This window comes from Triturus cristatus, chromosome 11 (genome assembly GCF_964204655.1).
Source record: "Triturus cristatus chromosome 11, aTriCri1.1, whole genome shotgun sequence".
NCBI classification, from domain to species: domain Eukaryota; kingdom Metazoa; phylum Chordata; class Amphibia; order Caudata; family Salamandridae; genus Triturus; species Triturus cristatus.
The window spans coordinates 699,532,961-699,677,139 of NC_140594.1; the positions used below are offsets into that span (position 1 = coordinate 699,532,961).

General features: G+C 47.1%; 1 protein-coding gene across 2 annotated transcripts; it reads right to left on the reverse strand.

Annotated features, from left to right (window-relative positions):
• Window positions 1–11,557: 11,557 nt before the first annotated feature.
• CLDN18 (claudin 18) lies at window positions 11,558–103,908 on the reverse strand. 2 transcript variants are annotated; one of them, XM_085634322.1, is made up of 5 exons: window positions 103,565–103,908; window positions 45,663–45,827; window positions 43,869–44,007; window positions 40,865–40,975; window positions 11,558–12,999 (listed from the first exon to the last, which is right to left on the reverse strand). In XM_085634322.1, exons 1-5 carry the CDS (start codon window positions 103,782–103,784, stop codon window positions 12,843–12,845), a joined length of 792 nt encoding a protein of 263 aa, XP_085490448.1. In that variant the 5' UTR covers window positions 103,785–103,908; the 3' UTR covers window positions 11,558–12,842. The 2 variants fall into 2 exon arrangements, with proteins under 2 accessions (XP_085490448.1, XP_085490447.1); XM_085634321.1 differs by lacking the exon at window positions 103,565–103,908 and adding an exon at window positions 74,770–75,096.
• Window positions 103,909–144,179: the final 40,271 nt, after the last annotated feature.

The following is a 144,179-nucleotide window of genomic DNA, read 5'->3' on the forward strand; positions in this document are numbered from 1 at the left end:
ATTATATTATATTTATATTAATGTGCAGTAGTGATTGTTCATGAAATTTTCTAATAACACAAATACATGAAGCCTACCAACGGGCTTTGCTAAAAAGCCCCACGTTGATTTGGAAGTGCAAAACATAGCCCGGTTGTGTGCATAAGGGGGCTTACAATGTGATCATATCGCCAGGAGTGTTTACTATATATATATTTTTGAGGGGTTATGCTTTTGGAATAATGAGTGCATTGGTTTTGTCTCCCTTTCTAAAACCTTATAGTGTGACTATAAGGGGTCTCTCCTGGCCCACTGCCATTTTGAGCTTTACTCAGGTGTAAACTCAGTGAGTATTGTACACCGAGGGGGCATTCTGAGCGAAGGGTAATGAACAAGTGTGATAAATATGATTGGAGTGCGAGTCTCCTAGGGGGAATAAACCTGATATTTCCGCAGAAAACGGGTATATGAATGTTTGGAGCCTAATAAAGGCACCTCTGGGCACGGTAAAAAGGTTAACTAGAGGCTCGGAGATCGGGACTAATATTCTGATACGGGTGTTGGAAAAAGCACCTGTATGAAACTATATTGCAAATAAACACAATATCTTGAGATTAATACCAGCCTAAACGTTGATACTACTTACCTTTTATCTCTTTTTTAATCTCTTTTTATTGTAGTATATCACTGGGAATCTCTTGTGGAAATTCCTCAGAGTAAAATATAGGATATAACTACCCACAACCTCGATTGGAGGAGTGGGTAACACTACAGGTACTGGGACCGGGAGTGTGCTGATGAAGGCTGCTGTGACCATATGATTGGGCACACTGTAAAGGCCGAAACATGTTGACCACCGGGCAGTAAGGAGGGGTGTAAGGGGCACATTACAGTTGTCTAACACCACCATCCTTTCACATTTTTTTAACCCTGACCGGGGGATCCAGGAATAAAATAGACTTAGGGATACCTCTGAGTTAGTTTGGATACACACCACTCTGCACCTTCACCTCCACAGTCCCAGTCACAATTTGGAGAAATTTATATTTTCTTTTCTTTATGTTGTGTTTGTCTTCCCCTACCCTATTGCTCCACCCTAGTTGTTTGTTGCGCCAGGGTTTTTTGTAAGAAGCCCTATGATGAAGCATGTCACACTTCAGTGTGAGTGAGGGCAGAATTAAAACACAGAGCATGTCTCTACACTGTATCACAAAGCCACGTGTATTAACTCTCTACTCCTCATAGTGCCCACTTGCCACCGGAGCGGACGGCTGTTCCACTTTTGTTATACCAAGATCCAACAGTGCATTGGCCCTTATCAAGGAGGCCTACGCAGCAGACCGACTGACGATCATTACTACACAGATGTCTTGACACATTTCACCCTGAAGAAGTTCATTTGTTTGAACGAAACGCGTTGGCTGAAAGTTTCTTTAAGCTGGATCTTCTTTAATAAAAGACTGTTTAAAAGTCTAACACGAACAAATTATGAGATTTATTGGAATCACATCCTTCCACACCTAACTGGTGGTGCACCTCTCCAATCTTTGGGCTCTGTATCTTCCTGCTTTGCAAATAGCACCAAACAGCGGCTGGTGCTGGAGTATTCTGTGCACACCTAAACGACTATACTAAGGGAACACTACAGGTTGAGTGCGGTCATTGTGTCCGCCGTTGTCCGCCTCTATAAGTTACTCCTCATAGTGTATATGAGTATTCGATAGGGGGTTTGGAGTAGGTGAGCACCGTACCCTCTCCCCTTCTTTTGCTATTCATGCTACCCATGCCTGACAGGCTAGTGGGCCACGAGAGTCTCAGGTCCTACTGTTGAGTCTCAGGTCGTACTGTTGATGACCAGCCCTGCAGCTTGTGAAGACCCAAATCTGGCAAGAGGGGATTTCAGGACCCTGTAACAGCAGGGGATGCCCGCTCAACAGATGCTCCATTGGACTGAGTGCTTGATGACCACCAGTGGTGTCACTGGGGTGAACCAGACTTCTCAGAGGGCTGGGGATCAGAACAGGAATCTGGCTGCTGCTCGTGCTGCTCGGTTGCACTCTGCAGGCAAGCGGGCGTCCCGGGCTTCATCGGCTTGAACACATTCTATACCTAGCCTCACTGGGGCTTATGGTTGCACAGGACCGCATTTGAGAAACCCGCCGGATCATGGGGGGACTGGACGCTGCTGGTCTCCTTCCTTCCTGTCACCCAACTGCATTCCTGAAGTGCGCAATGGGTATATTGAGATAGAGAAGGCTGGCCTTGACTGTGCCCGGCCAGCCAGGAATGGCAGAACCACAAATGCATGCCTCTGTGCCGAAGGACATTGCACAGATCCTGTAGGCGGTGAACTCCTCGCATACATCACTGGATGCAAAGATCTATGGGGTGGGAGTGGACATTGGTGTATTCCACGAAAACTAATGGAACCTGCAAGAGATAGTGACCCAGACAGAGGCAGCCATTGAACTACTACAGCCAAAAACTGAAGATTTGGAGCACCATGTGCTTGAGCTCATGCACTGTCACCCCGTCCTAGAGGACAGGGCTAAAGAGTCAGGCTGAAGGGTCAGAAGGCCGAACTCGCCTCAGCAACATCTGTGTGGTGGGCATCCAGAGGGGGCCGAATGACAGGTCATGGTTGCCTACCTGGAGCACTGGCTCCGGAGGGAGGCGGTCCTGCAGAGCCTCTCTACATTCTTCACCCTCTAGTGGGCTTATCGAGTACCCGCTAGAGCCACCAGGGGTTGCGCCGAGTCCAGTAGCGGCAAAACACTTACACTTCTGCATAGGAGATGTCATCGCTCGAGCAGCCAGACAGGCTGGCAATTTTGAGCTGGAGAACAGCAGAGTCTTCATCTTCCCGGATTTCAGTCTGACCATGCAAAGGCACATGGATTCCTACCTAGGGGTGAAGAGAAGATTGGCAACATGGGATGGAAATATGTCCTATTCTAGCCGGTTCACCTTCATATTACACATGTGGGAAAATCTCTATTTTTCACTGATCCAAAGGAGGCGTGGGACTGCACTGAGACACTAGCAGCACTTGTATGGCCAGGAGCGGTCACAAACGCTTCAGAGACTCACACAAATGGCGAAGGTGTCTGGTGGGCCACCCCGGCACAACCCCAGACAAGTCACATGTAGACAGTTACCAAGCTGTGTTTCTGAGGGCGACAGAGTTTCAGGGGGATCCTCCCTCTTTGCCTCTGAAGCCAGAACTGGCGGGGAGACAAGAGGTCTTCAGAACACTTTGGAGGATAAATTACAAAGGATCCCCAGGAGCACACAGCAGTCCATGGAGGAACTGATCTGACATTAATTTGCCACCCAAATAATGACAGCTGACCAGGGCTGGTGGCGCAGGAAATGCCATGGGGAAGCTGAGGCACCATTCAAGAGAAGAAAATACTCTTATTATGCCTTCTGCTCAGCACTGAGATGCTCTGAGATGCGTGGCACTGCTGCGGCCTGCCATCACAACTATTGATGCGAGGGGCTCCTCTGTGACCATGCCAATAGACTATGATCTTATTTTTGGGAATTCTTGTTTCTCTTCTCTCTACCTGTTCTCTACCTGCTCACTCAGCCAATGTGCTAATGGGCGCACCCTTTCCCCCCTTTTCCGTTCTCATTCTGTTCCCTCTCTCTCTCTTTCTCCAAGTCTGTTAGCCACGAAGAGGCTTTCCTCCTCTTTTTGTTGTTTTTCCTTTGCATATAAATGGGTGGGATATGGTTTCTAGCACAGACTGAGGAGGGGAGGTAAAGTTGAGTTTCTTTCTGTTCACTGATTCATGTAGTGTTTACGGAAGACAACCAGTCAACATATGCCTTGGTACTCTTTGAAGTGTCCTTGAAAAACTTGCAGTCACCAAATCGGCTAGAGACCTAGACCCTGGGAGGGCAGGAGGGGAGGATGTGTGATGGCAGAGGTGCACAGGCCACTCATACAGGGCAGAATGGCAGGTAGCACGGCACAACAATCCACGCTAACCTTCATCATGTGTAACATATATACATACACAACAAGTATGGGGTCCCAGCCAAGCGCCAAAGGGTGATCTCTTATCTAATGAGGTGAAAAGGACATATCACCCTATTGCAGGAGACCCATCTGACCGAGCAAGAGGGGAAATGGCTACGTGCCCGGTGGAGGGGTCAGATCTTTCATACCACATATTCTGAGGATGGGAGAGGAGTTCTAATATGGGTGGCACCTGGGGTGCCATTCCAGATAGAATGGCAGAGGGCCGACTCAGGGGGGCACTGTGAAGGAGTGGCCAGCGTGCTATTTCTAACTCAACGCAGGCTTGGCAACCTCACCACTGGTCGAGTGGGAAGCGTACAAGGTGTATATTTGGGGGGTTTACATAAAGACTTCTATCTCTCAATTGAGTTGAATGGAGAGTGACCTCCGAACGCTGGAGCTCCGTGCTATCATGGAGACTGTGTCTTTCCGGGAACAGGTGAAGCAAAGGAGGGAGCATAATGAGCTGGGGACCCGACAAGCCCTGCACGATTACAGGAAGAACCTGGCAAATGAACTCATGCAGAAGGGGACCACATGGGGAGTTCGCTCCAAAGGCCTTCTGTGTACAAAAATAGGCCATACTACAATCACTACTATACCACAGCCGCAGGCAGACATAGTAGAGGAGTTTTCCGACTATTACAAATTGCAATATGGACCAATGCCAGAAGTGAGCACTGGATAGCTGGTGTTCTTCCCGGCCACCACACTCATGGCCAAACTAACCCCGGAAGGGATGCTGCAGATGGAGGGCCCCATTACTGAAGGGGAGATAGTGCTGGTGATTAAACAGCTGGCGATGAGCAAGACACTCAGTAGCAACAAACATCCCCTTAGAAATTTACAAATGCTGCCATGCAGAACTTCTTCCACATCTGGCCACGATATACGAGGTGGTGCGTGCGGCAGGTCAATTGCCAGAGTCATAGTGAGACCCAAATAGTAATGCTCCCAAAGCAAATGGTGACAAGCACGACAGAAGTGTGTCCTGGTCTCTGTCCCTCATTAAACTCTATTGCAAGATCCTCAGTAAGGTTATTGTGAACCACATCCACCCCTGCTTATCATCTGTGGTCCATCCAGACCAGAGTGGCTTCATACCAGGGAGAAGTGCTACTCTGAACAAAAAGTACATGTTTCATATTATAGACTGCACCCCAGTGGAGCTAGCCCATTTAATGGCAGTCTCGGTAGATATGGAAAAGGAGTTGAACAGCATCTTGTGGGCCTACCTTTTCATGGTTCTTCACCACATAGGTTTCGAGGTCGGGGTACTGGACTGGATCAAAGTGCTATAAACAAAAACAAGGGCAAGAGTGTGGACAGGATGCAAATACGCGATCAATGGCAGAGACACAAAGGCACCCGTCAGGGCTGCTCTCTGTCACTGCTACTGTTTGCACTGGCAGTGGAACTGCTGGCATGCCAACTGCGAGCCATGGCTGGAGAGCACGGACTGGATGCGGGTGGAATGTCACACATCATTTCACGCTAAGTAAAAAACATCCTGATATACCTGCATTATGTCCTACTCTGCCTCTACTCAACTTGTTTGGCGAGCTGTCTGGGCTACGCATGAATGTGCAGAAGCCCTGCCTCTTCCAGCTCTCTGATCAGAGCATTTTGCTATTAGAAAGGTCTGACTCAAGACCCTATATTATCCCGATGGCTGCACACACCTTCTGGTACTTGTGGGTGCAAGTGTACCGGGATCCTAGGATGTCCGCTAGGGTAACGTGAGTAGGGTAGAGAGGTCGCCTCCCTCCGAGCGTAATCAACATTCTGGAAGTCACTACCAATGTCCCCTGTGGGATGCATAGCATTCGCAAAATAGTGGCCCTCCCACAGTTCCCATACGTATTCGCAAACATACCCTTTCTGCTGCCTTGCGGGCTGTTCAGGGACCTTGACAGTTGGCTCTCAGACTTAATCAGGTCACAGACAGGCATCCGGTCATCCTGGAGAAACTATGTAACCTGATGGAGGATTATAAACTGTATTACTTAGTGGGTCAGTTACAGTGGTTGATGTTGTGGATAGCACCGGAGGCATCACAGGGGGCAAGAACCCTATGGCCCAGACAGACATGGGAGGGCAAGTTGGATGAGGTGTTGCGGGCAGCCGCCGTGCAAAATGCACCCCACTATTGATAAGTATGGGCCATCATTGCTGGTCCTTCCACTGGCGATGCCGGCGCACGGGCGCAGACTACTAACCTGACTTGCCCTTGTGGTGTCTTTCAGCCTTTGCTAATGTCGGGGAGGGGGCAAACCAGTCACAGTGGCGGTGTGCATCTATAATGACAATGGGGCCTCTGGTTGAGAATGGGACAATGCTCTCATTCGCAGAACTGTGTGACACACACAACCTGAACATCAACTAAGAGAAAACTATAACTATGACAATCAACAAGAACTCCAAGAAAACATCCGTCTGGTTGTGGGGTCATATCCGCATACACTCAGCAACAGAATATAAATATTTAGGAGTGGTCATCGAGAAATGAGGGCATTCTACAGCCCAGTGGGACTCAATTAAGAGGAGGGGAATAGCCCTGGCAGTCTCGTTAAGAAACCTTAACTCCAAGCTGATCTGCCCTCACTTGCCCCAATAGTCGAAGTAATATGGGCAAAGCTCCTACCCACAATAGCTTATGAGAGTGAGGCACTGAGGGGCAGGGACCCCAAGCTCCCAGATGGCACGGTTCGAGAAGCGTACAGAATAATCTTTGGCTCACCAAAAAGAGAGTCTCCAGCACAGATTAGACTTGAGTTCAGTGTTCAGAAACAGACCCTTGCAAGACAAGGCGCGATAGCCATCTTTTGGGACAAAGTACGAAATCAAAACCAGGAACTCTCAATTTGTGCTTGTGGTCAGAACTACAATATAATACGTCATCGCCTGCTGCAAAATATCTACAAGCAAGTTTGACCACCCTTGGGCTCACCGAGCTCTGGGAAACACCTACCAGTCACTGTCTTTTACAAAAAATAACAAAGAAAATTGTAAAGCGCCTATCCTGGGTTGAGGACAAAGCAGCCTTATCCAAGAGGTCACATGGCTGGGTGACTTTGAGCACCAATACCACCCCTGCTACCCAAAAATAGTTAGCCCTAGGATTTGCCAGTTCTACTAAAATCCAGTTCCTAAAGTACCGACTTGGCCTGCTACCATGCACAAAGCACTTTCCGCACTGGCTGAAAAGCCAATTCGACTCCACCTGCCGCTTGTGCGGCACAGCGTAGGAAGACATGCTGCACCTTCTCTGCATCTGCAAAGAAATTACACAAGAACAAAAACAGCTTTTAAAACCACTTTTCAATTACAGAGGCATCTGCACACGGAGGCAAGCGGTGCTGGCGTGTTTTGCACCCGAGGACACGTAGCTGAACTGCCGCCTGGTAAAGTTTTTGAGGCAAGTGGAGAAGAAAATGCCACAACAGCTACAGGCACACCTCAGCAATAAAGCCGGACAAAGCAAATTTACTGCCTAATTGTAAAAAGGTTAAAAGCTGCTAAGTTAATGTATGAATCACTAAATCTTGCATTTGAACAGGACAGATTAACTGATTTAACTGATGTGAACTGATTTTTACTATATCTCTTTTTATCTTTCTCTTAAAATTGCAATTTACAATGAAAATTTTTACGACACATTTTTTAGCAATGGTTTTAAATAACTACGCTAATAAAATAAAACTTGAAACTTGAAACTGTGACACACACAATAAGCCCGGTAGGGCAATTCTTGACACATGAAGCACTCAAGAGAGACATAGGTAGACCCGAGTAAGAAACCAGACACAAGCCCTGCACTATACATACTGCTAACCTACAGCCCGAGACAACATAGGATCACCAACATATCTACAGCCCAAAAGACCACTGGAGCCAGGGCATACAGATCGAACTCACTGATGCTGACTAGAACAACATCCTAAATCACATTACACCGGTTTCTCTAAATATGCGGCTCAAGCTCTTGCAATTCAATTTTGTACACCGGACATATCTCACCCCCTAGTGCGTCCACAAGATATTCAGCACAGCATCGAACTTGTGTTCCCTGCTGTGACACAAACAATATTGACTTCTACAACATGAGGTGGCACTTCGCTGTGCTTCATCCATTCTGGACTGCATCACACATGTAACAGGCAAGCACCACATCAGTTCACCCAAGACATGTCTGCTAGGCTTGATGCCTCACTCTAGGCGGACAAAGTGGGCATCCAGCTCATGGATTTGGCATTGGCGTAGCAAAGCAATTGCAATGAACTGTGGTTGCGTGGCAGGCTGAGGATCGCCGTTGGGTGAACGCCGAGGATGACATGATTCAGCAGATCCACCAGCAAGCAGAGGTGGTCACCCAGATTACTGGTGGGCTGTCCTAATGCTGGCGCTGGAGACTGACCCAGACTGGTGACTGCCCTGAGCTGCCATTCACATGGAACAATACTGGGACTTGCGCAGGGAGGCTCATACAGAGGGCGCTAATCTATTTTGTGGTTGGCTGAAACATAACGGGGATGGACTTCTTGCCTTCTCTCTACCACACGTTCTGCTCTGGAAACACCAGAAAATGTGCAAGAGTCCCCCTGACCCACACCTCACCCTTTCATGAGGCTGTAGGAAAATGTCTCTTTTGGACATGGTAAGCCCCCACTTTTTGCCTAGAACATGATGTAATTTCGACTGGAGGTGCACAGGGTCCCTGTCAATCAGGTCCTCTGTCCCAGAAGCTCTTTCCCTAAACTGTACGTTTTGTTTCCCAATTGGCACAACTTCAATACCCCTTGTAAGTCCATAGTAAATGTTACCCCAGTCCCTAGGGCATTGGCACTAAAGAGGGACCCCAAGGGTAGCAGCACAAATTGTGCCACCCTAGAGTCCCCTCACTAAGGCAATGCATGCTGCTGTTGCGGACTGTGTGTCTTGGTGCAGAAAAATTGAAGAGTCAACATGGCACACATCCCTGTGTGCCATGCCCACAGACACTGCATGAGATATAGGTAAGCCACCCATCTAGCACTCCTTATAGTCCTAAAGTAGGGTGCACTATATCTCCTGTGAGGACATATCTGAATAGGCAGATATTCCCCTGCATTATCCATGTCAATTCTTGGATATTGTGTGTGAACAGGGAAGCCATGAGGAGTGCATGGACTGGACACATGTAATTATGAGTTCCCCAGCTCCATGATGGCTTCACTGTATTATAGGATATTTGATACTGAACATCTCGTCTTAATAAACCTGCACTGATTCCAGTGTCAGATTTATTAAGAATTGCACACAGAGGACCTTTTAGATGGGTCCCCTGAAAACCAAGCCAGTCTGTCACTATCAGACAGAGGTCTGACCTCATGGGGTGAGCGCCAGCATCCTCAGAGGTTGAGAACAAAGCCTGTCCTGGGCAGAGGTGATTCCACCTCCCCCTGGTCAGGGAGAGCCATCCGCGGCAAAAAGTTTCCAAGGCCTTGCCACCTTTTAAACGCAACCCCGGCCTCTCCTGGTAGAAGGCGTAGGACCACCCCCCTATTGTCCTCAACCCTTTTGGTGGGAAGACAGGCTGTAAAACCAAGTTATAGTAGTAGGTGTGCACCCCTCTGCCAACTCCACCCCTCAGGTGTTGGAGTTAAGGTGAAGCACATGTTTGAGTGCCTACCATCTTAAAGAATGGTGGGACTTCTCCAATCAGGGCTAGGGCTATGTCCCCTTCCCACAGGATGTGGGCATAATAAAGGCTGCAGACACCCCAGGTAAGGGTTTATTAGCCACTACATGTCACTCTCTTGTAAACACCCTAAATGTTGTATTTAGGTGGCATGCCCAGACCTTGAACTTAGATTCCATCGACACAAGAAGAAGACGACTGAAGAAACGCTTTTAGACTAAGAACTGCAGTCTTTGTGGTGGATTTTCGGCGCAAACTCCTTCCTGCCGCCATAGAACTGGACTATCGCCTTCTTCCAGCTCGCTTCATCGCTGTGTGGCCTCCACAAACCATGGAGGGCCATCACCAAAAATTACCAAAGAACTCCCTCAAGATGGAGGTACTATCTCCCCACAGCTGCAGACACCAAAAACAGCAAAGTCTGGTCCACCTCGTCCACCTCCCTAGCCCGACCGATGTCTCCGAGTGTCATCCGAAGGTACGCCCACTCTGGTGGGTTAGTTTGGCCTCTGCACCAAGTCTTGGGGTCCCTGTATCCACCGGAGCTGCAAGGCACCAATACCCGGGGTACCGGACACCCATTGCAAAAACCTAAAAAAACTAGTCCATGTGTAATCCAACTTTACAACGAGCCAGCAACCGATGAGGGACTTCAGGACTTCAAAGACCCACCTCAGCAGTGGCCCAACAGCTCCAGAATCGTTGCTCCAAGGTGCCAGCCCCTGACTGCGAGGTTCAACTTTACGCACCTTTGCCCAGCTGCCCATCTTCACTGCACCCAGCCTGCCCGGCCAGGGCATCTTCAAACCAGCTGTGCTCCCGAGGCACCCGAGCCCTTGTGTCCTCTGCTCTCCCTTGAGAGAACTCAGACTTGCCTGCAAGTCTACCTTTGCTTTGCTTTTACAGGTTCTCCCCTGGCTTAGTAGCGAGCCAGCTACAAAGCACCCTTTTTCCTTGTTTCCAAAAAAAGCCCCAGTGAACTTGGACTTGCCACTTTGGACCGTGGCCCTGCACCTTCCAATTTCCAAAAGGGTAACCACACAACAACTGTACTACATTCCTTTTTCTAATTGTATTTTTCTTTCCATAGGAAATGTATTCTGTGTAATTGCGTACAACTTTTTTATTGGATTTTACAGTGATTTATCGTATTGCGAAAAGTATTTACTTTGTACCCGAAGTTCTTAGTCTAAATATTTATATAAAAAGAGTAATATTTTTCTACTTTGGTCTCAACTTCATTTCTTGAGTAAGTGTATCATTTATTATCTCTGTGAGTACAAATAATTAGCACTACCCTTGGAAAAGCCTAACTGCATGCTCACACTACCACAAAATATAGCGTTAGTACTATCTGCTTTTGCCTCTGAAAACCAATAAGGGTCTCTTCAACCTCTCTGAATGCAAATGTGTTGCAATAGGCAAGTCTACGACCTGATCCTATGTCTTCCTTTACTTGTTAAAATCTCAAGAAATAAGAATTTTAAATGAATACCATTACACCATAAATACAGCCCCTCTCAAAAGACATCTGGTTGGACTGCAAAAAGGCTTCAGCTTGCAATTTGGAAGCCAAAGTAAAAAACAGGGAACGCGAAGATCATCATGTGGGGAGTGAATTTTGACTAGAGAGTACTTCAGAGCCTTCGATATCGTAGCTTAAGTTGGAGTGGTAAAGGTTATGGTTCTTCTCAGCTGGGAGGAAGATTTGGAGTGGCTATTTACCTGACCATGGTTGCAGAAGTATAACAAGAATTAATGCAAAATCTCTCTGTTAGGATATGCAGTCAAATTTGGGCCAGTTCCCCTAGCATTAAAATTCTAACATCCTTTGTTCTAAGAAAAACATAAAACAATGACCATAGATATAAACAATAAGGTATTTATTTACTCACAAATATTTTAGCCAGTTTAGCACAAGTTCAAAAGCAAAATACAAAAATCTTGTATCTAAATATTAAGGTTATTCAGTTTTTACTTTACACAAAGAAAACAAAAAAAAACCTATCAAAAAGTCAAATATAGTTTTGCGAAACATACAGTAAAAGAGGAGTAGAACTTGTACCATAGTATCTGTATTTTGCCAACTCTAGTCATTGGCAGAGTTTGCCCGGCTGAAGGGTATGGCATGTCGAAGCTTATTTGATTATTTTCTGTTACATTCTGGTAAAAGCTTTAAAGAAAATATATACAGAATGCTGGTCTGACTTGAAGTAAACATAGCCACCCTACAATCTCCAATTTTGCTATACACCAAATTGCTTAGGCTCTTTAAAGGTCTGTTGCAGAGTTTAAATAACACTGTATCCAGCACCACATGCTTGTCTATCACAATCCGGAACAAGCTGATGTTTTGACATTGATTTTTGCAATCCAATTCTAGATAATAAAGCCATTGGATCCTTACCAACATGGATGTAGCTAATGTGTCTTTCATGTAAAACATTTGGTGTTATCACAGTGAAGTCAGATGTAAAGGTGGCCACACAGCTAGGTGGTTTTATCAAAAACTTGGATCCACTTGGCCTGGTCCAAGTTTAGGGCCTTATTACTGTGTGCCAGATGGGATATTCTGACAGAAACGTGACAGATATCCCACCTGCCGTATCACAAGTGCCCTAGACTATAATGCTCTTGTAATGCAGCACACAGATGTCTGCTATGTTTGAAAGGGAGTATTAAATCTACCAAACCCTAAATAAGACCCTTCATTTTTTAAGTCAAGTTTCAATTACTTATCTTTAACCAGTCTTTATCTGACCAAATTCATGAAAGCTAATCATATGGTAATGTGGGACAGGTCAAAAGATGTATGCTTTACACCACCACAAAATATCCTGGTTCTGCATTTGTACTAGTTGTAGCCCATATGCAATATGAGGAGCATGGGCTGGGATGAATCTGCATGGAGCTTTGATCTCTAGCAACAGTAGAGAAATAAATTTGAATGAAGCAAAACTCTTCCCTTTCACTATACACCTTTTCTTTCCTAACTCACTCAAGCCAAAACTCACTAACCAGGAGAACTGGAACCTGGTACAAAATGAAAATCATGTATAAAATGCATTCTTAGTCCACTTGTCCAATGCTAAAAATACACCAAGGCCTCAGGAATATTTCCTTGCTTGGGTGTCCAGATTCCTGGATGCATGATTAGACATAATCATATTTGGAAGGGTAGCTCTTCCCATCATCGCTTCGTCTGGATTCATTGTAGATGGACTTTTTACTCTTGTCCTCTGTGGTGTAGGCCGCCGATGACTTGTATCCTGCAGTCTTGCCGGATGCGTGGTATGCTACAGATTTATAGCTGCAAGAATCAAGAAGAAATATATTCTGTTGAAGGACATCAAGAGGCATTATAATCAAATAATGTGTTTGATGAAGGAAACCTTTGCTGTTAATGCTTATACATAAACACACTCTTAATGACTAACATAAAAAATGTTAGGTCTGGTCTTTGAGACAGCTATAGCTGTTTCACCTCAATTTAAGTTTAAAAAAAAAAAAGAAAACTATTTAGAAAGGCTGTCTCACCTCAATTTAAGTTTAAAAAAAGAAAGAAAACTATTTAGAAAAAATTGTAGTCAATGTATAAACATATCGAGTGATTTGTCAATAGTCTTCGTCCATTGATTTGTCAAATTATAATTTTCTCTTTTTTTCTGTACACCAGGGCATACTGCATGGGGTAAGTGGATTGGTCCCTTCAGCCAAAGCTGCCCTTTTTTGAGGATGGCAGTATTTTGCTGGTGCATAATCAGCACATTTACCATAAGTATGGTCCCTGTCAGTACCAGGGCTGGTGGGATTACATGCTGCATTTTGAAAATAATCTTTTTTTTCCTTTTAAACATTTTCTTTTACTTTGAAAACGCTGGAAGCTCCCCAGATGCTTCTACCAAGTCCTTGCTAACACTAACAGTGCTCCACATACTGAGTGGGAACTGCTAGCAGTAGCCGTAGCCATCTTGGAATGAATGGCCTTCACATCCTTTGTTAAGCATAGAAACCACCATTCTAAGATGGCCATCATGGGTGCGCACATGTGTGTACATGTGCAGACGTACTGGTGGCCACCTTTAATTAGTTTTTGGTATACTTTGACATAAATCATGCCAAGATGGCTGTCATGTCTGCAGACTCAGGTTTTGTCATCTTTAACGGGCTTTGCATTACTTTGACAAGAACCTAACCAAAATGGCTATCCATGTGTGTGCATGTAAGGGTGGTTCTGTTGGAATGTTTTTTTATCAAAGTATATACCACAAATAGAATAGTGAGCATCAAATAATAATAGGCTTAGTGCTATTCTAGTTAGATGAAGGAGATCCATCTGTTAGGAGAATCAACCCTCACCCACAACTTGTGGCATTGTTCATCACTGCGCTTTCCCACACACAAGACACATTTTGTATTTGGGTGGGGGCTGACCTCAGGATGCTATAATTAGGAATCAGAATACTTCCAAAAAATTTACATTTAAAACTGCCGAGGGCATCAGCCCCACTGTCAGTTTATTCTGGGCTACCCTGACATGGTTGAAAGAAGAAGGGAACAGGTAGGATGGTAGTGGGTAATTAGAGCTCCATCATCCTTGATAATTGCTAAGTCAACATGTTTCAACTGGTCACTAGTGTCTAGCTGGATCAGCGGGCTTCATCAGTACTTAAAGATCCTCATAAAATTGTCATGTCCCTCTAGTAACTCAGTCATGTCTGTGGACAGCCATCAAAGCAAACACAAACAAACAAACAAAAACCCTTGATTAATTGTTTGCCACAATATTTATCTGTGGGCAAAACAATATTGAAAAACATTGGTTATCAACATAGACACGTAGTAGTTAGCATAAGGATCTCCAATCATGCATTATTGAGTGACGCACAGAATAGAGTAAGACTGCACAAAAAAAGTGACAAGATTGTGGAGGAAGAAACAAGTTTCTTCTTCCTGCTAGCTTACCCTGCACAATTAGGGTAGTTTCGTAATGCGGAGATTGAAGGGTGGTCATCTCCCTGTACGGGATAAAAGAACTAGCTACATCAGTAGAAGACCATTGGGGTTACAATTTACCTGTATATGTATATATGTATATGTTGTAGACTTGTAAAGCGCACAGCTGCCCCAGCAACGGGGCATCCCGGCGCTGTAGACCGCTGGGGAACCCGTCCTGGCTATCCCAGTGAGATGGTCCCTTTCTGGGTATCTCCAAGGTGAAACCAGGCATCCCCGGCGTCTGTGGGGGGCCGTTGTAGAGATGAGGCAAGCTTAATGCCCAGAGTTGCCGAGTGTGTTCCTGGTTAGAGTAGGTACCGAGGCGAGAATTATCAAGTCCGTTTTGACCCTGGTCCACGACCCTGCCACGTCGGGAATTGAACCCTGGTCCCTGGCCGATTCTCTGCTTACGGGTCTGCCGCCTCTAACTAGTGAGCCACACCTCTTCCTGTGAAACCTTCCTGAAAGATATGGCTGCACCTGGCCCCAAGACATGGTTTTTGTATGTATCCTTAGGACGGTATGGGAATGCTCAGTGTAAACCAATTGTTTTAGTAAAAGTAGTTGTATAGATAACTAGTCCCAGACAAAAGTAATTGTACATGTCATGAGAACGGGATGAAAATTGTCTATGTTTTTCTATTAATTCAAAGCAAACACAAGGAGATGATGGACGGAGTGCTGAAACATTTCAAACACTCACCCCCAGTCACAGATGTGGGTTGAATCCATCATCATTATTTAGCTCACTTTGCCACCCCAGGTCAGACACAGCTATATGCAAATCAGTCTTGATCATGTGCCTCATGGGAACAGTCCAGCTCGAACTGCCAAGCCATGTCTTCCCTGGACTGGAAACAAGCATCCTGGGACCGGTTTTGGGCTAACAGCCCTCATCAGCCAGGCTAGCTTGAATCCAGTGGCAAAGTGAGCAATACAGTAATGGTAGTAATCAAAATATCCATTTGCTGAAATCCAGTTGTTGACCATAGCCATGTCCACTGTTTTCTTTATTTGGTTGTGTAGCTTAGTAATTGTGTCTGTGGTCAGAACTTTGTAATTCCTAGTATTGCCAAGTAGGCATGAACATTCCTCTTAGCAGGTTTTCTTAGTTTGGAGAAGGAAGACTCCATCCTTATCTGTTGCTTTCGGTTGTATGATAGAGGCATGCATGGCTAAATCACGCGTGCCTCTACCACGCAACCCAAACCACCAATTTGTCTTAACCATGCATTCCTTTACCACGCATGCATTTTACCATGCAATTTTGTGGTAAAGGCATGAATGGTAAAGGGGTATGCATGGCCAAGGTCGCACTACTCCGTCCCTCCTCCCCCAACCCCAAGGCCTAAATGATAAACCTCTCACCAGCCCCTCCTAGCCTTGAGGCCCAAAAACTTCCCTGAAAACTACCCATTTCCCTCCCCCTGAGGCCTAAAACCCCAACCCCATAACATACACTGCCCCCACCCCACGCTGTTCCTAAAACTACCCCAACCCCTTCCACTGCCCTGAGGCCTAAAATCCTAACCCCTACTTTTAAAAACAACCCAGACCCCCAGCCCTAAAAATTACCTCGCCCTCCCCAAGCCCTAAAACGACCGACTACCCATTACCTCTCCCTGCCCTGAGGTCTAAAAACTTGCCCCTTAACATACACTACCCGACCCCCGCACCCTCCTCGCTATCCCTTAAACTACGCCATCCTTTTTCACTGCCCTGAGGTCTAAAACCCTATCACCTAATTTAAAACAAGCATTTGCAATGCAATCGGTCTCGCCTTTGGGACCTTACATGTATTTAGTTATGCAGCACATTAGCCTCGGTGCTGAAACATCTACTACTCTTTAACATGGAGGGAAAGTAAGCACCAAACTGTGTGACACGCCAGGTATGGGAACACGTGCAGATAAATATTGCCTTTCAGCGGGAAATGATATCGTCCAAAGCCCTGTTTTGAATATAAAATCAGGACCTTCAGTGGTCATATCACTGAAAATACAAGATTTGAAAAAAATATTATTGTCTACGGGTGCTCGTGGAAGACAATTTATATGGACTGGAATATAGAGAATTCTAAAGTGATTCTGGTATTTTACTGACCTCTGCTGGTCGTTTTCTATCAAGAAAGTTAAATAGAGGAAGTTGCCAGAAAAAAAAAAATCTAAGCAGAAAGCAATTCTGGTATATACAAGAGGTCTCAAAAGTTCGACCTAAAAATTACCCGACCCTTCGAGCCCTAAAAACTACCCTGCCCTCCCCTAAGCCCCTAAAACTATCCCGAACTTCCAGTACTAAAAACTACCCGACTCCTCAACCCTGAAAATCACCCCCCAACTCTGACAAGCTACTCTCAACCCTTAAAAACTACCCCCTAAATCCCAGTCCCAGCCCTAGCCCCACTTACCTCACTGCGTCCTTTCCTGAGCATTCCTGCTTCGGCACGGCAGCAGCTAGACCACGCATTGCCTTAACCACGCATATGCGTGGTTAAGGCAAGCATGGTAGTGATTGCGTTGTCGGCACATGCATGGCTCAGACCGCGTTGTTTCCCGCTGCTTTCAGTACTATAGTAGGACTGGACTTCATTTTGTCGAAAGCTGTTTTCTGTTCTCTGTTCAGATTATGAAAGAAAGATATATCAGATAAATCCAGTGATTCTATGTCATGTATTACTGCCTGTTCAAAGGCGAGCTCCTCCGTGGGCATGCTAGTGGCTGGATGGAGGGACAACGTTTTTTTCTGGTGTCCAGTACTCCCATTGTCATATGTATCTCTTTCAGAATCAGAAAAAAAATACCTTCATTCTCATGAATTTTTCTGCAAAACTCAGCCAGTTTGTAACTCAGTTGGAATTTGTCATCTGTGATGGCTGAAGAAAAACCCGAGACATTTGTTCAAGAAGTCCCGTTTGGTCAAGGTAGTATTTGAGAGATTAACCACTAGGTTGTTGATTTGCTATTCCCCTGTAGAGTCTCCTTCGGCATACCCCAGGTGATTCTCTGATTTCCGTCTTCCCATTGGACCCTTTGTTCTTTTTGCTTTCCTCTTCCCCATGTTTGTCCTAAAAAAAGGCCTCTAATTGTATTGAGAAGGTGAAATTCTGTGTGTGCCCAAACATATCAGGTCAGCAAAACATTGGGCTGAAATGGGTTTATGGAAAGAACAAAGGAGGGTTTGGCCCCTGGAAATTCCCTCTCCTCTTATAGCTTCTTCCTTCCAACTTATATTACCTCCTGAACTGGATGTCCAGCTACTTCCTGATAATTTAATCAGATTTGGAAATTCGGAATTGGTAAACCTTGGTGCAGGTTAATTGTAGTAATCATATGTGGTATATGGGTATCCTTTGAAGTCTCTCTGAAGTTTATTTCTTTTAGATTGAGTATAAAATTCCTGAAATTTCTTCATTAATTTCCTCCAATTTTGTTTCTGGAATCACTAATTTAAATTTGGGGTTTCAGCTTGTAAAAGTATAAAAATAAATATTCAAATATGTCCACCCATGTGGTGTATTGGCTGGCAGTCTTCTTGAAATGTTTTTGATTCTTTTCTCTTCCAACATCGTAGATACATTGCTTCTAAATGTGTCGGCCGCCTAGGAACGTTAAAGTATTGTAAAATATGCTAAAAACATTCCAAGATGGTCACACATGCATCTATGTACGTAGGGCGTTATCTTTGAATTGTTTTTTGCATACTTTAGCTTTGCTTTAATAAAGTGTGTCAAGTCAAACAACAAACGACAAAGTCAAATGCTCTGCAGTCCAATATAATATGCCAGACATATAAACTGTTCCAATGCTATTTTCACTTGTCACCACCATAGTGTCTATTCAAACCTGTGATAAGATCATCGCTTCATACTATATCGACTGTGAGAATGAAAATGAGCAGGGACGTGTTTAGTTCAAACAAAATTAAATGTTTTCTAGACAATTTTCATCCCGTTCTCATGACATGGACAATTACTTTTGATTGGGACTAGTTACCTATACAACTACTTTTACTAAAACAATCGGTTTGTACATCTAACATGCACTCATTTTAGACTTATAAAGTGTACTCCATGCAAACCATCAGCTAAGATACATCTTCACTGCCTTCAAAGTTGAGGGCTAGTCTACACATACTTGAACTATAATTTCTAATGTACACCCATATGAACCCCATAATCCCACCTCGCCTACATTTGCGTCAATATTCAGACCTAAACTACAATTATATTATACTTAAAGTCTGTTTTACATCTAATTGAATACAAGGTCTAGTTTCCACTTCCTTAAACTATAAGGCCCAACCTTAATTATTTTAACCTCAGAGTATAAATTACAATGATTTCACCAATCATATCTAATCTACACTTCTTCGTTCTTTGTTAGGGTCAAATTTCCAAGGAAGATATCCAGACTTCTAAGAGGTAGAGTTTCTAAGTTTTAGCGCTGTGTTTGCATCACAGAAGTGACACAAATTGACGCTAAATCTTTTTTTACAAATTTACCTTCCAGCGCTAAACTTGTTTAGCACTGGGAAATCACTAGAAAGTAGCGCAAAGCAGCACATAGCGCTGCTTTGTATTACTTAGCGCCACGGGGGTGTACTGCATGGGCGTTCCCATTCAACCGCGCAAGGTTTCTAATGCTAAGCCCTATTTACTTAAAAAAGTAGACAGGGTTTAGTGTCAGAAAAAAGCTCCCCTTCAACCAGGCACTGTTACGGAAAAATGCTTTAATTTCTCCTTTCTTTTCTGACTTTGCATGTGTGCTTCACTGTACTGCACACATGCAAGGTGGGGAAAGTTTTAAGGTTAGTCTAAGCATAGTATTTAGTACTGGAAGGCTATCCTTCCAGTACAATTCATAGGCTAGTCTCACACAGACACCCTTCCACTATGGTGCAAAGGCGTGTATGTGGCGCACGGCAGCACATTTCTGTGTTGGAGCTATGTAAAGAGGAGCAGAGTGCCATATTTCTGTAAATATGGCGCTCTCCTGCGCTCTCCTTCTAAGGCAGCGCGGCGCAGCCTTTGCGGCTGCTGCACTGCGCTGCATGATTATCTAGTAAATCTGGGCCTAAGTCTCTTAAGTCTGTCAAAGCTATTAACATACTCCTGTTTTTATTTTTTGCAGTTCACAAGGTGTCGGATTGTTGGAAATGTCTTGAATATAATCGTAAGGAAATGCATATCTTAAAAAGTTTGCTTGAATTACACAATTCTAAATTTACACAACACAATAAATTCATTAAGAAAAAAAACAGAACAAAGCAATAAAAATATGAATACGACACAAGGCACAAGAAATTTGTGGTCAGGGCCACCACCTGCGACCACCCTCAAGCCCAATAAACATGTTACATCAACTTTCCAAGAAGCACTGGTAATCAGGTCCAAAGATACATGTGCACCAACACTCACATTAGCAGTCATGCATTAACAATGGACATGCCAAAGAAACATAAAAAGGTATTCCATTCCAGGCTGCAAGCATGCATAGGTCACAACTTGAGTCATCTGACACTGGCATCAAAAACACCAGTGTTCATATCCTACTCATGCATAGGTAAAATACACCAGAGAGGGCAGGATAGACATTCGAAATATGTATATTCAATTCATGATTGTGTAATATAGACAGCAAACTTTTATTTAAAAGCTTGGCCAGGCAGAGATGAGCAATAGCAATGGGAGAGGTCTGTCAAGTTGAAGCTCTTCAAATCTGCAAACCTACTTTTCAGGAGAGCTTCTGGATGGGTTTACTGCTATGTGATGAGAGGGGAGAGATGGTGTTGTATGAATTCGGGGACAAACCACTAAGTTCTTAACTTTAACGTAATCCACAAACGATTTGGAACAAATATCTGGTCACTCTAGCAGTACTAAGTTAAAAGTGCACATTTCTGCAGTAAGTGTGGGTGCACATGTATGAAGGAGTTGCAACAAACCCCTTTTTTATAGGATAGGTGGAGAAGAGATGGTGTGTTTGGGAAAAATATTTTAAAGCGCGAGAAAAATGTTTACTTATGTTCATCCTTTACGGTTTTATGATTGTGATTTGTCCCCCTACCATATTTTAAACACTGAGCAATTTACACAACATTTCATCCAGTTGTCTTAAGCACCTGCTTTTAGGAATGCTCTATTACTTACCGACAATCTTCATTACTCCGGGTCCCGTTGTCCTCGTCCCATTCATTTACAAAGTGGAGATAATCATCTCCCGACAGAAAAAAGAAAAGAAGAATGCTGGGACCCTACCCCTAGCCCCTCCCAATGGGAGTACATAAGCAGTACTTACCCAGCATTCCGCCTGAACAATCAAGCCCCCACAGGAAGGCCGGACGTCCGAGAGGGAGGGCGGGGCATATGAATGGGACGAGGACAACGGGACCTGGAGTAATGAAGATTACCCGTAAGTAATAGAGCATTACCCTCAGGTCCCTTATGTCCTCGTCCCATTCATTATAAAGTGGGGAATACCAAAGCAGAACACCCGGGCTTCCAAACCCACAAGCACACCCAGGAAACCACACCAAACGCAGCAACCCAAGAGAAGCAAAAGGGAAAACCGTACCCACCAAAACAAACAGGAGACAACCAAGCTGAAGAAAAGGACAACCCACAGAGGGCAGTCAGCACAAACCAGGAGCACCCCCGTGAACTAGGAAGGGGGAGAACACACCAAACAAAAACCCCAACAGTGGCCGTCCAGAACAAAAGGACAGCGAGGAGGCCACAAAAAGAAGAATACCCCCAGCGACCCAATCGGCCAGCAAGCCAGAACAGGCCAGGAGGTAAACAACCAAGAACTGGAAACCAGAACCAAGGAAAACCGAAGGCGACAGCAAGGAGGTAACCAACCAGAGAAACAGGAAACAGAGGACCCAGGCCAACCAAAGGGAAACCCCAACCCGCTAAACAGAGGAGGGGGCACCAAAGAGGGTGACCAGGCCAAAAAGGAAGCCGAAAAGGAGGTACCCCAAAGAGACCCCAAAGGCAAAGCCCCAGAAGGGAAACGAACACCAAAGATACCAACACCCTGACCTACAGCGGACCAGAGCAGAAGAAGCCCCAACAGAACACGACCAAGGAGCGCATGGGACAAAAAGGCAGACAAGCCCAGCTCCACCAGGCAGGCACACAGGACCCTGTCGCAGCACAGACACAGATCTAGCCCCAACAAGAAAGATGGGAAGTCCTGACAGACAAAGGGACACATAATCAGTTAGGCCCCACAGCCTCCAATGCAACCAAGCATGAAGGGCGGAAAGGGGCCAGACCAAACCAAGAAGGAAGAAAGCACCGGCCAGGCACCAGACAACCCCCCAACCAGAACGACCAGTCCCTCGGAGAGCCCAGAGGACAAAGCCCCCAAAGCCCCAGAGAGGAGGACCAGGCCCCTGGAAAGAATGGCCATCAACAACTACCAGAGCAGCCAAACGACAACAACCAAGCACCCCGACTGCGAGAGCCCAGGAAGTGGCCAAGAGCCAGCAAAGGCCAAGGCACACACAATAAAGCCGGGGAAACAGGAACACAACCCCAGGAACACCACCCCACAAGGCCCACAGAGCCAGAAGGGAGCAGACCCAAGAACCCAACAGAACCTGCCTCCGAGAGAACTCCATGAGGACCAGACACCCAGACCCCAACCAAACCGAAAAGGACAGGAGAAGAGCCAGAGACCAGAACCTCGGAAGGCCCCAACCGAACTAGGGATCAACAGGAAATGCCAGAGCAGCAGGGGCAGGCAAGGCAAACTCCCAAGGCCACAAAGACCAGGGCAGAAGAATAAGCCAGCCAGAGATGCCCCCAAAGAGACCAGGCAGACAGCCGACCAAACAACAGACAGGCCAGTAAAGATCGGGGACCAACAACCTGGAGCCCGCACAGGCCCGGAAGGGGCGGGAGAGAGACATCGGCTTAAAACCCCCGACCCCTGAGGGGAGGTGTCGCGGTTACGCGAACACCGGCCAGGAACTACATTGCCCAGAACACCCTGGGGCTGGCGACCAGAAATCGCGTCAGCCAGGGTCGCATATCGCACAGCTATAAAAGACAGCTTCCCCCTAGAGGAGGCGCTTGACAATCTCGCCCCAGTTCCAGAATTGTTTCCGAGACCTTCGTACTACGAGCGCCGTGTGCGCGCTACACCTTGGACGTCACGGAGACCACGAACCCGGAGATACACCCCTCGCGCCAACATCAGCAGGAGCCGTGAGAGAGAACTGCGGCGTCCCGCTAGACTCCCCGGAACAACAGGAACCGGAGTAAGTATATACTAAGCCCCTCATTTCGGAGACAGCTCCCGCGGTGACGGAACCGCGGAGGAGCTATCCGACCTGGCAGAGCTCTATGGTTCCACGAGACCAGAGCACGACTGCCGTGTGAGCACAACCGCTAATAACAGCAAAGTGAGAAGGGAATTCTCTCATCAAAGACCCGAGTGCTCTGCTGTGACGCAACAGGAGTGAGCACACATTCTCCTCAAAGACCCGAGTGCTCTGCTGTGACGCAACAGGAGAGAGCACACATTCCTCAAAGACCCGAGTGCTCTGCTGTGACGCAACAGGAGAGAGCACACATTCCTCAAAGACCCGAGTGCTCTGCTGTGACGCAACAGGAGAGAGCACACATTCTTCTTGATTTACGCCAGGACGTTGGGAGGGAAGGTAGACAAGACGCAGGATTGTAGGGGGTCTGAGAGCCCTCCCTTGTCTCCCTTCAGACAGTCACTCCACATCCTCTCTTTTCATCGCGCAGAACACAGAGTCAACCAACCACCTAGCACTCCCAGAGGACGGTTACCGGATACCAGTGATAGACACCCCCTCCTTGAAAACTGTGAGTTCGAGATAGTGGGGCAGGGGGTGGGGATTCATGATAACGGTAGTGGCTTATGTGTCCTCTGTTCTCTTGTCCGTAGTCTCCGACGCAAGAACCCTCCTAGAACTTCTGCCTCACCCACCTACTGGACAGTAGGTTGCACGGCATTCCTCCGGTGGTCATCTTTGGTTCCCTCCCCCTTCTCCCAATCGATTTCTCTCCCTACTCTGGTGGTCTTTCTGAGGGGAGAGTTAGCGAAGGGGAGAAGAGGGGGGATTCTCATCGCAAGCATCGTTCCTGCTGGCTGGCTAAGGTTAGTGGGTAGGGTATCCTGCTGACACGCTGACGCTTCCGCGACAGATTGTCAAGCCCAAGATAGTACCCCAGCCCGGACGATGGACACCAATGTAGTACTAGCCACGCTTCTTGATAGTCTCAACGCGTTACAGGTAGAGGTGCAAGCCTCCCGCGCAGAAAACCGAGACCTGAAAAATGAAGTCGGCACCCTCCGAAGGGAAGTAGCGGGCTTATCTCGACAGGGCAAACCCGAATCCAGCAGAGCGGGGGGTTACATAAGAGACTGGACTCTCCCTCCTCCCAGTATGGCGCATCGACCGGACCCCCAAAAAGGGGTCTTTTCCGCCCCAGGCCCTACTCCGGGCACAGACTCTGTTCCTACAGTACATGTGTTGCAAAACACTGGGATACCATTGGCTCCCCCTGAGAGGTTCTATGGAGAGCCCAAAAAGTTTGAGACCTTCCTCAACCAATGCAGGTTGCATTTTCTATGTAAGCCATTGGTATTCCAAGACGAGGCTGCAAAAACCGCGTTCATGATGTCCTACATGGGAGGGAACGCGGCCAGTTGGACTATCCCCTTAATGGAAAGGGACGACCCTGTGGTACATAACTTCTCCAACTTCTGCGTTGAATTAAGGAAGTTGTTTGACAGAAAATCGCACATGCTTACCTTGGATAAAGAACTTATGACCCTTAAGCAAGGATCTCAGGATCTCCTTACATATATCACTTCCTTCAATCGATTGGTGGTGGAGACTGATTGGCCTCAAGAGAAGCGCACCTCCCTTTTTTACCAAGGGTTGAGAGGAGAGTTGAAGGACGTTCTTGCCCAAGTGGTACAACTCCCTCCCACTTGCGAAGAATTCATCACGCTCACAGTGCAGTTGGAGCCGAAATACCATGTAGTAGGGTGTACGCCCTCACAGAACCGGAAACAAAGTACCTACAAAAATACCTGGCGGACAACCTGGCCTCCGGATTCATCAGGCACTCATCTTCACCCGCTTCCTCCCCTCTTTTTTTTATACCTAAGAAGGATTGTGATGAGCTCCGGCCCTGCATAGACTTCCGTGCCATAAACCGAGTCACCATAAAAAACCGCTACCCCCTGCCCTTAATACCCGTGCTCTTGGACCAACTCAAGGGAGCAAGATGGTTCACAAAACTCGATTTAAGAGGAGCTTACCACCTGGTCCGTGTCAAACAGGGGGATGAGTGGAAAACCGCCTTCCGAACCAAGTTCGGTTTATATGAGTACATGGTGATGCCGTTTGGACTATGTAACGCCCCGGCAGCCTTCCAATATTTCATGGACGAAGTGCTTCGAGGGTTCCTGGAGACGTTTTGCGTGGTATATATCGATGATATCCTGGTATATTCCGCCACGCTAGAGGACCATGTGCAGCACGTGACAGCGGTATTGGACAGGTTGCAACAGCATTCCTTATATGCCAAATTGGAGAAGTGTGTGTTTCACGCAGAAGAGGTGGCTTTTCTGGGGTACATAATTAACTCTCGTGGGTTTCAGATGGAGCAGGGAAAGGTTCAAGCAATCACGGAATGGAAGGCACCCCACAACGTCAAGACAGTACAAAGATTCCTTGGATTCGCAAATTATTACCGTCGATTCATTAAGGACTTTTCCAGACTAATCACCCCTCTTTCCACCTTGCTAAGAAAGAACACACCGTTTCGATGGGGAACCGAAGCAGAACAAGCATTCCAGGCCCTAAAAGACAGGTTCACACAAGCTCCCATCTTACGGCACCCGGATACACAACTCCCGTTTATCGTTGAGACGGATGCCTCACAATATGCCGTTGGAGGGGTTCTCTCTCAACGCCATCCCGCCACAGGACAACTCCATCCAGTGGCGTATTATTCCAAAAAACTATCCCCCTGTGAGGTCAATTACTCCGTCACTGATAAGGAGTTGTTGGCGATAAAAAGGGCTTGTGAGGAATGGAGACATTACCTTTTGGGCGCCCGACACACTGTCGAAATCTTCACAGACCATCGCAATCTCCTCTTCCTGAAAACGGCGAAGGCTCTGACGCCCCGACAGTTGCGATGGACACTTTTTTTTGCTGAGTATGATTTCGTGATTAAGTACCGCCCTGGACCTCAGCATGGGAAGGCAGACGCGCTGTCTAGAGTGGGGGACACTGAGGAGAACGTGGAAGAGGAGGAGAAAGAACCTCCCTTGATCCTCCCAGATAAGAAGGATCCCAGCAAAAGCATAGCTCAAATAAGCTCGCAAGATTTCCTGGAGGACCTGAGAGTAGCGGTGGCAGATATCAATGCTCCGGAATGGATAGCTGAATGCCCAGAAAAAAGAACAGAGAAAGACAATCTCCTGTATCATGCCCAAGCATTATACATTCCAGATCCTCTATTGCGAAACCAAGTGCTTGCGTGGGCGCACGATACTCCTTTAGGGGGTCATTTGGGTATTTACAAAACCATCTCTTGTTTAGAGAGATCCTACTGGTGGGATACGCTGAGAAAAGACACTCACGAGTATGTGAGCACCTGTTCCGTGTGTGCACAAAGTAAGGCGAGTCACACAAGACCTACGGGGTTCCTACGACCTATTCCTATTCCCCCGCGACCTTGGCACACCATTTCAATGGATTTCATCGTTGAAATGCCTCCCTGCGAGGGATATACAGTAATACTAGTATTGGTGGATCATCTAACAAAGATGGGGCATTTCGTTCCCTTGAAAAAACTCCCCACTTCTGCGGAACTAGCTCTTGTTTTTCTACAGCACCTTGTCAGAGCACATGGAATTCCAAGCGTATTAATTACGGACAGAGGGTCCCAGTTCACATCCAAGTTCTGGAAAGCTCTCTGTACATCTCTCGCCATTGACGCACGAACATCTACGAGCTTCCATCCTCAAACCGATGGAAAAACAGAACGCTTAAACCAAACCCTTGAGCAATACTTGCGATGTTTTACCCTACAGAATCCCATCCACTGGTTTCCCTTATTATGGATGGCAGAATTCGCGTATAATAACGCGGAGCATTCCACGTTGGGCTGTTCCCCTTTCTTTTGCCTCTACGGACACCATCCCAACATGCTCCCTTTTGAATGGCCCGTACAATCCAAACTTCCCAGTATCCAAGAACACCATGCGCACCTCCGAGCAGTATTGCTCGAAGCGAAAAACAGTTTAACTTCCGCTCAAGCTGCGCACAAAAAATGGGCCGACAGGAGAAGGGAGGAGGAACCAAGGTACCAAGTGGGGGACAAGGTATGGCTCTCTACACGCAATCTCCAGTTAAAAGGGGTTGATAAACTGAAGCCCCGGTACATAGGACCTTACAGCATAGAGAGAGTGGTAAACCCTGTGGCCATGAGACTGTCCCTTCCCATCTCTTGGCATATACACCCCGTGTTCCATGTGTCACTATTAAGACCCTGCCCTATCAGTACGAGACTCCCAGAGAAACCTCCACCCATAGAGGTCGATGGCCAGGAAGAATATGAGGTACAGGAAATACTGGACTCTCGATTAGTAAGAGGAAGGGTCCAATATTTAGTGGATTGGAAAGGGTTTGGAGTGGAGGACAGGACCTGGGAACCAGCGCATAATCTCCATTGCCCCGACCTGGTGGACTCCTTCCATAGGTCACATCCGGGGAAGCCGGGGCGTCCGCCGGGACGGCGGTCCTTGAGAGGGGGTTCTGTCGCGGTTACGCGAACACCGGCCAGGAACTACATTGCCCAGAACACCCTGGGGCTGGCGACCAGAAATCGCGTCAGCCAGGGTCGCATATCGCACAGCTATAAAAGACAGCTTCCCCCTAGAGGAGGCGCTTGACAATCTCGCCCCAGTTCCAGAATTGTTTCCGAGACCTTCGTACTACGAGCGCCGTGTGCGCGCTACACCTTGGACGTCACGGAGACCACGAACCCGGAGATACACCCCTCGCGCCAACATCAGCAGGAGCCGTGAGAGAGAACTGCGGCGTCCCGCTAGACTCCCCGGAACAACAGGAACCGGAGTAAGTATATACTAAGCCCCTCATTTCGGAGACAGCTCCCGCGGTGACGGAACCGCGGAGGAGCTATCCGACCTGGCAGAGCTCTATGGTTCCACGAGACCAGAGCACGACTGCCGTGTGAGCACAACCGCTAATAACAGCAAAGTGAGAAGGGAATTCTCTCATCAAAGACCCGAGTGCTCTGCTGTGACGCAACAGGAGTGAGCACACATTCTCCTCAAAGACCCGAGTGCTCTGCTGTGACGCAACAGGAGAGAGCACACATTCCTCAAAGACCCGAGTGCTCTGCTGTGACGCAACAGGAGAGAGCACACATTCCTCAAAGACCCGAGTGCTCTGCTGTGACGCAACAGGAGAGAGCACACATTCTTCTTGATTTACGCCAGGACGTTGGGAGGGAAGGTAGACAAGACGCAGGATTGTAGGGGGTCTGAGAGCCCTCCCTTGTCTCCCTTCAGACAGTCACTCCACATCCTCTCTTTTCATCGCGCAGAACACAGAGTCAACCAACCACCTAGCACTCCCAGAGGACGGTTACCAGATACCAGTGATAGACACCCCCTCCTTGAAAACTGTGAGTTCGAGATAGTGGGGCAGGGGGTGGGGATTCATGATAACGGTAGTGGCTTATGTGTCCTCTGTTCTCTTGTCCGTAGTCTCCGACGCAAGAACCCTCCTAGAACTTCTGCCTCACCCACCTACTGGACAGTAGGTTGCACGGCATTCCTCCGGTGGTCATCTTTGGTTCCCTCCCCCTTCTCCCAATCGATTTCTCTCCCTACTCTGGTGGTCTTTCTGAGGGGAGAGTTAGCGAAGGGGAGAAGAGGGGGGATTCTCATCGCAAGCATCGTTCCTGCTGGCTGGCTAAGGTTAGTGGGTAGGGTATCCTGCTGACACGCTGACGCTTCCGCGACAGGAGGTAAACAAACCCTCAAAACCAGCCAAACCAGAGAGGCAACAGAAGCCAAGCAGACCGCCCAGGCCCACAAACACCACGGCCCAGCATCCACCAAGGGAGGGCAGGAGCAGGGGAAAACAAAACACCCAGGGCAGAGCGCTGACAACAGAGTGCCAAGCAGGCAGGAAGCCAGGGCCAAAGCCAAGCAACCCTCCCGACCAGAAGGACCCAGCGGCCCAACCCACAACCGGGGAAGGCCCCAAACAGGGAAGGCCCCAGCAGGGCACAGGCGAAAGCAAAGGCCAGGGAGGGCCAGAGGAGCCAGAGGCACAAAGCCCCCAACCACACCCCCAAACCGCAGCAACCAGCCCCGGGAAACCAGCAGCCAAGCGTACAGGCAACCCAAGAAGCAAGACAAACACCCAGTGACTGCCCCTCCTGAACAGAGGGAGGGGGGTACAGAGTGACAAACACGGAAAATGAGAGTGGGCCCCAGAAAAAGGGGGGGGGCACGCCAAGAAGACCGGAACAGCTGCCCAGGCAGAAGACTAGTGCAGCCGGAATGGAGAGTCCCAGGCCACAAGAGGCAAAACCAGCCCACCCCAGCAAGAGCCAGGAAACGGCTGTCAAGGCAACAGCCACCCACAGGCGGAGACCACACAACCAGAGACCACAGGACCGGGCCAAAAGCCCAAACCCAATAGAGCAGAGGAGAACAGCCAGCAGCAGGAGCTGAGAGCACCCGACCACCCAGGGCCGCACAAGCAGGCCACAAACCAGCCCTGACCCACCCCAAAAAAGGGCAGAGACCAGAACAGACCAGGGACCAGCAGGCAAAACCCCGCCGGAGGCAGGGAAGACCCGACTAAGAAAAAGGTCCCCAGATGCCCCCCCCCCCCCACAGGAGGAACAAACACCACGGCCCGTGCCAACCTCAGGCAGACATAACAAACAGCCAACAGCACCTGGTTGTCCCAGACAGTGGCCGTACCAGGCACTAAGCAGACTTCACACTGCTGTACTGCGGAGAGGAGACGAGACCAGGGCCGACAGGGAGGTACAGCCATCGGACGCAAAATAGGGAAGGACCAGACCCAAGCCAGCACCACACCCAGCAACCAGGCAAAACTGGGGGCGGACAAGGCAGCAAAGACGCAGCTCAAAACCAGACACAGAGGGGCTAGAGACCACAGCCCCCGCAAAACCAGGCAGGCACCCAGCCAGAGAACACTCAGAGTGCAGACACGACTCAAGAGGAAGACAGAAGCAAAGGAAGGGAGGGCCAAAGGACCACCCCAAGAGGAAATGCGGCACAGGAGCGGCAAGGACAACGACCAGGCGAGGAACCAGGACACCCAGGAGGACAAGCCAGGAACCCGTAGTGCCAACACCAAAGACAAGACAGAAGAGGTCAGATGCCACTGCATGCGGTCGACCCAGGAGGCCAAAACTGCCACACGGCTCACACCCGGAGGAGGCGGGCCCAGCAGACACAGAACATGGCCCCCCTCCCACGAAGAGATGAACCACGTAAGAGGGTAAGAAGAACAAGCCTAAAAACAGGAACCACAGAACGAAAGCAGGCAGCCAGCAACAGCACCCAGAGGAATCAGCCCCTGCCACGTGGAAACACCCTTGGGGGGGCAGAAACAGGAACAAGGTCCTACCCCCTCAGGCCGCCAGGGACCTGGACTGAGGAGCCAGAATGCCAGCTTGGCAAAGAAATATCGCAAAAGACTAGGACCAGAAGGAGAGACCGTGTGCAGCAGGCAGAAGCCACTGCAAGGAGTGACTCAGTCAGGGCCCTCCGGACCTCGAGCTGGGCCAAAGCACGGCATGAGTCAGGCCCTCCGGGACCCGTTGGTGACCATAGAGGGTAGCAGGGCAGTCAACCGCCCAGAACCCACAGCACTCAAACTTGCAACACACGTACTCACAGAGCCAAATGTGAGCCAGCGGCGTCCAGCGCACACCACCCAAGAAGCAACAGCGGCCAAAGCAGGAGCACCAGGGAAGAACACAGTCAATCACGGCAGGTACTGGAAGAGCAAGCAAGTTATGTTATGTTATGTTATGTTAGCCGGATTTATAAAGCGCAACAGCTGCCTCGGCTAAGAGGCGTCCCGGCGCTAAGCAACGGCAGAGCAAAACAAGGAAAAGAAATAAAGAGGCCTACAGGGAGGGGAACAAAAAGGTCTTAATAGCTTTCCTAAACTGGAGGAAATTGGTGAGCTCCCGAATGTGAACCGGCAGGCAGTTCCACAACAGGGCCGCTCTATGCCGGAAGGAGCGTCCACCGGCGCGAACTTTCCTGACCCGAGGAACCGTGACTAGACATTGTCCCATTGAGCGAAGAGGTCGCCTAGGGATATACGGTAAAAGAAGATCAGATAAAATGCAAGGGGAGGCCAGCTTCAGAATTTTAAAGGCAAAGCAAAGTGCCTTAAACTCAATACGCCTCGCCACCGGCAGCCAATGAAGCCGTCGAATGGCACTAGTCACTGAGCAGGGTCTGCGTAAGCCCAGGATAGATCTGACAGCCTCATTTTGGACTCTCTGAAGCCGCTGTATCTCAGACTTATTAACTCCTAAATACAGCGAGCAGGCGTAGTCAAGCCTCGACAAAATCAAGGCCTGGACGACGGTCTGCCTGGTAGAGGCATCAAAAAAGGCCAGGATGGGCTTCAGACCACGAAGAAGACCGAAACAAGTGCCAGCCACCTTCTTCGTCTGAACCACATAGTTGAGTGTGCTGTCCATCCAAACCCCCAAGTTCTTTACTACCGGCTTAGGGGTAGGTGCCACACCCAAACTAGCAGGCCACCACCGGTCGCTCCAGTACTCATGGTTCCCCCCCCACCAATAACACCTCCGATTTGTTAGAGTTTAGCTGTAAACAGTTGGCAGTCATCCACTCGGCAACGGCAGAGAGGTCGCCCTGAAATTTTCTGGCGTCCTCCTCGTGGTCGCTCGAGAGGGCCACCACCAACTGCGTGTCGTCGGCGTAGGAAACCATGGTCAGCCCCCTACTCCTTGCCACCTCCGCCAGAGGTTGAACATAAAGATTAAAGAGCAGAGGGCTCAGGGACGAGCCCTGTGGGACCCCCTGACCAATAGGGAAGATGCCAGAGGCAAAAGGGGGGGCGACTACCTGAAAGGTCCTGTCAGCCAAGAAGGAGGACAGCCAACCAAGAGCTGTCCCAGAGATCCCGGCCTCAGAGAGGCGCTTCAACAGGATTGCATGAGATACAGTATCGAACGCGGCACTGAGATCCAGCAAGATCAGTGCTGACATCTGCCCTGCATCCAAAGCTGCCCAGAGATGTTCAGTGACGGCCAGAAGAGCAGACTCCGTACTGTGGCCGGGTTGGAAGCCATTTTGGGACACATCAAACCTCTGATGAGCTGTAAAAAAAACTGTGAGGAGAGAGGTAATGTATGCCTCTGTGATTTTAGCAGCCATGGGAAGCAAAGAGATGGGGCGGAAGCCCCAGAAGGGAAACGGACACCAAAGATACCAACACCCTGACCTACAGCGGACCAGAGCAGAAGAAGCCCCAACAGAACACGACCAAGGAGCGCATGGGACAAAAAGGCAGACAAGCCCAGCTCCACCAGGCAGGCACACAGGACCCTGTCGCAGCACAGACACAGATCTAGCCCCAACAAGAAAGATGGGAAGTCCTGACAGACAAAGGGACACATAATCAGTTAGGCCCCACAGCCTCCAATGCAACCAAGCATGAAGGGCGGAAAGGGGCCAGACCAAACCAAGAAGGAAGAAAGCACCGGCCAGGCACCAGACAACCCCCCAACCAGAACGACCAGTCCCTCGGAGAGCCCAGAGGACAAAGCCCCCAAAGCCCCAGAGAGGAGGACCAGGCCCCTGGAAAGAATGGCCATCAACAACTACCAGAGCAGCCAAACGACAACAACCAAGCACCCCGACTGCGAGAGCCCAGGAAGTGGCCAAGAGCCAGCAAAGGCCAAGGCACACACAATAAAGCCGGGGAAACAGGAACACAACCCCAGGAACACCACCCCACAAGGCCCACAGAGCCAGAAGGGAGCAGACCCAAGAAACCCAACAGAACCTGCCTCCGAGAGAACTCCATGAGGACCAGACACCCAGACCCCAACCAAACCGAAAAGGACAGGAGAAGAGCCAGAGACCAGAACCTCGGAAGGCCCCAACCGAACTAGGGATCAACAGGAAATGCCAGAGCAGCAGGGGCAGGCAAGGCAAACTCCCAAGGCCACAAAGACCAGGGCAGAAGAATAAGCCAGCCAGAGATGCCCCCAAAGAGACCAGGCAGACAGCCGTCCAAACAACAGACAGGCCAGTAAAGATCGGGGACCAACAACCTGGAGCCCGCACAGGCCCGGAAGGGGCGGGAGAGAGACATCGGCTTAAAACCCCCGACCCCTGAGGGGAGGTAAACAAACCCTCAAAACCAGCCAAACCAGAGAGGCAACAGAAGCCAAGCAGACCGCCCAGGCCCACAAACACCACGGCCCAGCATCCACCAAGGGAGGGCAGGAGCAGGGGAAAACAAAACACCCAGGGCAGAGCGCTGACAACAGAGTGCCAAGCAGGCAGGAAGCCAGGGCCAAAGCCAAGCAACCCTCCCGACCAGAAGGACCCAGCGGCCCAACCCACAACCGGGGAAGGCCCCAAACAGGGAAGGCCCCAGCAGGGCACAGGCGAAAGCAAAGGCCAGGGAGTGCCAGAGGAGCCAGAGGCACAAAGCCCCCAACCACACCCCCAAACCGCAGCAACCAGCCCCGGGAAACCAGCAGCCAAGCATAAAGGCAACCCAAGAAGCAAGACAAACACCCAGCGACTGCCCCTCCTGAACAGAGGGAGGGGGGTACAGAGTGACAAACACGGCAAATGAGAGTGGGCCCCAGAAAAAGGGGGGGGGGCACGCCAAGAAGACCGGAACAGCTGCCCAGGCAGAAGACTAGTGCAGCCGGAATGGAGAGTCCCAGGCCACAAGAGGCAAAACCAGCCCACCCCAGCAAGAGCCAGGAAACGGCTGTCAAGGTAACAGCCACCCACAGGCGGAGACCACACAACCAGAGACCACAGGACCGGGCCAAAAGCCCAAACCCAATAGAGCAGAGGAGAACAGCCAGCAGCAGGAGCTGAGAGCACCCGACCACCCAGGGCCGCACAAGCAGGCCACAAACCAGCCCTGACCCACCCCAAAAAAGGGCAGAGACCAGAACAGACCAGGGACCAGCAGGCAAAACCCCGCCGGAGGCAGGGAAGACCCGACTAAGAAAAAGGTCCCCAGATGCCCCCCCCCCCCACAGGAGGAACAAACACCACGGCCCGTGCCAACCTCAGGCAGACATAACAAACAGCCAACAGCACCTGGTTGTCCCAGACAGTGGCCGTACCAGGCACTAAGCAGACTTCACACTGCTGTACTGCGGAGAGGAGACGAGACCAGGGCCGACAGGGAGGTACAGCCATCGGACGCAAAATAGGGAAGGACCAGACCCAAGCCAGCACCACACCCAGCAACCAGGCAAAACTGGGGGGCGGACAAGGCAGCAAAGACGCAGCTCAAAACCAGACACAGAGGGGCTAGAGACCACAGCCCCCGCAAAACCAGGCAGGCACCCAGCCAGAGAACACTCAGAGTGCAGACACGACTCAAGAGGAAGACAGAAGCAAAGGAAGGGAGGGCCAAAGGACCACCCCAAGAGGAAATGCGGCACAGGAGCGGCAAGGACAACGACCAGGCGAGGAACCAGGACACCCAGGAGGACAAGCCAGGAACCCGTAGTGCCAACACCAAAGACAAGACAGAAGAGGTCAGATGCCACTGCATGCGGTCGACCCAGGAGGCCAAAACTGCCACACGGCTCACACCCGGAGGAGGCGGGCCCAGCAGACACAGAACATGGCCCCCCTCCCACGAAGAGATGAACCACGTAAGAGGGTAAGAAGAACAAGCCTAAAAACAGGAACCACAGAACGAAAGCAGGCAGCCAGCAACAGCACCCAGAGGAATCAGCCCCTGCCACGTGGAAACACCCTTGGGGGGGCAGAAACAGGAACAAGGTCCTACCCCCTCAGGCCGCCAGGGACCTGGACTGAGGAGCCAGAATGCCAGCTTGGCAAAGAAATATCGCAAAAGACTAGGACCAGAAGGAGAGACCGTGTGCAGCAGGCAGAAGCCACTGCAAGGAGTGACTCAGTCAGGGCCCTCCGGAACTCGAGCTGGGCCAAAGCACGGCATGAGTCAGGCCCTCCGGGACCCGTTGGTGACCATAGAGGGTAGCAGGGCAGTCAACCGCCCAGAACCCACAGCACTCAAACTTGCAACACACGTACTCACAGAGCCAAATGTGAGCCAGCGGCGTCCAGCGCACACCACCCAAGAAGCAACAGCGGCCAAAGCAGGAGCACCAGGGAAGAACACAGTCAATCACGGCAGGTACTGGAAGAGCAAGCAAGTTATGTTATGTTATGTTATGTTAGCCGGATTTATAAAGCGCAACAGCTGCCTCGGCTAAGAGGCGTCCCGGCGCTAAGCAACGGCAGAGCAAAACAAGGAAAAGAAATAAAGAGGCCTACAGGGAGGGGAACAAAAAGGTCTTAATAGCTTTCCTAAACTGGAGGAAATTGGTGAGCTCCCGAATGTGAACCGGCAGGCAGTTCCACAACAGGGCCGCTCTATGCCGGAAGGAGCGTCCACCGGCGCGAACTTTCCTGACCCGAGGAACCGTGACTAGACATTGTCCCATTGAGCGAAGAGGTCGCCTAGGGATATACGGTAAAAGAAGATCAGATAAAATGCAAGGGGAGGCCAGCTTCAGAATTTTAAAGGCAAAGCAAAGTGCCTTAAACTCAATACGCCTCGCCACCGGCAGCCAATGAAGCCGTCGAATGGCACTAGTCACTGAGCAGGGTCTGCGTAAGCCCAGGATAGATCTGACAGCCTCATTTTGGACTCTCTGAAGCCGCTGTATCTCAGACTTATTAACTCCTAAATACAGCGAGCAGGCGTAGTCAAGCCTCGACAAAATCAAGGCCTGGACGACGGTCTGCCTGGTAGAGGCATCAAAAAAGGCCAGGATGGGCTTCAGACCACGAAGAAGACCGAAACAAGTGCCAGCCACCTTCTTCGTCTGAACCACATAGTTGAGTGTGCTGTCCATCCAAACCCCCAAGTTCTTTACTACCGGCTTAGGGGTAGGTGCCACACCCAAACTAGCAGGCCACCACCGGTCGCTCCAGTACTCATGGTTCCCCCCCCACCAATAACACCTCCGATTTGTTAGAGTTTAGCTGTAAACAGTTGGCAGTCATCCACTCGGCAACGGCAGAGAGGTCGCCCTGAAATTTTCTGGCGTCCTCCTCGTGGTCGCTCGTGAGGGCCACCACCAACTGCGTGTCGTCGGCGTAGGAAACCATGGTCAGCCCCCTACTCCTTGCCACCTCCGCCAGAGGTTGAACATAAAGATTAAAGAGCAGAGGGCTCAGGGACGAGCCCTGTGGGACCCCCTGACCAATAGGGAAGATGCCAGAGGCAAAAGGGGGGGCGACTACCTGAAAGGTCCTGTCAGCCAAGAAGGAGGACAGCCAACCAAGAGCTGTCCCAGAGATCCCGGCCTCAGAGAGGCGCTTCAACAGGATTGCATGAGATACAGTATCGAACGCGGCACTGAGATCCAGCAAGATCAGTGCTGACATCTGCCCTGCATCCAAAGCTGCCCAGAGATGTTCAGTGACGGCCAGAAGAGCAGACTCCGTACTGTGGCTGGGTTGGAAGCCATTTTGGGACACATCAAACCTCTGATGAGCTGTAAAAAAAACTGTGAGGAGAGAGGTAATGTATGCCTCTGTGATTTTAGCAGCCATGGGAAGCAAAGAGATGGGGCGGAAGCTGTCGAGCTTCCGAGGGTCTAAAGAGGGTTTTTTGAGTAAAGAGAGGACCTTGGCCTGTTTCCAGGCCATAGGCACAACTGCCTCACGCAAAGATCCATTGATTACTTCTTCTAGAAGATAAATGATAGAAGGAAGCATTCTTTTAAATTGATCAGGCTTCAAGGGATCAGCCGGAGATCCTGATTTGACCTTATCGCAGAGTGTCAGAAGCACTTCTTGGGTGATAGAAGGAAAAAATTCAAGAGACCCGTGATTGGAGTTGCTGAAGGGCTCAGGAAGGCCTAGAGGGACCGTAGCAAAGTTATGATAGATAGCCTTAACTTTCTCAATGAAAAAATTTGCCAAATCTTCACACTGTAAGTTGGAAGAGATCCCTGCGCCTACATCATTCTTCTGAGTCTTGAGCCCTGTCACTATTGAGAAAATGGTCTTAGCTGGATTAGGGCTGGCCAGCAAAGGGAGCCGATGCCAAAATCGAACCTGCAACCCCAGCACCGAAGCCGGCTAGCACACCACACCCCTCCCACAACAAGAAGCAACAGGCTGCCAGAAAGAAAGAGCCAATGCCTATTATGTGACCCCATAAACCACAGGAGCAACAGACCGCAACCGCAACCACCAGTCCACAGTCATCCCCCCAGAAGGCAGAGCAGCAGGCAGCCGGAGCAAGCCTGCAATATATTGAGGAAAAACAGCACCACGAGCCTCCAGGCATGGCAGCAGCAAGGACGCGTGGCAAGGACTCTCAATAGCAGAGCCAGGCCCATCGAGGACACGGGAGCTGCTCCCATACTAGCAAAGGAATAATAACCACTGACTCCACCCAGGGTATAGAAGTCACCTGCTGCGTGTACTGCCTACAGACCATGGGCAGACAGCCGGACTCCTCACAGCTTGACTTCAACTGTGGGCCCGAGGCAGCAAGTTCTGTGATCCAAGCCGCTGCATACTGCTTGAAACAACACAGGAAGCAGCTGTCTGCGACCTCTGCAAGCAGAAGGACAGAAACTGAAAAAAAAAGAAACCGCTAGGCGGAATTTACCCGGGGGGTGGCGGAGACAGGAACAAGGCCCCCCTCCCCCCACCAGCCCAAGGCGTCCAAACACACACCCGCCAGGGCAGGGGAAAACAGGAAGGCAGGGGAACCAGGCTCGTCTTCCACCCGGCCAGGCCCCAGCAAGACGAGCCCAGCAACCCAGAAGGACTCGGGAGGCCGGAGCACCAGCCGCAAAGGGCCAGCTGGCATGCAAGAGCCGGGCCGGGAAAACCAAGCCTCCCAGCAAGCCCGGCAGGCCAGGAGACAGAGCACCAGACACCCCGACCGCACAGCCAGGCAGCCGGATGGGGAATATCCAAGGAAGAAAGCCACTCAAGCCCAGCAGGAGCTGCACCAGCATCCACATCCCAATTCTGTCGACAGTGATAGAGCGTCATGTGATTCAGAAATTTGTAGGGGTGCATCATATTCACCATTAGTCACTACCCGCATAATAATCGATGTAGGCTAAAGTGCCATAGAAATGTATTGCTGTAATCGTTTAACATAGAGGTGATTAGAATTTTAATAATGCTTTTGTGAAGAGTAACGCTGCAAGTTATCGTGAATGTATTCAGTAAATGTATAATGATTAGTTTTCATGTAATGTAATATATTAGTTTAAAACATGTGTCATGTTAGAGTTACATGTGCAAGTTGCTTGCTCACGTATATGTGAATAATTAACTAATGCTTAGAGTGTGATTTAATAGCGTGTTAACAGTGTAAAGGCCTGATCGCATATACGTAAAAGAGAAAGGCCTGTTGATTTTCTTATGTTAGCAAACGTAGGCTGAAAATGATTTCCCTTGGTAAAGGCTTTGGGTTGCAGGGAGATGTGAAATGTTTTTCGTTCCCATGTTTCTGTTGCAGGTGCAAGGACCTTTAGCTCGTTAGTGAGACTAGGTCTTTGTTTTAGGAGTTAGGATGCTGCGGGAAGCCAACAGGGGAGTACATTGGAATGTGAGGATGATACTTTCAGCGGAGAAGGTGCCTGGGACCCAAGGTCAAGCTAACCATCGTTGGAAGCCAGCCAAATTTGTAGGAAAAATACTGGAAGAAGACCTTGCTGAAGAGGTGTGCTGAAGGGCGTGTTCTGTGATTTTGGGGTTTTGTATTAGGGACAGTGCCCCGTGGGTTGAGCAGTGGAGGTTTAGACGGGAAGCTAGAAAGAGCATCTTAGATCGAGCTCTGACTAAGTGAATGTACTTCTTAGGAAGTCTTCACTTCTGACACCTTTATTCTCCTTGGCTGGGAAGGGAAATGTTAAGTAGGGATGTCACCTTAGAGTTAGAGTAGGGATAGACTCACTGTTTTTTTCTTTTAGACTAATGATTCCTTATTTGGATATTGGCTTAACCATTGCTTTCTTGATGATCTTAGAATCAGTGATTCTTTTTGTTTTGAGTTGGATGAGGATCCTACGTAGGCTTGCATTTGTATTAGTGCCCATCTACCTTCTACACCTTGTACTAAGGTGTCTGTATGTTCAGTTATTTTTGGTTGTAATAAAATCTTACAAATTTTAGATTCAGAGTCAGTGGTCCTTTCCAAATGAAATCTAATTTTGGCTATTATGTGTTGCTCATTGTATTTCCTCCCCTCTACACTATTTAGCAGATAAAAAGATCCTGGCGACCTGAGAGGATTCTTGGAAATAATTAAGAATCCGGCTCCATCAACAGACAGAAAAAAGAACAGGCGGAATGCTGGTTAAGTACTGCTTATGTACTCCCAGTGGGAGGGGCAAGGGTTAGGGTCTCAGCATTCTTCTTTTCTTCTTTTTTCTGTCGGGAGATGATTAACTCCACTTTGTTAATGAATGGGACGTGGAAATAAGGGACCTGGGGGTAATAACCATATACCTAATTTCAGTCTTAAGGCATTCTAAAGTTATGCCTTATTGCCTTGCCTGGTTTCTTGTAATCAGGATGTGGCAAAATGTAAAAATGCACCTTAAAGCAATTCTCAGTTATCAAAAATGAACCCACTTTTGTAAATTAACTATTTATGTTTATGTCTGTTATTAAATCTTGTATTCAGCCACATAGTTCATAATATTCATCAGTTGATTTTGATGGTTACCAGTCATTCAAACTTGAAGTCCTGACTTCTTATTGGCGCTCAACTTGAAACATCACTTCCAAATAGTTGGTGACAAACCATCAAGTTATCTCATTTATTTTGTTTTTAATCCACCCAGTTTTCTAAGATTTACACGTAAAGCCTTTTTCATTCTCTCATATTTAATACCAAAGTCACCCTTCACTAGCTGTTCCTCTTTCTTCTAAATATAATAAAGATATGCTCAATTATTTAGTATAAAATCATTACCACAATCCCCTATGGGACCTAGGAGAATCATCATTAGCCATGCATTCATAACTGAAGCCAAAGTACCCTCATAGATTCCATCTTCAAGACATCCTTTACCACACTACACTGCTCTAAAGCCTTACCCTCTTGTACAAACCACACACAAAAATGAAGTACCCTTAACTATTTATAGTGAATGCTGCTAATTAACGTTTTACTAACCTCAGACTTCTCCCATATACTCTTCTCCAAGAGATAGATTTTCCGCCCCAACAGGAAACACGTTATAAATTAGAGTACGTTGGGGCATATTATCAAGGACGGCGTTAAAAATTATCTCTGGTTTAGCGACAGAAAACTGCAGCTAAAGCGGCGATAATGGGCTTGATAATATGCCCTAGAGAATTCCAATAAAAGTCAATGTTCTGGTGTGAACATGGGCCTTTAATTGGAATTCTCCAGGGCATATTACCAAGCCCATCATCGCCGCTTTAGCGGCAGTTTTCTGCCGCTAAACCGGCGATAATTTTTAACGCCGTCCTTGATAATATGCCCCATTATTTTCCATTGACAAATCTCTCAACTTGCAAAAATCAAATATTAGCTGATAACATTTAAATGTCAATTGTATCCAATCTGGAGGACCACTTCAGTTTGGTTTTTACATCTACAATTTCATTCCCTTACTTACTTTCGAGACTTCTGACCTCATCGCTTCCTGCATACCTCCAATAAGTCAATCCTCACCTTGATGAATGTGAGTTTGACATGCATAACAGCTGTAGTATAAAAGAACAGCTTTGACACATTTCATGAAAAAGTCAAGCTGCTATCTTATACTCCCATTACTATGAAGGTGCTCATTCTAAATTGTTACTCACTGTGTGTCCTCAGGCGTGAGTCCTCTGCAGGCGAGACACATCATCACGCCGCCAATCATCGTAAGACCACCTGCTACCCAGCCCACAAAGAGGGCCGAGCCAAACGTGTACCTAGGAGTAAACACGATTTAAATACTTTAATATTCATATATTATGTATAACCACATACGGAATACGCGTTTGGGTATTTTGTTGCACAAAATGTGAGGTACAAAACCCACATTTCCCATGGATCCTTGAAATAAGGGAATTATTTCATGGATCCCAATATATATTTAAGATCTTTCAATGGTCCCTGTAAAATACGAGTTTCATCTTCAGAGCAGCCCCAAACCGCTCTGTACATTTTTTCTTTTGCCCATTGTTTAGGTAACTTTTTGTCTATTAAAGTTAAACAAAACCTGAATATTCTAATTTGAATCAGTGCCATTTATCAGAAGCGCCTTTCAGAGAACAGCTTCAGTAATCTGCCTCTTGTACAGAGTGCATTTTTGACAAAGCAAAGGGTATTCTTTTCTAATATCACATGTTAATATCTGAATAATTAATTACTTTTTCATATTTTTGCTGCAGACCATCAAAAAGTATAGTTCAGTATTTCACTGACTCTATTCAGTAAACATTTCATTCTTTGAAAAAACAAGTAAACACTTTTGAAGCTAAGTATCTCAAAATACACAATCAACTTACAAAATGCTTAATGGGTAACGTGGATTGCAGAGCTATAGTGCCACTTTGGGGTTCGGGTGACATTTAAAGACCAGTCGGTCTTCCACGTGTAAATATTGATGCGTATATCCTTGTGCTGAACAGACAGGCCATTTTCGGGACCTTGAACTGCAGCATAACATGCATCACCTCTTGATAAATATATCGTTATTATTTAGCGGGAGTGGGTGATTGATGTGCTCTGGGTTAACACATGTCCAGATGGCGGGACAACAGAATAGCTGGAGAACAGAAGAAGGAGGGTAGCCCTGATGCAAGGATGCTTTTAGTGTCCTCTTGTGCTGATTGGGCTCACCACGTCCCCTGGAATCAAGGCCATTTTTCAATCCATTTGGTGCAGTCTGTCACCCTCTTGTTGCCATTTGTTGAGAAGCCTTACAGAGACTGCCTACTGTGGTTAAAATGTTGCACAGGCACTAGGTGAGAAGATTGGGAGAGACGAGCAGGAAAAACTTGGACCATAAACTTTCAGGATGGCTTTTCCAAGACTGATTTGGGCCATATATACTAGGGACTTGTGTTGTCCTCGCGTGACGCAAAACATCGCAAGGCAACGCAAATCCTTATGTGGGGTTGACTAAGCCATGCAAAGCCACTTCAGGCGGCTTTGGGTGGTTTAGTAAATACAAAGTAACGCAAGGCGGCACATAGGGCTGTCTTGTGTTACTTTGTGTCAGGGAGGTGTTCCTTGTGTGGAGCATGAGTCTTCCTAGGCATCCACCCATGGATTTGATGCAATCACACATTTACTAGGGTCAGTAAACCAGGGTTTGCGCCAAAATGGTGCACTCCCAGATCTAGGCATAAGCAGGAGAAATATCTTTATATCCCATTGTTACTTCCTTTCTCTATGTGATGCATTCCGCATCACACAGAAAAAAAGGAAAACACAGTTAAGAATTATTTTTGTGCAGGAAGGTACCCTTTCCTGCACAAAAACAATCCTGCTTGTAATGCAGGCATCTTTGCAGCCAGGCGCAAGGGCGCATGCATTGGTGCTGGACGGCCTCATGTGCACCAGCACAGGCAGAGAGCTGAAGTACGTCAATCCTTAGTAGAAATGGTGCATTTCTCCTTTCTCCATTTCATGCAAAGCACAGCAGCAACGTGGCTTAATGCCCTGCGTGACATGCTAGCAGCAATGCCCCTGATGTGCAGTTTCCACCGAGAAGGCAGGCACTTCAGTGCTTAATTTGAGCCGGTGGTTTCCGTGCTCAGCACTGACAATCATCAACACTGGCGCTTGAGCACCAGTTAAGGACACATTCGTTTTTGGTGGGCACAGGGAGGTTAATTGATTTGCTGAGAATCACAGGATGTTGACCCGACACCAGCATTCAAACTTGGTTCCCCAGCTCCGAGGTCGGCAGCTCTGGCCATTACACTACACCCCCTCCCTACTTGTAGGGTTTCATGGCTTCTGTTTTAGACGGCACTAACAGAAGAAATGGACTGGTAGAAGCTACTTTCCAAATTAACCACTACAGCAGTTGATACTGCCACTGTTCATGGTAGATTGCAGGGCTTCCATGTATTGCAGTTTTCACCTTGGACAGGTCAAGGGCCTTCAACTAGGGCACCCATTACCTTTTTCTTTTGAATGCAATGGCTTATGGTGCATCTGCATTTATCAACTCGGAATCTCTAAGACTTGACACACAGACCAGGCGCGATGTTTGCAGTGGTGGTTCAGGTTTAATCAGCGCTAACCAAACTACACCGCACTCTTCCCTCTTTCAAAGGACTAGACCAAAGGACACAGCCAATGACAGCAACTACTAGCCATCACACTGCTACAAGTGTGACAATTCAGGCTGTTCGAGTCCCCCCAAAGCTATAAGAACGGCTTGGGAGGCAGGTATTAGTTGGTTTAATGTCTATTTACTTAAGAAACAACTGTTGCTGTGGTCATCTCTATATTTCACAAACAGCGCTACCATGTGGCAGCTGTCATACGTCCCGGTTTTGTTAATTAAGTGCCGGTGCTGAGCACCGGAAACCACTGGTTCAAATTAAGCACCAATTTGACTTTGATTGAATGTAAAGTGTTTTCCCGCTCTTTATGCCCACTTTGCCTCGATTATAAGATGTTTCACGCTATGCCGTTTCGGTGCTGTGCTGGTCTCAACTTACTGGACTAAAAATATTTTGCACAAAATAGTTGATTGAAGCTGCCACGTGTTATCAGTTAACTTGAGTTGTGCACACACTTGTGCTAAAGTTTAGTAGGTTTAGGTCTTTGTATGCTTTCATGTAGTCGCGTGAAGTAGATTACCTCGTCTGAAGAGTTTGCAATCCACCCATGCCGCCCATGCCGCTGATCGCTCCACCGCTGTACATGTTGGCTGTGGACATCCAGAAGTTAGTGACCAGCATGTTCGCGAAGATAGAAACTCCGATAATAGCGCACAGCCCTGTTGGGAAATACATTTATCATGAAACTTGAACAACCAATGTACCTCCACACCATAAACAATGTGGAAAAGTCCCAAACACTTGTACAAATCACAAATCTACGCCCGTCCATGGTTGTAATGTTAGCCTGGGTGATTCACAGACATTTCTAACTTATGTGTAGGTAAGTTTGTTCCTGCCCTTTAGTTTCTCCAATGCATACCTTTTATCTTTGTCTTACAATAGAACTGTCCATTTCTGTGGCCAAGTTAGAAAACTCAAGACACCATCCCAACCCTGAAGAGCACAGGAATAGGTACACCAGCCAACTGTGACAGGCACCACAAATATATTCAGGAGGAACCATCCCAAATTGGATAATAATTTTTGTATGTAGCTGGTATCTAATTCAATTGCATCCATCTGCCCATCAGTTCATGCATACCTGCCAACTCACACGGTGCCACAGTGTGACACACTATCTCGACTCCATTCACAGGGTCTCCCGGTGAGGAGCCGATATCACACTGTGGCAGGGGAAACGAGCTGAAACCACTGTAAATAGGGGTTTTCCGGCTCGTTTTCCGAGGCTTTGAACTGCAGAAGTCCATTAAGGTGTGTGAAAACACCCCAGGACATCGGCACCAGCCTCAGCAAGCTTTTTTTTTGGGGGGGGGGTGGGGTGAGGTGAGGGGAGGAGGGGGCTTGGGGACGGGTGGGTTTCAAAAGTGCGCCCTAGGTACTTCTTGGCACAAGGCTCCACCCCCTTTAAGGCCCCACCTCCTCCTCACACTGTGAGATTGTTGTTTAAGTTGGCAGGTGTGCTTTATGTCTTCATTCTTCCTCTTCTCAGCGTTTCGATCCTACATCTCCTCTCTAACGTTTTGTCTTTTCAATTCTCTAAGCTATCATTTTATCTGACCCATCTTCTGTTGCCTTTCGCTCTTTTCTTATGTTTTTCACTGTTTTGACTTTTCTTTCTCTAGTTCCTGAGTCACATGTTTAGGAAGAAAAACTTGCTGAGATTGTAATATATATATATATCAATGCCAGGACTGGTGCTGTGATGTTTGCGGTCCTAGGCTAAATGAAGATTCACAGATGCTAATAGTCGCACAACAATTGCACATTTTGGGACACACTGAGGCCTCCTCCGTTGGCGTAGAAGTCTGTCACAAGCTGTAATGTCATTTCAAATACATATATCACTTCACTTCACTTTGATAGCTTTATTTCGGTCGATGACCATAAAAGCACAGATAAAATATGTACATACTCATAAAATACATAAATAATTCAGCACTTGAGATAAAAAGTTATTAAACAGGAGTTATCAAAGAAGCAGTAATAAACAGTTAAATTTAATTAATATTAAAAAGTATTTAGTTAGTTAATTTATCAAGGCAGACCTTCTTCTCCACATACCATATAAGAAGCGAGAAACAGAGAACACAATTGGGGGGGAAGTATCATAGCGTAAAATCCTGCAGGCTTGGGCACAATGCTTTAGTCCCAAATTTCTACACAATGGCACAAGCCAGGCTCTGCGTATTTCATTGTAGGCGGTACAAAAAAATAAAACATGAGCAAGGTCTTCTTTGGTTTTATTACAGACAGGGCAAACCCCAAATACATATATGCTTAATCAACAGACACACCAGACACAGGTACTCACCAGCCAAAATGAACATGATCCCTGACGTCAGGGTGATCTTGGCTTTGGCAGAGTCCTCCATGCTGCCAATGCGGATGCATTTCAAGGAGAAGATAGCGATGAGGAGGCCAATGGCAGCCAGGACAATGCCCACGATCATGAGGGCTCTGCAAGCCTGGAACATGGCTAAAGAGAGGGAGGAAGGACACAGTCAGGAGGGCTTTTACTGCTTAGAACATTGTCTTCAACGAGGCAGACACAAAAGAAAGACTGAATAGTGGGATGAACATATGTTGTCTGGTGCTTTTCTAAGAATAGCGAGAGGCTGGGTTTGGTAGTGCGATGGACTAATGCATCCACTCCAGAGGCCTGTGTTTGACCTCAAGGTCACAGGCCCAAATCCGAAACTGTCCACTTAGCTTCTTTGCCCTCTGACGCCACTACCATTGAGTTGCGTAAAAATAACCGTTATTCAGCACCGGGTATCCTCAAGGTGTGAACATACCCTTTACAAATACATGTGTTATGTTAGAGAGAAACACCCCACTCAGCCGGTGGATTCACATTTTAGTACATGATGACGCATATTAGACATTGAGATAATTGAGAAATATATCTACAATTTTTCTTTACTTTGAAGCGACTTTAGGTAAATATTAGCAAGGTATAAAAACACACATTATTACATACAGAGCTATCATTTACATTTTATAGTGATGGCTACCACTGGGGGAGAACTGTCTTCAATTCAAGAACTTACTGAGCTCATGGTGCTGATTGTTTAACAGAATTCACTGGTAACCATGGGGTGTTTGGAAAATATCACCGAGTTAAAATATAAGCTTATCTGAAATGTGGAGATTAGCTAAAGTAGGAGTGGTGATGCCTTGGACTTTGAAGGGTGGTATTGTTATTTTGGGCATGGCCAGGTAGTTTGGACTTTATGATGGAAATTCCTGATGGTTATTGTAATCTGAAGCTTTAAATGCCTGCTAAAAAAAAGTGTGTTTTGGTAACTTGTTAAGGGACATAGGTGAATAGATTGTTTGGATATGATACTTTTTTATTTGTTGCTTTAAACACATAGGGGTCTATTACGATGGCGGCAACGGTAAAAGGGACCACCCGCCATTGGTGAGGCAGTCCTGCCATTCATATTAGGATGCGCCGCCACACTGGCGGGCGCATCCTGAATTTTATACATTGCGGCGGGCTGTGCTGTAAGCAGCACCCGCCGCAATGTAAAAAATGTATGTCGTGCATTTGCATTCACAACGTGGCAGGCACCACGTGGAGCCTGCCACCTTGTGCATGCAAATACTGGGGAGTACCATTGGTACCCCCCATGTGCACCCCAACACCCTGGGGGCCCGCAACGGGCTCCCAAATGCAGAAACCTCATGCCTTTCCATAGTGACAACGCCGCCATGGAAAGGCTGATCTCTGCAATCATCATAATATGGATGGCGGTGTCTTGCAGACACGCCACCATATTATACATGTTTTCTGCCCGGTCGACGAGTCGAAGGGCGGAAAAGCGGCGGACGGTCAGCCTGTCCGCCGCGGACCCCCCAGCCATCCTTATGTGGCGGGGGGTCATTCTTGGCAGGATGGCGGGTGGATCGCCCCCGCCGGGCCGGCGTTGGCTACAGCCGGCCCGGTGGGGGCGGTCCGCCCGCCATCCTAATGGGCCCCAGACTGTCAATGACCAGCCTCAGCAGCACAGGAACCAGTGTGTAGTGATTGCAGGAACAGGATTGTGTTCTCTCTGGGAGTATGACTAAGGTAGTTAGAGTTATGATGTAAGCAAGTATTTCTGTATATAAGCTATTGAGTGTGGGTTTTCTTAAAGGTATTTGAACTGGTTCACTGATAGAATATCGATGTAACAAACATCAATGTTCTGAATATTTAAAAAAAATATCGACTTCAAAAACATTGACTCCCATACCTTAAGAGTTAAGTACAAAAATATCGACTAAAAAATATTGAAGTAAAAAATATAGATGTAAAAAATATTGATTTAAAAATATATATATAATCAAATAATATAAATTAAATATTCATCTTATTTTTAACAAAATAAATTACATTTATTAGATATTGAAACTAAATATAACAAATACACTTAATTAAAAAAATATAGACACACAAACATAAAAATTTATATATACATATATTTACTGAAAATATTTTATTAACTATTATCTTTACTAAATTTTAAATGTTAAAATGATATAAAAATAAAATATATATATATCCATAATTTAAAATACAAAACTTCTATAATAAATTAAAACATTAAACTATTAAAAAAAAATGTAACTTACATTTCCCAATACAATGAGTGCAACAGTGGGGAAGGTGTTGGATAGTGGAATAATTAAATGTACTATTCCAACTCCAGTGAGTGCAACAGTAGGGAAAGTGTTGGATATCAGAGGAGTAAGAATTTCTATTCCCACTCCAATGATATCAATAGTAGGAAAAGTGTTAGGTAGCAAAGAGGAAACAATTGCTATTCCCACTCCAAAGTGTGCAACAGTAGGGAACGTGTTGGATAGCGGAGGGGTAAGAATTACTATTCCCACTCCAAAGAGTGCAACAGCAGGGGAAGTGTTGGATAGCGAAGGGGTAAAAATTACTATTTCCTCTCCTTTGAGTGCAAAAGTAGTGTAAGTGCTGGATAGCGGGGGAATTAAATTTACAATTCCCGCTCCAGTGAGTGCAACAGTAGAGAAAGTGTTGGATAGCGGAGGGGTAAAAATTACCATTCCCACTCCAGTGAGTTCACTAGTAGGGAAAGTGCTGGATAGCGGTGAGGTAATAACTACTATTCTCACTCCAGTGAGTGCAACATTAGGGAAAGTGTTGGAATTCAGAGAAACAAAAATTACTAATAACACTTAAACAGTTGGAAAAAACCCCAAAAATGTTCAAAATATAAAAAATCATAAAAATAATTAAACAATATTTAAAATATATACATTAGATATATTAAACATATAAAAAGAACACATACTATAATATTAATTACATATAACAAAAACCTACAAATAATATATAAAATACATCAATAAATACATTTATAAACAATAATTATTTAAAAGTAGCAAATATTAACAAACAAAAAATGATATAAAAAACATAATTGTATTTATTTATTTCATACCCTATAACACCACACCAATAACAAAACACTTCAACATTTGTAATTACATTTATTTCCATAATTAACATAAATAATAATCAATACAAAAATCTTATCAATAAAAAAATTAAAATAAACATTCATTGAGTAGACAAACTTTAACACTCTAATGTCCACAGCACACACCTAAATTAAACTATAAAATAATAAAACACAATTATATATTATGTTTAAAAGAAAAACTATTACTATTAACAACTAATAATTACAAAACAAAATTTTACTCAATAGCCACCCTTTGCCCCTTTAAAAGTAAAAACAACACACACAAAACTAACATTTACCCCAAATAAATATAAAATAATTAGCATTAATTAACAACTATCTATTAATTAAACACAAATTACTTCCCACTCTTTACTCCTATAGACCCCACAACACACATAAAATTAATTGCACAATTACATATTTATATACAAATTAATTAATTAAAATTAATTAACAACCAATTATTATTTCATAAATTAAAAATAAATTTCTTCCCGCCATTTACACCTATAAACACCACAATACACATCTAAAAATATCTACATGATTACCATAATTAATTACCAATTCATTAATTACAATAAATTAAAAAACAATTAATTATTTAATATTAAATGACTTTACACATTTAACACTATAACATGTCAATTAAACAAATATTAATAAATAAAAATTCATCAATATATTAAACATAATTAAGTTACTTCCCATCCTATTTCTCTATGAACCCATAACCCTCTACGGAACTAAAAAGGCAAAATTCAAAGAAGAAAACATTAATACATTTAGTGTAATTAAATTATTTCCCACCCTCTTCCCCTATAAACCCACAACCCTCTACAGGATTAAAAGTGCAAAATTCAGGGGTGTGGCTTGGATGGCCATCATGGCGGACGTGTGCTAGCTAGCTCCGTCCAGCCCGACAGACATCCTTCATTTATCCTGGCTCCCTCGGACCCTAAAGCAGTCCTAGAGGGGGCATTTTGGCGCTACTGACCTGGAGTGGCGGTCCGGTGAGCAGTCGCGGCACCTGGAGCTGCGGGAGGCCGGAGCCAGCGTGGCCACGAGGTGCGGCCTTGAGACAGACAGCGGAGCTGGGGCGTGGAGTTTGGCAGGCCCTGGGTGCAGTGTGAGCGGCGTGGCCGCCCGCCGGAGCTAGTGGGCGCGGTGCACTGTCCTGCGTGCCCAGCATCGGAGGCAGCATTCGTGGGGCGGATCGGCCTCGGAGACCCGGCCGGGACATTGGTGAGGAGTCGGGAGAGGGGGCCGCACCGGCCCGCGGAGCGGGCGGCAGCGGACAGTGGCACTGCAGTTGAGGAGGAGGCCTGCGTCCGGGGCCCCGGGCTCAGGAGTGACACTCCCCCGTGAATTTGGCTGCTGCAGTTTGGATAGGGGCTTCGGGGGCCGGGAGCTGTGGCAATACCTTCCCCCCTCCCCCGGGCCTCAGTTCCCGCCTGGGGATCGGCGGCTAGACCGTGCCGCGGTGGGGGGCTTCAGAGGCACCCATGTTCTCCCTGCACGCCTTTGCCGGTTTCTCTGTGGACCCTTCCCTCCCGGGACCTATATTGGAAGTGGTGAGCGGGGTTGTGCGGGCCTACTTTCGTGGGACTCCACCGCTATTTGTAGAGATAGGCCCAGCCTAATTTGTGGCCTGGATGGGCAACCGTGGCAGACTTGTGGTAGGCGGGGGGCCTGGAGTGGAAGCGCTGCAGCCGGGTGAAGTACCCAGGGGCCCCTGAAGATCACAGTGAACCGGGTCGACCGTGAGTGCCCGGGGTGAGGGCGATCGCTGGCGGGCCTGAGCTGGTGGTTACCCCCCACCCCGACCGCGGAGGCAGGGTCTGAGGTCAGCGGCTATATCGGGCCACGGAGGGGAGTGCGAAGGGACAGTTCTGGGCCTGCCTTTCCATCCTGGGGGGGCCGGCACCAGCGGTCGAGTGGGCAGCAAGGAACCCGGGGGACGGTGCCACTGGTTGGGTCACATGGCTTGGGTGTTCTGCAGCACCGGAGTACAGAGAGTGTCCCCCCCCCACGCATCGACTGGAGTTAGGATTTGGCAATCGGCTGGTCCACGTCTGTACGGTTGGCGGGGGGCCACTTGCTGGTCGTGGCCCCCACTGGTGGATTGCGGGCCCCTTCCTTCCTTTCTTTGGGATCGGACCGGGTGACGGATCGGCTTGTGGCGTGCCTGCGCTGAGGGGGTCCTTGTGTCAGCGCTTAGTCCAACTTGGCCTGCATCAGCGGCGTGTCCATTGAACGCCACCATGACAAGGGATAAGGGCGGCAGTGGATCCACAAAACATGGGCCTATAGACAAGTTCACCAGCCCGGGAGCGACGGGCGGTGCTACAGGGAGTCCCCAGGAGGTCATACCGGACAATGCGGCTCTGATGGCGGCAATCACCCAATCCAGGGACATGCTTGATGCCAAAATTGGTACGGTGGGCGCGGATGTTATGTTACTACGCCAGGATCTACGGAATGCAGTGTCCCGCATCACAGAGGCTGAGACCCGCATCTCAGGGGTGGAAGATGATGTTTCCGTCCTCAAGCAGAAGGTGGCAAGTATGGAAACCATCCAGAAGGGCCTGGCGCTCTGGGCTTAGGATGCTGATGGGCGGGCACGGCGGAACAACCTGCGCTTTGTTGGATTCCCGGAAGGGTGCGAGAATGGTGATATGGAGCGTTTCCTCACACAATGGCTGCAAATCTGGCTCCCTCCGGATGTCATGTCCCGGTGCTTTGTCGTGGAGCCGGCCCACAGAGCGCTTATTCAGAAACCACCGGTGGGGGCTCGTCCATGACTGGTGATTGCAAGACTCTTGAACTACCTTGACCGTGATACCGTGCTGAAGCAGGCCCGGGCCAAAGACCTTTGCGCTATGATAACCACCGTATCCTAGTGTTCCCGGATTATACACGACTTGTGCAGCAGCAACACCAATCGTTTATGGCGGCGAAAGCCAGACCTCAAGCTTCCGTATGCCTTACTATTCCCGGCTCGTCTGCGGGTGGTGTACCAATCCCGCACCCACTTCTTTGACTCCCCGGAGGAGTTGTTCAAGTGGACACATGAGACCATGCGGGTGTGGGTGCGGGTGCATACGCCGCCTGGGCTGTAATCAGATTCATCTTTGAGTGAGGGGCCGTCGAAAAATTCCCGAGGACAGCGCCGGAGGGGGCACAGAAGATCTCGGTCCCAGAGGCGCTCTCTGTCTTGCAGAGCTTCCTCCTGGGGAGACCCTACTTCCCAACATCGGACACTGGATCCCTAATCTTTGTGAACAAGATGGTGCCGAGATGTTCCTCTAATTGGACTGTGTGACTATTTGTTTTAAGCTGTATGGAGGGAGCCCTTAGGAGGGCTGAATCCCCACCTGTCTAGTGCTTGTGGGGGGTGGGCCTGGGTGACATGGGCTGTAAGTTGGGGATCCATTGGCGGGGGTGGCCCGTGTCCCCCCTTTGGGGGCTTGGCGCCAACCCCGCCGCGACAGGTACTTCAGCGTTTTTGAGGTATGGGATGGGGGGTTTGTTATGGGGAAGGGGTTTGGTTAGGCTGAGACCCGCATCTCAGGGGTGGAAGATGATGTTTCCGTCCTCAAGCAGAAGGTGGCAAGTATGGAAACCATCCAGAAGGGCCTGGCGCTCTGGGCTTAGGATGCTGATGGGCGGGCACGGCGGAACAACCTGCGCTTTGTTGGATTCCCGGAAGGGTGCGAGAATGGTGATATGGAGCGTTTCCTCACACAATGGCTGCAAATCTGGCTCCCTCCGGATGTCATGTCCCGGTGCTTTGTCGTGGAGCCGGCCCACAGAGCGCTTATTCAGAAACCACCGGTGGGGGCTCGTCCATGACTGGTGATTGCAAGACTTTTGAACTACCTTGACCGTGATACCGTGCTGAAGCAGGCCCGGGCCAAAGACCTTTGCGCTATGATAACCACCGTATCCTAGTGTTCCCGGATTATACACGACTTGTGCAGCAGCAACACCAATCGTTTATGGCGGCGAAAGCCAGACCTCAAGCTTCCGTATGCCTTACTATTCCCGGCTCGTCTGCGGGTGGTGTACCAATCCCGCACCCACTTCTTTGACTCCCCGGAGGAGTTGTTCAAGTGGACACATGAGACCATGCGGGTGTGGGTGCGGGTGCATACGCCGCCTGGGCTGTAATCAGATTCATCTTTGAGTGAGGGGCCGTCGAAAAATTCCCGAGGACAGCGCTGGAGGGGGCACAGAAGATCTCGGTCCCAGAGGCGCTCTCTGTCTTGCAGAGCTTCCTCCTGGGGAGACCCTACTTCCCAACATCGGACACTGGATCCCTAATCTTTGTGAACAAGATGGTGCCGAGATGTTCCTCTAATTGGACTGTGTGACTATTTGTTTTAAGCTGTATGGAGGGAGCCCTTAGGAGGGCTGAATCCCCACCTGTCTAGTGCTTGTGGGGGGTGGGCCTGGGTGACATGGGCTGTAAGTTGGGGATCCATTGGCGGGGGTGGCCCGTGTCCCCCCTTTGGGGGCTTGGCGCCAACCCCGCCGCGACAGGTACTTCAGCGTTTTTGAGGTATGGGATGGGGGGTTTGTTATGGGGAAGGGGTTTGGTTAGGCTGAGACCCGCATCTCAGGGGTGGAAGATGATGTTTCCGTCCTCAAGCAGAAGGTGGCAAGTATGGAAACCATCCAGAAGGGCCTGGCGCTCTGGGCTTAGGATGCTGATGGGCGGGCACGGCGGAACAACCTGCGCTTTGTTGGATTCCCGGAAGGGTGCGAGAATGGTGATATGGAGCGTTTCCTCACACAATGGCTGCAAATCTGGCTCCCTCCGGATGTCATGTCCCGGTGCTTTGTCGTGGAGCCGGCCCACAGAGCGCTTATTCAGAAACCACCGGTGGGGGCTCGTCCATGACTGGTGATTGCAAGACTTTTGAACTACCTTGACCGTGATACCATGCTGAAGCAGGCCCGGGCCAAAGACCTTTGCGCTATGATAACCACCGTATCCTAGTGTTCCCGGATTATACACGACTTGTGCAGCAGCAACACCAATCGTTTATGGCGGCGAAAGCCAGACCTCAAGCTTCCGTATGCCTTACTATTCCCGGCTCGTCTGCGGGTGGTGTACCAATCCCGCACCCACTTCTTTGACTCCCCGGAGGAGTTGTTCAAGTGGACACATGAGACCATGCGGGTGTGGGTGCGGGTGCATACGCCGCCTGGGCTGTAATCAGATTCATCTTTGAGTGAGGGGCCGTCGAAAAATTCCCGAGGACAGCGCTGGAGGGGGCACAGAAGATCTCGGTCCCAGAGGCGCTCTCTGTCTTGCAGAGCTTCCTCCTGGGGAGACCCTACTTCCCAACATCGGACACTGGATCCCTAATCTTTGTGAACAAGATGGTGCCGAGATGTTCCTCTAATTGGACTGTGTGACTATTTGTTTTAAGCTGTATGGAGGGAGCCCTTAGGAGGGCTGAATCCCCACCTGTCTAGTGCTTGTGGGGGGTGGGCCTGGGTGACATGGGCTGTAAGTTGGGGATCCATTGGCGGGGGTGGCCCGTGTCCCCCCTTTGGGGGCTTGGCGCCAACCCCGCCACGACAGGTACTTCAGCGTTTTTGAGGTATGGGGTGGGGGGTTTGTTATGGGGAAGGGGTTTGGTTAGGGGTATGAGTTGCGCTTTCGCACTGGGTTCACCACGACACGCACACACACCGTCGGGACCTCCTATCTGTGTTACACCACTGCTTTTTGCCCGATGGCTAGTGGGGTTGTAGATGCTCGGGTGTCCCCAGGCACCCTCCGCATTGTTAGTTGGAATGTGCATGGGGTCCTGGATAAAATTAAGGGAGGGGCTGTCCTGCATCAGGCTAAGAGGGCCGGAGCTGACATCCTCTTTTTGCAGGAAACCCATTTGATGGGCTCCAAGGTCCTGTGCCTGCAGCGCTATGGCTTCCAACAGGCCTTTCACTCTGGGTGCATGCAGGGTTCCAGGGGAGTAGCAATTCTAATACACCGCAGGGTCCCATACGTGCATGCGCAACAATGGCTGGATACGCAGGGGCGGTACCTATTTCTCCCGGGCACGAGTGGGGAGGACCCTATTGTGTTGGGCTGTGTGTATGCCCCCCCCTCTACAGTGGTCTTTGGTGGAGCGGCTACTTTCCCTGTGGGCTGACATGTCAGACGTGGCCTCTGTGGTGGGTGGAGATTGGAATGATGTGGTGGATATGGGCAGGGACAGAAGGAGGGCTGGTGGGGGCCTGGGCGGCAATCGTCCCACGAAATTGCACTCTCTGGTTACAAGCCTTGATTGGGTAGACACCTGGCGACACACACATGGTGACAGGGGGGAGTTTACATACCTCTCAGCGGTCCATAAGTCATTCTCTAGGATAGACTATGTTTTTGTATCGGGTGGCAGTGGAGGAGGCCAGGGAGGCCGGTCTGCTCCCCCCGGACTGGAGGCATGCAGAGGTGGTGGTGTTTCATAAGCCTGGTCGGCCCCCGGAGCAGCACGCCTCTTACCGCCCCATCTCTCTTCTTAATGTGGAGGCCAAAGTTTTGGCCAAAGCACTGGCTAACTGCCTCTTGCCCCACATTTTGTCTTGGTACACCCAGACCAGGCCGGGTTCATGCCTCAGAGGGTGACGCGGCACAACATAAGGCGGGCACACGTAGCGCTGGCAGCGGTCCGACGGACTTGGGAGCTGGCTGCACTCCTACTGGCGGACATGGACAGGGCATTTGATTCCCTGAGCTGGGTCTACCTGTTCGCCCTCCTACGTAGACTTAATTTTGGCCCCCATTTTTTGTCGTATATGATGGTCCTTTATACCGATCTGACATCATCGGTGCGTGTGGCAGGAGCGGTCTCGTCCAGCTTCCTGATCTGACGTGGTACCAGACAGGGGTGCCCCCTATCGCCATATTTATTCACCCTAGCCATGGAGCCATTGGCGGCCTGGGTGCGTATCGACCCACAGCTTAAGGGATTTGAGTGGGCTCCGGGCCTATCTGACAGGATTGCATTGTATGCGGATGATGTCCTTTTTTTTCTAACTGCATTGGATAAGTCAAGCCACGAATCCTGGAGATCATGCAAATATTCGAGGATATGACCGGGCTGTATATGAACCCCCGTAACTCCACGCTGTGGGTCTTGGGAGCTCGGTTGAGAGTGGATACGTGGGCGTTCACGCTACAGGTGGCGGTGAGAGGTCTCAAATACCTGGGTGTATTCTTGTCGGATGTGCCGGCCATTTCTTGGGAGCGGAACTTGGCACCGGTCTGGGAACGCGTTCGTACAGAAATTAAGACATGGTCACGCATGCCCTTAGCAATTTATGGCAGGTCGGCAATCTTCGAAATGGTTGTGCTCCCCTGCGTGCTATACCAGTTACAGAATCGGCCATACCCGATCGCGCCTAGATGGTCCAGGCTGGTGAATTCGGTGCTGGGGCAGTACCTTGGGGGGGGGCGGTGAGTGTGGCGTTGCGTACGTGCTTTCTCTCCACTTACTGTGGAGGTCTGGTGACCTCAGATATTCTATCGTACTACCAGGCCTCACGCATGTTAGTTCTTAACGAGTGGTGGTATGAGGACAGGGGTGACCCGGCCTATGCATTGGAGCGACACCTTATGGGGCCTCACACTCTTCACACGATTCTCTACTTAGCGACGCTGCGTAGTGCGCTACCAACGGTGACAAAGGTAGTATTCCAAATCTGGCGGCAGTCACTAAGACGAATAGGGTGGTGGAATACCCTTACTAGAGAAACTCTCCTGTGGCACAATAGACGCCTGCCTGATCTAGCGGCCTTGCAGGGCTTTCGGGGATGGGATGCCATAGGTATTTTTACCCTGGGGGATGTCATGCGGGATGGGTCCCTTAAGTCCTTCCGGGATCTACAGGTGGAAATTTGCATGCCCAGGTCCCAGTTCTATCGGTACCTCCAGCTCTGCCATGCGCTTTCCCCCAGCCTGGAGGGCCTTGACTCTCTACCCGAGTTTAGCTCGTTGGAGGCAAAGGTTTTCATGGGGGATCTGGAGACCAAGAAGATCATGCGGATATATCAGTCCCTGGTCACTCACAGTGCTCCTACGCTTGAGAAGTTACGGGGAGTGTGGGAGGAGGATGTGGGTACGCTGGAGGAAGAAGACTGGAGGGAGGCCCTAGCCGCCCCCCAGGGAGCAGCCATAGCGATGCGTCTCTGCCTCATTCAATTTAAGTACCTCCACCGGGTTTATTTTACTAGGGTTCGACTGTGGCGGGCGGGATTGATTGCCTCCCCGGAGTACCTCCGGTGTGGCGGGGTGGAGGGCACATTCCTGCACACGGTTTGGCAATGTTCATCACTGGATCGTGTTTGGAAGGGGGTATTCTCCTGCCTATTGGAGGTTTTAGGGTGGACACTCCCACGCACACCACAGTTCGCCCTGCTGCATGTGATGGAAGGGATCGGGGGCAATGTTTATAAACGGCATCTTATGCAGCTGGGCCTCACATTGGCGAAACGTGATATAGCCAGGAGGTGGAAGGATACACGGTCCCTCTCGGTGGCCGCCTGGAAAAATGGTCTTGACTTCTGCATGGGGCTCGAACAGCCAATCTTTGTGGCCCGGGAATGTCCGCGTTAGCACAACAAAATATGGAAGCGGTGGGCAGACTATAGGGGCTTGTGGCTGGAGCCTCTGATCGCAGCAGATGAGGGTAGGGACAGGGAGGTTGGGCCTGGCACGGGGGGATGGGGGGTAGCCTGGGGTGTGTGTGTGCTAAGACTGGCACTTTCCTACTTCTGTTCTGGTTTCTCGTTTATTATTTCCTTTAGTCCTATATTATCCGCTGGTGGACTGGTCTCAGGGGTCGTTGCGCAACTCAGGGGGGGGGTAAGTTGGGGCTGGAGGGTCCGATATCCTAACAGATACTCAATGTCAAATATTTTGGTTGCTTTGTTTTACAAAAAGGTCAGTTGCTGTCCTGCAAATGTATAAACTGATACGGCAGTGGCCTCTGGGGTACAGAGCCCTGTGTCTTCTGTGCAATTTGACAATAAAATTTGTTAAAAAAAAAAAAGCGCAAAATTCAAATAGAAAAAATTAATAACTACTTAAAATTTAGCACATATATTAAAAACATAAACAAATCCGCTCCTATCTCTGGGAAGCCGCACGCGCCAAACAAACGGCTACACGACATACTGTTTACGAGCAGGGTGACAAAGCGGGCAAACTGTTGGCCTGGCTGGAAAGGCGGGAACGGGCGGCGCGTTGGGTGGCGCGGATCAGGCTAGATTCGGGTGACTACACGTCGGAGCCGCGGCAAATCGTAGAGGCCCTAGCGACTCACTACCAAAAGGTGTATACGCCGGAGGCCTCGTCCACGGTGGCGGAGAACGAGGCCTTTCTCCGAGACATCGCGATGCCACGGCTGGCCCCGTCGGACGCTGAAGCCCTAGAGGCGGACCTGAAGGCGGAAGAGCTCACACTAGCAATCCTCGCTCTCCGTGCCGGGAAGGCGATGGGCCCGAATGGAATTCCGGTGGAGTTCTATAAGACCAACACTGCCCACATAGTCCCGCATCTATTGGCCATGTACGAGGACAGCCTCTCTACCGGGATACTCCCCCCGGATCAGAGAGTAGCCACCATAGTGGCGATTCCGAAGCCTGCCAAACCAGCGCATGAGTGCGCTTCCTATCGTCCAATCTCATTGCTAAACGCGGAGGCAAAGATTCTAGCGAAAGTGCTGGCGACGAGGCTGCAGCCCTATCTTACGACCCTGATACACCCGGACCAATCGGGATTTATGCCGCGCCGGAACACCGCTTTAAATCTACGGCGGCTCCACGGAATTCTCGAGCGCCGCACCTCGATAGAGGAGGATGCGGCCATCCTCTCGTTGGATGCGCGGATGGCGTTCGACCGGATGGAATGGCCGTTCCTCTTCGCTGTCCTCCGTCATGTGGGACTCGGCCCCAAGATATGCGCATGGATTCAGCTTTTGTATACCGCACCACTTGCACAGGTGGTGGTCAATGGCCATATCTCAGACCCCTTTCCGTTGGGGAGGGGGACGCGGCAGGGCTGCCCCCTTTCCCCACTCCTCTTTGCTTTGGCGCTGGAGCCGCTGGCGGCCTGGTTGAGGCAGGACCCGGTGATCCGGGGATTAAAGTGGACAATGGGGTGGGAGGATCGCATCTCCCTCTATGCTGACGACATCCTGTTATACTTGGCCTCCCCTGCGCGCTCGATCGTCTGCCTCCTGGATATATGTGCGTCATACGGGAGAGTGTCGGGCTACGAGATCAACTGGGAAAAGTCCACTGTCTACATGCTCCGCGGTTCTCCACCTCGGCTCCCGCGGGGTTGTGAGATTCGGGTGGTGACGGACGGTTTCAAATATCTGGGCATATTTATTACGGCGGACAGGGACCGTTTTGTGGCTGAGAATCTAACGAAGCCGCTGCAGCGGTTTAGAAGCGACGTCAAATGTTGGCGCACCCTGCCCCTGACGCTACTGGGGAGGGCTGCCCTCTATAAGATGATGGCTCTCCCTAGATTTTTGTATATACTCCAAAACATCCCCTTCCCGGTGCCACCGTCTTACTTCGCCGCCGTCAATGCGGAAGTCACCAGCCTACTGTGGGAGGACAAGGCGCCGCGGATAGCACTCCACAAGCTCACCATGGGGTGGTACGATGGTGGGATAGCCCTCCCAGACTTGCGACTGTATTATTGGGCGTCGCAGCTTACGGTGATCAATCAGTGGTTGCATGCGCCAGGGGAGGACCCGGCATATCGTATGGACCGGCACCTGCTGGGGGCTGCGGGGGTCATGGGAGCGCTCTACAATCACAAGAGGGGCCTCTGCCCCCCAGGCCCCACGGCGCACACCCTCCGGCTGTGGTTCGAGGCGCAGTGAGCCCTGGGGTGGGCTGGGAAAATAACCCAAGCCACTCCGTTGTGGGAGGCGAAACAGCTGGGGGTATTGCGTACAACCAAGGGGTTCCATCGATGGGACCTAATCGGCATCTCCAGGGTGGGAGACCTTTGGCAGAAGGGGGAAGTGGTCACATTTACCCAATTGCAAGCAGATTTCGACCTGGCCCCCACCGAAGGGTTCCGGTACATGCAAATCAGGCATGCACTCCAGGCAGCTATCCCGCCCGGAACCCGACTTCCGGAGTCGTCGCCTCTGGAGGACCGGCTCCTCACGGAACACCTGGCACAGAGGGCGACCTCCCTAACATACAGAAAGCTGATAAACAACCGGCCAGATCCATTCACAGCCCTTAAAGACCGATGGGAGGCCGAGCTGGGGGACTTCGACGAAACGGACTGGCAGGCGGCGCTTTCCTCCCCTAGGGAGGTGGGCATCTCATCTAGACTACGTCTGGTCCAACTTAAAATTCTACACCGCACGTACTACACTCGTACACTCCTATTTAAGCTGCACCGAACTGACTCCCCGCTATGCCTGAGACAGTGTGGTATGGAGGGAACACTTTTCCATACACTTTGGGAATGCCCGGCCATAGCTCTATACTGGAAGGGAATTTTGCACTCACTCTCCCAGGTGACCAAGATCCCAACACCCCCGGAGCCACGGAGGTGTCTCCTTAATGTCTGGGAACAGACGGATCACAACAGGACCACGCAACTCTGGGTAACACTGGGACTTATGCTGGCAAAACGTAATCTTGCCCAAAAGTGGGGCTCCAGCCAAACTCCGACCCTCGCCCAGTGGTCCCGAGACATGGACTCCACAATGGTGGTTGAAAAAACTGTCTACATTCACAGAGGCTGCCCCAAGAAGTGGTCCCGGGTGTGGGGTGGGTGGAATGCTTATAGAGGGAATATATGTGAACCCCCGAGCGATACATCAGACTCAGACCTCAGTGACCCCGAATAGGCGAGATATTACTGGTCGATGCAAAGTGATGTATACTGTCATGCGCAGAAAAAAGGAGCTCTCTGTTTTTCACCATGTCATGTATGTCCTGCGACACTTTCACTGGACCTCTACTCTACTGAACCTGATGCAAATGTGCAATGTTACATGTTTAAACTTCAATAAAAATATTTACAAAAAAAAAAAACATAAACAAATCTTCTACAACAAAAAAATACATTACAAACATATAAAATATATAATATATACTAAAATAACAATAATAAAAAACAATGTTTTTAACAACTATCTTTTTGCAAACGATATTAAACATTTAGATATTTTTAAAATCGATATTACTTACCTTAAGTCGATATTCTTGACCACTGTATTCTTGCTGTTGATATTTCTGACCCACAATATTAATGACTTGATATTTGTGCCACTCGATATTTTGTACTAGATATTCTGTTTCTGCACCATTAGAACTGGATCCGTAAAATGGTTTGTGAAATGTGGTTGGGACGTATTCACAAGGCCTGAGATCGACAACCACTCTGTCTTGTTTTGATTTATTGCTATGATTTTACTACTGCCTGCACCAGAGCTCAGCACATATACAACACCATCACCATGAGGACTGTCATAGCATGGGCCTGCAAGACACTGTGGAGACTCTAACGGCCTCATTCATGAGGCTTTGGCGCAGGGCAGCACCGTAAGGAATCTTGCTGCGCTGCCCTACGTCAAAAGAAAAGAGCAGGAATGCGCTGTATCAATAAGATACCCTTTTCCCCTGCGCAGGCTCACAATGGGCTGCCGTACGCCAATGCAGGCACCCTTGCACCATGGTGCAAGGGTGCCTGCGTTACGGGGCTAATTGATTTTGTGCAGGAAGGGACACTTTCCTGCACAAAATCACTCAATTCAGGCGATTTCCTCTTTCTGTGGAAAAGGACAAAATTAGGAAAAATTAAAACATTTCTCCTCATTGAGCCTCCCTAACGACACCCTAACGGCACCCCTGGGGTGATGTTAGATTCTGATGTATTTTCAGGTTTGCGATTTCTCATAAACCTTCGAATGCTTCAGATTTAATGGGTTTTGTGTCAGAACACCCATAGCAACACCAATGGAGGCCCTAGGAGTGAAACATGCCCAGGCCTAGAGATGGAGAGGAACGAAATATCAGAAAGAGGATTTACCACTGTACACTGCTAATCGCAAAGATATAACCTTGTGTTTAAAGACCGTCTCATCTTCTACTTGTCAGAAGAGAGGAGGGAGAACCTTTGGCAGACTTTCACAAACTGAAATTAGTCAGGAAAATATCATTATGAAGGATCCAATGGACTTAACCAATGTTACATGCTGAGATATTTGATTAAGGTAGATCTTGATGCATCCCACAGACAGAAGTATGACCGATCAAGGCCCGAAGATCAGCTGAGGACTTGATCAGCCTGGTACTTTACCTCTCGGACAGAGCTTTATCATAGGGGCTCCACGGTCTGAACATAGAAAACAATAGGCATGCTCTAATAGAGGATGCAACATAGCGGTATAACACAGTTATATCCATTTACAAAAATATTGCATCAACTACATCAACCTAGCTACTAAATCGCAAGGTAAGTCTAGGTAAATATACGTGGTGGTAAGAATAAACATTATATACCTACTTTGGCAATGTAATGGATGCACTATTATTGTCAGTCAATATTATCGACCTCGATATAGTGTCACACAATGTTTAGAATCTGTAGATAAGAAAGGTTGAATTTTATAACAGGAAGATAAATAAAACTATGAGTGCACCAGTGCTCATGTTGTCCAAGCTGTGTGAATCTACAGCAGAAGTCTCAAACTATTTAGTCAAATCGTTTGTGACCAAAATTCAAAAGGCTCTTCTCTGAGGACATCAGAAGGGAATCTTTACATGGTTCTCTTATTCTCTCTTTCTGCCCATCTTCATCCCCCAATCCTCCTCACTATTTTTTCTCAATTAGTCTCCTTAGATTCACGTTTCACTATGTTGCTGGTGCACTGCTTTTATTATTTATTTACCCCTGACTTGCATTCATGGTCTGTCCGTGCGTCCATCCATCCATCCATCCATCCATCCATCCGTCCGTCCATCCATCCATCCATCCATCCATCCGTCCATCCATCCGTCGTCCGTCCATCCATCCATTCATTCATTCATCCATCCATCCATCCATCCATCCGTCCGTCCATCCATCCATCCGTCCATTCATTCATCCATTCATCCACCCATACATCCATCGCTCTCACTCCCTCTCCCTGTTTTTCATTTTTACTCACACTGCCCCTTCCATCTCTTTTGCAATGGTAAATATTGTTTATATCGTTTCTGCAGTTTTAAAGCTCTTTAAATGACAGGTGTCATTATCCTCCAGTATAATTTTGCTTATTTTAAAAACCCTGGAAATCTGATTTTGGCCCCTGTCTTGCAGCTGACAGGAGATGGTGGCAGGGAGATTAACCATGTAAAAGAGTTTATTTTTACGACCTCTAAATGTTTGCTTTACTATACATACCATTAGCAAAAAAGGGAAACTCAAATTTCTTCCAACGTATATGGGTAATTCACAACAAAAAGACTACTCGCAAGGGAGTGACTTTTATACTCATTTGCACCTGATTATTCATCCGTTTATAATATTCAGAAATGTATTTACTCATTTGAAAAAAAAACTAAATACCATTTACAAACGTGGACAAAAACATTATCAGAAATATTAATACTTTTATTTACTAATCCTCGAATCGTCATTCTTTACCGGAGACAATGATGACGGACTAGCACGTACGCGATGGGAATAGTCTAGTTGTGTTTGTGGCTATCCATGTAGCATTAACTTTACGTATATACACCTGACTGTGTCACCGACTAAGCCCCGGCCCAACAGTTGCGAAAGTAACCAAGAACTTCCCAAGGTCACCTTACTGCCATTCGCCTTCATGAATCACCGCTGACCGGCTTCTCCTGCAGATTGCTTATAGCTTCAGATGATGTATGGCTCAGAGCACAGCCGTGTGATTTATGTGGTAAGCCTGGCACCTCGTTGTGCCGTCCAGTCCTAGCCGGGCTCAGAAAATGGCTGAAACCCCTCCCTCTGTTATTGAAGGGCTCAGAGAGAGGTGGTGTTAAGTCTAGGCTTATGCACTCATTTCACTGCACAAAGGTACTTCAGTATAGGACACTTTTTCTGATACACAGATCAGGAGTCACAACTGACAAAAAAAGTGTCATGTACTCTGGTGCTCTTGTAAAGCGCCCCAATGCACTTGACCAAGTTTGCGCTCTATAAAACTGCAACAAAAAAAAAGTTCTATCACTTTATGACAAAGTTTACTTTTCCTGACTAACGCCAGTGTACGGCTTTTAGGGGCTTTTTTACAAGCCCCTTGCGCTGCCGGTACTTGACTTTTTTTCCCATATTAAAAGTGACGCACCAGCGGTACAACGTGCTTGTAAACAAGGCCCTGAGGGGTAGATTTACAAGCATTTTGCGTCACAAAAAGGACGCTAACCAGCACAAAATGTTTTTTTCCCAATTTACTTTCCAGCGCAAAACTTGTTTTGCCCTTGATGGAGCCCTAAAAGTAATGCCAAGCAAGGGGGTGTTCCATAGGTGGTACATGGGCATTTCCATGCAACCACCCATTAAGCAAAACCCTAGCTACAAACAATAGTAGACAGGGTTTAGCACCAAAAGTTAACGCCATTTCAAAGGAGGCGTTAATAGGAGAAATGTTTTTATTTCTCCTTTCTTTTCCAACTTTGCCTGCGCTCTGCCCCGTGGAGCACATATACAAAGCAGGAAAAGTGTTTAAATTTGTCTAGGCATAGTATTTTGTACAAGAAGGGTACCCTTCCTGTACAAAACCGACGGTAGACTCAGGCACACACCCTAACACGATGGAGCAGAGGTGCGTGCTTGGCACAAGGCAGCTGAAATCAGCACCTGCGCTAGGGTGAGGGAGGAGAGAGCCATGGCTCTGTGAATATGCACTCTCCTGCTCCCTTCCTGTCACGCAACGCAGCACAGCATTTTTTTCCTGCCGCGCTGCGTTGGGTGACAGTTTTGAAAATCTGCCCCAGTGTTCTTTTGATAGTGCTGCTGCAGTGCACCCGTATGAAGAACAGCTCCTCTCTATGCTCTTTACCCAGTCTGCTTTGAATAGCCCATAGCACAGTCTGCTACCCCGGAAGGTATACTCGGGGCAGTGTGATGTAGTCAAACATTGCTTGTACTTTCCTCATAAGCCCCTAAGTGTTTGAACTCATTCCCAGAGTCTGTCAGACTCTTCCCCATGCTGCTGTCACTTAGAAGAAAGGTTATGTTATTTCTAGTGCATCTTTATGAAGGAACAACCGGATATCTGCTTTTTACCGCTAGAAGCCTCGATTTTAGGTCTTTAATTATTTAGGGGCATATTATCAAGCGGCAGCGATAATTATCGCTGGAAATTATCGCCATGCTAGCGCTGTATTAACAACGCATAGCGCAATGGCGATAATTATTCCAGCAATAGCGGTGTTTTCCATGGAACATCACTGGTTTTCCAGCGATGTTCCATGGAAAATAGCGATATCCTTGATGATAGGGCCTGTGGTCCCAGCCACACAATCCACCCCCCATGTTAGGTATGCCTTAGTCAGGAATTTAACAGACGTTAAATTCATGCGTTAAGGCATACTTAACACGATTTCAAATATCGCTACCCCACGTTGATAATATCACGGGCGCTAAGTCAAGGAATCACGCGCTAGCGTGACCTTGATGATAATGCGATAAAATTATCGCTGCTTTTCGCCCGAAAATGGACGCTAAAGTGGCGATAATTTTATCGCGGCCCCTTGATAATATGCCCCTTAGTGTGACATTTCCTCTGGGTCGAGTGTAAGCAGTTCCGAGACCGGTAAAACAGGTTCACACTGATAAATTGATAAACAAATAAATATACCATATAGTTCAAAAACCGATTTCCAGTCCGCATTGTCCCAATCTTGTCGTATTATTTAACTCTTTCGCTGTATGCTTTAAGGCCAGGCTGCAGGCTAGTTCACTGAAAGCTTTATGCTTGACAGACCAGACAGTAATCCCACAACATAACCTGCTACACAGCGACACAACAACAATTCAACACTACTGCCGCAGTTTGAGTGAGGGCTTGTTTGTCAATTTAAAGAAAAGTCAATCCTGATTGTTCGAAAATGTTCAAGAGACAAGAACTGAGGCTGCACGGCCATAACAGTGCTTCTAACTAGATGCCAGCTATTGCCACGCCGACAGTAAAGTCTGTGCCACCAGGTGACCATTAGATCTGCCGCAGATGGGAAGCCCACTGTTGATCAAGGCCACTGCAGATCACTGGGTTGAGGCTCAGCCAAGCAAATGAGGAAAATGAGAACCATACCCTGAGAGCTTTCTCGCTTGCAAATTCATCTAGTGCGCATCGCTCTTCTTCATGGAGTAACCACTGTTTCTGTTTATATGTCTAAATATTTTCGCTACAAAGGGACTACAACATGTGGAAGGAAAGCCCGCTTCCACACTAACTAGAGGTACAAATCTGCCACTTGTAAAAATTTCGGGGAGGGGAAAAAAAGAATGGAAGGTAGTTTTAGAGGGACCCCTGAATTTCAACGAGTGTTACTGGAGGTGACGTTTTAAGGAGGTATGAATTTTGGTTGGCTCTGCTATACCATACCTTTTTTAATGGTTTCACTCCAACAGCCAATTTTCATAATGTCTTGCTGCAAAACTCTCCGTTCTGCGGCCCTCAGTATAATGCTAATTCTGAATTCTGAATTCTGTGCTGTGCGATCTATGATCCAGAGCACATGCTACCAGGGTCCTCTTCATGTCCGTGCTAAGCTGGTACATAAGTATGCCACTACCATCAGTGTGCAGCAAAATGGCTCCATTCTCCTGCTGTCTAACCAGAAGTCAAGATCTGAAACATTTTCTAGTTGGCTGTTTGGGCTTTGATATGTTGATCCTAGCATTTTTAAGTGGGTTGTTAGCATTACTTAAATCATTTGCCTGACTTGAATGGTCTTTGACATGAAGAGCAAAACCCCACCATGCAGTCATCTAATCTGAAAGTGTCTGGCTGAAGTACTCAACTGCTGTCTCTGTATATCCGAGCCAATGTCAACTCAGCAACACACATGGCACCAAAATACATTAGGATACACATGTTTGTGAAAGGTGTTCATTTGTGTCCTCTGAATGTATTTCACTTGGCTTGCAATGGAAGTGAGTGGGATCAACCTGGATCCTGTATGCGGCAGCTAATATTGAGCAAGATTTGGGGCAGCCTCAGTGAATTGTTCTGACTTTATCCTGGTGCAATTACCGACACTAGCGACATTTCATCGGCATCTGCACATTTCCTGCTTTGTTTTGAGAGTAACAACCTGCAAGGTATAAGAGAGGTCTCTTACTTTCAGTCCCAGCTGGACTCAACACAAATGACTTACTGAAAGTGCCATCAGCACTCCTCTTGTTTGAGTCACGTCCTGGCTGGGGTCTATCTGGATACTAACACCTTGATGCCAATGCCATCGAGGAAACAAAGGTCCTCAGCTTGTTGCTTCACAAGTGCTTAAGAGGAGCATCTGGAAGAAAGACAGATGTACCTGTCTATAGGAGTAGTTACACCGATGACCATTTATATAGAACCAATGAACCTCTATTGATGCCCAAATGAACCTTTTCAGCAATCTTAGAAAAAAATGAAGATTGAAAAAAGACAGTAAGGTTGTCCACACATGCCTTGCAATGTGCATGCGACACCTCTATGTCGGTTCACATCTCATTAAACAATATTGCAAGGAACATCACTTTTAACTTGCTGGTTACACAAGGATCTGTGCAGCAAAAGTACTGCTCCACTGAGTTCTCTGGGTAAAATACAAATTTGTGACCAGCATGTTACACATTGCGCTTTGCGTCAGGCACATTATACCTCTATGATGGTTTATGATGAGTCAAACCTGAGACTAGACTGCAAGATGATTTTTACAGCAAGTGCAATAACCACAGACTTATCTTACTGTTGTATATCCTGAAAGTTGCTGGGTACAAAATGATCTCGGCAGCAATTGCCGTAAGCCAAAATATATTTTAAAATACTGTCGGCTTACGACCAATTGACTAAGCTAGAATATATCACCTGTTACATTACCCTTGTTGTCAATTTGTTGGGCAAAAGATAAAAATTTAAAAAAAACATAAAATGGCTGTCAGATAAGCTCTCATGACTCCGACCCTCATGACTACTATACCCCCTTTATGCTGCCACACCTTAGAACCCCGTTTATGGCATCCTAGCTTTATTTATATTTTCAGCATTACCCTCAGCTTCTCTCTCATTGCTTCCAAGACTGGTTTATTCATGTGTTCTCTCCAATCAAGCATGGTTTTGTTCTCCTGGCCTACTAATGTTTCACTTTGTAAAATTTCCATCAAGCCCTTCTAACAATATTTTCTGCAAAATTGTGAGAGTCCAGGCAATACCCGGCATTGTAGTTTTCTAATCTTACGCCTGCCTCCTGAACGAAGTCCTTTTGGAAGGCCATTGAACTGAAGAATTTGAGTATTCTGAATAAATCTAACCAAAGCCCCATGCTGGCTATTATTGTTATTCTTCGGTGAGTCGAGCCTTTTTTTTAACCATTCGTAACTTCTCAGGCTCTTATGAGGTTGCTTGACCTTGTTGAATCTAGTACATTTATAACAAAGCCTCCTCCCCTTTGAGGTTGCCCACTCCTACTAGTTAATCCTCCCCACCCTCCCTCTCCTAACATTGTGCTGCCATACTCCAACAGGAGTTAGGATGCAGCAAGCGATGGGAAAAATACAAAATGGCGGAAGAGCGTGACAGTGTTCTGGGAGCATCATGTTCACAAGAATACACGCACCACTGTGCTTACCCTTGCATCAGCACTAATAAAAGCCGCCTAGCGCCAACACAGACATCCTTGCAGCATTGCAACATGGTGCAAGGGTGTGTGTGTTGCAGGGATGACTGTTTATGTAGGAAACGCTCAGCGAAAAAGAAGGTCCAGAGATTCTTTTCCTAGATAGTGTTGCCAAATTATGGTGGGAGGAGGTTAACTCGAGGTGCTGGACCTTGCGGACCTCCTAATTATGGAAAGTTGTAAGAACAAGTGAGTGCATGCTCCTCCTTAGTAGATTTCCAGTTTGTAGAAATTCAAAACACCCAAAGAAACTTTTTTGTTTTTTGTTTTTATTCTTCAATTCTGTACCCTGTTTTGTAGATGGTCATGATATTCCAGAGATTTACAAGGATAATTATGTTTCATCGTTCAATGGTTAGTTATATTTAGACATACAACAGCCACAGCCGACACGTGTTTCGCCCCTGAGCGGTCAGTTGGACCAGGCCTTTCTCAAGGCTAGACATAAACAGTTGTCTTTTGTATTCAAAGTTGTAGGTTTAAGCGTATCAAATAATGTCGAACATAGTATATTACATCAAATAAGTCAAGGGAAACAAGGATCTGGTCAGTTTCCACGAGACTGGTGAGCACACACAATCAGAAACGTACATCCAGACTGTATGCAAGAGCAAATGAAGGAATACGAGAGAATGAGATAGAGAGAGCATTCCAAATTTTCTCCGATATAAACGGTCTGCGCAGCAGGAAGCCTGCCCAACAAACCCACAGGCCGCAGCCAACTAACACCCGAATGCAACAAGCCGGGAACAGCCGATAAATGGATTCTCCAAAAACCTGGCCGTTTATGCGCAGGAAGGGACACCTTCCTGCACATAAACAATCATTAAAGGCGATTGTCTCCTTCTATGTGTGCTGCAGAATGTTCTGCAGCACACATAGAAAGAGCAACAAGCATTGGCATGCCAATAGGTCTCGCCTTTGGGACCTTATAAGTGTTTAGCCATGCAACAGTTAGTGTTGTTGCACCAAGGAAATTGTGCTGCATAACTAAATACTTATAAGGTCCCAAAAGCGAGACCTATTGGCTATGCCAATGCTTGTTTGTTTAGTTGTCCGGTGTGAGGCACCGCTGTGAGGCAGAGCGAGGCAGACCTGTTAATCGTTCTGTAGCTCACTGACGTTTGGCTTGGAGTTTTAGTTTGTGGATTGTGAAAAATAAGACGTGCAGATTAGAAAACAAATCCATGGGAAGAGGCGTGTGTTGCTACAAGAAAGGGGTGGCAGGAAGGTTTGCTCATACTATTGTATGCATTTTAAAGCTCCCACCATAAACATCACTCTATCTGTCTTTCTAAAACCCGCCATTTTATAGCACACATAGTTGAAATTATTTTGGAACAGTGACAAAAACTCAGCCCTGTAGAGTAAGCAGTAGATCTTGACATGGAACTGCAGCCATTTCCTTTTTTACCAAACAGAACCTCGTTTAACCTTTCTCGTTGCTGAATTACCCAGCGGCACAGAAACCGTCCAAAGACTGCCACCTACTGGTGACATGAATGCAGATCACATGAACACCATGATGAACGTGCTGCTGAGCGCGACTGCCTTTTGAAGCTGTCTCTTTGACACACGCAGTAGAAATCGGCTTGTGTGATACGACATGAAAGAAAACGCTGAAAGACCTGACTGTGCTACTGCTTGCACCGAGACTTCAACGCGCCTCTCCGCTTGACGGGGCGCCTTTCACAATATTTAACAAGCATTGGTCGCGGGGAATGCAAAGTGGGAGAGAGAGGCGGAGGGAGTTGTGTGCACGCGCGCGCGCTGGCAAACATGCGAGTGGTGCGCGCGCAGCAGCGCCCAAAGTGAAAGTAATCAGAAAGCTGGCAGCTGGGCACGTTCACGCTCGCATGAACGCAAGCATTAGTCCGGCAAAAGCCGTTGGGAAGCACTTTTAAAACCCACTTACTAAAAGTCGAGCAACAGCGCATGCGCTGCTGTAGGCTCGACCTAAAAATAAGGCAAAAAAATAATATTTCTCTTACGCCTGTTTTTCAGTGGTTTTAGTTCTTGGCCCTGCCTCAGATTTACAGATCCTTGTAAATCTAGGGCAGCGAAAAAAAGCAATGGGTGTTGTGGAGGAACGCCTATGGCAACACCCATTGCACGTCCCTTTCATGCAGATTTCTGCATGAAACGGAACAATATTTACAAATTGGCCTTAAGCCATGCAAAAGGACTTACCGCCGCTTTGTAAATATGGCGCAGGGCACTGCGCCACCGGATCATCGTAAAAGTGACGTTCCGGTGGCGCTATCCCCCTGTAGATATGCGCCAAAATTTGCTCCATTTGCCTGCATGATTTTCACCAGATGCTACTTAGTTAAAATCATGTCGTGAACCCCTGCAAGGGAAGAGTGCAAATAACTATTAGGTTACTCTAGCCTAATTACATGTAATTGTGCTAATTTATCAATATGCTTGTTACGAGAAATTCACAAAATTATGCTATCTTGCCGCATAAGGTGGAGCAGTGCTTACAACCAGAGAGTGGCTATTGTTTCTGACACCTGGAGTTTTGGTGCTTTTTTTAGCACAGAGTGCGTCCTCTCATTCAAAATGGATACAATGATGAATTTTGCACTAAATTGTTGCGGTAAATGCGGATTTGCATTTGAGGTAATTTCAAAATATTTCACGTTATTTTTTGCTGAATTTCACATAATTGCGCCAGAGCAAATTACACAATAAAGCGAGCCCCTCTGTCGTATCTTGGTAGGAAATGGACACCACAGCGCTACTGCACACATGAAAAATATCAAACCATTTATAAGAACACAACTGGCAAGAACTGAGTGTCTGAATGCAAGAATGCAAAAGGCAGTGAGTCAGGCTTGGGAAGTCCACACACGCTTATCAGTTAGCCGCGACCAACTTCTTGAGTCTGAAAGAGGCCAATCCCACCTTATCTCTTTCAGCTCAGGCTACCATTTATTCTCTTAATCATGGCCAGGTTGGGCCCTTTGACTATTCATCGTGAAATAATGCAGAGGTGATAAGGCTTATCAGAGTTGAACCCAGCCCATTCGGTGTTGTCCCCACCAGTTTAAGAAAGCAAACAGCAGTTCCTGGACCCGCCTGCCCACTATCTGCTCTTAGCTAAGGTGGACGGCTCAGGTGAAGGGTTGTGTTCAAAAGTGCTGGAGAAACTGTTAGAAGTGTTTCAGCAACTGAATGTGGGGTACCAGGTAATTTGCATCGTTTGGATGCCAGTGAGGGATCCTTTCGAGGAAGAAGGCTCTATGTGTGTGGGTTGTGGTTTCCATACCGGGGTCTTACCACCAAGAGGGATTCAGGATCTTGGAAGCTTGGGGTCCTCAAGAGTGCACCTCAAATGTGTCTTAAAGTAAACATTAGACTCCCAAAGGTGTAGTACTGAAATCAATAGGAAAAGAGACCTAATTGCACCATGCCCTTAAAGCAAGGAATACATCCCTAATTTCACATGAAATGGAAGGTATGGCCTCCAATACTTGGCCACAAGCCAATCTCTTGGTATAATGTAGTCTCTGGAAAAAGAGTGGTAAATGCAGATGTGGACTCACGGGGACTCAATCTATGGGTTTTGGTCTTAAATAGGTCTAACAAAGCCACTCTTTAAGACTTGCCTAAGGAGGATCAGTGGCGACCCCTCATACTTAGAAATTCCAATTAAAACCATAAATTGAAAGTAAATGGTGAAACATTAAAACTGCCTAAATTGATCACATAAATATATATGGCCTTATACCTCACCCTATTTCTCAAGTTGTTGGGTTGGTTACTGGTCCATTGAATAACCTACTTCAAGTTTATCTGATCCACAGAGCAGAAAACTGGGTAAAATACTAGGCCCGCCTTGGAAACACATGAGGTAAAAGATAAAAAAACAACTGATAATAAGATTTTTTTTTTTTGTATTGTGCTTAGTCTTGCAGATTTACCAATTTGTAGCTCTAAAGATAAGTTACCATTACATCCTTTCTATGTAAACCTCTATGAGTTTCTGTCTACAAGTACATTTCAGCTCCTTGGGTAAAGAAGAATAGCATCCGCTCAGGCTCCTAAAAGCTGTCATATCCTCAAGAAAAGGATTTTAGACAAGTGGTTTATTCACTTGTGCTACTGAGCCTTGGCTATGGAAACTCTAACTCATATGGATCACTGACCTACCGCTATCTGCTCACACAACAGCCTCACAGGAGAAGAAAAGTATCCACGAGAGAGCCTACATTACCCATAAGGCAATCCACTCTGGAACCCCAAAACTATCCTGCTCAGAAACAGGCCATCACTGGTGGCCAGCGCCATCTTGGAAGCAGACACATCTGTCTTCTTACAAGCCACTAACTGAAGCAATCTTTCTCAGGGATTACCCGCACAACCAGGAACTCCACCCCACTTCCTATCAGGAGAACCGCTTCTTACGATTTCTTGAAAACATGAATTAAAATGGCTGTTGTTCCAATGCCATTTGCCACCCTTAGGTAATCAAAAAAGTGTCAAGTTCAATCCACTCTGGAAAGTCTGAAATCCTGTAAATTAAGGGTGAGATCCTCATGTTTATTCACAGTTTTGATTATTCTCTGACCCTCCTGATTCCCTTTCATGCTTTAAGCCAATTTTATATGCAGTCAACTTTATGTCCGCATAACATGCAATACCCAAGCTGACAACCTTCATTGTATTTTGCAATATTCTCATTACTCTATTTGTACTTCTTTTTTTCTATATAGATCTCTCCCACCATCCGTAATTTGTTTACCACTGTGTTTGCTCTGTGCTATATAAAACGAATAAACAAAAACGTATTTTGTAATGCCTTGGTAAACTTCCAAATAAGAACTTCAAGAGGATAAACAATAGCTATGTGGGTGGGCATTACAGATAAGCAATATTTTTGATGCGGCTAAAATCTTTTACTTATAACAGGTTACTCTTAATAGAGAGAGAGAGAGAGAGAGAGAGAGAGAGAGAGAGATCAATAGTGGACAGGTGTCAGGGAGGAGGAGGGGGAGAGGAAACAAGATGGTGGAAAGTGAGGTAGAAAATGATTACGCGACACTAGGAAAGAGAATCATCAAAGATAGAATGTTAATAAATATAAAGACAGCTACATGGTTATATGAACACATGTGTTGAAAAAGGAGAGACGGAGAGGGAGAGAAAAGAAAAGGAGAAGAAAGACAGGAATGAAAAAGAAGAGGGATAAAATGAGAAGAAAAACAGAGGGAGGTTGCGAGTGAGAGTGACAAAATTAGAACACGGATGCAGATTTGTCCTCATTTAGAGGCGAGTGAGGGGATATAAAGAATAGCAAAAGATGAAGAACGAGCATAAATCATACAGGAGAAAATAGATGCGAGGGGGATAAAAAAGGCAGAGAGGGGCATTCAAATAGAGGGAGTTTTAGGTTTAAGGGCACATGAAAAGAAGGAAGACGATTATATATTTACAGAGAGAGAAGAACATTGGCAGGGGGGGAGAGCAAGCAAGGCTGGTCCCTTTTGCCCCTTTGGATGCATTGAAAAATAGCTAATGTTGTTAGGCTCGTTGAAGGTGTATTATGGCTTTACTGTGGTCACCATGAGCAATACAATCAGTAATCCTGCCATAAGGGCTGACTACCAGGACATACTTCATGGTTAAAATGATATGCCAAAATACCACAGAGCACCCTATGCATAGACAGCTGCCAGAATCTACCATTCCAGTTCCCCAAGACTACAAAGTGAACGTAACCACAGCAGGTATACATTGGCTTTTCCAACTTTGCAATTGCAAAATACTAAAATATATTTTTACCACCCTTAATTTTCTCTTCTCAAAAAATTGCTCTTTGTTAATAGCAGCTTGCTTCCAAAAGCAAATACTCCATCTGCTATTATTTTAATACCCCATACTAAGCTTTTTAAATCACATTGATTTTCATTTGTCGGTGGTCAATGTCCACGTCACAGTAGGTCCTCATAAACCTAATTTATCTTGCATGCTGCTGACACCTTAGAACCCTGCATGTTATTGATGCCAAGCTCCTACCTGGAAGCCCCAGGATGGTGAAGTATGGCCGGCACTCGGTGAATCCTGAAGTCTGCCTCACGCAGCTCCTCCACAGCCCCTGGTACAGGAAGGTGGATGTCACTGGATTATCATAGAGGTCTTGGGTGCTCCACATGTCGATTCCTGTGGCGGCGATAATACCAGCAAACCCAATGCTGGACACCACGAAGCCCAGGGTCTGGCACATGGTCACTGACATGTCTGTTCTTTGCGAGCAGCAAGCACAAGTCAGAAACTGGAGTCTGGAGAATGCAAATGGCCACCTTGGCTTTACCTCTGGAAGGGCAACTATGCTTATCACCAGTTCTCCTTTCCGCGGCTCTGTTTATTCACTCTGTTTTCATAAGATAATACAGTTTCGGCCTCAGCTGGGATTTTTTTCTGGTTGCTTAGTTTCGCCAGATCCCTTTTGTCCCCTACTGGCCTATCACAAGCGTGCATATCCTCTCAGTCTCATGATGGTGTATTACTATGTCATCAACCGAGAGCTGCTGACATGTGTGGATTTTTCGGTTTCGCTCTTGGTTTGCCCACCTCTTTACTCGCCAACCTTAGATAACACTTAAGCCAACAGGAAACAAGGTGCATGACATAAACAGGGGCATCTAATGGGAGCGGCGTATCATAATATGACCAATACAAGGATTATGGCACCAGAGAAGAAATGCAAAGTCCAATAGTAATGGTGGTTGGCCACATTTCAGGAGTGGTTTTCTAACGTTTTTGGATTGCTAGGATCCAACTTATGTCTAGAAGCAGTTTGTGCTCCTAAGGGTCACAACATGAGAGAGACTAACTTTGAATCAGTGATTCAAAAATTGTCTTCCACGCCTGCTCGCTCGTTTGTTTGAGTTCTAGATGATTGTTATTTCTCTTTCTAGACCGATGTAGGTTTATATTGTTAAACCTTTTGCTTAGCATCCTAAGAATTTCTCCCTGAAACTACAGCTAATGTGAAAGCCAATATCTTAAATTACAGAACAATCTCAGAGGTTCAGAGTCTACTACATCCACTGTGGATGAGATGGAACATCATGGTGATATTTAACATGGCTGCAATAATAAATGCAATCTATGTGTATGACACAACTTGTCACATTGTAAATCATTATCACCTACAATATAATGAGGAACAGCCATTTGTTCCCAGCCTACGCTGACTACAGAAGTCTTATTCAATGATGCATTCTGAATCATGGAGCCTCAAGAAGTTAATTTCTCCTCCCCTATCTTAATGCCCCAGCTACATGTCTCATGTTGATAAAAAAGTACTTTATAATACTGAAAATTAGAATCATTCATTTTGTGTGCTAGTCCACAAAAGGCCCTCAAGCTGATATGATTCAGGAAACCACAATTCTCTTGAAACCAAAGCAAGAGAAAATTCAATGTTATTGTGTGTCCAACACTTAATACGTGTATAGTACAATCTGGTTAGGCAGCATGAGCAGGATAGGTAAAACCAAGCAATTCACATTTTGCAAGGTTTCTTGTGGGCCTTTTAGAGGCATGCGAAAAGGCACAAGGGACTGTGCAAGGTTCTATAAATCTCCATCTGTATGGAGATATGTAAATATTTGTCTGTGGCTGATTGATATTCTGTTGTGAATTTTGAGCCAACCTGATGTGTTTGAGTGTATGTGATTGTCTGTTGCTGGAAAAGTCTGGGGTTTCATATCACTATGTCTAATTGGTTTATGTTGAGGCTCTCAGAATGAGGTACACAGGTTGATGGCTGTGCAGATGCCCAGAACAGATTAGATTAGAAACTTTATTCAGTTTGGACTCTGTACTCTTTGTCAAGCCCAAATGTGTTTCTGCTTGTTTCATTGAAAAGGTCTGATTTGTTTCTAGTGACTTTGAGTTGGTGCCCTATTTTTCTGCTTTGGAGTTACAGAATACATAGGCCGAATACTACATCAGGCTAAGTCTATCTGTTATATCCAGTGCATCCATGGGACTTAATGGTCTCTGAAGGGTTTCTGAGAGATGTGTTGAGCCTTCAAACTATCACCCACAACACTACTCTTGCTCATTGATTGGAAATCAACCAGAAGTCGCCTGTTATGACATGGCTCGCTGGAACTGGACCCTACCTACGATCACGCAGAGATACCTTGGCATAGAACATGGCTAGCATGTTAAGTGGAAGCACAAGGATATATCCACCACTGCCTGTCACAATCAGTATGTGAGATAGCATAGTAGCCAAAAGCATCATCAGAACTGAAAATATGTGCTCCATTGTCTCATCACCCACCCAAAGACCCCAGACTATTTCACACATAAAGCCTTAAGTAATAAAGCGATCCAGGTGCAATGCCAGATTCCTAAATAGCTTTGGGAGGATGTAGATCCAGGGTCTATCAACCAGCTACAATAGAGCGGACAAATTGTTTGAGTTCCCTGTCCATTCAGCCAAAGCCCTTCGTCCTCCACAGGATGATAAACACCCTTGAGATGAGGCTGGTAAAGGAAAACTTCAGTCCCCTAGCCACGTCATTACTGAAGCCAAGTTCTACCCCTCCCTCCAGATGTTGATCAGCACTGCACCATTTACACGAGCCAGAAAGACGCCTCACGTCATCTTCTTGTACACTTCCTTGCTTGATGTGTCCCATTCAGAAGCAGCAGAAGGAGATTAAAGGATAGGGGTGCAGTCAGGCCAAACATTGAAGGAACTCAGATGCATGGGGTATTCAGTGGAAGCTGTCATACGTGCATCCACCTCATAGTCATGATCAATCACAATGTCTTTAAAAGAAAGTTTTTCAATCCAAATCAACATGTGGTAGTGAGGTGAGAATTACACTGGGGCAAAATGACCCACTGAAGATCCCTGAACTATTCAGAGCTCCATAGAGTAGATCACAAGAAGAGGCTCCCCATTTATAAAAGAAGGGCACAACAGGCAGGGTCTAATGTGGCAAGACCTGCTGGTGGATAATCACCAGGAGACATTAAGGGGATGAAAATAAATCAGAAGTAGAGGGAAGTTCAGCGGTTGAAAGTCCCAAAGTCCGATCAGTCTTCCAGGTGTCATAGTTGTATTATTGTGACCAATGGGACCTAATAGATTCACAGTGTGGGATCATTAGACTTACAGTGGGACTCAAGACTCCAAAAGACATTATTAAATATAGGGGCAGACACACCTCTGCAGATCACCCAGGGGTGTTTAGGGGTTCACATATGATTGGGCCCTTTAAACCAGTCTTAAAATCAGTGGCTGTGCAGACAAGGCTTACTCAATCAAATTCGAGAGAGATACATGTCACACCTAGACCATTAGTTCTGGATCAACAGAAAAGCTTAAACTAGCCTTGTAGCTGACTGGCATGGACGTCATTTAGGGGTCTCCAGAGGTCACAGCTGTGACCCCTTGCTTCCTCTTTATGAACCCCGGCACTATCCTTCCGACCCCTTGCTCTGATCCCATCAGGAACACAGATTTTAAAAAGACTCCTCTACATGAGGCTTGTTTTACTTCCATTCCAACCCTTGCCTCTCTTTTTCACTTTCGCTTAGCAGGTGCATTTCATTTTTAATTTTGAAAGCGTTCACTTGTGGGATACATTCAAAATAAAAAAAGAAACACTTCTGCAATATAAATGTGAGAACTGACAGAGGTAAGAGGGTCTTCAGCAGCTCCATTAGATGCTGTAATACATCATTTTACCTACTAATTTTTCAAAGGTCTGGTTGAAAGCGGACAGCGCAGCCCATACAGCTTATTGCCATTTACAGTAAAGGTTGAATACAGTTGAAAGAAAAATCGCCTCTTTCTTACCCAGCCCTAAATCACTAACATAAGTCAACAATAGGATTTTAGAATGTTCCTTTGTTTGATGACATCTGTGGGGATTTTTAAATCTGTCGTACTGCACCATTCACTGGGATCTCCCTTTAATGTTTATAATTGTCAGCGGGCTGCTCTTTGCACAGTAAAAAGTGCACTTCAGAGACAAAGAACATGAGGTGTCATTTTCCGTAATGTCACCAAGGTGAAAGCTTGGATGATGTCATTTCCTGTGATGTCGTTGCGATCTAAGATAATGCAAGTTCACTTCCTGTTTATGTAATTGGGTGTCATGTGACCTGTGATGTCATTGCTACTACCCCTGGCAATTTGGTGAATTGACATGCACGCTGACTGAGCTCTGAGTCTTTTCCCTCCTAGTGACGGGCCACACAAACTGACCAACACCATCCAAGCCTCAATCCTCGTGTCAAGGACTACCCCAAAATCAAAGAGCCACATGAGGAAACCAATTAACGGACATTAAAGCATCCTTAAAAATGGCAACTATTGCAACCCCCAAAAGGCTCACTGAGAAACTGAAAATATCCACATCACCTGAAAAAGGAAACTCCACTTCCAAATGACACTAATCACTAGTTAATCACTATTGTGCCCAAATTAGTAAAAAATGCGTCACCAGAGAGCCTCTGATGAAATGCTATGCATGACTAAATGAAAGGTTTGACGCACCTTCAAGTGGTCCTAAGACTTGAAATGTATGTATAAAATATGCATAACCAACCCTGTAACAAAAGGCATCATTATCCACCATATGTCTCGAGAAGAAGGCAGATATTTAAACCACCCAATCAAACATAAAGATACTCTTGGGAAATCCTGGGATGATTAACGACCTGAAGCAGGACCAATCCATCCCGGAGACTAAAACTGTGGGCTTGATCAGCATTACTGTTTGATTTTTCGTTTCTCATGACCTTCGCATCTCCATCATTTTAGTTTTTATTTATTTTATTTTACTTGTTTCTTCTCACACTGAAAATGAATGGTTATTTTGTTTTCAAACTCATATAATATCACATCGTCCTTTCATACCCACTTCTCGTTTACACACAGACACGTTAACTGAATGCCAAATAAACCCAAAATGTGAGTTGTCAGTGGGATTAAAATTGGCAGGATTGGTATCCGCCTGGGGGTACATGGTAAATGATTTAAGTATTGAACACATGGCAAGGCTTTAGAAATCCAGCTCTCAGCCCAACTCTTAGACAGGTATGGGAACAAATTGGTGAAGCTGCAACAAGCCATGAAATGATACAAAACCTCTGCAAATATGCCAGTGTCCCTGCCCGGATCTGGGAATTGATGCTATTGAATCACATTTCATATACTAGCATATCTCAAATTGGAAAAAGATGTGTCCTTGTTGTGCGATTTCAGTAGAATGAATGGATGATTACTTTTCTAGGACAAATCAGAGGCATGATTTACTGACACCAAATTCTTGGATAAATCAGCAACTAAACGACAGCAACAAACCATGGCATAACAGCTTTGCTTTGCCTGCAATAGTTAGCTGGTTTGGCTACCTACAAAACTTGTGATTTTTCATGGACCGGTCAATTCTGAATTTTGGCTGTTAATATTCTGTTTCATTTTTAGGTCTCGCCTGACCCAGCGCATGCGCTGGTCTGGCGAGACTTATTGAGAGGGCTCCAAAAAGTGCTACCAGGCCAGCCTAGAGCTACAGTGCATGTGCGCGGGCGCGCGCGCCGCGCTTGACGCAATTACTTTCATTTTTGCGGCCGCACGGCCACTTGGCATAGCCAATAGGTCTCGCTTTTGGGACTTTATAAGTATTTAGTTATGCAACTGTTGCATGGCTAAACACTTATAAGGTCTCAAAGGCGAGACCTATTGGCTATGCCAATGCTTGTTATGGAGGGAGCCGAGAGGTGAATTGGGATGGGGGAGGGGGGGTCACTCAAACCTAGTAAAAGTGGTGACATTGGGTAATCAGTAGCGAGAAGGACAAGAACGTTTGCTAGCAATAGGAAGAAAACAGGAACAGAGGAGGGAAAACAGCCTCGAGTGCGGGAGCCTCCGATACAATAAAGAAGAAATCCTGAGCGGCGGGACAGGAGGGCAGCGAGGAGCAGGGGTGGGGCTCAGCAAGGAAAATAAAATGAAGGTCATGTGTGAAGCTGCCTCATCAACTGCAAAAGGAAAGGCCAAGGGTCAATTTTACACCAACGAGAGGACCAAGCGTGGGGGGAGGGGCAGCAATGTGTTACTGGAGTGAGGAGGAGCAACTAGGAGAGGGACTGAAGGTGGGAAAGACAGGGTTTTCAAACCCCCAGCCAAAGTATATATGTGCCGGAGAGTGGAGATAGGTGTGGGGCCAGCACGAAGGGGAGGGTCACTCGGCGGGAGCCTGGAGTCAGGAAGAGCTCTATAACCCCGTAGCAGGGTAACAGGTATATGAGTGGGGAGGGAGGGATTCAGTGGGAGAGGAGCAGGGGAGTGGATGCTGCTGACAATGGATAGCAGCAGAAGGGAGGGGACAGATGGATAGGGATATTAACCCCGGCTTGCTGGACCTTACTTTTGCATTTCAGGAGCATCAGGTACACGGGCAGACAGATTCAGGAGCGTCGCATACGGCTCACAGACCCCGAGGGGAAGTGATAGCAAGGTCTAGTACGGCCAGCTGGATACCGGCAAGGGACGGTTACAATGCTGCCACACGAAGATTTGGGGTGGCCTCAGCAGTGCTCCAACCTGAATGGCTCTATGTGGCTACTGGGTCAAAAGGAAGGACGATTGGGCAGTAGGAGAGAAGGACTGGTCCAGGGGGACATACTGTGGCCCACTGGTATCAAGCTAGAGGTAACGAGAGGGTAATTCAGAAAGGCCGGGAAAGTTCAGAGACACTGGAAGAGGTGCATACAGGGTCATGGGAAGTGGGAGACGACATGATGCTGGACTATGACGAAAAGAGCCTGGAAGAGGGCGAAATAGTAGAACCGGAAAGGTGGGGACAAAATAGTGCATGAGGGGGTGTCCCCGTAACAGGTTTGTGCCTAGTTTGTTGCAGGAGGGACAGAAAATAGAAGGATACCTTGCACAAACTGACATTATGCGAGCCCCTCATGACTAGTTAGCCGGCTGCATCCAGTGTGGAGGCCGACCTTGATGGTAGGTAAGGGCAGTGGGGAAAGTGGGTTTCAGGGTCATGGAAAGGAAAAAGTGTCAGCAGGGTTGACAATGGGGGGGCGATGAGGATAATAGAAATTATATGAATGAAATGTAAAGGAGACTTGTATAGCGCGTAGCTACCCGGAGGCCTCCCAGCACTGGGCATGACTAGTGATCAGAGACAAAGAGACTTAGGGGAACAGAAGTGCTTTCAGTTGTTTTCAGAAAACAAGGTGGCTGGGTTCCCTGCGGAGATGAAGCAGCAGAGCGTTCCAAAGTTTGGCTGCATTAAGAGAAAATAGTCGGCCACCGCTTCCAGCCCTCCTAATTCGTGGGGCTTCAATTAAGTGAGGTTCGTCTGAGCAGAGTTTCCTACTCGCTTTGTAGGGGTGGATCATGGTCGAGATTAATGGTGGCACGTTCCCCTGCAGGGACTTGTGGGTGATACAGAGGGCCTTAAAGCTGAATCTTTCTTTCACTGGCAGCCAGTGAAAAGAGCGAAGAGAGGGTTTAGCTGAAAGGCGCTTTGACATTCCCAACAGTAGTCTGGCCGCGCAGTTTTGGACAGTTAGCAGTTTAGTGATTACTGCGATCGGGGCTCCCAAGTGAAGTGCATTTCCATAGTCTATCCTTGTGAGTATCAGTGATTGGACTAGGATTTTCTTGGCTTGGGGAGGAAGGAGAGGAAGCACTTTTCTGGCCATTCTAAGCAGGCCAAATCAGGTGGCGACTGTCTTCCTCTCTTGTGCCTTAAATGTCAGTTTCTGGTCTAGCCAGATACCTAGACTCTTTATTTCGGTCTTGGGGACCGGGACTGGGCCCATGCATGCTGGCCACATGGTCCATAGTGTCACGTTTGAGGGTTTGCCCAGGATCATGATCTCGGTCTTTTCCCCATTAAGCTTCAGGTGAGATGCCCCCATCCACTTAGAGACTTCAGTTAGGCATGCGACAAGGGCCTTAGGCTGCTGCGTTGTTTGGTTGAGTGCCACGACCAGTTGGGTGTCGTCGGCATAAGTCACCATATGGATGCCAAAAGGGGCCACGATTGCCGCCAGAGGGGTCATATATACATTAAAAAGGGTTGGGCTCAGCGATGAGCCCCGAGGGACACCACACAACAGAGGCAAGGTTTTGAAACTTATGTAGAAAGATATGCCTCAGGAAAGGTTTGTATGTGAAGGATACTGTGGTGGGTACTGAGACACAGGTGACTAGACAGAAGAAAGGGTAAGGGACAGCACAAGAAGTAGAGGGAGAGACACCACAGGCACGGACGGCAGATAATAGGGGTGAGTGAGAAAAGATGCAACCAAACAAGAAAGACAAAAACGTGGAAGAAAAGGACAAAACAGGGGTGCAAGGGAAGGAGGCAAAATAAAGTAAAGAAATGAAACTAAAGACATTAACTTATATAGGATTCACAAAGCCACTGGGAATTTACCTCATTTTAGCCACTAAAGAGAAAATATAGAAAGGGGAGTACGCAGAGATGTTAAAATTGCCCCACAGAAATATACAGGCAAAAGAAGGAAGAAGTTCAATTGTCTAAACAGCACAGGGTGCCGACGACAAAATTAAATTGGACTGCTGCTTTCTTGATTCTCGCGAGTGTATATTGCAAAAAATACCCAGAGAGGTGCGTGTCATTGTTAAAATACATGGATGTGATGAGGTTAGCACAGATCACATACGGGGGTATGCCTGGGCACATTATGATAAGGAATTCAGTGCATGGTTAGCTTGAGACCCTCTGGCCATATGGGGGAGATCATTATAGATCTAGATCAGCAGACTATGGGTTCAGTTAAGTTTGGGAAAACCATCTTTATGGCAAGCGGTCTCCCATTAGTATACCGGCCCTTTCAAACCTGCCCCACTTGCGGGGACTGAGGACCACCAGGGAGGAGTGCAGGGATCCCATTGGGATTCTAACAAAGGTCTCTGCACGAGAAAATATTGTAGATTCCGACATGAATGTTCTAAGTGTGCAGGATGACGTACAATGCTTCAGGGTGGGTAATAGCGGGCAAGGACAGCAGGCAGGGCAATTGAACCAGCATAACAGCATGTACAACAGACAGCTGGGGAATCAGGCATCATGGTGCTGGGGAGGGCATAGAGCATAGGGGAACATGGGCATAGGCTCATACTCCAATTAAAACGCAATGGCTAGATGCATGGCTAGCGTACTACCCCAGCAGTGACAATGACATTTCTTAAGCCAAAGCTTTCGGTATGGTTTCAGATTTGGGTACAAGGGACTGAGGTACAGCAGCTAGGCAGAGAACTTAAGGTCAGCGCATTTACATAAGCTGGTGGTGAGGGAAAAACTGCTAAAAGAAGTATGGGAGGAAATAATGGAGGGGCCATTCACTACATGCCCGATGACAAATTTGATCATTTCAATTATTGTATTGGGGTGGTTCCGAAGAAGGAAACAGGTCAGTTTTAATTGATACAACACTTGTCTTGGCCCAACGGAGCTTCCATCCATGATTTTACATCAGAGGAATTAACATCAATGTCATATCCATCTGTGGATGTAGCCAGGGACCTGGTTGAAAGAGTGGAAGAGGGGGCACAGCTTGCAAAGTGTGACATAAAATCGGCCTTTCGGCTATTGCTGGTGCATCTAAATGATTTTCAGCTATTGGGAATTCATTTCGAACGATACATTTTTGTTGACAAAGCGTTATGTATAGGGTGTTCCATATCTTGTGCCCTGTTTGAACGTTTTAGCTCATTTTTGCAGTGGGTGTTTACATGGCTAACAGACAAGGATGAGGTGACACACTACCTTGACGACTTCTTCCTGGTGATCAAACCCGGTTCAACAGACTGTTAACAGCAGTTGACGAGGTTTTAAGAGTTCAGGGGTGTATTAGGAGTGCCTAGCACCAGGGAAGACACAAGGTCCATGCACAATTTTGTCGTTTCTGGGGATCGAATTGGATTCAGCGACAATGGAGGTGCGCCTACCGACAGACAAAATAGTGCACATGCAGATGTTGCTGGATGATATGTTGTCAAAACCAAAAGGCACAGTCAGGGAGGTACAGGTTCTGTAAGGACATCTGAATTCTGCAGGAAGAGTAGTAAGGACAGGGAGGACTTTTTGTAGAAGACTAAGCATGTCTTTAGCAGGGCTCTCGCTACAGCACCACCATATGCGTTTGTCCGCAGGGACAAAGGAAGACCTACGCATGTGGTGCAGGTTTTCGGAAGCATTTTATGGTATCCCAATGATGGCACCTAAAGAATGGGATGTACAAATATACTCTGATCCTGCAGGGGCTAGCGGTTTTGGATTATACTGGCAAGGTAGGTGGTGTGCAGAAAAGTGGCCAGGGCACTGGAAACATGGGGACAGGAGCATTGCCTTGCTGGAATTGTTTCTTTTAGTTGTTGCAGTCACACTTTGGGGACAGGAAATGGAACATAGGAAGGGCACTTTCAGGGTAGATAACATAGCAGTGGTAAACTTGGTCAAAAAACAGACAGCCAGGGATCAGCAGGTATTTAAACTGCTGCTGGTTTTCGTAATGGATTGTATGAGACATGATAATGCACTACAGGATAGACAAATGGCAGGGGTGGACAATGACATTGCTGATTCTTTGTCACATTCACAGTGGGAGAGGTTCCATAGGCTGGTCGGGGAGGCAGACAAGGTAAAGACAACAGTGCTGGTGGGGATGTGGCCCATAGGTTAAAAAGGATGCTGTGGTTGGTGGTAGGGTCCCTGGTGGTATCCACTAGGGATTCATACAGTCAGGCTTGGCAGGAGTTTCTAGACGGTGGAGCTCAGAAGAGGTCAGAAGTTTGGGCCAGGGAAGAAGATGTAGTTCAATTTATCTTGAGGTTGATTGACAAACGGTTATTCAGGACTACGATTGCAGGAAAACTGGCAGGGAATGCCTTCATGGGCAAGCTGTTCCGGGGTAATACTCCATCTGTGGTTGAGCTGGGCAGACCATGCTAGTAGGTTGGGCAAGGGAAGCAGGTAACAGGTTACCGGTCAGGAGGCCAGTGTCAAGGGAACTTTTAAGTAGCATTTTGGAAGTATTACCAGAGATATGCTAAGGGAGTGGGGAAACAGTATTTGTTTCCAGACTGATTTGGATGTTCTTTGCAGCATTTAGGGTGTCAGAGCTCTTGCGCAGAAAAGGAGTTCCATGTTTGGATTGGTATGAAGTGGGGGTAGTAGAAGGGAATTAAATAGTTTAGAGTTGAAATGAAGGCACATTTAAAACAGATCAAAGATGTAAGGGAAAAACAGTGTTGCTAAAGTCTTGTTCTGAGGCAGGCCTGTGCCCAGTCCAGTGGAGTCTTAAACTGAGGAAAATCAGGGATTCCAGTTTTGGGGCGCTAATTCTCGAGATAATGGGGAGCTGGTGAAGCCCCTGATAAATTTGGAACTAACTCGTTCAGGATCAGGGTGGCCACGCAACGGATGCAGCGCAACAGGGATGGGGAAGGGATAGGATACTGCACTTGGGGCAGTGGCTGTCGGACTGCTTTCGATGGTATTCTAGGCTGTGGACTCAAGGGTAGTGATGAAATGTAAGTTTGCTTGGTCCTCACATATGTATCTTTTTAAGTGCAGTGGCAGGGCTAGAAGAGGCAGAATTGTCTATCTGGGTACTAGGACACTTGCTTGTGAAATGGGCCGAAAGGCAAGAATTGCAGAAGGGTAAAGGTCTAAATCTTGGGCTCAATGACTCTTTCTTTAAGGTCTCTTGGCACGGAAAAGTTGTGATGCGTTGGCACGAATTGATAGCCTTTTTGAACAATTTGTTGAAGCATCCGACTTGTCCAGATGTGTTAATATTACATTTAGAGGAAAACTATTTGGTTGCATGTAAAGGTTTAGCATTGCTGAAGCCGATAAAGAGGGACTTAATAGAAATCAGACACCAGTGGTCTGGATGTTTCGTTATGTGGACGGAATTTATTCCACGGAGGTATTGGAGGGGGCGGACAGGCCCTCCACCATGGATAAAGTGAGGAGAAAAATCAACGGAGACATGAGGGTATTCTGTAGGGGTGGCTGTTTTGGTAGGGTAGAACACTCAGAGTTGAAGTATGGGGCAGTAGATTTCTTTAGAGGAGACGAGGTACCTTTGTCTTGCTTCGGGATGGAGATGTATTTGATACAAGTGAAGGAGGCATTGGATAGGGCACTGAACCTAAGAAGATACGATAGCTCTTCCTAATAGGGGGTTAGAAATGTATGGGAAGAGGAAGTACCTTTCCGAGTGGCGGTTGGCAGCTACTTTTTACATGGTTACAGGTTAAGATTCAGGTTGTGACCAAGTTACACCGGGAGGAAGCAACAAATGAGAAGTTAAGATATAAGATACTTAGACAGGTAGATGCTAATAGAAGTAGGTAAAAGGTTTCAGAAGTTAAAGTTCAGCAGTTACAGACAGAGTAGGACTCAAACAGTTACAAGGAAAGGATCTAAAAGGGGTGAGAATGTTAGGGAGGAAGTGGAAGTAGGAGAACAAATGTATAGTGAGATTTAGATTTGTGAGGCAAAGGCTTAGGTTTACCGTTAGGATGTGCTCCTGTCTTCAATAAAGTGGCCTTTTTCACACATAATGAATGTGCTTGTGGTCTCTGCTGCGCCCTTTGTGTCCAAGGATACATTTTACGTCAGAACTGCAAATTGCTAAGGGAGTGTAAAAGCTTTTCAGAATAAATCAATTGAAGAACTTCCAAGGCTGAATCCCCTGCTGTCCCTTTTCATGCACAGAATAATGCGACCAAACGACAAATGTACCTCTGGTGTACAGAGTTTGTGCGTCAGATAAGCTTGCCCCAAACATTCTTTGCTCTCCCTTTTTAGGTCTTGACTGAGCCAGTGCGCATGCGCTGCACTGCAAGTCTTTTTGTAAGGGCTTCAAGCTTTACTCAGTACTTTTCACACGCTCGTGCATTTTGTCGGTGCATTTTTCCTATTGGGCTTTGCGTGCAAAGACTGCACGCAATTGGGCAAATGCGGGTGCATGTCCCGCCTTTCCCAAGAAATGTATCCGCCCAGGCCTACTACTTGTGGTTACGAGCCAGGGCGCGCAGTGTGCCATCTGTTATCTGTCAGATGTCACACGAGCATGCGCTCCACGCAGCTCACATGTTAGTGACTTGTTTTATATATCCTCCCATCCCACCTGCCCCTGATTTCTCACTTTGCCTTCCTTTCGCTCTCACTGACCGAATCGCTTTTTAATAAATAGTTCAGTTTAGTTTCTCAATCCACTGCCTCCCCGTAAGGTGCATTTGAGTTGTAACTTTGGCATTTGCATGGATGCCTGTCGCATTCACTTCTTTTTCCTCTTGTTCATCAACTGGGCTTTACCTGCCCCCGCCCTCTTATTCCTGCCTCTTCACTCTTCGCTTGAAGCCCGTGATCTTTCCACATTGAGGACAAGGCAATGGAGCAGTGCTGAGAAGTGCCGGTACTCGCCCTTTCCAACTAAAGACGTACCGGGCAGTATGTGCCCATTTAAAGCACTGGCGCCGCCTTTTTTAGTAGTTCGGTGACAACCAGTGCGTAATTTGTGCCGGTGGTTATGATGGAGCGGGTAGTACAAAATTTTGTATACCCCCCTATTCTGCATGTTTTACTAATTAGAATAATCTATTAATGTTAATATTATTAATGTGTTTGCATGAAGTTTAATCAACATTACTAATGTATGAAAATACACGTGGGATTTGATTTTGCATGGCTAAATAATTTGTAAATAACATATGTATGCATACTAACACTAGAAAAATAGATTATTGAATCATATATGTTGCTTTGTGACGTTTTCGTAATGTTGCACCAGATTACATCAATGGGTGAATATGAACGCTTTAAATGTCGCTATATGCTAGATAATTACAAGCACATAGGGGAATTAGTGAGGGTTTAACATTTTATTAGTTATTTCTATGTATTAATTACTCTTTGTGTTTGTTTCGCTGAAGTTGTCCGTTGGGCCTAAAATAAAGATGGCCGCCGACATAGTCTGACGAGATGGCCACCATTCCACGAGGTTCCAGGCGAAGTACGCATGCGTTACAACATGTACCAGTGGTCTCGACATGACCCTACTCTCGTTGTACCCAAACAAGGTCACGATGGGAAGCTTGCCAACTTCACTAACAAAGGACTGACACAAGGAACCGGATGGATCATGTATAATGACATAACCTCTTGAACTGGGTGAAACCTCACCAGACTATTCCAACAAACCAATGGAAGTAGCCCAAATTTTATAAAATGTATCATCTTAACATTACTTTTATTATAAAAATGACGGTAGAATAGAGAGGGGTGGGTGCTTTTCTTTTTGCTGACGGAGACGACGGTGATGCTACATGACGGCTGCGTTCCTGGATCTTTGACCGACTGAATTGCTGCCCATTTCTTTGATGAATCGAGGACTTCCTAAAATCTATGGGCACTGATAGATGCCTGCACGTCTCTGGTCCTTGTCCGTTCTTGGGACTGTAGTGTGCCGCATGAAGAACTTTCGAATTCCGATTGATTGACAACTAAATTTGATGACTTAGAAGACAACAAATAGCCGGATTAGGTAAATATGGTGTTTTGCGATTTACGTAAAATCTAATAAATTTATTAGATGGAACTAAATGCTTGCGATAATTAGATAAACAAACATTGATTAACAAGAAAATGCGTTTTGTCATTTATTGAGGGCAGTAAAGATCAAGATATTGAAGTGTTTTTAGCTGGCCTAGAATCATCCTATCAATCCAACTAAATGATCCATTGATCACGTGGGAGGAGTATCTTGATGTTTAGGATTGAGATCTGTAGGAGGTAAGGATATTAGTGTATAAATGTGTAAATACATTTCTCTCTATAGGTTATAAGGTATTCCTCTCATGTCAGCGCTTGGAACATTCATCTCTCCTGTAAGTGCCGACCAGTGAGAAGTGAAGTGTGAATGTTGGTGTTATGGGCCCCACCAATGATTGTAAGAGTGTGCTAATGTGATATTTGGTCTGTGACGAAGCTAGGATATTTGGTACAGGGTTTTGTCCTGATTCCCGTTACCCAGGTTCCACGCTGCATCAGTTACTTGCAGGTGGTGGGTACCAGCACTCAGTTTTTGGGACCCAGGTTTACTATTCATCATCGGACTTTGACCCGCAGCAGGAGAGAGCACGTCAGAAGCGGTAGGGTGGAGAGAAAGACGGGAACGCTGCAACATAGGTTAAATTCTGGGTTGAGGGGAAACCTGCACGAGTGAAATAGAGGCAGGAACTGTCGGGTGATGCAAGAATGAGGTACGGGGTGGAATCAAAACAAGGTACCCTCTGGAGTCTGCAGGCCTATTAATTTTTTTAATAAACCTGTGGCGTTAACCCGTCGCCGGGTGGGAACCGCCCTTTCAACCAGCAGTAGTAGAACTGCTTGTTAAAATACTGATCAACATTAGACATGTTTACGGTAATCTAATCGGAATGCCAGTCATTTCCCAACTGTTTGGTTATTCACCATTAGACTAATATGTTGTGACGCCACGCAACTCTGACGTAGGCGCGTGCTGACGGAGGCGGCGATGCTTTACCAATTTGTCAAAGCTTGTTCAGCCCGCTGCTGTTCTCGCTGGTGCTGCGAGAAACTGTACAAATACAGCGAGCGCCTGGATGTGCCCATGCGGTGAATGAACGATGCGCAGGCGCCTCTGACATGAAAATAAATCAATGTCTCTTAAGATTTTATATAAAATGTAGTAATACTTTTAATGGGAGAGTACTGGCACTTCTCAGCGGCAAACAGGAACTCTTCATTTGAGAGTACCTGCACCTCTATATTTCCATTTAAAGTCGTATACTACCATTTGGCACTCCCTGCCAACAGTATGGCCTCATAGCGCCTAGAAGAGACAGTATCAGCGGGAGCTGGAAGCAGAAGTTTACAGACGCTCCTTGAGGTGAGGGGTGAAGTTCAAAGCCCTGGGAATCTGCTCTTCCTTTCAGAAACCATACCAGATCGTGCCAGCCCCTAACATGCCACTTAATGACATGTCTGGTGGGACCAGAGCTGTCCTGGGAGTGGAAGCAAACGCAGCCCCGGAAAGTGTTGTTACACCAGCCTCGCAAAGCACGAAGCGCGCACGCTGCCCCCGTGTGATCCTCTGCACCGAGATTCGAAAGCGGTTCTTCCCTCAGTCCCATTAAAACATGATGACAGATGCTGCAGTTTTAAAACTTCTGGGTCTACCTCAGTACCGAAGAGCATGATTCCGAAGGAGTTAAACCGACCCACGTTGTAGCGCCCTGCATCACCAAAGCAGGGTTCCAAGAGCTGGCAGAACACAGTGAAAAGCAGAGGGCGGCGACTGGTGTCGGCCAACAGGTACCCGGGCATGCCAAATGGAGAGGGTAGTGCTTGGTGGATCTGTGGGCATGTGCGGGGGCGAGTCTCCTCCATAAACCCCCCTGAGTCCTGTGACTCTGTTGGCTCTCCTGTTTAAACTGTATCCACGGATTCAAATCAATAACTCCTGCAGAGGCGCCAGGTTAATCAACGCTGGGATCAGAAAACCCATTTTAGTTTCCTGGCTGGGGGGTTGGTGGGACTTGTAGAGCTAGAGAGGGGGAGAGAAGCCATGGAGTATCAAGGGTGCCTTGGGCCCTGGTGCAGGCAGCAACACAGGCCTCCCAATCCGCTGGTTGGATAGTCATGTACAGCCATAACTGGGTTTCAGTGGGCCTCTGACACTCCTTGGTCCCCGGTGCCACTTCACCTGCCGCACCACTGACAGCTACGCCCCTGGAGAAGGAGGATTCTAAAGCAAAGCGGAGCTTTTAAGCATTAAAGAAGTGAAGAGACCGACAGGCGGCGAGGGGAGGGCAGCAAGTCACTCGCCCCCAGAGCTTTATGAACATATGTTAGGAGTGCCTTTACGTGAAAGCTCCGAGGCCTCCCCTCATCCGTGGGCCATATTTATTTATTTATTTATCCATTTTCATGTAGCGCGGACATTACTCAGAGGTGTCAGAGCACTTTACAATAGAGCGAAAGAAGGTTATACCCCTCGAGGGTGTCACACCGTGCCACAACGCCTAGTTTGGTTTGAAGTACTTACCGGTTTTGTCAAGAGGTTGCAGCCATTGCTGTCAGGGATTGAGGCTGTCCAATACCAACTCCTTTTAGTTTTTATTTCACCTCATGTCTCTTTTTTTTCTACCAATCAACACTTCCTGTCTCGTTATCTCACCCTCGCAGGTTCCTTTTCATCCCTGCTTTCGTCCTGTGTCACCATTTTCCTATCTTTGTCTCCCTCTTTCTTTCTACATTTTTTACCGGTCTCTCGCCTGCTCTGATCATCAATAACAAATCCGGGACCCATAAAATGTATGTCAGTGGCCACTTCCTGCAAACATCACCTCAAATTAAGCTCTGATTATATATACTGGGCCGTTAGTTTTCAGTTGAAAACGTCGTCTGAAGAGATGTTGCACTCATTCTTGGGAGGTAGGTTCAGGGAGCAGGCTTGAATGGAGAGAAGGAGCTATATGAAGGAAGGAACTGTCCTCCAACATTCCAGAAAATACGGGGTCATGGCAAGGGCACTTTGCTGTACACTGGCCTGCTGCATGGGGAGGCGCAGAGGCACGAGGGACACTGTGGGGCCCAAGGCGGGTACAAGGGCTCGGCTCATTCAATTTCTTTCCACAGTTCACAAAGGATGCGGTTAAGAGAGAGAACTGTTATATTTCTCATTTTTTAACTTCATCGGGAAGTGTCAACATAAGGAATATGTAAATCAATAAAGCTATTGGGTAATTTTGTTAAGTGGATGGTTGAATAATAAAGTATGTTCTGTGTGAAAAAAAGTCTTGACAAACATGGCCTGTGGCTCTTTCAAAACAACAGCATACAATTATTAGTTGCCCAAATGCCCTGTTTGTGGTTGACTGGTGTAACATAGGCCTCCCACCCTCTCAGAGGTCATCCGCTCTGACGGTTTCCTTGCACATCAGTAAGGCGGCCGTTCTGGCTATTTTGTAGGGGGTCCACATCATTATGTGTTATTGCCTTGGTTTGAGTCTGTGCCTCTGGCGTCTCCTATGACTCCAGAGGTTCTTCACGCGGCTATCCAGATCTGAAGATCCATGCCGCCACAAACACTCTTTATCCCAAATGCCTAAACTTCTTGTATTTTGTCCAGGCCTTACTTTTAAACTGGTCTTCCCTGTGATGTTTTGCCCGTGCCACCTAGTTTGTTCTTTTATTGTACTGCTGTTTACTTTTAAAGAAAGACTGGGTACTCTGGGTCCATTTGTTATTTCTCTGGCATCTAAAAACACCCGAACCCCCAAACTGTCCCTGGCGTTGCTCCTCCTTTTCAGTGCTATTTTCCATGTATCTCACCTCTCTGTTTAAGAGAATCTTAAAAGCAGCCATTGATTTGCCTTCACCTCTTGTAGTTGGAAAATGAGACGGAGAATAGAATTAAGAAAGAGTTCAAATTCAGGATGGGTGAGCAGAAGAGAAGGGATTAAAAGAAGGAAAAAAGTTGAACAGAGATGAGAGACACCAGCGATACCGCATAATTACACACCAAACAACATATTTCAACTCCACAATCCACAACGTACCTCTAATCCACACCATATAGTGTCACCACCTGAGCACCAAACATCATTCACCACCACCATTTTGCATAAGCGCACCACCTAAGCATCACGTCAGTCTGCCCTTGGAATCTGGCATCTGTTGATTCTCCCCGAGTGTTTGTCCGCTGCTCGTGTTCTAATTAAATTACTGTTTACCAACCTCCACTCCCCCGTTATTTATGTCCCGCTCCCCCATAACAACATTTTTTTTTATAAGAAACAAGCATGAGAACAGGCAGGAAGAAGTTGCCAGCAGTACAAGTACAAAAAAAGTACAAGACATTTTTTATGTTAAAATCTTTTTTTAATCAGGTTTTTCAGTTGTATATAACGTCGTCTTCGTTTGTATAAAGGTAACAAAAATGCTTAACACTTTTTATTATAACTTTTCAACATAATGCACGGCAGCCACAATGCTCTACAACATAACCAAAAGTTCTGGCTAAACACATAAGGTCTCAAAGGCGGGACCTATTGGCTATACCAATGCTTGTTACTTATTCCAGTACTTTTTTGCGCTTCAAAAGGGACCATTATGTGAGGCAAGGAAGTGTTTGCTTCAAAAAACAAAAACTAAATGATTTTGCTAAACTACAACCCTAACCTTTCCAACTGGACTGGCAAAATTTATAGTTATGCACCTTGCAAATATTGAATATATTCTGGTGAAAGTTTTGGTATTTGCTTAAAAAAGTTACGGGTCAGAGATAAATGAACACTTTCGACCGGAACTGTGTGCACTAGGGTGGACTCCGCTCATTTTAAAAGGAACGTCTGTGCCGGTTTTACTTTGAGAATTTTCACCTGAGACAATATATTCAACGTGTCATTTCTGTTCAGTGAAGCAGATATGAACCTCCAATGGAGCAGGCGAAAGGCCACTGATGTGGCAAGTCCCGTGTTTTTTTAGTTACTTCATAAAGGACAGGGCCGTACCATGCACAGTAAGAGCCAGTGCAAACATTGGTGTGTGCACCTTCGTTTGCACAGGCGCAGCGTTGTTTTTCCCATTTCAACGCCTACACATCAAATTGCGCACCTCAATTCTTTTGTGGTTAGCCCAGATGTGCATAGAATATTTTACAACATTTAGGGGTCATTTAAGGAAGGAAGCTGTGCCTAGCTGAGGACGCAAAGCTTCCTGAACCAAAGCCCTTCTTTAAATCAAGGTTAAGCTTCAAACCTTATTCCTTAACTGGCAGAACTTTGAGTTAATATACCTGGTCATTGTATTTGTCCCAAATGAAACAAGCAGCAGCTGTCTAGATTGCCTTAAGCAAAGCATTTTTTTAAATAGCCCGTGCGAATCTTACCACAGTAGATTATTAGGTCTCGCCTGACCCAGCGCATGCGCTGGTCTGGCAAGACTTATTGAGAGGGCTCCAAAAAGTGCTACCAGGCCAGCCTAGGGCTACAGTGCATGTGCGAAGGCGCGCGCGCCACTTTTACCGCGATTACTTTCACTTTAGCGACCACACGGCCGCTTTGATGTTTGATCGCGATCGCGATCACTTTCACTTTTACGTTTGATCGCGATCGCGATCACTTTCCCTTTTGCGGCCGCACGGCCGCTTGGCATAGCCAATAGGTCTCGCTTTTGGGACCTTATAAGTGTTTAGTTATGCAACTGTTGCATGGCTAAACACTTATAAGGTCCCAAAGGCGAGACCTATTGGCTATGCCAATGCTTGTTTTTAAATTTGGTGTTAAGTAAGGCCTGTTAATTTTACTGGAATTATACATATAGGGGGCAGATTTACAAGCCCCTTGCGACACTTTTACGCCGCCGTTGCATCACTTTTGTGACGCTGCGGCAGCGTAAACTATGCGCCACGTTGTGACTTATTTACAACGTGACACATCTAGGGAGATGCGTCACGTTGTAAAGCCCCGCGCCACATGAAACCTGCGTCAGGTTTCATGTGGGCGTTCTGTCGCAGGGTGGGCGTTCCCTCGCAGGAAAGCCCCGTAAAACCGACGCAGTGAAATCTACAAGATTTCACGGAGTCAGTTTTACGACACTGCTGCGTCAAATCCTTACGCCTGCTTGAAGCAGGCATAAGGAGTGACGCACCACGTTAAGTATGGGCGGCCCCTGAGCATTGCAGGAGTTGCATCGCGCTTGCGACGCGACTCCAGCAATGCGCCGCCCGTACGCCACAAGATGCGTCACGCATCTTCCCCTCCTTGCACCATAGTGCGCCGCATTGTAAATGCGACGCATCTGTGGTGGCGCAAGGGGGGGATTACGTGACGCATCTGTTCTGGCGCATCCCTGCTGATTTGCAGAGATGCGCCAGAAGTTGTAAATCTGCCCCATAATACTTAGTTACAGGTTGTTCAACCAGCTTCTCCAGCCACTGTGCCCCTATTGTGTCATTTACATTTTTCTTGTACCCATTCTAATATGCAGCTTGGGGCGATGGGTCAGTCCACTTCAGCCATAAGCTAAATTTACGATGAGTGACAACATTTTGCTCTTTCACAAGGAGCACATCTACAAACAGAGGGGCAGATTTACAAGCCCCTTGTGCCACTTTTGCGTCACTTTTACCCATGTTAAAAATGAAGCAAATGTGGCGCACAGGCTTGTAAATAAGCCCCAGAGTAGTTTCCTTGGGTGCCAAGGACGGCTATGGCAAGGCTTGTTTTTTGAGACTCAAAAACATTTTTTTTCAGCCATTTTTTTTTTTTTAGTTTGCTGAGATCCTGGGAGCTTTCAGAATAATAAAGTTTTGCAAAACCCATGTCAAAACATACATTGACAATAGAGGTGGGTGAACCTCTTAACTCCTTCAGTGCCCATGACGAGATGGTCTCGTCATGGAGCGCGGTTGCGCTGTGCCCATGACGAGACTATCTCGTCATGAACCCCGCCCGCTAATGAAAGGGCCGGCACAGGGCGGGGAAAGGGCGGGGCACTGAAGGGGTTAAACCTCAAGCCAGGCTCAGGGATGAAACCTGGCTCTGGCTTAGCTGGAGGTACCTGTTGGAACCTCGAGCGCATAACAAGCCGAGCTTTCATGTAGCTTCTGACTGCTTCCCTCCCTGCACCTAGTAAGTGGCATTACGTTCAGTACTGCGGACTGGGGACCCATGCTTGTGTCTCGGCGCTGGCTCAATATCCTGTGATTCTGGGCAAATCACTTAATCTCCCCATTCATGTTACCTTGTGCAATGTATCTGGTGCTCATATAAAGCACTCCAATACCTTCGGGTTCAGTTTCTTGCATATTTTGAAAAATGCAATAAGAGATAAAAACAAAGCGTTTACATAAGGAAAGACAAATAGATACCCATTGACTGACTGACTTGTACAAAGTGAAACCAGAAAACCTGGATAAATCACAGCTGCCCCACTTAAACTGTGTGATCTTAGGCAAAGATCTTATGACACCAAAACTCTTTTCTCTTCATTATTGCATATGATTTCAGACTACCAGTTGAACAACAATATCACTTTTGATAAGCAGTTCTTAGTGCAGTGCTATAATGCACCTTATTAATGTCAAAGCCTCCACATGTGAAAGAAAAACTATTTTTTGAATTTCGAACTTTATCATATTCTGCGTGATGTTTGTTGTTTGATTTACAGAGCAAATTTACTTAGGACTCGGCGCGTGCACTTGCTCAAAGAGCTGAGCCAGACCCTTGGCTCTGGTCAGGCTCGGCTCTCTGTTAATTGTTTGGCTTGCCCACCTCTAATTGACAAAGCCAAAAGGCTGACAGTCAATGACAGGCCTATTGGCTTTGCCAATGCTTGCTGTAAAAGGCATCAGCCATTAAAAGGTGGTTATGGGGAGGCTCCTTATTCACTCAACACACGTGCTGGATTGTTCAGACAATCATAGACCTAGCTAGGCCAAAATAAGCTGCTCTGGACCAGAAAGTTTGCTAAACGCATCTAATTTTCTCTCAGATTAGTGGCACAACATGACTGAAATCATTGTTCAGATATACAACTTTGTTCCGCACGGCTGCTGCTACAGAGGTCAAGCTATTGGATGAGAAATTATACTAAATATCCATGTGGCAATAGGAGAAATCAGGATCACTGAAAATGAAAGCATCCTTCCAAAGTTGTATCCCCAAATGAAAAGCCCATATCTTGCTCTGCAGGAAACAGATATATTACTTGTAAGGTGGCAAAGAAGGCACCCAGAACTGAGTCAGGAGTTGGCAAATGATAATGAGTCCATTAATGGCGATTTTACATATGCCAAGGGTAGAGGAAGTGGCATCAGGCACTGGTTGACCCCTGACCACAACACATAGTGGAACCCTTGGGGCAACATTAGCCTCTTCAGCACCCTTGTGCCCAGGGCTTTAAGTGGGCCGGGTCTGTCCGGGTCTGAGCACCGGCAGTTTTTTTTTGGGGCCCTCGAAACGGGTCTCTATCGGGCTCTATTTTCGTGGCTACTAAAGGTAGTCCGTTCTTTTTTTTTTTTTTTTTTCGGACCCGTTTTGAGGGCCCCAAAAAAACTGCCGGTGCTCAGACTCTGCCCACTGTTGCTGCACTGTTAGGCAGTGCTTTAAATGGAAAAAGTCCCTGAGGTGTTGTGACGCAGCACTGTAATAGTACACATTGCACTGCTGTGTTCTTCTGATGAAGATCGCACTATTGTGCTCTGAAAAAGCAATTATAATCCCATTGTGCTGCAATGCATCTCTTTTAATACGTTGTGTTGGATACTACGTTGTATCGCTTGTAATACACATTGTCCCGCAATGACACAAAACCTTAGATAGGCATTTCTCTGCAGTGATGTAGTTTGCTTTCTAGAGCACTTTGCATTGCAGCGCTACACATACTATGCCAGTTAATAAAAGGATAGACTTCAAGATGCCACTAGGAGTACCAGTACTCTCTTAACACAAGGAGAAGTCCCGGTACTCAATGGGAGAACACGGAGAAGTGCCGGTACTCATGATTTTCTTAAGCACACAGTGCTAGTTATTTTGATTTAGACCACGCCCCCTACTCGGATAGGCCACGCCCCTTCAAGACATTAACCACGCCCCTTTTAGAGCACCCCCAGTTTTTTTTTCCACTTAAAGCACTGCTTGTGCCCATCACAAGAGGCCTTGAACAGAGGACACAGTAATACTGGGCGTGGTGTTACTGTCAAAATGCAGAACGTCTGCATTAGTTATGGACAGTGGTGTGAATTTACGTTTGGAAAGGGGAATAACATAAGGCAATTTTCAAACCGATTCCAATGTTAGTCCTTATTTTCTGCTATATTTTCCCCCCAAATATGTTGGTTGTTTTTAAAAGGCGAAATGCCTGACTGTCAGGGCCGGTTATAGGATTTTCGGGGCCCCGGGCCAAAAGGGAATGCGTGAGGCCCCTCTAATTTACTTAAGTGACACAGCTCAGGAATCTGCTTTGTAAAGACTCCTAGGCCGCAGCTCCTCCCCTCGGCCTCCTACAAAGCACCTCTTTACAGCTCCCATGGGGCTGAAGGTGTGAAAATTGCCTGGGGGCTGAGAGTTAACACTGTGTGGGCGCTAAAGTGCTGGACAACGGGCGCCCGGCAGTGTCCCTGCAATTGCGACAAGAGGAAGTGTCTCCCTCCCCTAGGCCTCCTGACACCATCCCTGAGAGGCCCGGGGAGGGGCCCTCCCATGGACCCTAATTGCAAGGAGACACCTTTATTTCAGTTTGAGCAGCAGACAGGGCCGGACTGGGAACCAAAACCGGCCCTGGCAAAGTGCTCGGCCGGCCCCCCCTGGGGCTTGGGGGTGCCACCGAGCACTTTGCCAGGGCCGGTTTTCGTCCGATTTTGTTACAGGGCCGATTTTGCAGCTATGCTGCAAAAACGTCCCTGTAACAAAAACGGCCCCCAGGGGCCCAAAACCGTCCCCCACCCGTGCGGCGCACCAGGGGATTGCCCGGTGCCCGCTACGGCCAGTCCGGCCCTGGCAGCAGATAAACAACAGGACACGTGATCGGTGCGCGGCCCCATGCTGGTAGGCTGAGTGCGAGGCCCTGGGCAGGTGCCCACACTGCCCATGCCTAGCGCCGGCATTGCTGACTGTTATACCCCTGTCTTACACCGTTCCCAAGGGACCTGCAGTTACAGTTCGGCAGCAGCCGCCGGCGCCATTACAACCTCAATCGTAATTACTAGCCAACTCGGAATAGGAAACGTATTAGCTAGAGTAAGTGTAAATACAGAAATTAAATAGGTTTAAAAAGCTCAGTTGTCTTATGTTCCTGTCTCTTCCTTAATGACCACTGTGAGCAGGGCCGGTCTGGGAACAAAAACCGGCACTGGCAAAGTGCTCTGCTGCCCCCCCCCCCCCCCCCCCCCCCACCTGCCCCGGGGGTTGGGGGTGCTGCCGAGCTCTTTGCCAGGGCCGGTTTTCGGCCGATTTTGCAGCTATGCTGCAAAAACGGCCCTGTAACAAAAACGGCCCCCAGAGGCCCAAAACCGGCCACCACCCATGCGGCGCACCGGGGGATTGCCCGGTGCCCGCTACGGCCAGTCCAGCCCTGACTGTGAGCAGGGGCATCAAAGGAAGTTCCAGGAGCACCAAAGGGATCTCCATGGGCACCACCTCTGGATACGCTTAATTCAGATCAATTACTTAATTGGTTTTTTTTGTCAGCCATGTCTTTGGGTTCAAAGTTGATTTTTCTTCAATAGGGTTACAAAACGTATGCATTTTAATTAAAAATATATATATTACATTGACACAAAGACTTAAAAAAATATCTGGTATTTAGGAAACGGTTGTACAGAATTTGTCACTTATACTGTAAATGTGAAATGTTTAGCTGCATTGGTACTAAGACAAGATCACTTTTGACCAAATTTGTAGCTTCTGCGTAAATGTTCTTCCATTCTGCACAATGGGTACAGTATCTCAGGGCCTCATTTATGTGATTTTGCCGTAGAGCAGCGAGCAGGCCTCCCGACGGCAAAAGAAAAAGTAGATACGGTGCATTTCCGTCCTTTTCCCCTGCGCCGGTGCACGAAAGGCTGCCGTGCGCCAACGCAGGTACCTTTGCACCATGGCGCAAGGGTGTCTGCATTGAGGGGACAAATGTTTTTGTGCAGTAAGGGAAACTTTAATTCATAAAAACAATCATAAGAGGCTGTTTCCCTATTTCTATGTATGCTGCAGAATGCAGCACACATAGAAAAAGGAAAAACGAGGCGAAATAAAGAATATTTTCCTCGTTGCTCCTCCCTTATGCCTCCCCTACGTTCTTGGCACTGTCTCAGATTTACAATTTGTCGTAAATCTGGGGCAGTGCCAAAATGCCATGGATGTTGCTTGGAAATCCTCCGGAAACACCCATTGCATGCCCCTTTAAAGCAGAAATCTGCGTTAAAGGGACAATATTTATGAAGCAGCATTAATCCCAAAAAAGTGGCTTAGTGCTGCCTTATAAATATGGAGCAGGCTTCTGCGCCACGGTACGTCGCAAAAAGTGACGTTCCGATAGCGCAGGGGGCCTCATAAATGAGACCCATGTCATGATTCAGTGTCACAAAGAGATCCCTGTTCTGCCCTAATGCTCCTTGCTCAACGGGCAGCATTACACACTTTCCTCTAGACTTGAGTGAAGCATATTGTGGTCGTGTGTATTCAGACTACAGTGCAACCACACTATCCTCCCCAAATCTATTCCACTGGATATTTTTCATCTTTAGTTTGTTTTGGGGGAGAATTCTAAATATTCTGTAAAATGATTTTGCACTATTCCACCCAGGCCAACTTATCATTTCATGAACATGCCAGGGCAAAGGAAAAATTAAAAATGCTTGAAAAAATCATGATTTGCTGTGTCTACTGAGAATACGCTACAAAACACCTAACAGCCTCCACACAGTCCCTTATTTGAGTGGTGGTTATAGGGGGGCTCCACCAGCACTCATTTTTGGAGACCGTGACTTATTCTTTGTCCACAGACTTTGCCGCAGATCAAAAGAGACAGAGGCAGGAAAGGGGAAAAGAAGGAGAAGGAGAAAGACAGAAGAACAGTGACAAAGGGAGGAAGCAGAAATAAAAAAAACTACAAGAGTGGGATCAAGTGGCAGAGAGTGTATGGTGGTGGACAGAAGAGGCATGAGGTGGGATCAAGGCAAAACTGCGTTGGCATTCAGTAACCCTAACCGGTGGCAGGCTTCTGAGAAAAGCTTTAGGCCTGGCACTTTTTCTTTTGCAAATTAAGCACTTCTTCCAACTTCTTCACACCCTAAATACAAGGTTGGATCTGCCAATGTATCAATTGAATCTGCATCTGAGAAACGCATCTACAGACAGTAAGTAAGACAGTTCTGAAACTTGCCTCTCATGAAAACACTCCTTTCTATTTCAAGTTCTAAGGCCCCCATTCTCTACCTAATGTAAGTACAGTCCGTTTTTATTGACTTTAACTGTTAAAAACCGAAATAAAACAATTGTATATATTTAAAAAAATAGAAAACAGGTCTTATTTTGAATGAATTTTAATAATATCTGTCATCACTGCCAGGCCAGTAGTGTTGTGGTTATGAGATGCAGGGGAGTAAAAATAGGGGGGGGGGGGGCGAATGAGGCTTCTCATTGAAGCTTTGCTGCAGATCTGTATCTGTTTGTACCTCAGTGCTAAAGTATGGCCTCTTATAGCACTAAAACCAATCGGGTACCCATAAACAAGCACACCTCCATCGGTTTAAAAAGGGAAATGTACTTACTGCTGCTTAATTTTGGTCACAAATACAAAACAAGTATGGATACATGCAGATATAACGAGCAGAGAACAAATAAATATGGATACGGAGGAAAATGTAAATACCATAAAACTGCGAGCCCCAAATATAATCCTTCTTTCATGTGGAGGGGAAGATTTACATCTTCAATCAACATTTGCTTGTCAATAGTAAACTCTATGCCAGGTAAATCTATGTGTTTTCTTATCAGAAAGTTTCACTTCTAGGGACTCTTAGAACTGCTGATCACAGGGCTAGGTAGAGTTTCATTAACTCCATTATATTCACGTGAATTTTTCCTCCTTCAGGAAGACACTTTGGGAGACCCTGGGATTGCTGTTGCCAAAGTAAAACAATCATCAGCGCTCTCTCTCTTTGTCATAGTTTTTTCTCCTTATTTATCCTCTGCTGCCTTTTTCTCTCTTACTCTAGGTCAATGGCTGATGAAGAAGGTGTCTGCAAACACCAGCTCAAATTATGCACATGTGTAAATTCATACAAACCGTCATAAACAGATAAAAGCATGCAGGAGGAGAGTTCCACATAGGCGAACCAACTGAGGTGTGGGACCAGAATATCTTTGTGAGTAGATCATGTGCCATAAATATTGCATCCTAAATATCATCTAACAAAATGTCATCCCACTAGATTTAATAACAGAACATCTACACACACAGGATAATATTTAAGACACAACATTTGTATCATACAATATTCATGACAGTTATGTAGTGTCCTACAACCAGCACTGCTATGTGTTTGGGGTCGATCATGTCTACCATTATTCACTGTTTATCTTTCAACAACTTCTTGACCACACTGGTAAATCTCCTTGTACCCACTTCACATGTGTGACAAATGTTACGCTTTTGTAAGTTAACTTGTTCAACTCCTTATGGGAGTACTGTCATTCTGCATTTAGTATATGTGCTTGTCACGTTGACGTCACGGCATCAAGTGTAGTCCAGTTTGGTGCTGGCTAGAGCCATAACCACCAAGCCTCTTCTCTATAATCCATCTAATTTGAGGATGATGCCAGTCTTTTTTATAATGGTTTCTGGGACTCATCTGGAAAAAAGTCACCACTTTTGATGGGAGAAATAGAAAACCGTAAGGACATATAACATTAATGTGTAGAACTAAAGACACATTTAAAGTTTGGGATGCAACTACACTGGAATGTCGTCATCATTTTAGGTTTGCTTCTCAAACTTTGACAAGTCAAAACAATGGTAAAAGTGGTGTGCTTTCTGAACCAATCAGCTGTTTCATGCATCCCAGCTAGGCCCAATCCTCTATAAGGCATTATTCCTCTGTAGGATCTTATATGCTTTAAATTATAGTATGGTTCTTCAAACTAAAGACCCAAACATTGTTACCATCAACCCGAGCTGCCTCTCAGTAGAATTGTCTCCACCCCCACAGTGACGTCTCATTGACGGTCCGCCCTTACCTGGCAGGCCCAGGATGGTGAAGTAGGCGCGGCACTCCGTGAAGCCAGAGCTCTGTTGCACACAGGTCTGCCAGAGACCCTGATAGTTAAACACCGCCGTCACCGGATTGTTGTACATGTCTTGGGTACTCCACTGGTTCATAACAGTAGAAGCCACTATTCCTGCTCCCCCAATCGCAGAAACAAGGAAGCCCAGGGTCTGGCATAGTGTCACCGACATTCTTGCAGGAAACGGTCTTCTTCTGAATTCCCAACACTCTTGCCCGCAGGTTGTTGAGGTTCTGGGTTGTAGTGCCTGTTTGAATGTTCAAGCTGTGACCTAAAGGATTTTTACTGGCCGGTGTAGCACACGTCACGATAATGACTTGCCTTGATACTGAAAATCTGACTCGCCCGGCCCTTTTATCTAACTCTATGAGATAAGCAAAGCTGCTGGTACCATGAGCCGCCTTTCCCTTTACAAATTACACACCTCTGCGTATATTTGCTCACCTTTCTCCTGCTCTAGTCTCCCGCCTTTCTCCATCAACAGTTGATTGACAGCACAAATTGCCTTTGTCGCTAGAGGCCTTAGAATGTCTATTTTACCAAAATCTCCGAAAGGGTTAACAAATGCCTGGGAAGATTGTTAAGTCCAGGTAAACTTAATCATTATTTATCTCAATGGAAGTTATAGTGAATTCTCTACAAAAATGTTCACAAAGAGACACACAGACACTTGGTAAACTATACACAGCTAACATTGATGTATATTTTAATGAATGACTTTTTTCAATTGCAATTAAACAGTGGTGTCTGTTTTGCTCATCAGTACTCTTACCTATAAGTACTAGCAAGGAGAGGCATTGTCTATTGGATATTTGCATGGACATCAATTTACCAAAATGCCTGGAGTATCTGAAATGACATCAAGTACACTTTGAGCTCGATGACATACTATATTTGACCTCTAGTTCATGTCCCAGCCTCCTGACAGCCTCCTATCTGATACTGAGGTGCCATGACAGGCAGTGGAAACCTCAGAAGGGAATCAAGGCTTCTAGAGCCCTCTTTATTTTCTCTTTCTCACTTCTTGGTGTAGCCTTCATTATCTCAGACACCAGGAGTAGCAATTGCATGTTCAGGAGTAATGTTATGTTATATCTATTTTGTAAAGTGCAACAAATCACACCCAAACGTGTATCTCGATGCTCAGCCTCTTTAAGTATCGCAACTACCACGTTTTTAGCAATTTCTTAAATTGAGGAAAAAGGAGTTACAAACTACTACCCTTAACCAATCTTTATGGCTATTTGGTAAACCCTGTCTTGTTTCAACAGGAAAGATTGTTTATTGCTTGGCACATTCAGTTTAGATTTTATGTGAGTACCTTTGGAATGATGATGTATTCTGAAATTCTGTGTGTAGTAATCATGTCTTCACAAACTGGACCCACATGTAGAATAATATCTTTGGGCGGGACCCCACTATATATGTTTCAGTAGTTTGTGTTTGTATGTAGCTAAAGATGGAGGTAAACTACCTATAAATTAATATTTCCAGAGAGATTTATAGGTCCACACAATATGTCATCGGGGACCAAGATCAGTAAGTTATAGCTCATCTGTCCACACCAACTAAGAATGTCTCTTAAACTCACTCTGTATTCCTTCCACCATGATTTTCCATCATGTATCCCAAGGGCAAGGAGTCATATCAGATGTTCAAAATATGCACCTAAGAAAAAGTTACATACAATTATTCCAAATAATAATCTGTTGCATTTTAAGTAGTTTCCCTGAAAACGTTGACAAGGCTCCTCGTGCTTCAACATTACACAAAAATGACTTTTAATTTGCTTCTGTACTAATAGTACTATATTGCATGTGCTATATTTCATGTAAAAAAATCACATTCTACTCATCAACCGAACTAATACTCTTGTTATATCAATCAGCTACAAAAACTAAAGAAGTCTTTAATATTATCGATAGTATATCGCTATCAGACATCTGTAAGTCTTCTTGTAGACTTCACATTCAGTGTATTTCAATCATTCCAACTTTTTTCAGGAGAAAATTCAAAGTATTTTCCTAATTTTTCAATTGCACCCCTCCTTCTTTTTCCTCTTCGGATTACACTATATAAACATCTTCTTCTCTGATGCCACCATCTGTTAATCAGTTCTCCTTTTTATCCTCCCTTATTATTGACTTTGTATCAACAAACCTAATGTCTCTGTTCTGAGATTCACCAGATGATCCCTACTGTATCAATATTATGAAATGTTATATCATCTTATTGCTCCATATCTTTCTATTATTGACAATTAGTCTTGGAAACAGGCCTTAGTTGTTCCTCTTTAAAAGCAAAGCCCTCTCTGAAATCCAGTATCTCTTAAATTCCCATTCCATGTCTCTTCTTCCTGCCCGACCAAAGATTATTCAATCCTTTCTTTATTCTACATTTTCTAATCACCTGAAAAGTCATCACTGCCTGAACCATCACTAAGCTGGTTTTTATCCCTCTCACAGTACAAATCAGTCATAGTTACAGTATTCAATGCCATTTGTATGCATCTCAATGCTACAAATGAAGTTGCCTTAATCTTGTTAGATTTTTCGGCCACGTTGGACACGGTCTCCAATCCCATCCTATTTTTGTGTTTGGCTGAGGTGGGTGTGGGCAGCTTTGTCATATAACAGCTCTCCCCCTTCTGCACTGATTTACTGAGGAAGTTATACCCTCACTTTTCAATCTGATTTTCAGGCCATTTCATGTGGTATTCCCTAGGACTCATTTCTGACTCCTATGCCATTTAATTGATACATGTCCCCATTAGCCCCACTCATCAATTCCTTCTGGCTTACATTATTTTCTTACCCTGACGACTCACAACGTATTCTCAAGCTTGGCAATAACATTCAGTCCCTGCAATCCAAACGTAAAGCCTGTGTTTCTGCGACTGCATGTTGGATAAATTCCAATTATTTCCATCTAAACCCCTCTAAAATACAGATTCTCCTCTTTAGCTCATCCCCTCTGTGGAATACCATCTGGTAGCCTGCTGTGCTGGGCCATACCCCATTGCTATACCCTGTCGCCACCAACTTAGCGATCACTTTTCCTTTTCTTTCCAAAACATTTTGCTCAGATTCAGAGTTTGAGACTGCAAACATGTCTTTTTGAATGTACTAATCCCATTTTAGAAGTCATTTAACTTTTACTGACTCCTAAATGGGATTGTGACTTCAGACCTATACGGTATTTGAAAGGACTAGTTAGACAAACCTGATGGCTTGCTTCGCAACATTAGTGAAACAAGCACGGAAAAAGAGAAAAGGTACATTTTTGTCACATGACATGTACAGACAAAACAACAAGACATGGTTATCTACTGATCATAGTGGCCACCTTCTCTGTGATGGCCACCAATTGGAATGAGTTGCAATTTGCGAGCTACCTGAATAATATTTATGAGGTAGGTTGGATTACAAACCACTACGAACTGACCTATTAGTACAGAGGTTGGTTCATAAAATTCTTTACTGGTCGCAAAAATACTTGTTGATAATTGCCACCAATACTTGATGATCAGTGATTCATACATTGAGTCAATATTTCTAAATGGGTCTCTACCTGTTTTTTCTCTTAAAAGTCTTAAACAAAACCCTTCCATTTTTTGCCACGTAACCTACGTAAAACTGTAATCATGGGGCTGTATTATGTATACAGCTTACTTTCCCTGTTTGCGCCATGGCACAGTTGTCAAAAAGTGTGGCAGGGGCAAACACAAATAGTGTGCCATATTAGAAAGAATGCTCTGCTACCACAGGAGCGGCAAACTCACGCTGCCCTCGGGGCAGCACATTCAAGTGAAATACAGAGCAGCTGCTTTAAAGCAGCTCCATGTTTCACTGTACAGGCGGCAACCCACCTGCTCTTTGAAGAAAGGAGAGAGATCCTTTTGCAGGCGGGTGCAGTGAGTGACTACACCTGCCTGTAGGGGGATGCCTGGGGGTCCATAGGACCCCTTTCTCCCCTCTAGAGGGCTGCTTTTAGGAGGAGCACTGAAAGGGCGCCACATTTTTTGGTGCACTTTCAGTGTGCCTCCTAAGGGCATGTTTGTCGCTGTGCCGGTGTCCATAATACGGCACGGGCGCAGAGGCAAAGGGATTTCCTCATTGGCATGGGGCCACACCCCCATACAAATGATGGAAAAGCCCTCTCAGGATATCGCTGGTGCTACATGTACACCATTGCTATCATTATTACAGAAGGCCACGCACAAGTGTATGTGGTCCTTTCTGTACCATTGTGCCTTGGGGCACACAAAGCGGGCCCACACACCCATTGCGCCCCCAGGGCACAATGTATAATATGGTCCCAGGCAATCATCTTGTCCTGCCTCAACTAATTTTCCTTCACTTGCTGAATTACCCTTTCAACCACCTTCATATTATTCTAAGCCCTGCTGCTCTTTCCATCCTGGGTTTAAATAAAGATTCTCAAATTTCTTTCTTTTTGCTCTCACTCCATTTGGTGCCCATTGATATGTGATGTCTCTTTAAACCTATATGACTCTGTTATCGTGACTTTCATCAAATGGGTATGATTTTCATACAGCATCGTTTCACGTGCTTCCATCCTACCAGACTTCTTTGTTTTTCTCTCACTCTCCTTCTTCACCTTCACAAATTCTCACATGTTGTATGGGCAGTAGATCTTTTGCCCATCTTCCTGCCAATGCTTGGAATTCTCTCCCTATCTCTTCTCAGTTCCCCTTCTCTTTCTCTGTCACTTTAGCATTTACATTTCACAGACCACTTGTTTACAAATGACTTCTCTCCTTTCTGCACGTATTGACACAACACTCCCTTGGGGGTAAAGAAGCACTCTACACATTATCATTCATTCATTCATTTGTTCATTCACTATATAGCAAGGTAAGTATAGTATGGGTTGATATGCAGTCAAGAATAGTAAATATGTACTTACCTCGACGATGTAGTGAGATGCTGTGGATACAATATTGTTGTAGGTTGATACTAATGACTTCGATATAGTCCTATACAACCACACTAAGTGCACAGTGGAGAAGGGTGAGCACAGCTATGTTTTGAGATTATTTTGAACTTTCTTCATTAGTTTATACCCTTCTGAGGCCCACAGGTACAACGATGCTACTGTCCAATTTACATTGGTTTACACACCATCTAATATCACATTTGCATTCCTGTCACTCTTTGCCATGGAAGTCAAATACCAATAACATCCAATTAGGTGCATTGAGCCTTAAATTGTCTGAATGTCTCGAGCCCTAAAATGAGGAATAACGAGCATTCAGTCTCCTCTGTTTCATTACTTTTTCTCAACTATCTGGCAGTCTTGGTTGGCTTTAGCATGGCCAATTAACATTATTTACACTACAGACAGCCCTGATCATCCATTCAGTTTCAATGGTCCTTGCTGGGGTTAGCATTAGTGGAGTGCTACCATTGTCATGATGCTGCCCACAACCGAGGGCGGCAGCAGAGTCCATTATGGCGCGGGCTATGACTGGTCTGGTCGGAGCTGGTATGAATCATGCTGTGAATCATGTTCGCTCTGCATGAAACTGCGAGTCGAGAATTACTGCCCCACCTTCAAGTGCAAACAAAGCAGGCGGGCAACTAGAGCCAAATTTCGGGGGGAGGGGGGGGGGGGGGTGCTGAAAAAATTTCGGGGGGGGGGGCTAAGTATTCCAGTCATAGGCAGAGCGGCTGTAAAAAGGGGTGAAAATACCACAAAAGCCTCATTAACGAGTAAATGGTCTTTTAAAGACCTGTGAAGTACTCGGGTGCGGCTGCAATTAGACGGATGCCAGCCCGCGAGGCTGTCTCAGCCGGGCTGACAAACATGAGGGGGGGGGGGGGGGGGGGGCTGAAGCCCGGTTAGCCCAATGGGTGTTGCGCGCCTGAAACACTGCATTAGCACCTGTATGTTTCCTATGATTTATATACATTTAAATGTATCCTCATGTTATTGGAAGTAAGGTTACAAAAAAATAGACCCCGTTTTAGAGTTCTGTTGGGTGAGACACGGCTAAGGGGAGGGAGTGCAAATAAAAACAAGAGAGGCAGAAATAACGAAGATAAAGAGACTGTGGCGTAAAAGAGCCCACGTCCTTTATTGTCAAAATATGAATACAAACAGTCTGCGTGGGGCGATCAAATGTTTATACTCGTATTTCCAAGCTGTAATGTATAATATTGTTTTAGCACCCCCTGGAAACAGGCTGCCATCTATTGATGGAATCAGACAAACTAATGTCCCGGTTCAGGTTACGATAACGTTTGCGTACACTCATTTCCGGCTAGAAACAAAGGGCGCTGTTTGAGTATCTGCATGGACAGGTGTGACTGTATTTTTGTGCGAACATAAGCAAAACTTTACATCACCTCTCTTGATGTCACCTAGCTGTGAACCTTGACAAAGAAAGTATGTTGAATAGACAGGGCGAGTTCTCCCCCACCCTGTCTCAGCCAACCTCCTACGTTTAATAAGCGAGAGTCAGAGGTCTGTCATAAACCTGGATTCAAGCTATCCTGGCTGAAGAGGGATGAAACCCCGAAACCGGTCTCAGGATGCTTGTTTCCGGTCCAGGGAGGACCTGGCTTGGCAGTTCGGGCTGGACTGTTCCCATGAGGCACAGGGTCAAGACTGATCTGCATATGGCCAGGTCTAAACTGGGGTGGCATGGTGAGCAAAAGAATGATGGATTTAACCCAGATCTCTTCACTGGGGGAGAATGTTTTGATTTGTTCTGCATTCCGTCCATCAATTGTGTGTCTTTTGCTTCATAAACCTTTGTGGAGCCCGGGTCAAAAATAACGGGGCATATTTACAAAAACTGGCACATCCCTGCATATCAGCAGGGATGCACCAGTTATTGTGCGCCACAGCTCCGCCACCATGGATGCGCCGCATTTACAATGTGGCGCACCATGGGGCAAAAAACGGCACAGATGCGTGACACATCTGTGCCGTAAAAGTGGCGCATTGCTGGAGTTGCGTCGCAAGCGCGACGCAGCTCCAGCAATGCTCTGGGGGGCCCTATCTTGTTAATGCTGCGTCAATCCTTACGCCTGCTTCAGGCAGGCGCAGGGTTTTGATGCAGCATGGGCCGAAAAGTGACTGAGTGAAATCTTGTAGATTTCACTCAGCCGCTTTTAGGAGGCATTCCTGTGCCGGAACGCCCCCCCCCCCACGCAGGAACGCCTACATGTGGCGCAGGGCTTTACAATGTGACGCATCACGTTGTAAGTACCCCGCACCATGGTGCAGGATTTGCGCCGCCGCTGTGTCACAAAAGTGACGCAACGGCGGCGTAAATGAGGCGCAAGGAGCTTGTAAATCTGCCCCAACATGTTGGGCTCTCGAGCCAGTTCCCACCTAAGGAACTCTGGGAACTGCTAAAACGAGCAGTAGAGAAGTACCATGAGGCCTGTCCCAGTTTGTTAGGACGTTCATGATTTCGTTGCAAAGTGTGCATACGCCAGTAGTTCTTTTGTAAAAATGAGTCCAAAGGGGTTTGATGGCTCCTTTTTAAAAGCACCAAGGTTTCATTTTCTAAAGATTGGTTCCAAAAGCATGAAATATAGTGCGTTCTAAAGCATATTAGTGGTCAAAATTGGAGAAGATTTCAATACATCTTTATATGGAGTGGCCGGCTCTCCTCGTATGGACTTGTGGACCTGGAAATGGAAATTTGCAAACGGTGGTACATTTGACAAAATAGGCGAACATTGCATACATTTAAACATAGTTGTAACACTCTTTCTCACCTTTCTCATTGTAACAAAAGTTAGTAAGTGGTAAATGTTGCTGAAAACCTGTCCCAGAACAGTAAAAACTGGGTAATACTTAATGGCAACTTTACTGTATGACAGATTGAAGCAATTTGATCAAAAGCATAAATAAGAACTATATGGATTCTAAAGCGAGTTAATAGGCAGATATTGATTGTAATTGGTAAAAATGTGCACCATGTCCCCATGGTCTGCACTCATATCGATGATAGCACCAGCAGCGACCATCAGTATTCGCAAAAGAACCCCGCAATGATCAACCAATACCATTTGTTAAGTGAAAATACGTCACTAAACATCATTATAAGTCTGAAGCATAGCATTCCATATGAATAAGTGATGGTCCGAAGTAGTCCTGGGTGAACTGAACACAGACAATTCCAATCACCTCAATTTTTAAATATATTCAAGGTTTGTCGAACTCCCATCTTTTGTTAAAGTTGTTAAAGTTAAAGTTGGATCTCGTTCTGACCTTACTGTGCCTTTCCTAGTTTGCAGGTAACGAAAATGCATATTATTTGTGTTGTACACTGTGGAAAATGTAGGAGTCGAATCACATGGATTTTAATTACATGTAAATTAATATATTATGTATAATTAAATTAAATTAAAGTAGTGGGTATTTATCTGGTAGCGGGGCAGTAATACCCATTTTACTAGGATTGACCCAGCTGTTGGCAGAATTGTACATAATCCATGCTATTTAGCAAGGAGTTGACCAAATATCTGAAACTTTACTGTTTAACCAGCCGCAGGCAAAATCGTCTATTTGTGCAGTGTCTGGATAAATATTGTGAATTAGGTCTTTATTTACTAGGATATGAAGGAAAATAAATTGTAGACAATAGCAGGGTGGTGCCCATCTTGTAATATGGGTGCAGAAAAGTATATGAAGCATTTGAAAAGAAGTGCATGTACAAATATACGAAAGTATGTACAAAGGTAAGTGCAGGAATTAACCAAAGTTGTTTTCAGATAAAAAATATTTTTTGTGTGTTGAATAAATGCAATTTATATTAAAATAAAATTAAATTAAGAGATGTAGGGATCAAACCTCGGTTTCAGACGTGTCAGGATATGATATTGAGATATTTTGTGCTGCAGCCTGGGAGTATTCAGCTGTTTGCAAAGAATAGTGAGTATATTTTGAATGTGCAGTGCATGAATGTGTTCTTCACTGATGAGACTTCACTCAGGAGAGACAGGATCAGGACTAGGAGGGCCTGTGGGCCAGGACCAAGGGGACCATGACCTGGAGTAACATGAGGTGCAAGGAGATCAGGAGAAGTGATAGCAGGAGCTGGGTGTTGAGGTTCAGGGATGGGCCATGATGACCAGGCATAGCCCAAGAGGCCCTAATAAGGAGGACCAGGACCAGTGACACACTACTAGATGGACCAGGATCAGAGGGACTATGGCCAGGAGGATCAGGCTGTCCCAAACCAGGGTAACTAGTAGTGCAAGACCCAAGAGGACCAGGACAAGAAGGCCCGGTGAGAAAGGACCAGGCATGATCAGGTAGGGGAGGACCAGTAGGGGAAGGAGAACGGGTTCCAGTATCAGGAGGTCCTGGAAGGGATAAAAGAAGGACTGACCTGGACCACTAAGTGCCAGGAAGGAGCAGGGCCAAGAAGGACAGGGCCAGGAAGGATTACAACCAGGAGCACAGATACAGAAATCCAAAACCAGGGTGACCAGGGCCAGAAGGAAGACCGGGAGGACCATAACAACTCAGAAAAGCAGGTTTTGGAAAGGACTAGCAGGTGAACCAAGACCATATGACATAGAGGTAAAGGGAGAAGATGGAATAAGATCAGAAGGAGGATACCTATGTGATTATAAGCCACATGTATTAGGATATCTGTTTTGATAATGGTTCTTATTCATGATTCTTAGAAACCCCACCCTTTTCTGCCCACTTCTAGATTTAATAGTATCCCTGAAAAATCAGAGCATGAAAAGTTAATTTAAAGCCAGAACTGTTACACTCTGTAATAATAGGTGGTGTCTGAGGCGGCTGGCACATTGGTCTGAGAGTGGATCACATGGCAGAGGGACTGATGCTCGGCAGAGGTGTCTAAAGATGAATGGACAAAAAGAATTGTGGCCTTTGAAAAGTGGCAGAAAGGTTTGAGAAACTCAGAGTAAGGCAGTCAGTAAAGACGGTTAATTGAGAACAAAGGGGGTGTCATAGGGCTATTGCAATTGCCAAAGGAGAGCTCAGGATCAATTGGGTGTCAGGGAGGCTGCCAAGTGACTGTCTTAGATGGCCAGAGGGACTCTGAGTAACAAAAGGCTCTGATTGCTAGTTGTGTTAACACATAGAAGCATTGACAGCTGTGTTAGCTTTAGTAGTGTTCCACTAAACTCTGAGGGCACTTTGAAGGATGATGGAGGTATGATGTGTTTGAAATGTTTGGAAGGCTAGCAAAGAGGTTCTGAGTATCATGTCCAGCAGAGTAGTCTGTAAAACCCTTGGCTATTACAGGAATTTAAAATAGATGGTTGGATTTTAAGGCAGAAAAAAGGGTTGGAAGGGCAGAGGTCAGCCTAGATCATGCAGAAAGGGTCTTGGAGCTGACCGATGGGCATGTAGGACTAACATTAAGAAAACAGAACGTCAGAAAATGTATTCTGAAAGCAATAGTGAGGTTGTGAGAACCATGCCAGAGTACCTGTGTTCATCAATGAGCAACAGATTGGTTCAATAGTCTGTGAGGACCAAAGGGTGAACAGACTTCTGAGCCAGCAAAGCTGTGGTCATGGCAGACAGTGGAAAGTGAAAGTTGGCAAAACTGTGTACATGAGAGCTGGCAAGGCAATATGGAGGCTGACAGGATGCTGGAGGAAAGTCTGAATGCCAAGTTCAGGAAAGGGAATACTGGAGCCAAATAGGGGTGAGGCCCATCAAAGGATGGTGCAAAAAGATAGTTCAGAGAACCAGCTTAGGACTTCAGAGGGCTAGAAGAGTTGGTAATGAAATGAAATGATGGAGGTGGCACTCTGCTCGTTGGTAGAGAGGCTCTGAGCACTGACAAAAGGTTTGTCTGCCAGCAAAAATGTAATAATGCTGTGAGGGAGGACTGGATGGATGAAGTCTTAAATCAGAACACAAAGAGTAGCATATAGGTTCTTAGGGGTAAGGTTGATAGAAATTAATTTACAACTTGCAAAAAGAAAGGACAGTTTCTGAGAGCCATAAGAAGACTGTAAAATCTAGCAGATGGCATGGGGGAAGATCTGGAGGATTCTAAGGGACAGTATTGACTGCCAGGGGGATTCTGAGGGCCTAACGCATTGAGTTGGGGACCTGCAACAGGATTCAGTCATTCAGCCGTACTGATCTACAGGCTCTGAGAATCAGTGGTACTAGCCTGATAGATGGTTGTGACAGTGAGGGCCCAGTTACTATGCTGTAGGAAACGGCTCTGAATCTCGGTCGGAGCCGTCCCTACGACATTGTAATCTCCTGTTTTGATTAATTTCCGACCAAACTATTTTGATGGAGTCGGTCGGAAATTAATCCAAACAGGATTTCTGAATGGGTTACCATTCGGAAAGGGACCTGTAATCCAAAGGGCGGCTCTTTCCACCCTAGGGATTACGATGGCAGATTCCAACAGCCTTTCTGTGCCGGCCTCTCCGACACAGAAAGGCTGTGGGAATGTGACTTTGGGGTCCCCCAGCAAGGCCCCCATGGGTGCAAGGCCTCCGGATGGCAGCCTAGTTGGCAGCCTAGTTGATCCCTGCACCCGGTGGCAGGCACCTTAAGGTGCCTGCCACCGGGTGCAGGGATGAACTGCACCTCAGCTCTTTACAATAAGAGCATGTATTCGGTCAGAATGCATGCTCCCTTTGTAAAGTATAGGATTGCGACCAAACAGTGCTTGGTTGCATCCTATTTGCTGGTTTGGGACCGATGACAGGAGGCCGGTCGGTCCTAGTTACCAAACGAAGTCAGACGGACTCAGGTCCATCCAACATCGTAATCGGGCCCTGAGTGTTGATAGTGGTGATGGGAGATCCTGAAGAGAGATGTATTCTGGGCACTGAGAGTCATTGTAGGATTTCAAAGTCACTAACTTCTCTAAGTCTCATAGAAGAGTGGTGATGAAGGCATGTCTGAAGTTAGTGGGAGGTTTGGGGGCATCTAAAAGGTAGGGAGGCTGACAGAATGGATAGGATGGGCCATGAGGCATAACAGATGTGCTCTGAGGATTGGCCTGAGGGAGAGGTAATCATAGCATTGACATGATGGTTTGAGGTACAGAAAGGGTGAATGAAGATAATGTTATAGAGGTCAGAATGCTTGGCAGAGAGTCTTTGGTTACCTTTAATTAGGGAAGGCTGGGTGGGATTATTTAGAAGGAGGCATATAAGAGGTCATGATGGCGGTATGATAATGGGATGGGTGTGAACTGTAGATGAGGGAACTTTGAATGAGTGCTCTGGGTCTGGACAAGAATAAGACACACTGAATTGGACTGTAAATTAAAGGACTTTAGACAGAATTGTTGCAGGAATGTTTCTTGCATAGTTTACAGGGGTGAACCCCTCTCCAGAGTGCCCAGCTGCTTGTGAAATTAGTATTCTGACTTTTTATTGGGCCTGCAAGCACACTAATCTAGCATGTGCAGGGAGGCCTATGCCTGTTCATGAAAACACAAGGTCCACAACATGCTATAAATTTCCTTGGTGTTGCCATCACCAGGTAAGATTGTTGTCTGGAGAACCTGCCTTGACATTTTCAAAGGGACCCAAACCATCCCACTTTGCTCAATTTCCTAGTTTTCTATGACCAAAGAAGAACATGCACTGCAGAGTACTCTAAAGCTGCTATGTGATGAGGGCTGGTGTCTGCATGACAGCTAGCTTCCCAGAGATAAGAGGCAAACACCTGAAGTCTGCATATCGTGCTGGAGGAGCTGATGTTCTAACTAATACCTAGAAGTCTGCCCTCATTCTTAAAGAGGGAAGTAGAGTGACTGGCCCTGAAGGAGGAGAGACTTTGAAGAAGGACAATCATATCCTCTGCACAACAAACACTCCGAAGAAGCTGACTCTCAGAGGGAGCTAAGCCAGGAGTCACCTTGTGTCATGAAGGGTCTACTGGTTTCCCTGAGTGGTTTTCATGGGGAACTACGCTAAGACAATAAACTAAAGCACAGCATTATTTTGTCTGGCATCCATACCACGTACTGAGATCCTGGCTTAAATGTACTCCACCATTCACCCTGTACCAGTAAGTCACACATACGGAGCGTTCCTACATGACGAAGACAAGAGACCACATGCAGTCATTTTGCCCACATTAACAAAGTTAAAAAATCTTGTGCTATGCATTATTAATCTGTAGGTTCCTTGGGACCTGTCGCCATATTGCCAATTTCACTCAGAATAAGTACAATTTGGGCAACACCTCTCCCATTCACCAGAGTCCCTTCAAACAGAAAATCAAAAGGATGGTGACATTGCTGAAGACACACATAGCTGTTATATTCACATGGTGGGACACAGGGATAGCCAGAGCCAGGTAGAGTGATACAACATTTCTAAGCCACACAGAGGGCATTCCTCCGATTAAGTTAGTTAAATGTTTCTGATCTTGGCAGTGCAATCGAGAATCAATTTAATAATCGCACTCCTTTACTCCTTCAACTTCTCATGATGATTATGCTGCCAATGTTTCAAATAATTTCAAATACGTCTCCCTAATACATTCATTGTTAATACCACAAGTACCACAACAATGGCAAAGAGATGTAAGAATCATTTCATTATCGGTCTGTGAGGCATGCACCTTACTTTTATGCAGAAAATATAAGAGGTGTTTGTTCTCAATTGAAGTGCACTGCCGTGACTATACCTGTTGACTATGCATTGTGAATGAGGGATGTGCTAAATCAGTGTCACATTATTTTTTTTTAAAACTAAGTATTTAACAAGAAAATAATCAACACCGGCCATGCATAGAGGTTACCCTATAAGAATCAAATACTTGGAAAATCGATTTCTGCCAATTCTTGATCAGCATAACATTTTCAAAAGGCATCAGAGCCCAGTGGAGGTTGGCGGCAAATCACATTGGAGGGGTGCAAAAATATGCACACAACAAATACACATAATAATATAGACAGTAATATAAATATACACATAAAAAAACACTTACCTTACACTACCACTCGATTCTCTGCAGCATGCCCTCCTCGTTGTTCTACAGCACACCCTCTGAGTGTGAAGCTTACAGTCAACTCTCTCATCCAATTAAGATGATGTTCTCATGCTGTTAAGCAGCATGAGGAAAGCATCTTTATTGGCTGGAGCGTCCTGGCTCCTCGCTCCAAAAGGCACTGTAGGCCTGTGCCTGCTCTCCAACCCAGCAGTCCAAGACAGCCGGGTTGGAGAGAGTTTTGAATTGCACATGTTGGTTGGGCCGTAGCAAGGTAGCCTGCCAACCCAACATGCGCACTTCAAACTTAAATGCACTAGCCACGCCCAGCCCTCATACTCTGTTTGCAGGCTGAAAGTGCCAAAAAGAAAACGGTAATAAAATAGTTTTATTACCATTTTATTTTTGACACTTTCTGCCCAGCAGTGTGTGGGGATGACACTCCTCAGCTTCCACGGAGGAACCGCTGCTGTTAGAACCTAATGACGATGTCATTACCAACCACGCAGTCGTTGAGCTGTATTTAACATGTACTTGCCTAACATAGCTGCAAAGGCATGGAACAAAAACAGTGACCTTTGGGTAGGTAAAGCGATTCTATCTTATTTAAGATATCAAGTCTTGCTTCCTGCTGTTATGAGATTAGAATTATGCATCTCAATTATACTGTGTCAGTGACTTCCATTTTGAAAAGATAACAGTAAATATAATATGGCATCATATCACTGGGATCCAGATTTTCCATTTCTCACATTTGCTTTTACAAGCCATTGGTTTCAGGTGTTTGCATCTGATCTGTTCAACTGAACTGAACAAGAAATATGAATTCCAGCATGCTCTTATTTGTTTCATTAAAACTCAGAGCAGAAAAATAGGTGTTCCGATAATATTGAGCCTTTTAGTAATACTATGGGGCAGATTTACAAGAAAGTGATGCATCTGTAGAGATGCGTCACTTTCCCTGCGCAAACATTCCAAATCCTTGCGTCACCATGGATGCGCCGTATTTACAATACGGCGCACCATGGCGCAAGGATTGACAGATGCGTCAGAAATTCTGACGCATCTGTTAACGCAAAAGTCACGCAATGCTGGAGTCGTGTCGCAAGCACGACGCAACTCCAGCAATGGTCAAGGGCGCCCTATGCCTATCATGCTGCATCACTCCTTACGCCTGCTTCAAGCAGGCGCAGGGGTTTCACGCAGCATGGACGTAAAAGTGACTCTGTGAAATCTTGTAGATTTCACTGAGTCACTTTTACGGGGCTTCCTGCGACGGAACGCCCACCCTGCATACATTAAACCTGACACAGGTTTAATGTGGCGCAGGGCTTCACAACGTGACGCATCTCCCTAGATGCGTCACGTTGTAAATGGGCCGCAACTTTTACGCTGCCGCTGCGTCACAAAAGTGACGCAACAAGGGTGCAAAAGTGACGCAAGGGGCTTGTAAATCTGCCCCTATATTTGGCCCTGGGACATTTACGAACTTTGTGAGTATGAGCAAGTACACAGCTGCAGAATTGTAAACAGTTTCCCCTAGTATTGCAAAGTATCTCACCAGCTCTATCCCTAGCCACCCCATCAGGTCAAGAACATGAGCTTTGTGGAGTACCTGGCAGCTTCATAATGGGCCTCCCAAGCTGCTGTGTCCTAACCCCTGGTATAATGAAATGGAATTCTGTGCCATGTCTTCCAGTAAACTTGGAAACATTCAGACATTCTTTTCATTGGCTACTGGGACCTCGAGAGCTCTGGGTTAGGGCTCTTCGGGAGCAGAACAAATATACCAGACACAAAGCAAGCTTCTCTCCACACACAGATTTGATATAGCACAGGAATAACCAAGCAGATTCCCCTCCAGCAGAGAACAGGTGCAGCAGAGCATCAGCCACTCACAGGGGAATCTCTCAGATAACTGCAGAGTATGATTAACTGAAGCACAGATCAGAGGTACAGCATATACAGCAGCAGAGTTATCTTCTGTCATAGGTACAAAGGTACAGCAGGGCAGCACCACTGTAAACTTCCTTAACATGCACTGTATTCTGACATACAATTTACTGACACTGTCTCTCTTCTATCTTTTCGTTTTCACTCTTCCTGAGTGATGCAGAGCAGTGAGTTAGGAGGCAGAGATTATAAAACATGACAATCTTTTAACACACACACAGACACACACACCCCACATACATACACACCACACACACACACACACACACACATCCACACCCACACACACATCCCAGCCCCCCCTCACACACCAAAACACTAGGGAGGGCAGAATATGTACAACAGGGCCATATGTAAGGCATACATCACAAGAACACACAACACATGCTGAATGTGAGGCAGCACTGCAAGCTTCCCTTAAACAGACAGAACAAATATAGCATGGGCAGCAGTGCAGGTTTTGTGGTTTCAAATGCAGCAATTGCTTTGTAAACCTCACATACATAGACAGCACAGACAGCATGGGTGACAGTAATGCAAACATCAAAAAATCACAGATGAAAGGTAGATCAAAGGTAGGAGATGAAGCAGTTTCAATAACATCTTGTATAGCATTTGCAAGAGCAGTGATCATATTCGTAAACATACTGAACAAGCTAAGCAACGATAGCAACAATGAAAGGTCCCCTCACACACAACAGGTACAGAATATACAGCTACACAACAGGATTGCCCCCAACACACACATAGGGCAGGTATCTGGAAAGCAGCAGCAGCAGCAACTCTTCCGTAAAACATGTACAGCACAGACAGCAGAAGATCAAGCACCCGTGGCACATAGAACAACAAAGTTCCCAAGTTATAATATGTCAGGCACGAGCAGATAATCAAGTCCGGGTTACGTTTTGGCACCTAGTGGCATAGCCACTAGACAGGGTCAGCTTTAGCACTGGTGGCGCCCTATGCACCAATGTCTAGTGGCGCCCCCACAATGACCACCTCTGCCATGGATTCCCTCACTTCCACCCTTTAACAGTGTCCCGCAAGTCCCCATAACCACTCTCTCTCAGATTCATTTAGTTTTGTAGTGCAACCCCTACCAGTGTAAGGTGTCAGAGCACTTTACATCACACATGCATTGCGCAGGGACCATCATATGTGTGCAAATCAGTGTATAGGAAATGTTACATAAGACAGAGGACTACAAGGTGTATGAGTCGCATGTCATTCATACTGGTAGGCAGTATAGTTTAAGAGTCCTTGGTCTGGAAAAGCACAAATTCAGAATTTAAAATGTAACACCATTGTTAAGGGTTCTCTTTAGTAACAAGATTTGATTTCTACCCAAATGAACCCTTTTTGCAAGATTAGGATAATGAAAGACATGACAAAAACATATAATTCTAATATTTACCTTGCAGTTTACATGCAGCTCTTTGATGACAGTTAATAGCTCACTGTTCTATATTAGGATTTTAACTTATAAACTGCAAGTAACAATAGAATCTCTCTGCCAAACACAGTAACCTACTGACCTCCTAAATTATATGCACTTTGTGATCTGCATTGTACAAGTTCTTTGCAGCAGGCATACTAACCCCCTGTGCTACCTTACGATGAGTCAAAACTTCCACTAGACAAAACTCAGATCTCTCTCCAGGAAGAACATTATTCAACTGAGTTATCCCGACATTTTTATTGTTGCCTGAAAATTGCTGTAGGTAAGAAACGTCATAGCAGGTGCTTTTAAAACGGCAATATACTGGGAAACATGGTGTCCCCACACCAACTGAGCACTCGGTGCGGTGGCACCGGTCTCAGCACCCTAGATCCGGCCCTGTCACTAGATACTGAAGATGTACGGCATAGTTTTCCATGAAAGCCAGCCATAGACTCGGAAGTGATTCACTACAATAAAGCACCATTCCCTATCACCTACCTCCTGCACAAGAATGCTGCATCACAACTTGGCACATGACAACATTGTGGAGATATTTGCTTTGTGAAAGTGCACCCCATCATGGTGAAGTCACTGCCGTTGGCATCAGAGGAAACACAGCTGTGGCATACTCAGCATGGTCACCTACCCGCCTGGCTGCTGGGGTCTCCGCAGGGGGCTGTGAGCTGCTGAGATGCTTCCCATACAGCTCTTATTGCGTGCTTGAGGAAGCTTAATAGACCATGGCCATTGCACCCACTCTTTGAAAGGAACCCATGCTGCTGTTGCCCAGGCCATACCGACCCTGGTGAGCAATATGTGTGAAGCTTGTCCTGCTGTTTCCTTTCCCATGCCTGCTCCTCGAGTGGGTGTGAAGGTATATCGGACCACACTGGACTCAGCGCAGAGCAAAGTGCATGTTTATACATCCATTATGCATAAAGTCAATTGAATTAACCTGATAGTTCTCAGAATTAGTGCATTAGTTTAGTACAGCTCACAAACAGAAAGAGGCAAACCTTGCTTACTGTTTCTGAGAAGCAGTATCTGAAAATGAAGCTCATACTCAGAGAAATATCAAGTTTAATGAATGGACTTTATGTATTTCAGGCACATGAAACAAGCACTCAGCACTTGCCAATGCCCCCCCCCCCCTCACTGCAAATCTGATGCCTGTATGATGGCAGTGCCTGATAGAATATACAGCTGTGTGTTCTGTAAGTCAATCTTCACCAAGTAATCTCCTTTTGAGGTCAACAGGATTGCCTGGGGCAGAGTTCATCTTGAAATTAATTGTCGAAAAATCTTTGTTGACTGACTTCAAATCTGTAACCATTCTGTATTCCATGAACTTTCATCACTAGGGAAACTATAGAGTACACTCCTAGACCCAACTCCTGGTAAGGAACTGGAAGAATTGCCTGCCTCAAAACCACCAAATGATGCTCTCCTCTAAAGCCATCTTCTTTCTGGTCCAGAGGCCAATGAGACTGAAGAAAGTATGATCCTGGGAGAATTGTACAAAAGACTATCAAGTATTCCCATCAAACATTTGCTTGTAATCTACCTTTTTCAGATATATTGAAAAAGGGCTAAGTGTCACCCACATGGTTTCTCAGCAAAGTCAGCAGTGATAACATAGATTTACTTCAGATTTAGAAGCAGAATGAGAAGAGGTATTTCTTTAAGAAACAATATGCTGGAAACAAGAGTGATCAAATGAGAACTCATGCTTCTTTTGATGGCCCTTTTGAAAAGGCTTCCTGGTTCTCACAATGAGCTTATGCTGAGGTGGAAAGGCAATGCCTGTTTCTAATTCTTGAAGGAGTTATATTGCACTGCTTGTAGCTCTTCCCCAAACAGTTTACTACATGATAAGGGCATTCTCAACAAATTGGACTTTTGAGCCGCACCCACCTTTTATCCTCTGAGCAGTAAATTCCCACAACATCTTGCTTAGGCGTTCATGCTGTCAAAGATGACATCCTATAGAAAACTTGTATTGGACTTCCATTAGTGCTAACAGGTAGGAGTTGAGGCGGAGACTATGCAGTTAGACTGCATACATTTCTGCTGCCATAGAGAGATTTAATCCTGCAGAGTCTCAGGCACTCTCTATCTTCTTGTCAAGATGTTCTCTTATCACACTACCTCTGTTAAGATTGCCGACAAGACAGTCTAATTTACTAATAATGTGTCAACAATGAAGTTTTCAGATGCTCCAAATCACCCATAGCTAACGGATAAATTCTTCCTTTAAAGCAAGGGACTGTTAACCTGTCTGTCTTTCCACTCTCTTTTAACAGACCTTGAACGGCTAGAATCACAGAAACATTTTCAACTGATGGTCTACAAAACTGATGCCCCTCGCCAATGGTACTGGATTTTTCTTCATCAGGAGATAAATGGAGAATAGGTGAAAGGTAATAAATCACCAATGGTAATTCTTTCTAAATATATTTCCTCGAAGAATCCCCCATGGAATCAAACTCTTCTTCTTCACTTCCTCAGGATTGCCATGAAGAGGAAACAGAGGTTGGTGAATAAATTGATGAATGCTAATTGTCAAGAGACATTTCCCTTTTGTATATTGAAAGCATTGCTGGAGCGGGTAATGCAAAATTTTGTATACCCTCCCCAATTTGCATATCCATACTAATTAGAATAATCAATTAATTATAACCGTATTAAGTGTTTGAAGTGGATTATAAATCAATCTTACTAATGTATGAATTACACGTGGGATTTGCATTTGCATGGCCTAATTAATACGTAAACTAAAATATGTACGCATACTAATATTAGTGAAATTAGAATATTGCATGTTATATGTTGCTTTTGTGACGTAATTGTAAGTTGCACTAAATAGTGAGTATAAATGCTTTGAATGTTTCTATCATGCTAGATAATTACATACACATAGAGGAATTAGTGAGGTTTTAACAATTTATTAGCTATTTCCATGTATTAACTACGTTTTGTGTTTGTTTTGCTTAAGTTGACCATTCGGGCCTTCACAAAGATGGCCACCCCTTTGACATGACGATACTCCACGAGGTTCTGGGTGAAGTGCGCCTGCGCTAAGATGAGCAATAGTGGCCTCGTCCTGACTCCAGGCAAGCTGTACCCACCAAGGATGTACCGGGAAAGATGCCAACCCGGCAGACAAAGGACTTTCTTTAAAACCAGAACCAGCAAGTGTGATGACTTAATAAACTGAAATATGTGAGAACTGTACCGGATGACCCTAAACCCTCCAATCAGGATGGTCGAAAACCAATATTTGTTACTTTTTGACAGTGATTTTATTATAAAAGATGTTAGAATAGTGAGGTTTGTGCGCTCTTTTTGTTTTCCTGACGTTATGCTGACGGAGAGGACGGTGACGATGTAGGACAGCTGTTTCCCTGAATCTTCGACGGACTGAATTGCTGCCCAATTTCCTGATGAACTTTTCCTGATGAACTGAGATCAAATCAAATGGGCATAGATTGACTGGTACGCGCTTATGGTCTCAACCCAATCTATGGGACTGTAGCGTGCTGCAGGACAACCCGGTTTGACTTAGAGGACGACAACTAGCCAGAATAGGTAAATATGGTGATCTGCGGTTTGAATAACAAATTGTTTAATTTGCATTCATTTAGATAAAGCTTGATGTTGATCATTGACAAATGAGTTGGGTTGTTTATTCACAGGGAATGTTTAAATTCAAATGTAAATTAGAGAATTAGAAGATCATCTTACCAGCAACTAACACAGATCCATCGAGTCACATGGAAGGGATATCTAGAAAGTTAGATATAGGATATGTTGGATTATGAATATGTTAAGTATGGTTATATAAATTTATTGTTCTTTAGGTTAAAAGGTATTTCCTTTCATGTCAGCGTTTAGAACCATCATCTCTAAGAAAGACAGATCAATGAAGTATGAATGTTGGTGTTATGGGCCCCACCAGTGAATGTATTGATTGAATGTGTTAGTGAGATATTTGGTCTGTGACGAAGGGAGGATTTTGGATTCCACGCTGCATCAGTTTTTCTGGTAGCAGGATGATGGTTTGTTATTGGTTTGGTTTGGTGATTATTGCTTGTACATTGCTTATTGATTATTGATTGGTATTGATTTATGTAATAACACTCTATGTCGAGTTACGTCGAGTTTTATGTTGTGTGCACAGCTTCTGGGATGTAGGAAGTCGGAAGTTTGTAACGGTTCCGTAGTAGAGCGGAGGTTAGCGCTGCTCTCGGGAAAGACGGAATTGTTGTTGCCCTGTAGGTACACAGGGGAAACGTGTAACGATTGTAGTTGCACAACGCATTGTCTGGGTCCGATTCGGTAGCATCGTCGCGTGTTGCCATTAGACACATTTTTTGTATAAAATAAGTATGTATGATAGCGAAGGGTACCTGTAAAAATTTGGTCTTAGGTATCAGGAGGCCAGAAGGTACTCTGATAACGCTTATCACTGAAAAGGTAGCAGGTGTTCTCTGAGCTTGCTAGGACAGAGTAGAGGGAAGCGCTACTTTGGTAACGAGTGTCATAATTCTGTAGTAGGACAGACTGTTCGCTGTTCTCAGGAAAGACAGAATTATGTGTGATTGTACTACATTTTTCCTGTGTGAAAGTGCGTGAATGAAAAGGCATTCCGGTTAATTGCGAAACTCTGGTTTTATTTCTCAGGAGCATTGGGTCTCCAACTAGGGTGCCGATTCGGATCCTGGAAAAATTTCCCCCGTCCAAATTGAATCTGGACTTTTTTCCGTCCGAATCGTACAAGTAGTGTACAAACTGCCAAGTACGATTCGCATGGGAAAAACTCCATACGTATCACATCCGGAAAATTTCCCCACACGTCCTCGGGTCGGAAATTGTGTCCGACACATCCCCGGAGGATTTTCCATACGAATCGGAAAAATGAAGTCCGACCGCGCAAGTACGATCACTACCGTCCTTTCGAATTCACAACTGTATGGAAATAACACCGTACGGACCGAACTCCCATAGCAAGCATGGAGACACGTGCCCGCACACGCGCCGAACACCCCACCACAGACCCCGCATGTACGCGCAAAATGTCCCTCGGCCGCGGATGTACGCGCCGAACCCCCAACAGTGTATGCATGGAGCGTACCCCCACCAATGTATGCATGGAGCATACCAACTCCCCACCCGTGTATGTACGGACCGTACCCCCACCCGTGTATGTACGGACCGTACCCCCACCCCACCCGTGTATGTACGGACCGTACCCCCACCCCACCCGTGTATGTACGGACCATACCCCCACCCCACCCGTGTATGTACGGACCGTACCCCCACCAGTGTATGCATGGAGCGTACCAACTCCCCACCCGTGTATGTACGGACCGTACCCCCACCCCACCAGTGTATGTATGGACCGTACCCCCACCCGTGTATGTACGGACCATACCCCCACCCGTGTATGCATGCAGCGTACCAACTCCCCACCCGTGTATGTACGGACCGTACCCCCACCCCACCAGTGTATGTACAGACCGTACCCCCACCCCACCCGTGTATGTACGGACCGTACCCCCACCCGTGTATGCATGGAGCGTACCAACTCCCCACCCGTGTATGTACGGACCGTACCCCCACCCCACCAGTGTATGTACAGACCGTACCCCCACCCGTGTATGTACGAACCGTACCCCCACCCGTGTATGCATGCAGTGTACCAACTCCCCACCCGTGTATGTATGGACCGTACCCCCACCCCACCAGTGTATGTACGGACCATACCCCCACCCGTGTATGCATGGAGCGTACCAACTCCCCACCCGTGTATGTACGGACCGTACCCCCACCCCACCAGTGTATGTACGGACCGTACCCCCACCCGTGTATGCATGCAGCGTACCAACTCCCCACCCATGTATGTACGGACCGTACCCCCACCCCACCAGTGTATGTACGGACCGTACCCCCACCCGTGTATGCATGCAGCATACCAACTCCCCACCCGTGTATGTACGGACCCTACACCCAGCCCCCCCTTTATGTACGGTGCGAAACACCACCACCGATGGACGGTGCGGACCAACACCCTGCCCTTGTTAGTACGCACCCTACCCCAGGCCCACACACCAGCACCCTCACCCAACATCGGGCATGTACGAGTCGTACTAAGCCATAGCAAAGGACAGCACTGTACAACAACATGGCCCATGTACCCACCGTACAGACGCTAAAAACACTCCTACTGAACCAGGACAAACAAAAAAAACACAAGGAGAGTCAATTCGAGCCACACAAGACCACAAAACATATCCAACAAGCCCAAATACATCCTATACACTGACCTGCAACTGACAAACAGATAAACAGAGGCCCAAACCACTACCACTCCTTATACCACGCCCACCCAAAGTTCAAACACAGCCACACCCACAAATGGACCAATAAAAAGGCCCAACACACACAAACCATGATCCTTTGCAACAGATCCACTGCTGCCAGACCCCAGAGACAACGCACTGCACCATACTTCAACCATCAATACACCTTACACTTGCACTCCTTCACACAACCACCATCACAAACACACCCTCATCACATTCACACACACACACCTGCACACCCACAACCATCCACACCCACACCCATCCACACCCCCACCCCACACCATGCCCACCAACAAGAATCCAAAGTTCACAAAGGACAAGCTGGGGTCCCTTGTCGACGAAATCATCAGAGACGAGCCACAGCTCTTTGGAACATTGGTCAGGCGGACCAGCATATCAGAAAAATCTGCCATGTGGGAGAGGATAGTCAATTCCGTGAATGCTGTTGGGGCCACCAGAAGGACCAGGCATGAGTGCCAAGCCAGGTGGTACGATCTGCGGAGGACAGTCCGCCGCAAAATGACGGACGAGCACAACCAGGCCAACATCACTGGAGGAGGTCCGGCCCGCAGACCGGTACACTACCATCCCTGGGAGGAGAAGGTGATGGCCACGCTGCCGCCGGACTAGAAGGAGTCAGAGAGCCAGGTGAGTACACAAACAACTCACCTCACATGGGGGGAATGCCATATACAACCCAAATACCAATCATGCACGCAACCCCCCCAAAGCCAGCACCGGACACAACCACACTCCAAAAACACACACATGCCACTAGCGCCTCCATGCCCCATGCCCCAAGCAAGGCCATGCCAAGTCACAGGCCACACAAAACACCAACACAAGACAGGATGAGGGTGGGCCTCAAAACTAACATAGAGCAACTCTGAAGCACACAACAATGCCCTCAGCCCATATGGCTTAGGGCACAGCCATACAAACAGTGTGTCCCCACACAGTACTGTTTTGCCTGCTAATGGTGGCCGCGTTGCAGGACGACATGGGTATGAAGGCACAATTTGCACATAACAGCAGCCAATGAAGACGCAGCACACTGAAAGAGCGTCAGCACACACCGCCACAGCAGCAGCGCAGACTCAGACACTCCGCCCAATGGGTGCCGGCAGAGAAGAAACAAACCCACATGAACAAGCCAATGGCCTTTGCAAGACCTGCAAACTGTGTGTGCCCAGGAAGCTGGGCTGAGGTGACAGAGGGTGACACACAGAGGGAGGGAGAGGGGCAGAGAGAGGGACAGAGACAGAGGTGGACACAGGGAGACAGACAGAGGGAGGGAGGAGGCTGACAGAGGGAGGGAGAAGGGGAGACAGAGGGAGATGCACAGAGGGAGGAGGCTGACAGAGGGAGGGAGAAAGGGAGATAGAGGGAGACGGACAGAGGGAGGAGGCTGATAGAGGGAGGGAGAAAGGGAGACGGACAGAGGGAGGAGGCTGATAGAGGGAGGGAGAAAGGGAGATAGAGGGAGACGGACAGAGGGAGGAGGCTGATAGAGGCAGGGAGATGGAGGGAGATAGAGGGAGACGGACAGAGGGAGGAGGCTGATAGAGGGAGGGAGAAAGGGAGACGGACAGAGGGAGGAGGCTGACAGAGGGAGGGAGAAAGGGAGACAGAGGGAGACGCACAGAGGGAGGAGGCTGATAGAGGGAGGGAGAAAGTGAGACGGACAGAGGGAGGAGGCTGACAGAGGGAGGGAGAAAGGGAGACGGACAGAGGGAGGAGGCTGACAGAGGGAGGGAGAAAGGGAGACAGAGGGAGACCAAATCACCCTTGGGTGGTGTGGCCATGTCCGCTCGTCAGCAGGTGGACTGTGTGCATGTAGACAAGGTTTGGCAGTGCGTGAACCCCCCCTTCAACCTTTGATAAACACTAGGCCATGTGTCAATCTGTGCACGAGTACATCCGAGCTGCAGGCCCAAACAGAACCTTACACCCAGTATACCTACCCACTGTGTTCGTCAGAACCCTGTCACAAATTGTTAAGTTACCTAGCTGCATTCTCAAATAGCATGGAATAAACACCATTTGGCCATGTACAGTGCAACACGTTAGGCGGCTCTGCATGGCTTGCTACGCCCGCTCACTACACTGCTGACTGCGTTCCCAAAATATGCATCAACTAAGATTGTGTCACACATAGGTAAAGTGTCGAAAGCTGTGGCCAAGGGACATACCCATGCACAAGTGCACTGTGTGAGGTATGCTAGCCAAATCCAACCACCCAGAGGAACTGTGCCAAATCAAAAAAGAATGAAACATGGATGTCGCATGTAACACAATTAACACTGTCTCTCTCACACACAGGTCAACGTCATCGATCTCCCCCCAACACTGGGGGGGGAAGACTCACAGGACCAGGCTCTGCGTGAAGAGGACCCCACCGGCAGCGACGACTCTCACCACTCCGTGGATGAACCAGACCAACCTGGCCCCTCTGGTGTCCAACCACCTGCAGCACCTGCGTCAGGTACAACTGTGCCAACCACCACCCCCATTCCTGCCACATCCCAGGAGACACCCAGGAGCCCTGCCCGCACACAACAACACAGCCAGTCTGTCCAGGAGGGACAAGGTTCTCCAGGCACCCAGGAGGAGGCAGGCGACACCGCAAATGCCATCCCTCAGGGGTCCCGGAGACCCGATGTGCCCACAACGGCAGGCCAGGCGCAAGTGGGCAGGGGTGGTGGGAGTGGAGGACGGCGGAGGCGCAAACCTGCCCAGTTGGCTCAGGACCCGGCTATGGCACACTTCAGAAACATCCTGGACGCATACCGGCGTGACTCCAGAGGCATCGCCCAGGTAGTGGGGACCCTCAATGAGATGAAGACCCTGCAGGTTGAGCATCATGCCAGGATGGAGGCAAGAATGGCAGAGTTCCTGGCGGTGCACAGGGACGTGAGCCAATCCCTCCGTCAGATCGCCCAAAGCCTGGCAAACCCTCCCTGTGCCACCAGGCGTAGAGCAGCACCAGAAACAGGGAGGGAGGAGGAGGTGGATTCATCTGACGGAGCGTCCCTTGCATCGTCAAGGCAGGCTTCTGAGGGTCCCCGCAGGAAGGTGGGTCGTCCACGAAAAAGACCGTGAGAGTCAGCGGAACATCACCATCTCCCAGGTCACCTGGCCTGGCACCTGGCCCTCTGGCCCAACAGCAGCACAGCAGCAAAGGACATTCTCTGCCACATGGCCTTGCTGGTCACTGTCTGACCAATGTTGACAAAGACTGTGGCACAGACTCTGATGACTTTCAATGGCAAGGACACCAACTCCCCCTGTGAACTTTGGATTCTACACTCCCGCCAAGCACTTCTTGTCACCCCCCCAAACACGTACCCCAGCACTAATAAAATTCATCACAATCACAAGATGATGCCGTCATTTTGCATTATTCCACTACATGTGTGTGTTGTAAAGTCAAACCATGCCTGATTTCTGAATTAACTCCAAACATCCATACCCTGGGGTCTGAGTCTGGCACAGGACACACATGGGTCACAATGTACCATCCAAGACAGACATGGAGCACCCTACTCACCCGTGATGGGCCCAACCAGCTGAGGGGGTGCCCGCACAACTGTGCCTACAGACCTATTTAGAAGAGCAACAGTCATGCGCAGAGGGCAGGGATCATGTGGAGTGTCCTGGAGTGGGAGTCCCAGGTATGTGTGCATGCTTGAGTCAGGTGGATGTGGAGAATGGTGGGCCAGCCAAGGTTGGATGCATGGAGATGGCACAATTGGGTGTTCGATCACAGTGCCACAAGGTTGTGTTGTGCTTGTGGGCTGCATCCTGAGTGTGTGCGTGGATTGAGAAGGTCATCCTGCAGCTGGCAGTGATCCACTCCCCCCATCTCTGTTGGACGTTGATGTGGCCTGGTCGCCGGATGTAGTAGCATAGCTGTGCAGATGCACCCTGGATGTGGACAAGTATCATGGGATTTCTAACGCACATGTCCATAGTGTGCAGGGTAGGATTAGACAGGGATGTCGTAGTTGACCTGGGGGATGGTCTCCCTCTTGCCTTGAGGTGGATGGAACTGGGGATCTTATGCATAATGCAGAGTGTGCTGCTGCATGAGGCACAGATGCTGCTGATCAGCATAGCACATGTTAGCAAGCAATCCATGATGAACACCACCTCGTTTGCGTGGACACTGGGTGCCCTTGCTGCAGGGCCTGCAGCAGCATGCGCCATGTCAAGGAAACAATGCCACAAGTAGCACACAAAGACAAGGATCTCAGGAAGGAACTATGCAAAAGGTGTATGTCAAGGAAGGAATGTCTGGTTCAACATGGCACACACACACACAATGGATTCACATGCAGCACAGTGGCCGTCGTGGAGACTGACATGCCACAATACCTACACTGCCATGGACATCATGCACAATACAGAATCTAATCCCTGACAAACAGCTTGCATCTTGCTACTCTACACCTAGACTCATATGCACCATCTCTGAGAACAATGCCAGACATGCCGCATGCACAGTGGCAACAGACCACCATTGACAGAGATGAGGCACCTTGGAGGCAGAGGGACACCTTTATTACTCATGTGTGTCGGAATGCTAATGCAACTCTGTCAACACATACACAGGTCATGTGGATGAACACGTGGGACCAACACTGGCACCCTCCTTACCACCACAGATGCTGGAAATCCATGGCACTGGCACACAAGTGATGGGTTACAGCTAAACACCCCTTGCTGCTCACGGAGAGCCTGCTATACACCATTGAGCCCCTAATGGGGAATTCACACACCATGTCAACCCGGAGCAACCCGTATGTTTCCGAGGCCAGTGTCACACACATTGATGGCTCCATCACAATCCCATTACAGATGACTGTCACCAAGTCTGAACATCAATTCAGGTGAATTCTGCCCCAGGTCATGTGCCCCATGGTGATTCTACATGTATGTAAAGTATCCAAACATGAACAGGAGCAGTGCACACACATTAAAAACAAATACCACTCCCAAAAAGCCGTGCTGCATCCCTTACCCGAAGGAGATTTTCGAACTTGTCCGTGCATGTAACGCTGATTCAGCACATGTTGCTGTGTTCATGAGGAATAGCAGGAGCACAACAATGCCACCAGCAGACAGCATGCGCAAGTCCCTGTGGATGGGAGACACACCAGAAGTCAGACAAAAGAAGCACATCCGCATGCATGTGCATGTACTCGACACATATTAGGTTGTCAACATGCTAGGTGACAATGATGACTCTGGAAAAACATTCCTCTATTGCACCATCACTCAAGTGACACATCCAAACACACCTCAGACTCACTTGGAAGACATGCAGATGGACACACACATTGCAACACATGCCACACACAGCCCAATGCGTGCACACTCAGACACTGGAACTCACCACTAAGCAAAGAAGTCGCGTATGAGCCGACTCCGCACGTCCTCTACCGCCTCCTCCTCCTCCACATCACTTGCCTCGTGCCCAAGCCCTTCATCCTCCACGGGTGGATGGTCCTGCTCATCTGGATTCAGGATGAGTGGCACAGCTTTCTCCACTGCCATGTTGTGCAGCATGCAGCACACGAGGAATATCTTGCAGACCTTCACCGGTGCATATGGGAGTGCGCCACCGGTCTTGTGGAGGCAACGGAATCGGCTCTTCAGGAGGCCAAACGTCCTCTCTATCACTCGCCTGGTCCGCCCATGGGCGTTGTTGTAGCGGTGATCGGCAGCCGTGCTGGGGTTGCGGAGAGGCGTGATCAGCCATGGCATGTTGGGATAGCCAGCGTCCCCTACATGGAAACATCATGGACAAGAGTGGGTCAGGAGGAGCAGTAAAACAGGAAGATGACGTTAAATACAGGACTGCCAGAGTATACCCACCAACAATACATGCTCGTTCGTTGCGCAGCTGCAGCATCATTTCAGGCACCCTGCTACGCCTCATGATGTACGCATCGTGTGCTGATCCTGGAAAACGAGCACAGACATGTGAAATCACCATGTTGGCAAGACACACCGCAAGGGCATTAATGGAGTGGTAATGCTTGCGGTTACGGAAGGCTACCTCCTGTGCCTGTGGTGGTACCAAAGCCACATGTGTTCCATCTATGGACCCAATGACATGGGGCATTTCTCCCAGGGCATAGAACTCACGCTTGACAGCTGTCAACTGTTCAGGAGTTGGGAATTTAATGAACTCATCCAGGTGCTCCAACATGGCCTCTAAAAAATCATGCAGAACACGGCTGAACATGGTTTGGGACATGCCACCGACATGGGCAATGGTATGTTGAAAGGTACCCGTGGCCAAGAAATGTAGGGCTGCCATCACCTTCATCTTGGGTGTCAGTGCAGTAGGATACCTGTGTAGCGGTTGGAGGTGTGGTGCCAGCCGTGTCGTCAGGTCCTCAATCAAGCGTTGGGGGAAGCGGTAGCGGCGTATACAGTCATTTTCCCGCATGTCAGCCAAGTCAGGAATTGGTCGAAGGAGAGGCGGAGCCCTGCAGTGAATTAGAAGGGACAACGAAGAGTGAGTACAGTACACCACCAATGTCAATGTACAGAGCACATGCTCAACAGGCAATACACATATGCTACATACAGAGTCAGGTCTGTGCAATATGCCCTGGACACGTATGCCAGGCATGTGACACTCCTACCAAGAGCCAGCTACAAACGTTGATTCTCAACCTCAATATGCCATGCCATGAAACCAGCTGTGGGCCAGTGTAAGTGAGCAGGCAGACGCATTACGGGAGTTACAGACATCCAAATATGTGCAGAAGAAGGATGTTTATTGCACAGGCAGGTTGCGGAACACTAGAGGCACAGGTCACATGTCATAGAATAAGGACACACCACACACCTTGCCATGAAGGATTACATGTCAAGACTGATCACACATACATTGTGAGTATGAAGATATGTCCGTGTTTTTGAACTCCGTGTCGATGCATACATACACACCTAACGTCGGATTACACATGTGTGCTGGTGTGCGTAACAGTGTGCCATGCCCATCTACACACAGACACATGTTGGTTGCAGCAACAGCAGATGCATTTGACCAAACACCTACAGCAAACCTATGGGAACACATGACACACACATGACATAGCTACAGCGTGCAACGCGGGCATTGACTTGTCAGGGGTAACATTCCGTGTACCTGGCATCAGGGGACATTTGTGGGTGTCGGTGACTGTGCCATGCCAGTGACGCATGGCCCACCAAGTCAGTACTACATGCACACATGTCAAAGGAGTGAAGGGGATGTGTGGCACATAGGGCACCATCACACGTGACATGTGTACACAGCCCATCATACTGTAATTAGCTTCACACCTCAGGAGTATGGTGCCACATCACAGCCTGACCCACCTGTGCCCGACACACGTAGTACTGCACAGACGATGCCTTGATGTCCAGCCTTGGCCATGTATGACAGCTCAATTCATTCCTGTGTGCCGCCTGTCACCACTGTCAGGTGTGAATCCCATCGTACATATGCTCCGAGGGCGTGTGTGGGGTCCCTATCACTATGGTGGTGCTGGCGTATGCGTACGCCATAGTGATACGGACCGTACACGTGTGTGTACGGTCCCTATCACTATGGTGGTGCTGGCGTATGTGTACGCCATAGTGATACGGACCGTACACGCGTGTGTACGGTCCCTATCACTATGGTGGTGCTGGCGTATGCGTACGCCATAGTGATACGGACCGTACACGCGTGTGTACGGTCCGGACTACTATGGCGTACACGTACGCGAGCACCCCCATAGTGATAGGGACCGTACACACGCGTGTGTACGGTCCGGACTACTATGGCGTACACGTACGCGAGCACCCCCGGTCGGTCCCTATCACTATGGGGGTGCTCGCGTACGTGTACGCCATAGTAGTCCGGACCGTACACACGCGTGTGTACGGTCCCTATCACTATGGGGGTGCTTGCGTACGTGTACGCCATAGTAGTCCGGACCGTACACATGCGTGTACGGTCCGTTGCAATGCAGTCAGTCAGTCAGTCAAAGTTACTTTATTCGGCTCATGTCAAGAACCATAAAAGTGCAAAACATCACATATATATACAATAAATAACATTTAAAATAAGCATTTACAAATGGTTTTAAAACAATACTAAAAATAAGACTAGGTCAAGTTTAATCAAAATTTGCAATTAATTATAAACAACACTATGTCCACTTGATCTTTTTCCTTAATCTCATCGCAATAGCCAAAAAATTAGCTATGTTAAAAATCTCCCAAGTAGTACCTAGCAGCTGGAGATACAAAAGAGCGGGTTTGACTTGTCTAAATCCTTTGTTCTTGATAAGTGGGATGATGAACTTTTTACGGAGAGGGGACAAATGTTTACAAAAGAAGAGAAAGTGAGCAGTATCCTTAAGGGAGAATCTGTCACAAGAACAGATCTCCAAGTCCCTGTCCTTCATCCAACCAACAGAATCAGTAAGCAAAAGATGATATTTGTTCAGTCTAAACCTTGTCAATAAAAAACGATGATTCATGTTATTCACTATGGTCAAGTAGGGTTCTATGCTGCCTGTAGTTATTAATAACTGATGGGCCTTTACTGTAGGTTTTGTTAACTCCTTTTCTTCTCTAACTAAAGTTGTTTTATGCTTATGTGTATCTATTACCCATTTAAAGTCTCCCTTTGATAAATTGTTAGGGTTGTCAAATATGTCTGGGCGACCTAATTCGTCACTTAGGTTCTTGACATAGCGCAACCAAGGAATAGTCTTTCCGAACTCGAGCGATAAACAATCTATTATAATTTCACGATTTAACTCAAGTTCCGGATTTTGCCAGATTGATAACCATTTTAATAGGGGGGCTAGTGCTATCCGTTCAGTTAAATAACCAACCCCACATTCTTGATGGGCAATATAACCGGAGGTTGCCTGGGGAAGTGATAGAATGGATTTAAGGAACTTATCCTCTACCACCTGAAGTTCCTTCACATTTTTAAATCCCCAAAGTTCCGCACCATACATAGCTATAGAGATACATTTAGCTGCATAAATATTCAATATAGCTTGCATGGGTTTCACCCCCAGTTTACGAGCAAAGTCCAACACACCTATGATTGATCTGGCAAAGGCATTTCGTTTTGCAGCTAATTGAGGGGCCCATGATGACTTATCATCAAAAATAACCCCCAAGTATGGAAAACTGGTGATTCTAGATAAGACATGGCCCTCACAAAGCATAGTCTTGGTTTTCTTGGGTTTACAACCTACAGTCATAACATGAGATTTGGCGAAATTCACACTTAAATCAAGTCTTTTCATAAAATCAGCAAATGTATCTAAAAGACTTTGAAGCCCTACTGCCGTACGCGCTAACAGTGCAGCATCGTCTGCATATAATAATGCAGGAATATGGTACTTCCCTGCCCTAGGAATATCCTTACAAGTCTCAGTCAAGGCAGTGGCTAGGTCGTTGATATAAAGTGTAAAAAGCAGCGGAGCTAGGATACAGCCCTGCCTAACACCATTAGAGATTCCGATCTTGCCAGTACAGTTACCCAAACGGTCGAATCTAACAGTAGCAGAAAGATCTCTATGAAGATCTGCTAAGAAATAGACAAGGTTTTCATCTACTCCCTGCTTGAGAAGAAGTTCCCACAATTTCGACCGGTTCACTCGGTCGAAGGCCGAGGATAAGTCCATAAAGGCAAGATATAGCGTCCCTTTCTTAGCTATAGTGTATTTACCTATTAAAAAGTAAAGATTCAAGCTTTGGTCTATGGTGCCCCGGCCCTTTCGAAACCCATATTGTAGGCACGAAAGAGTGTTGGTATCCTCCAACCATTCTGTTATTTTGCCCAAGACTACTCGCCCCAGGACTTTTACTGCGGAATCAATAAGTGAGATAGGGCGGTAGCAACAAGGGTCCCCTCTATTACCCTTTTTAAAAATAGGTATGATCACAGACTCGGACCAAGTGTCCGGAATGCCTGCGACACAGACCCTGTTAAAAATATTCGTTAAAAACTGTGGACCATGTCTCAATATCTGATTTAAAAAGGTCCGATGGGACGCCATCGGGTCCTGGAGCCTTATTGCTGGTCATCTTGCCGATGGCCTCAACCACCTCGCCCTTGGTTACGAATAAAGTATATTGTTTCACAGTGGGAAGAGGGGAATTCAATCCACCATTCATACCCACTTCGTAGACTGACTTGAAATGAGAGTACCACTGGTGTACCCCAATACCGCAATCTAATTGGTTATTACAGGGATCACGAAAAAAAGGTTTATTAACAACGGACCAGAACTTTGCACTATTACGAAGGACGTCAACGGAAGAAAGTTCCTCCCACGCGTCCTTCCGGATCTCCTTTTTCCTGGTTTCCAGGGTTTTAGTATATTCTTTCCTAAGTTGGGCTATGTTAGACCGATTCAAAGGGTTGCTGCTCAAGGCCGCCCTCAGCTTTCTTTTGGCCAATGAACAGTTTTTGTCAAACCATCCCAACTCAGCCTTGTCCATTGTTTTAACAGGACACCGAAGATCTGCTGAGATCTGAGAGCAGATTACGGAATACGCCCCTAGTACTTCCACGTTCCCTGCTTCTAAGTCAAGGCACATGGTCATCTCTGGGCCAACCTTCCTTTTTAAATTAGCAAAGAAATCAACAGGAATAACTTTGTTCCATCTGATCCTGCCATCCTGATCTGTGGTGCGAATGCATTGCATTTGGGGTGCCCTAGGGCTGTGGGACGCACCGTACCTGTGATGTGACATAGGATTGCCATAGGGGACACATGAGGGACAAGTATAGGGGCCTAAATGCATGCTGGTTGTCATGGAGACCGAGTTTCAGGTTTGAATTTTGCATCATGTGGCCAGCAGAAGTCGGTTGGAGACAATTTACTTTGTTGCAATGTGGTTGTTGACATTACATCATGCTCAATTTTAAAACCATGCATAGCCTGTCACTGGGGTAGTTTTAAATTGATTGGAGGACACGTAGGATGCAAATGTGACTGAGCCAATCACTCTGTACTCCTGTAAATGAAACAGGCCAGCAAGGAAGATATAAGGCAGCCAGGTCCCTTGAGAGAGCACTTTCCTGCACATCCCTTCATTCCACAACACTGCTGCTGCTTGTCATTCCTCTGGCACCATGTCTAGGTCTGTGGAGAGGGCCCAGCCATTCACCATGGAGGAGAATATGGCATTGGTGGATGTGATCCTCCCACAGTACACCATGCTGTATGGTCGACCAGGGGAGCAGGTGAGTGCAGACCCCACTAGCTTAAACTGTGCCCCTTATTTTTACTGTGACTTCTGGCATTGAGTCCAGGTGTGAAAGACATGTAGGGTTCTTCATAGTGGTTCCCAGGGGGGGGGAAGGGATCATGTCGCCCATGCAGAGCATGCTGTAGTTCCTGTGTGCACAACACACTAGCATGGTGCTTACTGTGACGATCACTGCATGGTGCATGCCGCTTTTGGACTGCCTAATCCTCCTGGAAATGTTGTTCCTACAGTCCTGATGTGAGTCTGTGCTCCCCCCAGGGTGACAGGTGCCAGGACCCACAGATGTGTGTCTGTTCAGTGTACCTGTGGTGAGAGTGTCCAAATGATGTGTTCGTCCCCTGGACATTGGTGTGTGTGTGTGAGTCCCCTGTCATGTGGGTGTGTGCATATGTGGAGTGTTGCACCACAGCTGCATGTGGGATGGATACACCCTGCCCATCTGATGTGAGCAGAGAGCTGTGCTGGATGTCTGCCGTGCTGAGACAGCCCCACATCTGTGACACCCCCAGTCTAGTGGCACATGTGCAGAGTGAGGTTTGTTGCGGCAGTTGCCAATGCCAGGTGATTGTTCAGTGCCTGTGTGTGTCTGTGTACTCTGCTGAGGTGGGGTAAGTGGGCTGGGGCATGTGACTGCTTAGGGGTACTGTTCAGATTCCTGTTGTAGCTTGGGATGCACAGTGTGAGCCTGCATCATTGATTGTGTTGCACCCCTCATGCCACCTGTGTACTTTCAAAGGCACCTACTGCATTTGCCCATTCCCAGGAGGATGATGTCACTATGACAAAGGTGCAATGAGTTGGCTGCATACTATGGCCAGTTCAAACATGCATGATTTGTAATATGTGTGTCTCTGTATCATTGATAAGGTGGATTGATGTATTGTCACTTTTGCATCCTCACAGGTAGGCGTCTGTGCCAAGGGGGAGATCTGGAAGCAAGCCGTCAGTGCCGTGAGGAGGACGGATGGTCGGAAGCGGCTGCCTAGCCCAGGTGAGGAAACGCTGGAAGGACATCCGGTGCTGGACGCGGAGGATTGCAAGGGTCCTGCTGGGGGACTCACCTGAGAGCCACAAAAACCCCGGGCGCCGCCGTCTGACCCACATCCATAAGCGTGTGCTGGCGGTGGTCTTCCCTGATTTGGATAGGCGCCTAGCGGAGGAGCAGCAGCAGGAAGGGGGTAGGTACATGTGTGTTTGTTGTGTGTGACCAGCTTTTGGAAGTGCGCAGTTGCATGGATACACTGCCAGGGTTTAAATGTGCAGTGCATATCCTGTTCCCCAAAGTAAAGCGGTGCTGTTCTTCCTCCCTTCCCCTCCTTGCCATGTGTTCCCTGGTCTGTGTGTAGTCACTCTTGCACATGGTCATCTAGGCTGGCAGTTACTCCAAGTGCCCAATGCTTGCAGCATCATGTGTGGGGGTGGTGTGTAACAGGTTTTTGCACGTTGCCTGTGCCCTGGCCAGTTCTGTCATTGTGGGGTCCATGTTAGTTGGCACTGATGCTGAGTCCCGACATGGGAGTGTGTGTTTCATGTGTACTGCCTTACTGCCTGCATGTCGAATGTTGTGCCCTCTGACATGATGTGCTTGAGTGTGAGATGTGCATAGTGCAGGGATGGTGGCTTGTGTTCCAGTCATATCCATCCAGGGCCATGGAGTAGTGTGGCCACTACAGTCCCCTGGGGCACCTTTTCCTAGGTATCATGTGTGTCATCAGACAATGTGGACATTCTCTGTGTCTTCAGCATAGTTTGGGCCCTGTGGCATAGTACCCTGGCCTCATTTGTATTCACGTATACTGTGCTACATGTGTCCACTGTACAGGGTGACCTAAATTAGCTGGTGCATACTCACAGGGGCCAGTGCCTGTGTGTCTTGGTACAACTATCTGATGATGGTTGTTTGTCAGTGATATATGTGGACAGGCGCACCAGGGGTAGTTTGTGTGCGATCAGGATTAATTGCAGGCCATGTGTTTTCATCCCAGACTAAGAGGTGTAAGTACTTCCTCTGTCTCAATCACTTTGTCTCAGGTAGGGGGGGGGGTTGGTGCGGGCAAGGCCTACATGTCCAAACCTGAAGTCTCCTTGCTCGGTCTGGCCAGTGTGTGATGTTTGTGTGCCCCAGTCATGTTGGCCATGGTTTTCAGTATTACCTTTGCAGCATGTCCCAAGAGTTGCTAGACATGGTTCCTGCTCATCCCTTTCTTGGCTACGCTGTGTGTCGCTGATGCTGTGCTAGATTGTCCCCAGAGCCTGGCTCCTCTGTACAATTTGATATCAAGTTATTTGCTATTGTGTCATGCTCTCCATATTTTAACAGTGGCATGGTGGGTCAACAAACTGTGTGTTGCAGGGACTACATATGTACCTTGTATTGTAGATGTTACTCTTGTTGCTTTTCAGGCTATGCACTGTGACCTATGTAGAGTTGACTCATGTGACATATGTATACAGGTGTCTGATTTCTCCTGTCTCTTCAACTTGCCCACAGCATCGTCGGGGGACTACAAGGGAGACACTGGCACGGACCGTGAGGAGGGAGCGAGCACCAGTGCCAGCAGTGCAGAGTTGTCTGGCACATCGAGTGGCACGGAGGCCGACGGGAGTGCAGCGGTGGACCTGTCCATTCAAACCACCACCGACTATGACGCAGACGGGTCCGAGGCTGAGCACTCCGAGGGAGCGGAGGCTACTCCCACAGCTGACACCAGCACTCCATCACTACCCGCCCCCTCCATTCCGATCACCGGCCTCCCACTTGCTCGTGTCCCTTCCCGCCGTGCTAGGTCACCACGTGTCCCCTTCTTGCCAGGCACCGCACCCCCTGCCCCTGTCTCCACTGCTGCCACCAATGCCGAGTCTGTGGACATCCTGCGGCAGTTGCAGGTTGGTCAGACTGCGATGCTTAATGTCCTCCATGGCCACAGCCAAGTGCTCAACCAGATGGAGGCATACATGGAGGGCATTTCAGCTGCGCAGTCTGACCAACGCAACTTGCTGAGGTCCATAGACTTGACACTGACTGCAGCATTGGGTCTCCTGCAGCGCTACGCCCCCCCCATCCCTGAACCATCCACACTTCCCACTCCCATGCCTGTCCAAAGCACACACCCAGATGTAGCCATGCACGCCCACCACCAGACACAGGCACCACACCACCAGGGAAGGCAAAGCGCACACCTCCTGGCACGCACACACAGGGTGAAGTAGGCACACCCACTGGGTCGGGGGGAAACGGAAGACACGCAGCCAGAGTGGGAGTCCACATTCCTCACAACCACCACCCTCCAAATCCACTCCCCTCAGCTCTCCTGGCCAGGATTCCACCAAAGACTCCTTCATGGCCGCTCTATCCCTGAGCCCCAAAGTGACACCACCCTGCAAGCGGTCAAAGGAGTCCCCGGTCAGGGTGGTTGAGTCCCCCCCCTGTCCACACCCTCCCCGGGTAGCGCTGCGACCCATCCCTGCGACCCCCCCACTCCTTGGGGCCTGTGGTTCCTTCGGGTGCAGAGGAGACGCTGGGCGGCCTGGCAGTAGTGTGCAGCGCCGTGCTCCAATCCACCTTTGGCGCTGCCCCACCCCCTGTGTTGGAGTCGTCCGTCCCTGCACCCACAACACCTACCCTTGCCCCTCCTGTCCCTGCGGTGCCTGGTCCTTCCACCCCACATGATGCCCCCCCCGTAGATGACAAGGTAGTCTGAACTGTGCAGGCAAGCTAGGGGACACGCATCTCAATGTGTCCCCCACCTGGATTGGAACTATGGACTGCCCTATGGGCCTTGTGCATTTTGAACTCTTCGTACAATTCATTTTAGAACATTGCTGAATAAAGCTATTTTATTTTCCTTGGCACACTACTGCTTTTCTGGCATTGCTGTTGGTGGTGCTTCTCCATGATTTGGGGTGGCGATAATGTGTTAGGTGTCTGGGATATGTTGTAGTGTGCTGTTCGTGGGGTGGACCCTGTTATCTGTGTGCCATCACACGGTATTTGCTATCAAACTTTGCTCATGTAAGCTGTTACTGCATGGTGACATTGTCCCAAAGTGTGTACCTTCCTCTGTGGACCCTGACATCTTCCCTGCAGGGTGTTGTGAAGACATTTGTGCAGTGTTGTGTCTACATTTGCTGGGTGTGTGACGGACCCCTTCAACTTTGGCCATGCATGCTGGCCAAGGTCTCCACCTGCATCATTTGTGTCATCCTTGGGGGTCACTGTACTTGTGAGTGGAGTATATTGACAGGACTTCATGTGTACATGTTCCCTTTTCCGCACTATGCATGTGTGTACTCCCAGCCTCGCACACATGTGTTTCGTGTTCTGCTGGGTCTTTGAGCACCTGACTGACAATTGTGGCCATTGTATCTGTGTGTACTCAACCCCTTTCTTTCCATGGGCACAGCTGGGGGGACTCTGCACACACCCCTTCTATGTCTGGGCAATGCTGGGAGGACTCTGCACACACCCCTCCTATGTCTGGGCACTGCTGGGAGTGATAGGCACACACCCCTCCTATGTCTGGGCACTGCTGGGAGGACTCTGCACACACCCCTCCTGTGTCTGGGCACTGCTGGGAGGACTCTGCACACACCCCTCCTGTGTCTGGGCACTGCTGGGAGGACTCTGCGCACACCCCTCCTGTGTCTGGGCACTGCTGGGAGGACTCTGCACCCACCCCTCCTATGTCTGGGCACTGCTGGGAGGACTCTGCACCCACCCCTCCTATGTCTGGGCACTGCTGGGAGGACTCTGCACCCACCCCTCCTATGTCTGGGCACTGCTGGGAGGACTCTGCACCCACCCCTCCTATGTCTGGGCACTGCTGGGAGTGATAGGCACACACCCCTCCTATGTCTGGGCACTGCTGGGAGGACTCTGCACACACCCCTCCTGTGTCTGGGCACTGCTGGGAGGACTCTGCACGCACCCCTCCTGTGTCTGGGCACTGCTGGGAGTGATAGGCACACACCCCTCCTGTGTCTGGGCACTGCTGGGAGGACTCTGCACACACCCCTCCTATGTCTGGGCACTGCTGGGAGGACTCTGCACACACCCCTCCTATGTCTGGGCACTGCTGGGAGAGATAGGCACACACCCCTCCTGTGTCTGGGCACTGCTGGGAGGACTCTGCACACACCCCTCCTATGTCTGGGCACTGCTGGGAGGACTCTGCACACACCCCTCCTGTGTCTGGGCACTGCTGGGAGGACTCTGCACACACCCCTCCAATGTCTGGGCACTGCGGGGAGGACTCTGCACACACCCCTCCTGTGTCTGGGCACTGCTGGGAGGACTCTGCACACACCCCTCCTATGTCTGGGCACTGCTGGGAGTGATAGGCACACACCCCTCCTGTGTCTGGGCACTGCTGGGAGGACTCTGCACACACCCCTCCTATGTCTGGGCACTGCTGGGAGGACTCTGCACACACCCCTCCTGTGTCTGGGCACTGCTGGGAGGACTCTGCACACACCCCTCCTGTGTCTGGGCACTGCTGGGAGGACTCTGCACATACCCCTCCTATGTCTGGGCACTGCTGGGAGTGATAGGCACACACCCCTC

Excerpts from the sequence above, each read along its gene's own strand:
- CLDN18 (XM_085634322.1), bottom strand. The coding sequence starts at position 103,784 with ATGTCGGTGACACTATGCCAGACCCTGGGCTTCCTTGTTTCTGCGATT. Across the intron at positions 44,008-45,662 it reads GATCATGTTCATTTTGGCTG|GGCTGTGCGCTATTATCGGA; the intron begins GTGAGTACCTGT and ends ATTTCCCAACAG. Across the intron at positions 13,000-40,864 it reads CTCACGCCTGAGGACACACA|CTATAAATCTGTAGCATACC; the intron begins GTGAGTAACAAT and ends TGATTCTTGCAG.